The sequence below is a fragment of the Carcharhinus amblyrhynchos genome, chromosome 9, assembly GCF_965287045.1.
Source record: "Carcharhinus amblyrhynchos chromosome 9, sCarAmb.v2.hapA, whole genome shotgun sequence".
Taxonomy (NCBI): Eukaryota; Metazoa; Chordata; class Chondrichthyes; order Carcharhiniformes; family Carcharhinidae; genus Carcharhinus; species Carcharhinus amblyrhynchos.
In genome coordinates, this window is record NC_137332.1 from 67,439,487 (window position 1) to 67,561,382 (window position 121,896).

Sequence of the window (121,896 nt, forward strand, 5' to 3'; positions counted from 1 at the left end):
CGATGAGTAACTCATTTCCTGACTTCTTAAATCCTATCCATCACCTGTAAGGCACACATCAGGACTGTGATGGGATATCCCCCACTTGCTTGGTAGATGCAGCTCCAACGACATTCAAGAAGCTTGACACAATCCAGGACAAAGCAGCCCGCTTGATCAGAAACCCATTCACCACCTTAAACTTTCACTTCCAATACCACCAATGCGTAGTCGCTGTAGTGTGTACCATCTACAAGATGCACGGCAGCAACTCAGCAAGGCTCTTTCAACATCACTTCCCAAACCCAGAAGTCTTGCCTAGAAGGACAAGGAGAGCAGATGTATTGAAACACTACCACCTGCACATCACAAACCATCCTGATTTAGAACCGTATCACTGTTCCTTCACTATAACTGGGACAAAATTCTGAAACTCGCTAACTGTACTATGGGTGTGTCAACATCACATAAACTGTCGCGATTTAAGAAGGCAGACTCACCAAGTCCTTCTCAAGGGCAATTAGGGATGGGCAATAAATCCTGGCCACCTCCCAAGAGCAAAAAAAGATTTTTATTAGACTGCTCAGACAGATTTATAATTTGAAGGTTACAGTGCAGATGGCTGTCATCTGGAACATTTTGTGCATTGTCACCGCAACTTTCTATATCTGACAGTAAGTTGGTACTGTCAGTTCCTATTAAACTAAATAGCCAGTCTTTCACAAAATGATTCATATGTTAGTTTTCTCCAATATTAATAAGGCTCAGAAAATTTATGTAACCAAACTAAAAACTGTAACTTTAATAATGAAGAGTAGTCATGTTTTATTCAAAACTTTAGTAAGGTTTCAATAGGCATTTGAAAATAAATTTGAAGGTCTGGTGCTGAAATTTCATTTCTTTTAAACTTTGTGCCCCTTTATTATAAATTCTTCCCAACATGTTCATATGGATTTCTGCACCTAAGAATTCAGGCTCTGAAGATCAGTCAATCCATGCCCAAGAGTTGTGTTTGTTTGAATTTTGAGAGTCATTGACCTGGGCCATGTGCTAATCTGGTTTGATTAGTTTGGACTAGACAAAACAACTGGACCAAAATCACACTTTGCAAGTCATTGAGACGTGCACTCAGTATGAACATTCCAGGAAAAATCTTATAAAGGTGATGGGGCCAGCTGTAGAGCTGGTTAGAGACCTCCTATATTGCCTAGTTTTGGTTAGCCTCCCCACAGCGTTTGGTGTCAATCAGACAATTAACAGGCTAGTGGTGGGCCTTCCCCAGAATCAAGGACCCTAGGGTGGAAGTCACGCCCTCCTGTCAGTCAATCAAAGGCTGGCAGGGCTTTTGGAGGGCAGTGCCTCTGGGCAGGCAGTGGCTGCTGCCTGCATAACACTCAACAGAGGAGTAGGTCTGTTATTGGATCTTGGTCACAGATGAATGACAGCAGGAATGGGGTGAAAGGGCAGTCTGCATCAAAGACCCTCATTCTCAGTGATCCACCTTTCCTGATGATGCCAGGGTTTGCTTGTTGTGCCCCTCATAGCGTGAGCCACTGTCCGCCGCTGGGGTATGAAAAAGACGGACAAATAATTGTGCTGTGCTGCCCAGTCTTTTAGAATTGTGTGCCAGGTGACTGCACAGCCTCATATTAACTGAACACAGCTGAATCAGGCCATTCCTGGCATCGCTGGTAGCTGTGTGTATGGTTACTGGTGCCTTACCACACCAGGCTTCTCCTCATCACTCTGCTCTTCCTCCTCCTCACAAGAGGCAGCGTGCTTTGCACGTTTTTCTTCCTAGGGCTCCAGTCTGTGCTGCTGCACAATGTTCTTCAAGGTTCAGCAGAGAACTTTGCACAGCATTAATATCCTGGGTACAGGTTAGATGCTGCAGGGTCTGGACAGGCACCTGCGTCACTTCTTCAGCATCTCAGCTCGTATGATCCTGTGAAGGTAGGGCCAGGGAAATTGCCAGAATATTTTCAATGCAGGACCCTTGCCTGAAAAGTGAGTTAATGACTGGACTTCCATCTGGCACCATGTGGTAGATCACTTGCTCTATAATAGATCTACTGGTGGCCTCTGTTGCACCTTTCCCAGCCATCATTGTTTGGGGTCCGCACAGGTTATCAGTCACTTACAGAGGATGGCCCTCGACAGCAAGGAGTCTTCTCTAATTCTGCTTTGAGATGTGGCATAGGATGGAAGTGCAGGTCTTGCGGCACAATGGGTAATGTCCTTGCCCCGGAACCAGAAGCTCCGGGTTCAAGTCTCACCCCAGGACTTGATAGCCGAGGAAGTGCATTCATAATGCGGCCAAATAGGTTAAATATCAACCTGCAAGTTCCTGCCAACAGGTCAATGGTAAGAGTGGGAGAGACTGCTAGTCAGCCATACTTGATGTGGAGTGATGGCCCTCAACTGTAAGCCTCTGGCAACAGACTAGTGATCAATTTCAAAAATAACTTGTTACAGAAACAGATAAGAGTCTTTCTTAGAACACCTTGAGACTGAGGAAGAGAAAGATGAAGACAGGATGAAAGCATCATGGCAGCTCCCTGGGAGCCTTGTTGACATGCCTGATGATTTTTCAATGAATATTCTGAAACTGTTTTGATTGAAAGAAGGCTCCCATGTGATTTGGGAGTGACGTTGATTGCCACGTGCATGCTGTCAACAAGCGTCTGGACCTGTAGGAAATCATGGGCCAGAGCGAGCCAAAGTCAATCAGGTAAGTGGCACATTACATAATGAGCAGCCTCCTTCATGGCGGTTTTCCATGCTATAGATTGTGCCCAAGATAAAGATGGAAATTGGCATGTTCTTGCCAGCTTCTGGGCATGCTGGTAGTCAAACTGTTGTCCATTTGCAAATCCACCTACACTCATTGTCTGGTTAAATCTCCCCCCAACTGCAGCTTAGCAACTTTTAGGCCAGGCCATACTGGTTTTTAAGTTTAATTAAGGAATTATTAAAACCCAGTCCCACAACATTATTGACAGAACCCACTTCTGCTTTTAACCATCAATAAATTCTTCAGCATTGTGAAACAAATCTTTTTCACTCAGAAAAGCAGTAATTCTACGAACATACAATTCCATTGCCTGCTCCGTAACATAAATATGCCTTTTACCAGAGGCTGATACTCTTTCAATAGAGTCCTGCTTCCTAAACGGAGGTCCTGATTCTGCTAAAGAAGATAAGACCTGTGATTTGTTTTATTTGGGGCGGAGTATGAAGGCGGGGGTGGGGGATTGGTGAGGGTTGCAAAAGTGAACATGGATTGCAGGGTTAAATGATTTAAAGTTTTAATGAATGTATAATCAGGCCGTGCAGGTTGGAAAGGTATCAAGGCTCCACAATGAGTTAAGGGATTTAGTGGATTTCATAAAATGTGTTATCTTAATTAACACACAGAAAATTTGACCATTCTATCAAGATCAGTAGCAGAGCTCTCTGTTCTCAGTCCTGTAACAGTGCTATGTAACTCAAGTGGCCAGTGACAATATACCATGTGGGACATACTCTGAAATACAGCCTACCGACTTCACTGAGTGTTCTGGTTTGATAACATTTTGTATGCATATTAAAGGTCAACGTCAAATAGTCTAGATTCTATCAAAATGAATGGGATTACATAGAATAGAATTGAAAAGAAAGCACATAAACATGATATTCATCCCATGTTTTCAAGAAGGAGTTCGATGTAGCTCCTGGGGTGAAGAGGATCAAAGGATATGGGGAAAGGCGGGATCAGGCTATTGAGTTGGATGATCAGCAATAATGAATGGTGGAGCAGGCTTGAAGGGCCAAATGACCTACTCCTGCTCCTATTTTCTATGTTTCTATGTAGCTAGCCTATTTCTCACATCAGCCTCCTCCCTCCCTCCCTGCACGTGTCTGTGCATGTGTATGTATGCGTACATGCTTCTCTCTCAGATTTGCTACTAATAAACTTGCTCTTTCTTTGAGTCAAGAAAACGCGGTTTGATTGACTACTTATTAAAAGTAAATACAATTTGGATTGGAAATCGCATTTATGAGGAATAGCAACTTCCAAAAAGCCTTGTTATGGCAAAACCAGGTCGGTTTTGGGGAGTCAGTTCATCCCCCCTCATTCAGCCATAACAGAGTACAGGATTCCCCTGAATTTTTCATGGGTATATTAATGTCTCCTTTAAATTTATGATCTCTATTTCTGGTCTCCCTTACAAGTGGAAACATCTCCACATGTACCCAACCAAACACCGTCTTAATTCAAAGACCTCTATTAGATCACCTCACAGATCTTTAGAGAAATGAACCCCAGCCTGTTCAGTCTTTCTTGATGGTCTCTCAATACTCAAAGCATTCTTGTAAATCTTTTTTCTTAATCTTATCAGGAGTGCCTATAATTTGTTTTAATACAGAGATATAGGCGGCACAGTGTTAGCATTGCTGCCTCACAGTACCTGAGATCTGGGTTCAATTCCAGCCTCGATTCGCTGTTTGGAGTTTGCACGTTCTCCCCGTGCCTGCATGGGTTTCCTCCGGCTGCTTTGGTTTTCTCCCACAGTCTAAAGATATACAGATTAGGTGGATCGGCCATGTAAATTGCCCCTTAGTGTGGGGGAACAAGCAGGATAAGTACATCGGGTTACAGTGAAAGGGCCTGGGTGGGATTGTGGTCAGTGCAGACTCAATGAACCAAGTGGCCTCCTTCTGCACTGTAGGGAATCTATGATCGAGAAACCATACTCTCAGTGCAGTCTATGAGGTTCAGTATAAGTTTGGTACAGCCTCTCTGCTTTTCAATTTTTTTCCTATCCTAATAGGGCAGAGAACAAAAGCACTTCAAAATTGTCCAGAAATTTGGCTGCGTTGGCATGTCTTTGATTTATTCATGAGTGTTCTTCCTAAGAGTGGAGAGTTTTATGGTAGTTACATCAGTTTACCAATATTTGCCAACAGCAGTACCTCATGTCATCTAGTTTCCTTCCCTGTAAATATAGGGGTATGCAGTTGTTAAGTGACTGTAAATGATGTTGCAATCATTTTCACCCTGCTGATAATATTTGTGGCGAAAGAGAGATTGGTGTTCGCACACAAGGACAGACGCTTAAATAATAAGTGTCTCGTGTCCCCTATTTCCATTATATAAGAAGAGAACTCTGACTGTGGGCGTGATTGTTATCAATTCACTTTCATCTGTTTTTTTCCAGATGTTCGAAATCTGATATATTTTAACATGGTTAAAAAAAAGTTTCTCAATTTTTAATCATATTCTAATTCAACGCCATAATGGAACAGTAAGTTAGCAACATAGAACACTTAAAGCACTATAGCCACTGAATAATAAGATCAATTTAATAGTAATCAACCATTTTCCCGACATTTGGCAGATAACAGGTTTCAATTTGTTGGAAGTGCACATTCTGACTCACTTGATGTGGTGTCCTTGTGAGTGTTTACATAATCCTTTCAGTGAAGGCAATGGCCCAAAAGATGATGTTAGTATAAATCAATATGGCATCTTATCTGGGATCAACAGCTCTTCTTCTCATGCTGTGTGCAGATTATCAATTTTCCAGAATAATTTTTAACCTTCTTTCATTTAGGCAAACACAATTGTGTAATTCTTGTTCGCCAGCTGGTGTGTAAAAGATATAGCAAAGGTTAAAACAGATCAAAGGCACTAAAAAAAATTGCATAATACTACAATCAGCCTTTCTATATCACCTTGTAGATTACAAAACATCTTGAGACGTTTCATAGGGAATCAGCAGAGGGAATAAGAAGTTGTCAAACAATTTCACCATTTTCCCAACCTTGCTTTGATAACACTGTACTCCCAGGTCAGAACATTTCCGAATGCATCCAGACCAAGCTTAACAAGTTTCATCATCTGTCCATAATTCTTTGGATGGCTAACCATTCTACTGTGGGCAAAGTTAGTAACGCTAAAGGACAAGCTACAAAATGTGGTTCTCTCCTTTTCCATTATTTAGAATCCTGCAAAATCAGAAAACGGCTGTATTTAAATAAGCTTTAGAGTTAATGATCCAAGCATATGAAGAATGAATAATGTGACGTTTAATAAATGATCACATTATCAAGGCTGGGAAATTCCACGCACAGGAACGTCACCATCCAACTCCCAAGCTGTTGGTTGTTTAACCTTGTCGATTTCCTGCAGTCCTTTTATTGGTTAAATAACTGGCTCCACTCCAACCAGCTGCTGTATATAAGACACAGAGTTCAGCTGCGGCATTCAGTCTGTACATGTAAGACTACAGCACCCAGAATAAATTTTGTGAAGGGGACTTAACAATTTCCAGTAATCAATAAAAATGTGCCGAGGACTATCATCACTATCAAGCTGCTGCTTAGAAAGGTATGTTATAGTACGAACGTGTTTGAATAGTGGAAGGTTACTGAAGTAACTACTTGCTTTGGCCTTCAGTAGTTTAAACTTGGATACCTCAGGATTTATAATTTGCTGTATTAGTTAGGGTGGTATGGTGGCACAGTGGTTAACACTGCTTCTTCACAGCACCAGAGACCTGAGTTCAATTCTGGCCTCGGGTGACTCTGCAAGGCTTTCCTCTGGGTGCTCCGGTTCCCTCCCGCACTCCAAAGATGTGTGGGTTAGGTTGATTGACCATATAAAATTGTCCCTTGGTGTCAGGGGAACTAGTGGGGTTACGGGGATAATGCTGGATGGGATTGTTGTCAGTGTAGGCTCAATGGGCTGAAGGCCTCCTTCTGCACTATAGGGATTTTATGATTCTACTTAACATGGACCTGAGTTGTAGATCAGGATTCCTACTCACAAAGCATTGATAGCAGCACCTATTATACAGAGAACCTGATTAAGATTTCACTAGAGATTAAAAATAGATTGAAAAAAATTGAACAGGAATATTTGTAAAATGTGTTTTGTGCATTGGGATAACTCTAGAAAATGTTCCTGTAATTATCTTGGTGACAATTGAAGGTAATTTTAATTTTCAATCAATTTTCATGAATCAAGGACATGAGATCCTTAAAATGTTGAAAGATCACACCCGACAAATGTATGGCGGGGCTCAACCAAGACCATTCAAAACTGAAGAGCTGCTGTGATTTTTATAGTTATTCATGTCCGGATATTAATTTTAACTTTAACAAAAGGAGACACAAAATGTGGGGAATGTATAGCACCTCTCAACATTTGGAAGGAAAACAAGAAAGGATAATGTGGGCTATAGTTCTAACATAGGTTGGCGGAGCTGGCTGAAGAGTTTTTTTACATCATTGTAAGAAGGGGTTGTGCTTTCTCTGAGGCACTTTTCTTTTCCAAACTCAGAAATAGTCAGAAATGTCTTCAAACTTGAACAATGCCTTGAAATGGAATCAAATCAAGCTGAAAATAGCCCTCATGATCTAAAAGGAAAGGTTGGTTAATATTTCTAGATGCTGTACATTTCTTATATTTTGTGTCTCCTGTCTTAAAAATTAAAATTAATATCTGGACTTGAATAACTTTAAAAATCACAGTTACTCTTAAGTTTTTAAATTGTCTTAGTTCCTCTTGGATGATTATGCTGTATAGCTCATTGTGGTACAGCAAAGCAAATGAGCGGGCACTTACTTCAAGGAAGAAATAGATTTGGCGAGGCACGAACACCATCCATCAGTATCACTGAATCCCTGCAATGCAGAAGGAGGCCATTCGGCCCACTGAATCTGCATCAGCTCTCCAACAGACATCTTATCCAAGCCCATTTCCCAGCCCTATTCCCACAAACCCGCACACGCAGCTTGCTAATCCACTTAACCTACACATCTTTGGACATTAAGGGGCAATTTACTATGGCCAATCTACTCACCTGCACATCTTTCGACTGTGGGAGGAAACCAGAGCATGTGGAGGAAATCCATGCTGACACGAGCAGTGTGGAACTGTGTGCCAGTTCCACACAGTTCAGTCAGTCACCCAAGGCTGGAAGCGAACAGGGGCCCATGGCCCTGTAAGGCAGCACTACATTGTAAATCTAACTTTAAAGTATATAATTAGGTTAACAAAAAAAGGAAGCAAATTTCTCCAATTAACAAACTATATGGAGAATAGGAAGGAAATTCCACTCTTTAGGAGAGAAAAATTAGCAATGATGCATTAGTATACTTCCTTTAAAAATGACACCAATTCAAGATTGCCAGAAGTTATGCATTTCCTTTACGTGACTAATAATATTTTCTATTTTCAGGGCAAAGGGGATCAAATCCCGGATAGGAATGTTTCTACAAACATCAGAGAAGTCTTATAAATCTGTTCAAGCCAAGAAGACCAAGAGAACTAAGTCTAAGTGAGTACACTGCCAGCCACTGAACTAGAAGCAGAATAACTGGCTATTAACACCATCTAGCCTCTATTTTGTCAAATACAAAATCATACTAAAGAAAATCATTGTACATTTTCTGTTTCAACCAGGCCCTCCTCAGAGGAAGCAGAGAAATGGAGACAATCTCTGGAGAAGATGCTTGCTCATAAATGTAAGTTGGTGTCTGTTTTGATGTTGCCATACTAGGGGTTCTGTAAGGGTTCACGTTACTTTATTGCATAAAATTGACATCTGTTGACAAGATAGTTTCAGAAATTCTGCTTGTCTATTATAACGATTCCATAAAGCAGGATCCAAGCGCATTTTAAAAATAAATTATAGAGCTTATGCAGATTTATTTAATGGCTGTAGGCAAAATGTTTTCAAGTGTTTGAGCGCAATATGTCAAACTGGCAAAATGATTCACTCATTAACAAAATGACACATCAAGGCGTGGGCCAATGTTGATTACGTCACGTCTTTTGGGGAATAAATAATGATGGGAAGTTCTCCTCTGACATCAAAAGGTGATCGAAAGTGAATTTCAGGGGTTAATAATGATCCTGGTACATTATCAAGTAAGCTACCTGTATGCAGCAATGTTGAAGGACTTTGTCCAGTTCCCATTTGAAACTGCATCCGTTGAACAAATTGGCAACTTATCTCAAACAATAGCAATCCTCTGGGACTAGAAAAGCCTCCTGCGAATTCTATAGAACGTGACACTATGCTTATACATTTTTGATTGCATTAAATTATTGTCCAATAAAACATGGGAAGTGAATAGGTAGCATCCAAGCCAATCTAACAAACTGAACCTAATTATAAAATTCTGAGCAGTGAAAAGTGTGCCACACTGGTGATAGGAAGGGGAATGGGATTAAATCCCCACAGGTATGCTGGTTGCAGCTTTTTGCAGCTGGGGAATTCCAAGAGCTACGGTTGACTCACTAGCTTAGGAATCATTGAGAAACTTCCAGCAGAGCAAAGTCCCTTCAGCCAATTGACAATTCCCAGACAAATCCTTGCCATGATTCTTCCTAGTCAAGCCAGCACAATGGGACTTTGGAAGCATATCGTTCTCATTCATACTTTTTGGCAAAGTACAGGATGGAGATTTGGGACTTCGAACATGCCCAGCCTGAAAAGAGCCATGTACAAGGGGAAAACTAGCAGCATCTTTTAAACACCTTACTCACCATTAAGCCATCACTGGAGACCTCCCTCGGATTATTAGCGCATGTCAAAAGCTCTTCTTTTCTGATTTTAAGATTAAAAAATAAAACCGACACATACTATGCGGTGAAATTTTGCAAGATTGAAGAAGTGGAACATACTTGTTTCATCTTTAAGTTGGACAGAGTTACTAAAGCTTTCGAATAATTACAATTTCTTCCCCCTTCTTTTGGCAGATGGTTTGACTGCCTTCAGAACGTTCCTCCAATCAGAGTACAGCGAGGAGAACATTGAGTTCTGGCTGGCTTGTGAAGACTATAAGAAAACAAAGTCACTTGCAAAGCGGGCCTCCAAAGCAAAGCAGATTTATTTGGAATTCATAGAAACAGATGCCCCTAAAGAGGTCAGTCCTTTCATTTGTAATTGAGGACCATATGCAGGGCATTACTTTAAAAGTAAAACTAAACTCGTGCTTCAGTGAGAGCGATTTTAACATTAAAAAAATGCTCATTAATTGACTTTCTGTCACTAACTTCTGAATAGGTTAATATCGATTATGAAACTAAAGACTTCACCAAGAATCACCTGCTGAACCCCAGCCGCTCCAGCTTTGATGTGGCCCAGAAGAAGATTTACAACCTGATGGAGAAGGATTCCTACGCCAGGTTCTTGAGATCGGAGCTGTATCTAAACCTGATTAAACAGACAGAGAGAATCACCAGCCAGTCTGACACCAACAGGCAGTCCCAGACGTGAAGCTGGAAAGACCATCTCTTGAGGAGATTTTAAAAGAGCAACTAATAGAAGCTAAGTCCATGAATGGAAGGCATGAGCTGAAGCAGAGTTGGAAATAGTGACAAACGATATTGTCCAATGGTATTGGTTGGAGGCAAAAGTCTTTCATAGAGTTGGACAGAGAGAGGTGCATCTGTGATATTCCAGAAGGTGCTGAATAAGAAAATGAATGTATACATTACAGTGAGAAGCAATGGGACTTTGCACAAATTCCTTACACAAATATTTTATGCTTTGCTGTATAAATTATTTATTGTACATGGCCAAAAATTATTCTACAACATCAGTTACAGAATATATGAAATACAGTGCGGAAAGTCTCTGCATGAGGGTGAATTCATACTGATGTTGCTTTAGAAAAGGTTGTTTTAGAAAAGATTGACCTCTGCAACAGTGTCAAGTTTGCTTCAAGTTTCTAAGTTTATTTATTAGTGTCACAGGTAGGCTTATATTATAACTGCAATGAAGTTACTGTGAAAATATCCTAGTCGCCGCATTCCAGCACCTGTTCGGGTACACTGTGGGAGAATTTTGGCGTAGCCAATTCTCCTCACCCACAGAGTTGTTTGGACTGTAGGAGGAAACCAACGCAGACATGGGGAAAATGTGACCCAAACCAGGAATTGAACTCAGGTCCCTGGCACCGTGAGGCAGCAGTGCTAACCACTGTGCTGCCCAAGTCAACACATTCTGAAATGAGAGCATACAATTCCACTCAGGATTGTAATAGGTTCTATGCATTATTAATACACCATCAAGCTTATGTCATCATACAAAGGAAGTTTTCATTAATCAAATAAAAATATTAGAGGAAAATATTTGAAAGTCATTTGACAAAAGCCCAAATTCTAAATGAACAATAAATCCACATGGTTAAATCAGAAACATGTTAATAGTCATCCTGTGATGGTCCATAAGATGGTTAATAAAGCTTTAGACAGTGATTTCTAATGTGCTGAACATTACTGAGCTCTCAACATCAATACATGTTGTCTTATAGCATGGACATTGCTGGAAATTTGCAATGACAATTTGCCGTTGGTCACTGGTCAGTTCTGGTGTAGCTCCACCTCCAAGCTAGGACAGATCACTTACAACCATGCTGTGTTAAAGTTTCATTGTTAATTTATTGTCAACCATTGATTTTGTACATGAATTATTTATTTCTGGATGTTTAATTTCTTCCAATTGGAAATGCTAAGAGAAAGTGTAATAAAGAATGTTGCACCGCAAAAGGCCTGGTGTTTTTATTTGATGAGGGTGGCTGGTGGGTGGGCGGACGTTGGTAGAAGAATAAGAGGGCAGTGTCCATGAAACATATCAAGTACAGGTAGTAGAACAGCCAGTCTTGACACAGTTCGTATCTCTTTCACCTCCAAGTGAGAAGGTTGTTGGTTCAGGCATAATTCGTGACATTTTTTAAAAATTCATTCATAAAATATGGGCATTGTTGACAAGACTACCACCTGTTGCCCATCCCTAACTCCTTCCTTGAGAAGGTAATGGTGAGTTGCCTTCTTGAACTGTTGCAGTCCCTGTGGTGTAGGTACACCCACAATGCTACTTGGATGAGGGTTCCTGGATTTTCGGAGAGGTTTTGGTTTAATGGCACTATCACTCGCTGGTCTAGTAATTCAGAGACCCAGGCTAATGTTCTTGGGACTTGGGTTCGAAATCCACCACGTGGTGCTGAAATTTGAATTAAGGTTTTTAAAAATCCTGGATTAAAAAGTCTGAGAAACTGTCAACCATCATAAAAACTCATCTGGTTCACTAGCATCTTTTAGGGAAGGAAATCTGCCATTGTTACTCAGTCTGGCCTACATGTGACTCCAAATCCACAGCAATATGGTTGACTCTTCAATGCCCTCTGAAACGGAGGACAATTAGGGATGGGTAATAAATGCTGGCCCAGCCAGTGATGTTGATATCCCATGAAGGAATAATAACAAAAATCACTTGGAGTTAATCAAATTGGCTGAAGACTTGCTTCTGTGATGCTAAGGATCTCTTGAAGAGACTGAGATGGAGCATTCGTTCAATATGAGCACATAATATAGGTTGACACTCCAGTGCAGCATTGAGAGAATACCACACAGATGTAAGTACTGTTTAGGAGATCAGGCTTTAAACCAATGCTCTGCTTGTCATCACAGGAGAATGTTCAATATCCCAGTTGCCACATTTTGAAGAAGAACAGGGGAATTCTCCCAGTGTCCTGGCCAACTGCTGCCTCACAGCACCAAGAACCTGGATTTGATTCCCAGCTTGAGTCACTGTCTGTGCAGAGTCTCCACATTCTCCCCGTGTCTGCGTGGGTTTCCTCCAGGTGCTCCAGTTTCCTCCCACAGTCCAAAAGACATGCTGGTTAGGTGCATCGACCATGCTAAATTCTCCCTCAATGTACCCAAACAAGTGTCAGAGTGCAGCGACTAGGGGTTTTTCACAGTAACTTCATTGCAGTGTTAATGTAAGCCTACTTGTAACACTAATAAATAAACAAAATTAAAACATTCATCCCTTAATCAACACCACCAAAACTGAATTAGCTGGTTATCTATCTCGGTGTTATTTGTGGATCTTGTTGTGTACCAATTGACTGCCATATTTGCCTTAGAAAATAACAACGGCGGCAATTTCAAAGGTAAGTTAAAACAGCTTTGGCACATTCAATGCCAAGTTAATTATTACTGTTTTGTCACCTTTGTTTGTATTCATGTGTAATTTTACACTAAAAAAGGTTTTCCACAAATTAGTCAGACGAAGACTTAGATCAGTTTCTAACTTTGCGGATGTATGGAAATCACATTATCTTGTAAATAAGCCACCAACAATCAATGCAAGGTTAACAAGAGAGCATTTATATTAGAGATGTCTTCAGTTCAGGCCAACACAACATTTCAAATAAGAAACTCCCCCTCCTAACTTGGACTCTTGGCACATCCCTTTCACACACTTGCCCAACAAGGATCTCCCACTCTCCAATCTTCATTAGTTATCCTCACCGTGTACACTCAGAGCTCTCATCTCTGGTCTGCCCATATGCTAACATACCTTGGAGTCTCCTCAGTCTTTGCAGTCCGTTGTCTGATGGGCAGATTTGCAGCATTGTTGTCCCTCTGGTGGAGCCTGGTAACATGCGGCTTTTGTCCTTCCATCTACAACAATGTACACTCACAGCTCACCTCTATGCGCTGGCTTTTGCCTTTCCTATCCAACGCTGAGAAATATTGAGATCCTCCAAAACCGTTTACATCCTCCAAAAGATGGCATCCTGACCCTCACTTCTTAACCCCACTGACCCAACTCTCCACGAACGGACAACATTCTGTATCGATCCTCCACCTCCATAATGAGATGGAGGATCTTCATCCCCAGAGCAGTCTTCATGCAGTTGACTTCCATCCACAGGTGAGCAGTTTCATGGACCCTGTTCTTATACCAACACTGTACCTGCGCCCAGGAACTCTCTACCAGAACAGGAGAACAGCACCAAAGGAAAACAATATGCACCTTCCAAACCTCTCCTTTTCCCTGCTCTACTTCTCATTCTTTGCCCTCTTTCCTGGCCTAGTGTTATCATCACTCAACTACTGATCCAGAAACTCAGCTAGCATTCTGGGGACTCAGGTTCGAATCCTGCCATGACAGTGGGTAGAATTTGAATTCAATAAAAAAAAATTGGAATTAAGAACCTACTGATGACCATGAAACTACTGTTGATTGTCGGAAAAACCCATCAGGTTCGCTGAGGTCTTGTAGGGAAGAAAATCTGCCATCCTTACTTGGTCTGGCCTACAGTGACTCCAAAGCCGCAGCACTGTGGTTGACTCTCAACTGCCCACAGGCAACTTGGGCTGGGAAATAAATGCTGGCCAGCTAGCGACGCACATGTCCTGCAAATTAATAAAAAAATTAATAATTTATCTTTAGTGACAAGTGATACATTTTATAGCTAACTGGCAAAAAGTGGATAAAGGTATCACGCATGGCTTAGGGTAGCATTCTCACTTCTTGAGTAGGTAAACTGTGGGTCTAAAGCTCACATCAGAGATGTAAGCAAGGAAGCTAGGCGGATACTTGCAATGCAGTACTAAGGGAGTGCTGTACTGTTGCTGATGCCATCTTTCATTTGAAGTGTTAACTGGAGTGCTCAGGGGGAGGTAAAAGATCAAATGGCATTTCTGATGAGAAAAGGAGTTCTCCCCAATATCCTGGTCAATGTTTATCCCTCAACCAACATCACCAAAAACAGATGATCTGGCCATTAGCACATTGCTGTCTGTGGGGTTTTGCTGGACAGATATTAACTGATGTACGTCAACTATACAAACAGTGCCTTTGTTGGATGTGATGCACTTTACCTTGATACAAATGCAAGTTTGTCTTTCCCCATAATACAACTATATGGAACTGCTGTAAAATGTTTACTTTGAAACACAGTAATCATTGCAAAATTAGAATTTTCCCTGTCAGAGGAACATCAAGTCATACAGACTGGGAAACTCCCAGTTTAGAAACTGTACTGATCAACTTCTCAGCTGTGGGACTGCAATTGGGTTGTGGACAAAGGAGTGATAAAATAAAACTCTACCATGTTTGCTTTCATGATGGTTATCTAGTGACCTCTGCTGGAAAAAAGTATGCATGGCTGCAGGGTAAAAAGCATAAGTGGATTTGATGCAACTCGTTTGTTGGCAAGTTTTAAGTTTTGTTTACTTATTGGTGTCACAAGAAGGCTTACATTAACACTGCAAAGAAGTTACTGTGAAAATCTCCCAGTCACCACATTCTGGCATCTGCTCGTGTATACTGAGGGAGATTTTAGCATGGTCAATGCACCTAACCAGCACATCTTTCAGACTGTGGGAGGAAACTGGAGCACCTGGAGGAAACCCACACAGACACAGGGAAAACATGCAGACTCTGCACAGACAATGACCTAAGCCAGGAATCGAACCTGGGTCCCTGGCACTGTGAAGTAGCAGTGCTGTGCCACTGTGCCAACTAAGTTCACAACTTGTCTAATTGAACGGGATATTGCGGGAAATGTGATCCACAATACCTCAGGCTCTGGAGGAAATACCAAAATGTTGTGAGTAATATGACAATCCCTAAAAAAAGCCTGCATAAACTGAGTGACTTCCAGTTATAGCTTTACCTTGTGCTCATGTGACATCCAGGAAACTCAAATTTTGTTGTTTTACTTAACAATTCAGCCACAGCCTTGAACTCATTGATTCATGGATAAACTCTAACTGTATCTAATAGTCCCACATTGCTTTGATTCATTAGTTTGAAAAGACATCCAACCCATGGTGTCTAAAAAAAAGTCAGAATTTTTAGAAATGATTTCTTCACAGGACCTAACACAAATAGGTGAGTCAGAAACTTCCAATGTCACCAGTCCCTAGTTTGTTAAATCCCCATTTAATCCCTAACACCAGGTCAAATGTCAAGATCAATCTTCCTGCCTTGCCTCTTAGACCAGTAGTGCTGCCACAGCTTGCTGCCAGAACGTTTTGGTGAAAAAGTTAAGTTAAAGTTTATCTATTAGTCACAAGTAAGGCTTACATTAACACTGCAATGAAGTTACTGTGAAATTCCCCTAGTCCCCACAGACCGAAGCTTGTTCGGGTCAATGAACTAATCCAGTACATCTTTTGGAGTGTGGGAGGAAACCGGAGCATCTGGAGAACGTGCAAATTCCACACAGACAGTGACCCAAGCCGGGAATTGAACCCTGGTCCCTGGCGTTGTGAGGCATCAGTGTTAATCACTGTGCCGCTCCTGCATGTAATATTGGCGGAAGACAGCGGGCAAGTGTTAAATTCCTTAGTAGTGGGGGGTTCCCTCAATACCTCCTCCACAGCCAGGCATCAGTCTGCTCACTCCATACTCTAGACAACAACTATCCTATTAGGGCAGTTCCCGGCCAGCTCACACCATACTGTGGGTCACATGACCCATTCCCTTAAAAGGGCTATGCCCCAACATACATAACAAGTAGGAAGGCAGCCACCAGGTCTGGTGTAGGACCCCGGCATTAGACACGCTGCAGGATTAACTGGCAGGTGCATCGAATAAAAGCAACAGAATAACCCAGATTCCCCCCAGCCTTTAAATGGTTAAACTGATTCACCTAAGTGTGCGGAAGCGATGCAACTTAGAGAATCAAATGTACAAAGAACAAAGGAAGTTACAGCACAGGAACAAGCCCTTCGGCCCTCCACGCCTGCACCATCCATGCTGCCTGACTGAACTAAAACCCCAGACCTTTCCAGGGACCATAACCCACTATTCCCATCTATTCATGTATTTGTCAAGATACCCTTAAAATTCACTATCGTATCTGCTTCCACTATCGTCCTGGCAGAGAATTCCAGGACCCACCACCCTCTGTGTAAAAAATCATTCATCTCCTTTAAACCTTGTCCCTTGCACCTTAAACCTATGCCCCCTAGTAATTGATTCTTCCACCCTGGGAAAAATCTTCTGACTACCCACTCTGTCCATGCCTCTCATAATCTTGTAGACTTCTATCAAGTCATCCCTCAACCTCCATCATTCCAGTGAGAACAAGCCAAGTTTCTCCAACCTCTCCTCAAAGCGAATGCCCTCCATACCAGGCAACATCCTGGTAAATCTTTTCTGTACCCTCTCCAAAACCTCCACATCCTTCTGGTGGTGTGGCGACCAGAATTGAACACTATATTCCAAATGCGGCCTAACTAAGGTTCTATAAAGTTGCAACATGACTTGCCAATTTTTAAACTCAATACCCAGCCGATGAAGGCAAGTATACCGTTTGCTTTCTTGACTACCTTCTCCATCTGCATTGCCACTTTCAGTGACCTATGTACATGTACACCCAGATCCCTTTGCCTATCAATACTCTTAAGCCTTCTGCCATTTACTGTATATTTCCTACCTTTATTGGACCTTCCAAAATGCATTACCTTACATTTGTCCGGATTAAACTCCATCTGCCATCACTCTGCACAAGTCTCCAAATGATCTATATCCTGCTGTATCCTCCGATGGTCCTCATCACTATTTGCAAATCCACCAACTTTTGTGTTGTCCGCAAACTTGCTAATCAAACCAGTTACATTTTCCTCCAAATCATTTATATATATTACAAACAGCAAAGGTCCTGGCACTGATCCCTGAGGAACACCACTTGTCACAGCCCTCCATTCAGAAATGCACCCTTCCACTGCTACCCTCTGTCTTCTATGACCAAGCCAGTTCTGTATCCACCTTGCCAGCTCACCTCTGATCTCATGTGACTTCACCTTCTGCACCAGTCTGCCATGAGGGATGTTGTCAAAGACCTTACTGAAGTCCATGTAGACAACATTCACTGCCCTACCCTTGTCAATCATTTTTGTCACTTCCTCGAAAAACTCGATCAAGTTAGTGACACACGACCTCCCCTTCACAAAACCATGTTGCCTCTCACTAATACGTCCACTTATTTCCAGGTGGGAATAAATCCTGTTTCGAAGAGCCCTCTCCAATAATTTTCCTACCACTGATGTGAGGCTCACCAGCCTGTAATTACCTGGATTATATTTGCTACCCTTCTTAAACAAAGGAACAACATCGGCTATTCTCCAATCTTCTGGGATCTCCCCCATAGCCAATGAGGATACAAAGATTTCTCTCAAAGCCCCAGCCATTTCCTCTCTTGCCTCTCTCGGTATTTTGGAGTATATCTTATTAGGCCCTGGGGACTTGTCTACCTTAATGTTGCTCAAGAACCCCAATACCTCCTCCTTTTTGATCGCAACATGACACTAACTTTCTACACGCCCTTTCCCAGACTCATTATCCACCAAGTCCTTCTCTTTGGAGAATATTGACACAAAGTACTCATTTAATGTCTCGCCCATTTCCTCTGGTTCCGCGTATAGATTCCCTCCCCTGTCCTTGGGTGGGCCAACCCTCTCCCTGGCTACCCTCTTGCTCTTTATATATGTATAAAAAGTCTTGAGATTTTCCTTAATCCTGCTGGCCAATGCTTTCTTTTCTCGAGACTCCTTTTAGCCCACATTACTCCTTGCTTAGAGTCCTTTCTACTTTCCTTGTATTCTACACTTATTTCATGTGTTCCCAGCCTCCTAGCCTTGACACATGCTTCCTTTTTCTCTGATTAGGCTTGCAATATCTCTCGTAATCCAAGGTTCCAAAAATTGCCATACTTATCCTTCAATCTTACAGAAATGTGCTGATCCTGAATCCCTATCAATTCACACTTGAAAGCCTTCCACATGCTGGATTTTGATTTGCCCTCAAACATCTGCCCCTATTCTACATTCTTCAGTTTTTGCCTAATATTCTTGTAATTAGCCTTCCCCTAATTTAGCACCTTCACTTGAGGACTACACTTATCTTTATCCATTAGTACCTTAAAGCTTACTTAATTGTGGTCACTGTTCCCAAATTGCTCCCCTACTGAAACACTGACCGCCTGGCCGGGCTCATTCCCCAATACCAGGTCCAGTGTGACTCCTTCCTTGTTGAATTATCTACATACTTCTTCAAGACACCCTCCTGGATGCTCCTTACAAACTCTGCCCCATCCACATTCCTAGCACTAAGTGAGTTCTAGTCAATATAGGGGAAGTTAAAATCTCCCACCACAACAACCCTATTACGTTTACACCTTGTCAAAATCTGCCTACATATCTCCCATTGGCAGTTGAGTGGCCTATAGTAAACTCCCAACATTGTGACTACACCCTTCCTATTCCTGAGCTCTACCCATATTGAGGAGCCCTCCGAGGTGTCCTCCCAGAGTACAGCTGTGATATTCTCCTTAGTAAGAAGTCTCACAACACCAGGTTAGAGCCCAACCAGTTTATTTGATAGTAAGCTGGGGGTTCTTTGTACAACGAGTTTCAGGATGCCCTCGATGTAGCCGGAGAGGTTCTCGCACAGGGTGTCATTGCCCGATATGATGGGACGGCCGGGTGTGTTTGCCTTGTGTATCTTTGGGAGGCAGTAGAGATCTCCAACGCGGGGAGTACATGGGATGAGAGCGTGGATGGTGATCTGAAGGTCCGGATCAAAGGTCTTGATCACAGTGTTGAGTTGATGGGTGTGTTCTTTGGTCAGATCTGTGGGTAACTGTCTGTAGTATTCCTCATTGTTTAGTTGTTGGTACACTTCTTTGCAGTAGTCCGTTCTGTTGAGGATGATGATGGCCCCTCCTTTGTCTGCTGGTTTGATGACAATGTTGCAGTTGGTCTTGAGAGCATGGATGGCATTGCGTTGTGTTTGGGTGATGTTCGGGGCTGTCTTGTGAGTGCGGTTGATGAATCTGGCGTTGATGCACCTCCTGATGGCTTGGGCATACATGTCCAGTCGAAGGCAGCGGCCTTCCGGAGGAGTCCAAGTGGACTCTTTCCTCTTCGGTCGCTGCACTGCGGATCTCTCTGTTGGCTGTTCCGGTTCATTCGCTGTCTCATTGTATTCGTTGTTGGCCTCTTGGTGTTTGTGGAACAACTCCTGCAGCCTCATTCGCCTGATGAATTTCTCTGTGTCCGTTGCGAGACTGATGGTACTTCCCCAGAGCAGAGAAGCTACGACATCTTCTCCGGAGTCTTCAACGCATCATTGATGAAGATGAACATCTCACCAGGGCCATCCCCACACTCCCACTTCTTACCTTCAAACAACTGCACAACCTCAAACAGACCATTGTCCACAGCAAACTACCCAGCCTTCAGGAGAACAGTGACCACAACTCCGCCAATAGCAACCTCTGCAAGACATGCCGGATCATTGACATGGATGGCATCATCGCACGTGAGAACACCATCCACCAGGTACACGGTACATACTCTTGCAACTTGACCAACATTGTCTACCTGATAAACCTCAGGAAAGGATGTCCCGAAGCATGGTACATTGGGGAGACCATGCAGACGCTACAACAACAGATGAATGAACATCGCTCGACAATCAGCAGACAAGACTGTTCCCTTCCTGTTGGTGAACACTTCAGCGGTCACGGGCATTCGGTCTCTGATCTTTGGGTAAGCATTCTCCAAGGCAGCCTTCACAACACACGATAGCGCAGAGTCGCTGAGCAGAGACTGATAGCCAAGTTCCGCACACATGGGCATGGCCTCAATTGGGATCTTGGGTTCATGTCACACTATCTGTAACCCCCATGACTTGCCTGGACTTGTAAAATCTCACTGTCCTGTCTGGAGACAATACACATCTCTTTAACCTATGCTAATGCTACCTCCACTCACATTGTCTGCATCTTTAAGACTTGAATAGCCGGTTAGCTGTAAAGACTTGCATTCTAATCAGTATTCTGTAAACTGTGTGTGCTGTTATATGCCCTTCTCTGATCAGAACCTTCCATACACCTGACAAAGGAACACCGTTTCCAAAAGCTTGTGAGGTTACTATCAAATAAACTGGTTGGGCTGTAACCTGGTGTTGTGAGACTTCTTACTGTGTTTACCCCAGTCTAATGCCGGCATCTCTACATCATATTCTCCTTAACCAGTCGTGCAATTCCCCCACCCCTTTTACATCCCCCTCTGTCCTGCCTGAAATATCTGTATCCTGGAATGTTAAGCTGCAATCCTGTCCTTCCCTTAATCAAGTCTCTGTAATGGCAAAACCAGCATAGTCCCAAGTACTAATCCAAGCTCTTAAGTTCACCTGCTTTATCTGTTACACTTCTACCATTGAAACAAATGCACTTCAGTCCATTTGATTAGCAACCGCACCCTGCCTGCTCTTTCTCTGAGTCTTATTCTTTGGTCCCCCTTCAGCTAGTTCACCTTTGCTTTGGTTCCCATTCCCCCTCTGCCAAACTAGTTTAAATCCTCCTGTGTAACACGGGCAAACCTTCTGGCCAGAACATTTATGCCCTTCCAGTTTAGATGCAACCTGTCCTTCTTGAACAGGTCCCACCTGCCTGAGAAGACCCCATGGTCCAGATATCTGAATCCCTCCCTCCTACACCAGCTGTTTAGCCACATGTTGAACTGCATTATCTTTCTATTCCTAGCCTCACTAACACGTGGCACAGGGAGTAATCCTGAGATTATAACCCTAGGGGTTCTGCTTTTTAACTTGCTGCCTAACTCCCTAAACTGCTGCTGCAGGACCTCATCACTCTTCCTATCTATGTTGTTAGTACCAATATGTACTATGACCGTACACAAAGTAAAGTTTGTCTTTATTGGGAGCTTCTTCACTGGTGAGCGCTGCCTGGTGTCCGCTCTGGTGCTGCCAAAAGATACGCGTGTGACTCTAAAGAAAAAATATAAAATAAATAACTATTCCTGTCCTCCCTACCAAAGAAACCTTAGCCTGTGTTTCCGGCTAGCTCATTTATTCCCACCTTCTGCGTATGCAGGTCTCATGATCATTGCTCAGCCCCGCGATGGCCTTTAGCAAGTCTTAGTCATTTACCTGGTCGTATTCCCAGTTGGGGTTTTCTCAGGTTAGTAGGATCTCCAAGAAGCATCCACATTCCCTTCCCAACCCTTTTCCTATTTCCAACCAAACTCCCAGAAAGAGTTCTTTCCATTCCTCATTGTGATCCTTTTTTAAACTTAAAAAAAACCATTGCAAAACTGTAAGGATGAAATACAGAAAGTAAATGGGAAATGCAAGCAGAAGATTTTGGAATTGCATGGAGCAGGTTAACATAAAACTATAAGAAGCAGCGCCTAGATTGAAACAGGAGTCCTGCCACATATTCACCATTCCCTCCCACCTTAAAATGACACAAGGCAATGGGACCCTCTCATTTAATCCAATCAGTATTCACTCTAAGAATCATAAAGTGGGGATTTCAACTTCTCTTGACAAATTCAGAGAAAAAAAGACTTGTTTTCATGAAACACAGAGGGACAGCAGGAGGTGAAGATACCTCTCACTGTTAAACTTACTCTCCCAGAGGAATAAGGTGCAGAACTTTTATCCAGTTCTTAAAGGTCATCCTTTCTTGGAACTAACTCTTAAGTTTTACCACAGTTCTTTTGTAAGGTACGGCACTTTTTAGCTCAAGATGGAACTTCACTCCCAATTCCCATATTGTGATTTTAACAAAAAATTGGAAACATCTTGTTTCTAATAACTGTGTTCCTCTGGTCCACAGTAATTCCACAGCTCTTGTTAACATCATTGCCTTCTGAACTTAGGACTCACACAAGAACTTGAGGGCTCTTAGCTCCAAGTCTAAAACCTTGCGGCTTCTTCAAACTGAACTGCTTGCTTCCATCAGCAAACATACATGGATAAAGTAAACAAAGGAACGTCCCTAATCCCCAAAGCCCAATTCCAAGGCAATGTTACATGTTTTAAATGCTTCAAACAGAAATGTAAACTAATTCATTTTTTTAACCTTCAAAACTTTTGATTCAGGGTCACACATGACTAATTTACATCTGTAATGGATAGAATTGCTCTCTCTCCTTCCACCCTCATATAAACTTTGACTAGCTTTTTTCATATGGGAATTACATATACAATTTCACTCTTTTATTGAGGGAAGCGTAGATCCTATGCTTTGCTATTGTTTACATTTTATCTCTTCTGATACTGACCTCAATAACTGAACACAGGTCGCCCTCTGAACTGGCACTATTTGTGATGTTCTGGCAATTCCTGAATTCAGCATTTTAATTACTATACCCATGCAACTTTAATCTTCCCAAAACTGAAATTTACCTCTAAAAGATTAATATAAGCCATGAGTGAGATGACAATGACAATAGAGGTACAATAGAGCAAAGGTTTACCAGGCTGGAATGGCAGGTCTGTTATACGAGGAGAGAGTAAGTTTGTTAGGATTATATTCACTGGAGTTTAGAATAGCAAAAGGGGATCTCATAGAAACTTATAAAATTGTAACAGGGTAAATTTAGAAAGAATGTTCCCAATGGTGGTAGAATCCAGAACTAGGAATCATAGTTTGAGGATAAGGGGTAAACTTTTAGAACTGAGCTGAGGAGAAGTTTTTTCATTCAGACTATGGAATTCATTACCACAGAAAATAGTTTGGGCCAAAATATTGTCTGATTTCCAGTAGAAATTAAATGCAACTCTTTAGGCTAAAGGGATATAAGGGGGAAAGGAGGAATCAGGGTATTGAATTCAATGATGAGCCATGATCAAAATGAATGGCAGAACTGTCTCAAAAGGCCAAATGGCCTACTCCCATTTCCAGTTTCGGAGAACGTAGATTGTGCATCAGGAAATGAATTACAGTTTGAACCTCGTGGAAGAGAAGGCTGAGGTTTTTTCAAATTATGAAAGGTTTTGAGGGTGGACATAAGGAGAATGTTTCCTCTTATGGGGGAGAGCATAACTCAAGGTCCTCAGTACGAGACAGTTACCAAGAAATCCAACAGGAATTCAGAAGATGAGGACACCCACAGATGAGGACCTTGCTACTATAGGGAGTGGTTGAAGCAAATTCAAGAATTGAGACAAGTATTTGAGGAAGAAGAGAATAGATGATCATAATTGTAGATTAAGATGAGAAAAAATGGAAAGAAGCTCAAGTGGTGCATAACAAGAGCATGGGCTGATTGGGCCAAATGTCTGTTTCTATGCCATATGTAATCTTACATAAGCTCTTTCATATAGACTATTCATCGTGCCACAAAAAGTACAAACTTTGCAGACCTTTAATTTTTTTTGGACCCTGAGAAATCATTTCCACTTTCAAATCTCCTAAAAGGATGTGCCAACTTTATAACACAAGTAATTATCCCAGAACTTGCTGATGTACACTGAACTCAAGACTTTTTCTTTGTATCTACCTATAAATTTAAATGTCAGGTGAAAAATTGGTACAATGGCAGATTTTACAATGTTAAGACATTAATTAGTCTTTTATGTCTGACATTGGTACTGATGCAGTAATGTCAGTATCACTCCTGGGATCTCATGAACAACTTGCCCAATGGCTTATCTCCTTACAGAAGAACAAGGCAGAGAAGGAAAGAGAGACAAATAGAAGATTGGAACATGAAAAGAATAAAGATAGAAAAAGTAGATTGCAAAAGACAAAAAAAGGAAAAAATTAAAAATAATCAAAATTGTGACCCAGTTTTATTTCAGAATTACAGTCCAAGAGAAGCTAATGAATGAATGGCAAGGGAGGCATGCAAAATGTATACATCATGTAGAATACCCATTAGTTACACCATTGCACTTCTCAAGAACCACAAGATTTTAAAAAGACCAAAATCAATGCAATTCAGCAACCACCCATCTTGGGAACATGATACAATAACAAAGGAATTGTTGACTAGTCATAGCAATCAATCTCCTATCAATTAATTTAGAGACAAATCTGAGGAAAAAGAGGTTTGGAACCATGGTAAAAGGCTACCGTTTTTTCTCTCTACACTTACTACAGAACATGCCTGAAGTTACTCATGCACTACATTCCAAAGTGTACCTATGAAAAAAATTGCATTTGAACGAATTGTAAAAAATTGGGGTCTTGAGTAAACAGATTTTTTCTATGTAACACTACTAAAGAGCTTTCTAAAAAGACAATTTCTAAAGTCTATAGAAACATGTCAACTACCATGTTGACATTCCTAATTTATTAAGATGACAGCCTGTGTACCCTCTTATCAATGCAATCCTTTACAAAGGACCATATAACCCTCAGATGGGTGTAAGCTAAAAAGCTGACCTTGAGCAGGGTGACAAAGCAGGGAAGTGGTAATCACCCTAACATTTGGAGCCCCTGTCCAGTCTTCATTCGTCAGAATAGCTTAGATACATGATTGACACTGGTGTTGTGAGACTTCTTACTGGGCATGCTACCAGCCCCTCAAAAAGTGTGTATATATGCATATTGGTGTTATACTGGTGGTAAGGGCTATGTTGTTGGTGAGGTGGCAGTGCTCATTGGGAACCTGTTTTCAGATAGAAGATAGGCCAAGTGAGAGGAGAAATTCAAGGGAAGAGTTCCCTAACTCTTTGACAGAGAGCAGAATGCCACTATCACAAGCAACAGAGATCAACCCATTGTCCAATTGTCCTCTCTAGGATCAGTAAACTGCTCTCAGCTGTTATAGGTCATATACTTTTTCTAATTAATGCAGGGTGGCAAAGCAGGGGAGGTGGTAATCACTCTAACATTTGGGGTACTTGTCCTGAATCCATTGGTTGGAATAGTTTGGATAGACGATTGACATGGGTACACTACCAGCACCCTCATATATATATATATATATATATACATAAACTGTTATTTCTTAATAAACTATCTTAAAATTACTTATGACTAGTTAACTGCCCATTTAGATAACTGTAGTCCAGTTGACTACAAGTGTAGTTCTGGTCTCCGTGCTACAAAACAAGATTGAAGCACAGGAGAAAGCACAGAAAAGATTCGCAGGGATGTGAAATTGAAGAGTGCAATTATAAGGAAAGATTGCAAAGGCTGGGGCTATTTTCTATGGGAAAAGAAAAGATACAAAAGACTTTCAAAGTGTCTAAAAAAGCCATGAAGAAGTTGATGTGAAGTTTCCACTTATAGTTGAATTCAGAACATGAGGGCATAAATGCAAGATAGCTATTAACAAAGAATTCAGGAGTGATTTCCACCTGCAGAGTGGATGAATGTGGCACTCGCTGCTCCAAGGAATGGCTGAAGTGGATAACAGTGATACATTTAAAGGGGAAGCTTGATACATGCTTAAAGGAAAAAGGAATGCAAAATTGTGGTGGCATAGATCAGTTAGGCCAAATAATTCCTCTGCTATAGGTTCCATGTCAAATTTCATAGTTTAAATGCTGGTTTATGTTGCTCCATTTTGCTCACAAATAATGCAATCTCTTACTGAGTCACATTTTACTGCTTTTGAATTCAAAAGATGTAATCCTCCAACTATTTATCATTATTAGAAGTGAATGAGAATGAAAGTTCTTAGAACACAATTACGGAGACGAACAAAAAAGAATCTTCACGATTAAAAATCCTTTCTTTCTCTTGGAATCTGCATTTTAATAAAATATATTCTGAAACACTGGTTACAGCAGTTGCATATTAATTGCAACAGTTCTTGTTAACTTTAGTAGTTTATTTTTACATTTATTCCACAGTTATAAATCAAAGGTCACACACAAAATAACACATACATGAAAACAGAAATTTAATTTTGCACTGTAGAAAATTATGGCTTCCATACTTCGTGCACTTTTAAAAAAGCTATATATAAAATAGTTCAAATAGGGACAAATACACTGACAAACTCAAAAGAATTTGAAACACATGCTCAAAATAATTGTCACTTCTTAAGGTTAAACTAGAGACAGGAAGCTGAAATAGATTAAATTTTAAAATGAATGCAGACAATGCTTCAAATTCTTTCATTTATGGCTCTCTCTATTTCTGCCATTTGCTTGTGTCCTTCACATGTAGCCTTCTGTGTCACTATGGCCAAACGTTCATGGTATTGTTCCAGGTGAGCCAGCAATTTGGAATACAGATTCTGTTAGTAGGTAAATCAAAAAAGTTACTGTGTATCCTCATCTTCTCCTTCAGAATATTCTTCTTTTCCCCATTTTATTGCTTTGAAAGGAAACAGATACCACGAATTCTACCAGTACCTTCCAAGTGGACATTCAAATTCAGAAAGATCTTTTTGATGAATGCCCTATATTTAATATAGTAAAACACACCAAGGCACTTCACGAAAACTGGAAGCTGGTTAGCCTAACTCTTCTCAGGAAAAATCTAAAATCCATTTTTAAAGAGGTTGTAGCAGGGCATTTATAATCAGGCAGAGTCAACATGGTTTTCAGAAAGGGAAATCATGCTTAACAGATTTGCTAGAGTTCTTTGAGAATGTAACAAGCAAGGTGGATAAAGGGGAACCACTAGCAAAGGTGTATTTCAATTTCAAATATGTATTTGATAAGATGCCACATCAAAGGGAAATGATCACTGTGTTAAGGGTGATAAAATAACACAGATAAAGGTTAACAAGCAGGAAGTGGGGAGAGATGGCTCATTTTCAGCCTGTAAACTGTAGCTAGTGGAATGCCACAGGGATCAGTGCCAATGCCTCAACTATTTACAACCTCTATTAACGCCTTGGATGAAGGGACCGACTGTATTGGGACATTGGAACCTATCCTGAACTGATGGGACCAGTACGAACTGGATGGGTTACGCCTGGGCAGGACCAGGACTGATGTCCTACAGAGACTATTTACTAGAATAGTTGGGGAGGGTTTAAATGAAAATGGCAGGGGGTGGGAACATATGCAAAGTGTCAGAGGAGGGGGAATCAAGGACAAAAATAAAGATAGAAAGGGGAGTAAGAAAAGTGATATGTAGAGAAAGCAAGGGCTAGATTCAAACAGGGCCACAGTGAAAAAATAGTAGTAACAGGACCAGTAATGTTAAAAAGATGACAATAAGGGGTAAACCTTTTAGAAAAGAGGCGAGGAGAAATTTCTTCACCCAGGGAGTGGTGAATGTATGGAATTCACTACCACAGAATGTAGTTGAGGCTAAAATGTTGTTTGATTGCAAAAGTAAATTAGATATAGCTCTTGGCACTGAAGGGATCAAGGGATATGGAGAGGAAGTGGGGGGGAAACCAAGATATTGAATTCGATGATCAGCCATGATCAAAACAAATGGCAGAACAGGCTCAAAGGGCCAAATGGCCTGCTCCCCCTTCTATTTTCTATGTTTCTAAAGGCTTTGTGTCTTAATACGCAGAGCATTCGCAATGAAGTGAATGAATTAATTATGCAAATATATGTAAACAGTTATGATATTGTTTGTAGGGATTATATGGCTGCAGGATGACCTGGGATTGGAATTGAACTCTAGGGGTATTCAGTTTTTAGAAAGGGCAGACAAAAAGGTAAAGGTGATGGAGTTGCATTGCTGGTTAAAAAGGAAATTAACACCAAATTGATGAAGGATATTAGGTCTGACAATGTGGAATCTATATGGGTAAAGCTAAGAAACACTAAGGGGCAAAAACGTGACTAGGGATTGGATATAGAAACCCAAACTGTAGTAGTGATGTTTGCAATGACATGAAACATGAAATTAAAAATGCATGCAATAAAGGAACATCAGTAATTATGGGTAATTTTAATCTGCACATAGATTGGGAAATTACTTCACCCAGAGAGTGGTCAGCCTATGGAATTCGCTACCGTAGAAAGCGGCTGAGGTCAAAACATTGTTTGCTTTCAAGGAGTAATTAGTTATAACACTTGGGGTCAGGAGGATCAAAGGATATGGGGGGAAGGCGGGATCAGGCTGTTGAGCTGGATGATTAACTATGATCATAATGAATGGCAGAGCAGACTCGAAGGGCTTGAATGGTATCTTCCTGCTCCTATTTTTTAATTTTCTATGTATTGTAGCCAAATTTTCTGACAATACAAAAATAGATAGGGAAGCAAGTTGTGAGGGGGATACAAAGTGTCAGGAAAAGGAGGTAGATAGGTTGAGTTGGCAAACCTTTGGCAGATGAGGAGAATGATGTGAGAAAACGTTAGGGTTGTCCCACTTTGGCAGAAAGAACAGAAAAACAGGGCATTTTTTAAATGATTGGAAATTGTCAGCACATTGCAGTGTCCTTGTCATGAATTACAAAATGAGCATGCAATTAATGAAGAAGGCAAACAGATTGTTGGCCTTTACTGCAAGGGGGACAGATAAAAGGGAAATCTTGCTATAAATGTATAGGGTACAAATGAGATACAGTTCTGGTCACCTTAGTTAAGGAGAGGCATATTTGCACCGGAAGGAATTCAGAGAAGACTCATTAGGCTAATTCCTGTGGTGAAAGGATTGGCTTATGAGGAAAGGTTAAACAAGTTGGACCTACGCTCATCAGAATTTAGGATGAGAAATGGAGTTGACAGGGTAGATGCTGAGAAGATTTTTTCTCCTTGTGGGGGAAAGTTGAACAGCAATCAGACTTTCAAAATGAAGGGGTCTCTTGTTTAAGATGGAGATGAGGAGGAAATTCTTCTCTTTTGAGCACTGTTAATGTTTGGAATTCTCTTGCAAGCAGCGGAGACACAGTGATGTAATATATACAAGGCTGAGTTAGGCAGATTTTTGATATAAAAAAAGGAATCAAATGGTATAGGGGACAGGCAGAAAAGTGGAGTTATGGCCAATTAGACCATGATGTTGTGAGACTTCTTACCACATTAGATCAGCCATGATCTTCTTGGCTGACAACAGGCTCGGCAGGCCAAACTGCCAAGTCTTAATCCTATCTTTTATATCCTTACCAAATAAAAATTGACATCAAGCCACACGACAGCTTTAGTAGTAGAATTACGGAGCTGAAAACACAACTGCTAGTGATGGGAATAACAAAAAATAATAATGTTTAAAGGACCAGAATTGACATAACACTTATATTGGAGGACTGAGGACAGTAAAGAATCTGCATGTCTTCTGCAATAACTGCACACTCTCATCTACATGAATAAAATTGAAATGAAGCCTCAATTTTAGAGCTGTTTTCAAAATAAAAAACATGGTCCATAACTTCAAGTGGAGTGGCAAATGAGTCAGATTGCCACTCCACTCAGTTAAAACCTTGAAAATTAGCCCCTTCTATCTTGCCTGACTTTTCGACTATGTGCTGTGCATCACATTCCCAGGGTATATTGTCAAGGGCAACTCAGTTGCAGTTAAGTAAACCATGCCCCTTTTTACAGCACGAGCTTCTATAAATCAGATAACTTTAAAGGTCCAGCCAAGTTTAAAGATCTTTGGAAAGCCAGTGATAAGGTAGGTGGATAGGATTGTGGAGATTTGGGTTTGGAAGAGTTGGGTTGTGCTTGGGGTGGGGAGGACGCCGGTGCTATAGTTCAAAATTGTTTACATTCTTTTAAGTGTTTCTGGGTAACTATTGTTGTAACACAGTCGGAACCATCCAAAGTTTGCAATTTAAAAGCGTATTTTCGGGTGGCTCCCAGTGCAGGGCAATTACTGAGAGGAAGTCTGAACTTCCCAAAAGAATTGCCATGCTATCCTTACCTGAGAACCTCCAGCGGGGAGAGGGCGAGCAGAATGCATCCCTGGGGTACTTCCCAGATACAGTGCCCTGCAGCTCAGTTGTTATCGCCCATTAAGTATGAATATGTCACTTCTGCTGAAAATAATGATCAGCATGGCAAGTTTATTTGTTTAGGAAAAGCTTTGACTTTAACAGTAGCTCAGCAACTGGTTTCAGAGATACTGACAATTCACCTATAATTAGAAAGCTAAATCTGGGGGGAAAAAAAAGGCTTGAGATAATTTATATTTTGCACAATGCTGAAAGGCTTGCTAACAAGATTAATTGACCAAAATCCTCTCAAACCTCAATCTAGGACATGATACACTTTGTAAAGATCACTCTTCACTTAAAACCATATTCTATTACTTCTGACACTAACAAGTAGAAAAGAAAAATACAACTCTAATCCCTATAGCTGAAACAGGCATTTTGGAAGTGGATTACATCCCCCCTACATTGTATAATTTCTCTCTCAAGTGGCCAGTTGCAATTTTTGATGAGAAAAAAATTCAGTAAGCCAGCCAGTGGCTTAGGTTAATGCAAGTCACTGCAGATTTACATGGTCAAATCCCAAGTCACGTAAACCTGATAAAAAACCTGGTTGGGTTGTTCCAATAAAGCTACATTGTAGATTACAGCCTCTTTTTCATATTGCTATGACATACCTGACATTCCGATTCATCTTTAGTACAGCTCTCTTGCAATGTCTGGCTTTTTGTCAGGTATTGTTGGCGTTCACTGTTTATTTGTGCAATCTGCTCAGATACCTCCTGGCTTCGTTGCTTAAACTGATCAAACTCACTATTCAAAAAGAATACAAAAGAAAAATAAATTCCATATACTTTTAAATTTTGTGCTGCAACATATGTTAAAACAAATAAGCATTTATTCCTAAATGATTGAGTTTAATTTACAAGATTAAAACCAGCAGCTCAAATTCAAGAGTGCGTTTCTCAAGAATAATGAAATTGTGTTACTGTCGAATCTATTTCCACAAAGCCAAATAAAGATGGTGCTGCTTCTGAAATAAAAGCTGTCTCTAATCATTAGAATGGATGCTCCAAGTTATTATGGTTGCACTGCAGTTCTGATACAATGATGATAACCATCTGAAACAATTAACAGGGCTCAAATCACATCACATTCAACTATGTGAAGTTCTTTGCTTTATTGTAAAGGATGTCTTAAATAGACATCCCAAGATCTAACTAACATATAACTCATTTCCTTCCACAGGATCATAGAACCCATATAGTGCAGAAGGAGGCCATTTGGCCCATTGAGTCTGCATCGATTCTACAAAAGAGAGTATCTTACCCAGACCTTCCCCCTCTCCCAGTCCCGTAATTACCATAGGCAATCCACCTAACCTGCACATCTTTGGAATGTGCAAGGAAACTAGAGCACCCGGAGGAAACCCACGCAGACATGGGGAAAACTTGCAAACTCCACACAGACAGTCACCCAAGGCCAGAATTGAACTCTCCCTGGCATTGTGAGACTGCAGTGCTAACCAGTAAATAATTAAGTTTTGCAAACTGTAGATTAACATATAATAATACATATAATTATGAAAAATGTTTTTACTTTGTAAAAAATATTACTTATGCACTCATGTAGGTTTCAGCGAGGCTCTCCAATTTCCTTGGTGATAGAAGATTCAGTGAAGTCTCTCTCGCCCTCCAGACATTCATTGCAAATAGCTCCTTTCCCCATGTCTTTTCCCCAAACCTCCTCCCCAGATTTACTCACTCAGCAGTTCTTATTCCAAAACCCCCCCGACACATACACACCCCTCTTTCCAAACCCTCCCCCCCCCCCACCACTCACTCAAATTAGCAGCCTGGCGTTTCAACAGCCTTACAGCAATACTGAGCTGACCTGGAACCCCATCGGTCCCTTGATAATCAAGCCATTGAAAACAGAAGCTGATTCAGTACAAGCAGGTAAAGCTTGGACTTGGCTGCTCCCTCTTCGCTCTTCCCCCCAGCCCTTAACGCCTGCCAACTCTACTGTTCCACCAAGCAGCTAGCAGCAGAGTGTGCCCTTCCAGTGAGATGAGTGGCAACAGTTGATGCAAATCTGAGTGCTAGTAGTTGGGATTTGGGGCCAGACATGAACTGCAATGGGGCACCTGGACAACTCAGGCTTAGCAATCAGCTGTAAGCACAAGATCATGGTTGAGTGTACCAATATCTATGGTGGAGGACAGAAAATCATTCTCAAATGTGAAATTCCATACTTGAAAAGTCAGAATTCACCAAAAGACAGAAATTTCACATCTCTATTGGACCCAAGTATCCTGCTGTTGATATATTGACAAGGAATTATAATATGCAGAAGTGTATTTGCCCAAAACAGATAAACAATAGTGTTTAACAACAAGTAGTGGCACCCAACAAAAAAATGAACACAAATAAATGAAAAAGTAAAAAATGGAATCCATAACAGTTTTCAGAACTTCAAAAACAGATTAACAGAGCATACTCATCATGCTGAGCACACTGCTTAGACCATTTTGTCAACAAATTGCAATTATGGATTTTGAAAGATGTGTATTATCACCAGTCCCAAAAGGAAGTCTGAGACAGTTAAGTTTACATACATGGCTACTGAATCAAGGTCATGTGCCCTAGCTTCCTGCTTCTTATGCCTCTGCATCTGTAGCTTATCCTGTTTTTCAAATTTTGAGCCCAGAATTCTTTTCAACCGAGTTTCTTCTGTCTGCAGATTTTTCAGTTCCATTTGTTTTCTCTCTTGCTCATTTTCTTCATTCCAAATCTATAGAAGAGTCAAGACAAAAACATATTCCTGTAAACGTTTTCACTTTTAAGAGATAAAGGCACAACACTGACCACCTCTCTAACTGAAGTGGACAAGGTAGCCGATTGCAACAAGGTCTTAAGATTATCTTTCATATACAGTACTAGTATGTGAAGAATTTTCTTGAGGATGTCCATGAACATATTTTATCCTAGAAACAGAGGAATAAAGATAAACTTGAAAAATTGCAGCTTTTTCATTAGAACAATGCATAAAACAGTAATACAATGGAAATGTTAATAATGAAAGAGTGCGGCAGGTTAGATAAAACAAACTGTTTCTTGTATTTATGGGCCCTAGAACTACAAGGCACCAGTACAAGGAAGAAATTTAGAACAGAAGCGAGGAGAAATATCTTCAGAGTTGTGAGAATGTGGAATTCATTTCCAGAGTGGAAACAGAAGATGCCAACATTCAAGACACATGCATGAACTAAAAGGGGTTGGTTGAAGGGCTTAAGGTACACGGTGAGTAAATGTGATCACAACTATTTGAACATGAGGAGAGTAAAACCCAACACAGTTGGCCTAAATGGTCAGTTTCTGTGTTGCAACTTCCACGTATATCTATAATTAAAAAAGAAGTGCAAGTGTGTAGGATTTTGAAGTGTAAAATAAAGCCCCCTCAAGCAATTGTACCAAAACATTGATATCAGAGGGTGCAGTGAATTTCCTGTGAGAGGAAACTTTGGAATGCATCATCCATCAGTTAGTCGACTTCACTAGTAAAATTGTAAGATTTGAGTCATCCTGAAATTTGATTGGAGAAAACAATTACTAAGAACTATGTATCTATCGTTATAACAAAAGTTTAAACTTGAGTACAGATCTCACCAGAGGTACGTGTAGAAAAAATGTGGAAAAAAAACTTTTCCAATTGGCTCATAACCATTACTTTTTATCGACCACACAGATTTAGTCAAATATCTGACAGGTAAGAAAAACTACTACCCATCACAGTTGGCTATCAAACACAAAACATCCAACACCACCACACAGTCTACCAACACATACTATATCACCCCTAGTCCATCCCAGTTATTTTGGCAACCATGCTTTGAAATCCACCATGTGGAGATGCCGGTGTTGGACAGGGGTAAACACAGTAATCCACCGCCATATTAATTAAATTTATTACCTAGAATTTACATCATAGAAACAGGCACAAACCAACTAATCCATGCCAGTGTTTTCTGTTCAAGTCTCCTCCTACTCACCAGAATAATCTGCTACCTTTTTGCTCCGGTGTGCTAATCAACAATTCCCTTAAATGCATTTGTGCTATTTGCCTCAATTTGAAAGTCTTCTCATGAATTCTGTTTTGGATTTATTAGTAACGATCTGATATTAATAGCTTTTAAGTTTTCAACACCCATTCAAGTAGAAACACCTTTTCTACATCCAACTCATCAAACCCTTTCATAAGTGTTAATATCACATCTCAGTCTTCTCTTTGGGAGAATAAATTCTCTGTCTTTTCAGTCTTTCCTGACAGTTATAACAACTATTCTAATTTCATCCTTGTACCTTTCCCAGTGCTTCTACTTCCCTTTTATAATAGATTAGAACTGTGCCTCTAATTATATATAATTAAGGCTTATATATCTGCCTCTCAAAAATCCTTTACAATCACCCAATTTAAGTCCTCTATCAACCTTAAGTTGAAGAGAATGGGCCAATCTAGAAGTTCAACAGCAAATTATTCACACACAATTTGAAAACAATAGTATAATAATTTTAAGGGGTTAACAAAAGGTTTGCAAAACATTACACAGAATAAATATTGTTAAACACAGTAGAACCTACTTACCTCAGTGTTCATGTTACTTATAAGCTCAGATCCAGCCTGACATTGTTGCAATAAGCTGCAGTAAGTTTCTAGTTCTTTGTTTTGGAAGTTGGTAAAACTTGTCAACTTGTCCTGAAGTTCCATAGTTCTATCATTTTTCTTTTGCTATTAAAACGCACACAAAATTGAATTACAATGGGCTGAGTATCTCTGTCAGCTACTTCAATGCGAGACATATCAGCTAGCATAGCTCTTGCCAAGTATTTGCTAGCATTGGGCTAGGGACTGATGATAACAAGCTGCAGCACTTTCTCTACTCCAACAATTCCCAAGTCGTACAATAGGGGCACGCAAAGTTGGACAGTGCACAATTCAGACTCAGTCTCTTTCACTTTGGTTTTCCTAAATAAAGTGGCATATGCACACATTCATCAAGAATATTGAACATAAGAACATAAGAAATAGGAGCAGGAGTAGGCCATCTAGCCCTTCGAGCCTGCCCCGCCATTCAATAAGATCATGGCTGATCTGTCGTGGCTCAGTTCCACTTTCCCGCCCTCTCCCCATAACCCTTAATCCCCTCTCTTATCAAGAACCCATCAACCCGCTTCTTAAAAATATTTAGCGAGATCAGCTATGTTACCATAACTGATCTAGGGAGGCATTGTCTGTAAATAGACTAGCTGTAATTCAATTTAATGTCTGTAAATAGACATTAAATTGAATTACAGTGGTACTAATAATAATAGTTATTACAGTAGTAATTTACAATAGTCTGTATAAATAGACGCTGTAATGCAATTTAATTTTCATGATCAAGTGGGGGGTATCGAACCATTGCCATTTAGCCTCTGCAAGACTAAGGCCTGTGAACATAAGAAATAGAAGCAGGAGTTAGACCACCAAACCCTATAAGCCTGCCTTACAATTAAGTACAATCATGGCTGATCTATGCCAGCCTCAACTTCTTTTCTGTGCTAATTCCCTATTACCCTCTATTCCTTGATCTATCAAATATTTATCCACCTCGAATTAAAATGATTCGGCCTTCAAATTCCAGAGATTCACCACACTCTATGAGAAGAAATTTCTATGCACCTCAGTTTTAAATGACCTGCCCTTTATCTTGCAGCTATGTCCCCTTGATCTAGACTCTCCCACTAATGAAAACATTTTATCATTTAGCCTACAAAGTCCCTTCAAGATCTTTATGTTTGAATAAGGTCACCCCTCACTCTTATAAACGCCAAGGAATACAGACCCAGGCTATTTAGTGTCTCTTAATAAGATAACTCTCTCATCCCAAGAATTAGCATGGTGAATATCTTTTGGATTGACTCCAATGTTATTATATCCTATTTTAGGAAAGATGACCAAAACCGTATGCAGTATTCCAGATGAGGCCTCACCAACACCCTGTACGATTGCAACAAAACCTCCCTATTTTTAAACTCCAACCCCTTTGTGTGCCAAATAACAGTGCAGGTTACATTAACAGGATTTAAAAAATGAACAGAGTGCTGCAAATTCAAAGAGAGATAAGAAAATTGAGACTGCCTAAATCACACCAGCAATTAAAAGAGGATCAGAGGTCAGAGGGATGGAGGTTTGTGAAATGAGACTTTGAAAGATAGGAGCTGTGCAAGAGAAAGAAAGCTGGCTAAATAAGTTGGAAGCAATTCAATGATTTTCAAGAATTTTACTGAGATTGGACCAAAATACTACACAAAGGTCTGATAATCACATTTAAAAACCATTCAGCATAAGGGTAGCAAGTAAATGTTACAAAGGACAAAGAAAATAATTCAGTACTGAATTAACTGCATTGCATAGTTCATAGGCTATCCTTAACAGTTAAAACAATTTGAAATTTCAAGTAATTTACTTTGTAATGCATTTAAAAATAAAATGGAAAGACATCCTAAAAACTAAGCAGTCTAGAATGTATCTTTAGGATGAATAGCGATTCATCAGTCGGGGAACCCTATCTAACTCTTAACCAGTAACCCCCACACTGAAAAAAGTTCCATGTATGAATGTCAGACCCTGGCAAAATTGGCTCAAATAACTTACTAAAATCCACTGATTAAAAATACACTTGACATCAAAGCAGCTGCCAGCACAGGTGGTTGTATGAAAGTACAATTTACTGTTAACAATTTTAAGAGATAGGAGGTGGTGAGAAACATCTTACCATGGCTTCCTTCTTCTTTTCAACCGTCTCCCTCATTGTCTGTATCTCTGAGTTCAGTTGTTCTGGGCATTCCACAATCAGAGGCTTGAGATGTGCTTGGATTTCTTTTGCATTGGCCATCTCCAATTTTATCTGGCCCTTTTATTAACAAATAAAACTAGATTAGGAACAAAAAACATTTAGATTTGCTAACTAACACACTAATATTACAATAATTTTGATTTTGGAAAGGGCATCATACAGGATAATCTCACTACTATCGCACTAAAATAAGCCTTGACAGAACGAGCTCACTCCAATGTAGTGTGACTTCTCTAAAAATTCTCCTGGCTCTTCCACACAGACTCATACTGCATCCTCCTGGCTTATCCTAACAAAAGAGTTCATCTGAACATCACAGTTGACTCGCAGATTATGTTGCCTTGTTCATTAACAGGGATGTTCAACTTCACCTGCAGATAAAGATTTCCATTTCACTTGAAAAATATGAAGTCACCCTTACAAGAGGGGGCAGGAATTGAATGATAAGATAAAGTTTATAGATATGAAACTTTGAAGCAAATAAAGGTCACATGCAAATGAATGTGATGGCAATTATTGGTGTTACACAAAATCTTCCAAGTTGTTAATGGCTTACAATACATAAAATTATAGCTATAATTTAGATACTGATACATCAGTTGAAAACTGATTAGGGTGTACTTACCAGCATTTTGTTTCGTTCTGCAATTTCAGCCTTCAATTGTGCAGTTGCATCTTGAATGGAATTCTGAACAAAACATAAAAACAGAGTGATACTGTTCTGCGTATATGGTTAAAGACAGCAGCGTTTCCAAGACACAGCCTGCTAGTCAAAATGAACTTGATCTTTTGGAAAATTGTCGGTGTAGACTCAATGGGCCAGATGGCCTCTTTCTGCACTGTAGGGATTCTATGGTTTGGTTAGAAATCCGACTCTTATCAAGTTGTTGAACCTAATGACGTGCACCCCAGTGTCATATAAAATGGGGAATATGTTCTGCCAGCTTCTGGCTCATATATTTAAACAATTTACTTTGGTCTATAGTCATTGCAAGGAATTGGCAAGACGTCCATGAAGTCCAATATTAAAGAAGGTAAATCAAACCCTAAGAATTATAAGTCATTTACTTTGATATACATACATATAATTAATAATCAGACATTTTTCTGTGATCACTTTGTATACCACAAAGTTGTTTGTGCATAAAGCAAGGATCAAATGGGAATTTTCAATAAATAACCTTTGCTACCAACTGGAGTGATGACTCAAAATGTTGTAGAACCTCAGTACTGATAGGAAACAGCAGTAGCTTTAAAAAGTAATTAATCATTTTAAAATCATTGGTCAACTCCTTTTGAGGATCCGATGCTTGAATTGATCTTTTGTTTATTACTTCTGTTGTAATTGCAGGTCATTTGGTATATCCATTCTCTCCCATTTAATCAGGTTTATTTACTTTCTTCTTTAACAAAACATTGTGCAAAAAACTTGGCAGTAAAATTTAGATCCATTATGGGACTAATAGCACAGAAACAGGTCAATTGACACAACTAGCCAACGTTGGCATTTATGTTCCACATGAGCCTTAGACAGCAGGTTCTAGCAGTACTACTAAATATACAGCAACATGAGAGGGGAGGAATTAAGTGAGAGTTAAGTACAAATTAATTAAGATGCCAATCAGATGAGGATGTAGTATCCATAGGTTTGTGCTGAGTCTGCTAATCAGAGGATGCTACAAGGTGTATTCCTCATTGTGATACTTGTGACATTTAGTTTAGGTTACATTTTCTCTACTATTATTTCTGTAGTATTACATCTTAAAACAAACTCTAGCAAATCAGGTTATTTAATCATATTGAAGATCTAAAACAGAACTTTGTTAGATGTCCTAAAAGTAACAGTACATTATTGTCTGATCACCAAACTAACCTGAAACCCCACTGTTAAATTTTACACATTTTTACACTTCCTTCCTTTCAAATTCAGCTATTTTCTGCCTGTGGGAAATTGGTGTGTGCGAACTGACTGCAGTGTTCTACAGCACAATAATTATTCTCTTAAAATCAATTGGTTATACAGCACTTTAGGAATTGTTGTGGGCTTTAATGTCAGCCTTTTAATTGATTACAACTTTACCCTTCAAGTACTCAGACCAAGTCACAGAGTTCACTTAAACAGCTATTTTAATCAAGTTCTATAGTGGGGTCCCTGGAAAGTCACAGGTCAGTCTGTAACAAACCGGAGCCCCAAATTCAGGGAAATACAAGTTATAGATTCAAATTCAATTACATGTAATTAGCACATACCAATCATGGTGTAGGAGTTATCACTACCCTCTCAATTATTGATTAAGGTTACATCATTCAGATATTAAAACCAATCACAGTCACTTTACGCCTGCTTAATTAAAATATCAAATCAGCTTGAGGTTTTTAATTGCATGAACTGGTTATTGTCTCAACTATCATGAAACATCCCAGCTGTGTCTGAATGTTAGAACACAAATTAACCGCAACGTTGGCATTAATAGCCCAGGCTAAGTCTTCTTTATCTTCCCTTCTTATCTGGAAGGACAATCCAGTCATAAACACAAATCATTCTAATGTCAGCCTTAATGGCCTTTCCCTAGGCTCCTCCCCCCTTATCTGAATGGCCTGTCTTTGTAAAAAAAAGCTTGTTAGCTAACTAGGTGCAGGATATAAATATATACTTTTTTAACCCTTTCATTGGCTAATATAGCCAATATTCTTTTGCATAATTATTAGTATGGTATGATTCCCCCTCAGGATTCAAGCATTAGTAATTCAAGTTATTTCTTTGTATTAATAGTACAGAGGGAAGACCTTGCCATTTCTTATTTCAGAAAAGGCACAAACCTTATTGAACCTTATTGAAATGGCAGAGGTGATAGCGGATGCCTTAGTAATTATTTATCAAAACTCGCTGGACTCTGGGGAAGTGCCAGAAGATTGGAAAACAGCTGATGTTACGCCACTGTTTAAAAAGGGTAGCAGACAAAAGGCAGGGAATTATAGGCCGGTTAGCTTAACGTCCAAAGTTGGTAAAATGCTAGAATCCGTCAAAGAAGAAATAGCACAACAAATAGAAAAGAGTGGTTTGATCAAGCAGACGCAGCACGGATTCGGGAAGGGGAAGTTGTGTTTAACGAGTTTATTGGATTTCTATGAGAATGTGACTAATGTGGTAGACAGAGGGGAACCGGTGGATGTGGTGTTTTTAGATTTCCAGAAGGCGTTTGTTAAGGTCCCTCACAAAAGGCTGCTGCAAAAGGTTAGGGTGCACGGAGTTGGGGGTAAGGTGTTAGCATGGATTGAGGATTGGTTGTCTAACAGGAAGCAGAGAGTTGGAATCAATGGGTACTTTTCTGGTTGGCAGCTGGTGACTAGTGGAGTGCCACAGGGATCAGTGCTGGGGCCTCAACTGTTTACCATTTACATAGATGATCTGGAGGAGGGGGCAGAGCGTAGGGGAACGAAATTTGCTGATGACACAAAGATGAGTGGAAAAGCAAATTGCGTGGAAAGTGCAGAAAGTCTGCAGAGATCTGAATAGACTGAGTGAGTGGGCGAGGACCTGGCAGATGGAGTATAACGTTAGCAAATGTGAGGTTATCCACTTTGGTATAAATAATAGTAGGAGGGATTATTATTTAAAGGGCGAAAAGCTGCAGCATGCCACAGTGTAGAGGGACCTGAGGGTCCTTGTGCACCTAGTCTGCAGGTGCAGCAGGAGGTCAAGAAGGCGAATGGAATGTTGGCCTTTATAGCAAGGGGGATAGAATATAAAAGTAGGGAGGTCTTGCTGCAACTGTACAGGACACTGGTGAGGCCGCAACTGGAGTACTGTGTGCAGTTTTGGTCCCCACATTTGAGGAAGGATATATTGGCCTTGGAGGGAGTACAGAGAAGGTTCACCAGGCTGATACCAGAGATGAGGGGGTTAGCTTATGAAGAGAGATTGAATAGACTGGGTCTGTACTCATTAGAGTTTAGAAAGCTGAGGGGGGATCTTATAGAGACTTTCAAGATAATGAAGGGGCTAGATAGGGTAGAGGTAGAGAGATTCTTCCTGCTTAGAAAGGATAGCAGAACTACAGGGCACAGCCTCAAAATAAGTGGGGGGGGCAGTTTAGAATGGAGTTGAGGGGGAACTTCTTCACTCAAAGGGTGGTGAATCTCTGGAATTCTCTGCTCATTGAAGTGGTGGAGGCTACCTCGCTAAATATATTTAAGTCACGGGTTGATAGATTTCTGATAGACAAGGGGATTAAGGGTTATGGGGAGAAAGCGGGAAAGTGGAACTGATCCACTTCAGATCAGCTATGATCTTATTAAATGGCAGGGCAGGCTCGAAGGGCTAGATGGCCGACTCCTGCTCCTATTTCTTATGTAACATGAGCATACTTACTTGTTTGAGACGATATTCACGGTTTATGACTTGTTGCAATTCTGTAATTTCTGCAGACAGCAAGTCAATCTTTGCCTTTTGTTCAGGTGGTATGGTACTGTCAAAATTAATGGTTTCTGATATGAATTGGTTTTATATAGTTATGAAATTTACATACTTTTATCAAATCATAAAAACCAAATCCAGAGTACACATTTTAGAAGAAATACAGTAGGTACCAGTCTACTTCACTATACTTTTAAAAATTAATGGTTCAGGTGGCAGTTCTTCAGTTGAAAACTTGTCTCATAAGGTGCAGAGTTAAGATATAAATTTATCAGCACAATGTGCCACAAAAAATGTGCCCAGTTTTGTAAGGCCATTATGGAAAGAGCTAATTAATGTTGCACATTAAAAACAACATGACAAAAAAAACTTTACAAGGTGACTATAGAATATCAACAGTAGTATAATTACAGAGATAATATTTGTAAATTAATATTCTCTCAGGAAAGTAAAACAAAAGTAGCAGTGCGCTGAAAAGATATTGGGGGTGGGTGGGGGTGGGGTGGAACGATTCTCACAACCTACTACACTGCTCTAACCAGGAGGCCAGTGATCGGGGCATGGGGGGAAGGTCACATGGCCTGTGATTGGGAGGCTGGCAGTGTGGAGCCACTGTGCACTCGCCAATCTCCGCTCCAACAGATCATCGCATGCGCAGTGGTCCACTCAGTGCTATGCTGCCAGACTCTTCAGCAGGAATAGGCCCTACCTACAACTTTTTAAATGAGATTCACGCTAATGTAGAGTGTGGGAGATTACATTTGAAAATCCCGCTGAAAAGACGAACAGGATTTACTCTAGTTTTTACACAAATTTGGAGAATTCTACCAGTGGTATTTCAGACAATGGACATGAAAGGACAGCAATATTTTCATTGAATCAATTCAACTCTGTCCAGATGCCTCATGATTTCGAATACTTCTAACAAATCTCCTCTCAACCTTTTCTTCTCCAAAGAATATTTTCTGCACCCTTTCTTAATGCTTTCACATCCTTCGAAAGTGGTATTCAGAATTGGATACAATTCTTCCAACAGAGGCCAAACCAGTGTTTCATACAAGTTTAACATAACTGCCTTGCTTTTGTACTATATGACTCATTAATAAAATCTAGGATGCTGTATGGCTTACACACCACTTGGTCAATTTCAATGATTTATACACAGCATCACCGAGATCCCTTTGCTCCTGTACCCCTTTTACGATTTTATTTTACATCATCTCTGCAATCTCTCTACCTAAATGAGGCCCAATGATACTTTACAATATTTCTTCCTAATAATACAGTATATGCAGTTGTCTTGCTTGCTTAACTCACGGTCTATGAAATGTACTAAGTGCATTTAATTTAAATGTGGGTCATTTTTCTAGAAACTTTAATTTTTTGTCTCAGATATAAAGTAGAACAATTTTCACTAGTTACTGTTTGTTTTGATTGAATACTCCAGTCGTGATAACTAGGAAGTTGTTCAGCATGAAATGGCAATATGAGGTTTCTGCAGACGTGCAATGCAGCTGTTATGCAAGTATTACCAAGACTGCTTTTGTTAATGCATATGCACAGTGGTTAGCACTGCTGCCTCACAGCGCCAGGGACCCAGATTAAATTCCCAGCCTGGGGGACTGTGCTGAGCCTGCACATTCTCCCCACATTTGCATGGGTTTCTTCCCACAGTCCAAAAGATGTGCTGGTTAGATAAATTGGCTATGCTAAATTCTCCCTCACTGTATCCTAACAGGCACTGGAGTGTGGTGACTAGGGGATTTTCATAGTAACTTCATTGCAATGTTGATGTAAGCCTACTTGTGACACCAATAAATAAACTTAAAAAAAAACATTTTGAGACATGCCTATCAATCAGAATCTGATTATATACACAATACAATTTAATCTGTTACAGACAAAGTTAAGATCCACTTACTTAAGACTTTCAATTTTGTATTTCATTTCTTCATTTGATGAAAGCATCTGCTGCATCATTTCCAGATTCAATTTCTTTGGGGAACAAACACATTGGTCAGTAATTCTACCAACCTTTTACTCTTGCAACATGAAGAAGAGATCATTGAGTTCAAGAAACACTTATTGTACTGGTCTCTAGTCCAAATAATCAAAACACATCACAATTGCGTAGTAAAATAAAAGCAAAACACTACAAATACTCAGCAGATCAGGCAGCACCTCGGAGGAAAGAAAGAAGTTATAGTCATGACCTTACATCAGAACTAGAAATTTAGAGATGTACCAGATTTTAAGCACAGAAAAAAGAAAATTCTATCCATTCCATACAGCAAACATTGGTAGGAGTTGTTTATAGTCCTAAAACAGTAGTGGTAGTGTGAACATGGTTATTAATAAGGAGATTAGAGAAGCATGTAGAATGGATAACGATCATGAAGATTTCAATCTGTATATGGATTTGGTAAACCTAATGAACACTAAAAACTGTGGAGGACGAATTGCTGGAGTGTGCTAGGGATGATTTTCTAAAGCAGTATGTTGAGTAGCTGTCTGGAGAACAGGCTATTTTAGATCTAGTCTTGCATAACAAAAAAAATCTTGTTGCAAAATAACCTTTAGGAATGAGTGACCATAACATGATAGAATTTTACATTGTGTTTGAAAGTGGGGTAACTCAATCTGAAGCCAGGGTACTAAATTTGAACGAAGGAAATTATGAAGGTATGAGGGACAAATTGGTAGAGCTGAATTGGGAAAATACATCAAGGTATGATGGTATATAGGCAATAAATAGTATTTAAACAACAATCACATCGTTTGCAACAACCACTTTCATTTAACGAACGAAAATCCAAAAAAAAACTCGGTCAACTGTGGCTCACAAACTAAGTTACAAATTGTATAGGATTAAAGAAAAAGCTTATAAATTTGCCAGAAATAGTATTAAGTCTGAGGATTGGGAGAATTTAAGGGTACAAAGGCGAACCAAAGAACTTACAGGGAAAATAGAATATGAAGGCAAATTAGTAAAAAAAAGCACTATAAACATTTCTATAGATATGTATAAAGGAAATGTTTGGCTAAAACAAACGAAGGACCATTACAGGCAGAGTCAGGAGAATTCATAATGGGGAACTGAGAAATGGCAGAGAAGCTAAGTGATTACTTTGCAGTCTTCACCTAGGAAGATATAAGAAATCTCCCAGAATTAGAGATCTAAGCGACATGGGGGAATGAGGAATTGGAAGGTAATTAATATTAGTAATGAGGTTGTATTGAAGAAATTAATAATCCTGAAAGTTGGGAAGTCTCAGGAGGTAATGTTCTACATCCCAGAGTGCTGAAAGAGATAGTTATAGAGATGGTCAATGCATTGATGATCATCTTCTGAAATTCTATATTCTTGAAGAATTCCTGCAAATTAGAAGGCTGCAAATGTCACCTCACAATTTAAGACGTGAAGAGAGAAATCTCGGAATTATGTACCTGTTAGCCTTACATCAATAGTATGAAAATGCTAGAATTTATTGTAAAAGATGTGATAAATGAGCAGCTTAACTTCTTAGTAAAGGAAACAGGGTAGTATGCGGTATATTAAGATACGAGGACCATATTATTAATACCTTATACAAACACAAATATTTTATGTTTGCCTCTTGAATGCCTTATTAGTGATTAGGGGGCAGTTTAGGCAGAATCTTGGCTTTATAACAGATGTAATAACAGAGCATTATAACCAAGCAGAGTCAGCATGGCTTCATGAAGGGGAAATCATGCCTGACAAGTTTATTAGAATTCTTTGATAGCAATGAGCAGGATATATAATGGGGAACCAGTACATGTATACAGCTGGATTTCCAAAAAATGTTCAATACAGTACCACACAAAAGATTACCTAATAAAATGGTAGTGGGTAGTACATTAACATGGACAGAGGATTTGCTAGCTGATAGAAGACAGAGGATTCTCAGGAGCCTTGATAGGGAAGTGCTGAGAGGTTGTTTCCCTTGTGGGAGAGTCTAGAACCAAAGGACAAAATCTCAGAGCAATGGGTCACCCATTTAAGACAGAGATAAAGAAGAACAACTTCTTTCAGAGGATAGTGAACTTATAGAATTCTTTACCAGAGAGCTATAGAAGCTAGATCATTAACTATGTTCAAGGCTGAGATGCACAGATTTTTAATCATTAAGGGAATCAAGGATTATGGAGATAAAATAGGAAAGTGGAGATGAGGATTAGATCAGATTAATCATGATCTCATTGAATGGTGGAGCAGATTCAATGGGCTGAATGGCCTGCTTCAGCACCTATCTTATAATAATAATCCTGTATTGGATAATAATGATCTGATTGGGCATTTCAACATGAATGGGAAATCACGTTTGATGAAGTTGCTGGGAGTTTTTTTTGGGGATATTAACAAAATTGATAAAGGGAGATGGTAAACATAGTGTGCTTGGATTTTCAGAAGGCTTTTAATAGGAAGTGAGATAGGAAGTAATATACTGGCATGGATTAAGGATTGGTTAACAGGCAGAAAACAGAGTAGGAATAAAAATATCATTCTCATGTTGGCAGGCCGTAACTAGTGGGTATCGCAAGAATCAGTACTTGGGCCCGAGCTGTTTACAGTATATATCACTGATTGGGATGTGGATACCATACTTCCAAGCTGTGGATGAAACAAAGCTAGATGGGAATGAGTGTTATGAGGAAGCTGTAAAGCAGCTTCAAGGGAATTTGGATAGACTTAGTGAGTGAGCAAGAACATGTCAGATGGAGTATAAAGTGGATAAATGAGAGCTTATCCACTTTGGTAAAAGGAACAGATATGCAGAGTGTTTCTTAAATGGTAAGATATTAAAAAAGTGTAGATGTACAAATGAATCTGGTTGTTCTCATCAATAAGTAACTAAAAGCTAACATGCAGGTACAGCAGGCAATTAGGAAGGCTCATGGCATATTAGCCTCTATTGCAAGAGGATTGGAGTACAGGAATAGAAGTATTTGCTTCAGTTGCATAGTACCTCAGTTAGACTACACCTTTAGTATTATGTGCAGTTCTGGTCCTTTATCATAGGAAGGATTTTATTGTCTTAGAGGGAATGCACAAAGCTTATAATCTAGATAGTGAGAGGTTGCAGAGCTTTAGATTTAGAGGGATCTGGGTGTCCTGTATGAATCACAGAAGGCTAGTATTCAGTACAGCAAATAATTAGGAAAACTAATAGAAAGTTATTGTTTATTGTGAGGGGAATTGATTACAAAAATAGGGATCTTATGTTTCAGTTGTACAGTGAATTGATGAGAAGCAATTCAGAGATGGTTTACAGGACTAACACTGAACTGTTTCTAATGCATTTACATCTGGCCTTATATGAAACCAATACTGTACACGCACATGCTAAATGTTGTCTCACTGAAATTCATTTTGAGAAGTTTATAATGTAAAAATTTAACAATTGAAATGAAAAATGAACAGGAAAGGAACCAGAAAGCAAATGTAGGCCATAAGGAGAGTGAACAGCCACACTGTTAAGTAATCTGCTTCACAATACAAATATACATCAAGGTGAAAAACAAGTACAAAATGGAAACAAATAAAGCCTGCACACAATAATTAATTCAATCCTCCCTTATATTTTGGTGCAAGGCCAACCATTCTACTTGTTACAGGTATCTTGTTACTTGCACTTTGCTGTACAAGACAATAGGATTACTTCAGATTTACAATTGATACTTACAAAACTTTTTTGTTGATTCAGGTAGGTCTCTAGGGTCCCTTTCCTGAACTGAAGGAAGTTGATGATGCCACTCAAAATGACAATGGTACATTTTGTTTCTTTGTTGAAAACATTGGTATATCAGATGAGCAAGTGAGAAAGAAGAGGGGAAAAAATAGTATTCTGCTCATTGCTTCTGTAAAATTACACGCAAGGTGCTTCAAAGTTGTTTCGAAGATTAAGTAAATAAATAAATTAAACAATAATTCAGCAAAATGCATCCTACTGGCGTGCCTGAAAAAATAGCAATTTCTTCATCACATTTCAAAAGCATTGTTTCTTTGCTTCAATACCTAATCAACTTTATAATTGTAAAGCACATTTTACTTCATTCAATGTCAATTGCAATTATCCACAGGTTATATACAATACTTAGTGCAATTATAAAGTACAGAAAATGGGAAATCATATTTTTCCACGCACCAGTGTGAATGTAATAAATATCATCTATGTTTGTATGGGTCAGGACAAATCTCTGAATTAATAATTCACTCCTAAATGTAGTAAGAAGTCTCATTTTTTTTTTCAGAAAAACATTTCATCAATACAGGACAATCAATTGGAGGCTTGCTTTAAGCTTCAATTTTTTACACTGTTAAAAGTGCTAACGATCTGATTTAATGGCAACTTGTAGCTATTTTGCAGCACATATATCAACTTCACAGCATGCAGAGCTCAAAGGCTGTGGTGTTCAGAGAGTGGCTGTGATTTGAGGTAAGGACTCGATATTCTTTTGCCATTGCATCCCCCACATTACGAGACTATCACAATCAAACAGAATTTAGACAGGGAGGATCATTGTAGAGGAGCTAAAAAAGAAATCCATGCAGCAGCCAGATCTAGAGAAATGTTCTCAGTATATTTATGCTGCATGTGCACAGCTGTTTAACAAGTACTATTCACCAGAACTGAGAATTACCCAAGAAGTCATATTCCAAGCAGACCTTGATTGTTGGCTAAATTTGTCCTGCTTGATAATTTTATCCCCCTTTGATCTCCCTCAGAAACAGCTGATCTGCCAATAAGTGTGCACACAGATTTAGAAGTACAGCAGGTTGGCAATGTTGTCCGGTGCCACTTCCTTTGTTCAGTTTGAACATGTCTCAAGAATCCACAATACTGAAGGCTTTAAGTGAAAAGAAGCATTGCTGGGAGCTGGAGCATTCCTGCTGGCAAAGTTGGTCATACTTCTATAGGCTATAGGAAGCAAATAACTGCCCACGCCACCACGGAGCTTCAAAGAATTTGAGATCGTATTATAGTGGTGAAGAAGGCATTCAGCATGCCTCACTTCAGTGGTCAGAACATTGAATACAGGAATTGGTACGTCTTGCTGGCAAGGCCACACTTGGAATACTGTGTACAGTTTTGGTCACCCTATTATAGAAAGGATATTATTAAACTAGAAAGTGTGCAGAAAAGATTTACTAGGATGCTACCAGGACTTAATGGTTTGAGTTAAAAGGAGAAGCTAGATAGACTGGGACTTTTTCCTCTGGAGTGTAGGAGGCTATGGGGTGATCATATAGAGGTCCATAAAATATTGAGGGGCATAGATCAGCTAAATAGTCAGTATCTTTTCCCAAAGATAGGGGAGTCTAAAACTAGAGAGCATAGATTTAAAATGTGAGGGGAAGAGATACAAGAGGGTCCAGAGGGGCAATTTTTTCAGAGTGGAGTGTGTCTGGAACAAGCTGCCAGAGGTAGTAATAGAGGCGGATATAATTTTGTCTTTTAAAAAGTGTTTAGTTACATGGGTAAGATGGGTAAGGTGGGTATAGAGGGATATGGGCCAAATACAGGTAATTGGGACTAGCTTAGGGGTTAAAAGGGATAAGTTGGGCTGAAGGGCCTGTTTCCATGCTGAAAACCTCGATGACTCTCGTGTTCTGGGGAAATCACAAAAAAAAACCTGTGGATCAGAAAGCGTCCTGAATCAAATAATTCAAGAACAGTTGATTTCTGCAGTTGTCTCAAAATTGACCCTTTCACTTATTACAGGCCCACACAACAAGAAGATAGGCAGAAATGAAGAATTTCTTGAGCAAACCAGAATGGTGGCAAACTAGTGTGATCTGTGGAGGCGTGGGCAGACTATTGGAGACTAAGTGTACAGGATAGGCATAAATATTTTTGATGCTATTAACTATTGTTTAGGAAATGTTGGGACTGTACTGTACTGGATTAAATCCTTAACAGTGATGTTGGGACAGCATTCAAAATACAAGGGAGCAGTGGGTGAATTTGTCCCCAAAAGCCATTGAAAACTCAATGATATAAACACAGATGAAAGAAAGATCACCTTCAGATGTAGGAGAGACATGATGGCACCTTGTGCAAGGTTCAGCTTCCTGCACATATATTGACATCACACCACTGGTGGCTGCTGTGAACCAGTGTTGGAGCACTGCCACAATGGCCAGGAATAAATTATTGTGGTGCTTTATTGATAATAGTCCTTTTTCTATAAAACAGCTATTCTTCAACAGCTATTTTTTTCTCCCCGGGCAAGATGCTGGAATGCTCCTCTTGTAGGATGTGGGAGATCAGGGAGACCTGATCTCATCTGGTATCCCTGATGACAACACCTGCAAGAGATGCATCCAGCTGCAGCTGCTAGCAAAGCATGTTAGGGAACTGGAGAAGGAGCTTGATGACCTCCGTTTAATTCGGGAGAATGAGAAGTACATAAACAGTAGCTTTAGGGAGGTAGTTACACCTAAGCAGCAGAGCACAGAAAATTGGGTTACTGTAAGGAGAGGGAATGGAAATGTGAAAGGACAGGCAGAGCAGGGTTCCATTGTGGCCATTCCCCTCCAAAACAGGCATACTGAATTGGATATTGTTGTGGAGGATGCTTTACCTGGGACAAGCTGCGACAGCCAGAACTCTGATACTGAGTCTGGTTCTGCAGCACAAAAGGGTAGGAGGAAGAAGAGGAGAGCGCTAGTGATAGGGGACTTGATGGTCAGAGGTACGGACAGGAGGTTCTGTGGTTGGGACAGAGACTCCTGCATAGTTTGTTGCCTCCCGGGTGCCAAGGTCAGGGATGTCTCTGATCACATGCACTGCGCTCTAAAGTGGGAAGGTGATCAGCCAGATGTCGTGGTACACATTGGTATCAATGACATGGGTAGGAAGAGTATAGAGAGCTTGGAAGGAAATTAAAGAGCAGGACCCCGAGGGTAGTAATCTCAGGATTGCTACCTGTACCACATGCCAGCGAGGGTAAGAGTAGGATGCTTGGGCGGATGAACACGTGGCTGAGGAACTGGTGTAGGGGCAGCATTTCCGATTCTTGGATCATTGGGACCTCTTCTGGGACCTGTACAAGAGAGACGGGTTACACTTAAATACAAGGGGACCACTATACTTGCAGGGAGGTTTGCTAGTGTTATTGGGGACCGTTTAAACTAGATTTGCAGGGGGATGGGAACCGGAGTGCCAGAGCAGATAGTGGAGTGGGGGTAAAAAGACATGCAAAATCACAAATGGAAGGGTTGAGTGTGGTGGAAATAATCTTTTGAGGTTTGTCTATTTCAACGCCAGGAGTATTGTGGGGAAGGCAGATGAGCTGAAGGTGTGGATTGACACGTGGAAATATGACATTATAGCCATCAGTGAAACGTGGCTACAGGGGGGGCAGGACTGGCAGCTCAATGTTTCAGGTGTGATAGAGGCAGAGGGATAAAAGATGGGGGCTGTGTGGCATTGTTGGTCAGGGAAAATGTTACAGCAGTATTCAGGCAGGATAGATTCGGGAGGTTGTCTACAGAGGCCCTATGGATGGAGCTGAGAAACAGGGACTGTAGACAGGGCTTTAAACTAATTGGGGGGGGGGGAGGGTGCGAGGGTAGGTGACGTTATGATGTCTAAAGTTAAGGATAGGGTACAGGTAAGGGAAGAGGCCGAGGATGACCCAATAATAGAGGGAGTAGGGGGCGTGAGTATGGTTGGTGGCGTTACGGCAAATAGGGTCCAGGTGAAGGCTGGGATGAAAGCGCTTTATCTGAATGCACGAAGCATTCGGAATAAAGTGGATGAGCTGGTGGCGCAGATCGACACAAATGGATACGATCTGGTGGCCATTACAGAGACGTGGCTGCAAGGTGACAGGGACTGGGAGCTGAATGTACAGGGCTATCAAGTGTTTAGGAAGGATAGGCAGGAGGGAAAAGGGGGTGACGTAGCTCTGCTGATTAAGGATAGCATCAAGGTGGTAGCAAGGGAGGATATTGGAGCCAAGGAGCAGAGGGTGGAATCGTTGTGGGTGGAGATTAGGAACAGCAAAGGAAGGAAGATGCTGGTGGGTGTCGTCTATAGGCCCCCGAATAATGATCTGGAGGTGGGGCGGGCTGTTAACGCGCAAATAAGTGCGGCGTGCAGGAATGGGACGGCCGTAGTTATGGGGGATTTCAATCTGCATATTGATTGGTCGACCCATGTTGGACGCGGTGGGCTCGAGGAGTTGTTCTTGGAATGCTGCCAGGATAGTTTCCTGGAACAGTGTGTGTTGGAGCCGACGAGGGAGCGAGCTATCTTGGGTCTGGTGCTATGTAATGAGGCAGGTAGAATTAGGGACCTTGCGGTGAAGGATCCTCTTGGGGAGAGTGATCATTGTATGGTGGAGTTTCTGGTGCAGATGGAGGAGAAAGTGGGTTCCCGGACACACGTCCTTTGTTTGAATAGAGGGGAGTACGGTAGGATGAGAGAAGAATTGGCGAATGTGGACTGGGGGAGCGCGTTGGAGGGAAGGTCTGCTGAGGAGCAGTGGAGGATCTTTAAGGAGATCTTTCTTGGTGCTCAGCGGAAATTTATTCCGATGGTCAAAAAGGACCGTAGGAGGAGAGGTAATAAGCCGTGGATAACGAAGGAGGTGAAGGAAAGTGTTAAATTAAAAGCGGAGGAATTTAGAGTAGCTAAGAGTAGTGGGCGAGAAGAGGATTGGGAGAGGTTTAAATGTCAACAAGGATTGACAAAGAAGTTGATAAAGAAGGGTAGGAGAAACTATGAAGCTGGGCTAGCACTTAATATAAAAAAGGATAGCAAGAGTTTTTATAAATATATAAAAAGGAAGAGGCTGGCTAGGGTGAACGTTGGTCCTTTAGAGGATGAGAAAGGGGACCTAGTGGTAGGGGATGGGGACATGGCTAAGGTATTGAATAACTTTTTTGTGTCTGTCTTCACAGAGGAGGACGTGAATAATTTGCCGGGTGTTAGCAATGGAAAGGTGGTAGGACTGGAGGGTCTTAATGACATTACTGTTACTAGAGAGGCGGTGCTCGACAGACTGGAGGGGCTGATTGTGGACAAGTCCCCAGGACCGGATGGATTGCATCCGAGGGTGCTGAAAGAAATGGCGGAGGTGATAGTGGATGCCTTGGTCGTTATTTTCCAGACGTCACTGGATTCCGGGGAAGTGCCGGAAGATTGGAAAACGGCTAATGTTACGCCGTTGTTTAAGAAGGGTGCCAGGCAAAAGGCGGGGAATTATAGGCCGGTTAGTTTAACGTCTGTGGTAGGTAAAATGTTAGAATCCGTCATTAAGGAGGAAATTGCGAGGCATCTTGAAGGGAATTGCTTGATAGAGCAGACGCAGCACGGTTTCATTAAAGGGAAGTCACGTCTGACAAATTTACTGGAGTTCTATGAGGATGCGTCTAGGGCAGTGGATACAGGAGAGCCGGTGGATGTGGTCTTTCTGGATTTTCAGAAGGCGTTTGACAAAGTACCTCACAAGAGGTTATTGCAGAAGGTCGAGGGACATGGAGTTGGGGGTAGGGTGTTAGCGTGGATAGAGGATTGGTTGTCAAATAGGAGGCAGAGAGTGGGGGTCAATGGGTGCTATTTGGATTGGCGGATGGTGACTAGTGGAGTGCCCCAGGGGTCGGTGCTGGGGCCTCAGCTTTTTACCATTTATATAGATGATCTGGAGGAGGGAACCGAGTGAGTGTAGGGTGTCGAAATGTGCTGATGACACCAAGATTGGTGGAACGGCAAATTGTGCGGAGGGTGTGGAGAGTCTGCAGAAGGATCTAGATAGGCTGGGCGAATGGGCCAGGAAATGGCAAATGGAATTTAATGTTGGCAAGTGTGAGGTGGTCCACTTTGGTAGGAAGAATGGTAGGAAGGACTATTACTTACGTGGCGAAAAACTGCAGCAGGCAACGGTGCAGAGGGACCTCGGGGTCCTTGTGCATGAGTCGCAAAAACCCAGCCTGCAGGTGCAGCAGATGGTCAGGAAGGCTAATGGGATGCTAGCCTTCATAGCAAGGGGGATTGAATATAAAAGTAGGGAGGTCTTGCTGCAACTGTACAGGGCACTGGTGAGGCCGCAGCTGGAGTACTGTGTGCAGTTTTGGGCGCCGCACCTGCGCAAAGATATTTTGGCCTTGGAGGGAGTGCAGAGGAGGTTTACTAGGCTGATACCGGAGTTGAGGGGGTTGAGCTATGAGGAGAGGCTGAATAAACTAGGCTTGTACTCGTTAGAGTTTAGAAGAATGAGGGGAGATCTCATTGAGACGTATAAGATGATGAATGGGATGGATAGGATAGAGGTGGAGAGACGCTTCCCGCTCCAAAAAGACAGTAGGACTAGGGGGCACAGCCTCAAGATAAAGGGGGGGCGGTTTAGAACGGAGTTGAGGAGGAACTTCTTCACTCAAAGGGTGGTGAATCTCTGGAATTCTCTGCCCGTTGACGTGGTGGAGGCTGCCTCGCTAAATATTTTTAAGACGCGGGTTGATGGGTTTTTTTTATAAGAGAGGGGATTAAGGGTTATGGGGAGGGGGCGGGAAAGTGGAACTGAGCCATGACAGATCAGCCATGATCTTATTGAATGGCGGGGCAGGCTCGAAGGGCTAGATGGCCTACTCCTGCTCCTATTTCTTATGTTCTTATATTAATGGGGTTGTATTATAGACCACCTAATAGAGAGAATTGGAGGAGCAAATCAGCAGAGAGATAGCTGACAACTGCAAGAAACACAAAGTTGTGATAGTAGGGGATTTTAATTTTCCACATATAGATTGGGACTCGCAAACTGTTAAAGGTTTGGACAGGGTAGAGTTTGTAAAATGTGTTCAGGAGAATTTTCTACATCAGTACATAGATGTGCCAACTAGAGAGGATGCAATATTGGATCTCCTATTGGGAAATGAGTTAGGCAGGTGATGGATGTGAGTGTGAGGGAACACTTTGGATCCAATGATCATAATGCTATTAGTTTCAACCTGATAATGGATAAGGATAGATCTGGTCCTCGGGTTGAAGTTCTGAACTAGAAAAAGACCAAATTTGATGAGATGAGAAGGGATCTGGGAAGTGTGGATTGGCACAGACTGTTCTCTGGTAAGGATATAAATGGAAAGAGTGAGGCCTTCAAAGGATAAATTTTGAGAGTGCAGAATTTGTATGTTCCTGTCAGGATTAAAGGTAAAGTAAATAGGAATAAGGAACCTTGGTTCTCGAGGGAGATTGTAACGCTGATTAAGAGGAAGAGAGAGTTGTATGAAATGTACAGGCAGCAAGGAACAGATCAGATGCTCGAGGAGTAGAAAAAGTGCAAGAAGCTACTTAAGAGGGAAATCAGGAGGGCTAAAAGAAGACACGAGGTTGCTTTGGCAGACAGAGTGAAGGAAAGTCCAAAGAGCTTCTATAGGTATGTTAGGAGCAAAAGGATAAGTGAGGGATAAAATTGGTCCTCTTGAAGACCAGAGTGGTAGACTGTGTATGGAACCAAAAGAGATGGGGGAGATACTAAATGGTTTTTTTGCATCCATATTTACTGAGGAAACAGGCATGGAGTCTACGGGTCTACGGAAATAGGGCAAACACGTAGGGAGGTCATGGAACCTTTACAGATTAAAGTGGTGGTGGTGCTGGCTGTCTTGAGGCAAATCAGAGTGGATAAATCCCCAGGGCCGGACAGGGTATTCCCACGGACCTCGAGGAAGGCTAGTAGTGAACTTGCAGGGGCCCTGGCAGGCATATTTAAAATGTCAGTATGCACGGGGGAGGTGCCGGATGATTGGAGGGTGGCTCATGTTCCATTGTTTAAAAAAGGTTCCAAAAGAAATCCAGGAAATTATAGACCAGTATGATTGACGTCAGTGGTGGGCAAGTTATTGGAAGGTGTGATAAGGAATAGGATCTACAAATATTTGGTTAGACAGGGACTTATTTGGGAGCGTCAACATGGCTTTGTGCATGGTAGGTCATGTTTGACCAATCTATTAGAGTTTTTCGAGGAGGTTACCAGGAAAGTGGATGAAGGGAAGGCGGTGGATGTTGTCTACCTGGATTTTAGCAAGGCCTTCGATAAGGTCCCTCATGGGAGGTTAGTTAGGAGGGTTCAGTCGCTAGGTATACATGGGGAGATAGTAAATTGGATTAGACACTGGCTCAGTGGAAGAAGCCAGAGTGGTTGTGGAGGATTGCTTCTCTGGGTGGAGGTCTGTGACTAGTGGTGTGCCGCAGGGATCGGTGTTGTGTCCATTGTTGTTTGTCATCTATATCAATGATCTGGATGATAATGTGGTAAATTGGATCAGCAAATTTGCTGATTATACAAAGATTGGAGGTGTAGTGGACAGTGAGGAAGGTTTTCAAAGCTTGCAGAGGGATTGGACCAACTAGCAAAATGGGCTGAAAAATGGCAAATGGAATTTAATGCAGACAAATGTGAGGTATTGCACTTTGGAAGGACAAACCAAAGTAGAACATACAGGGTAAAATGGTAGGACTCTGAAGAGCGCAGTTGAACAGAGGGATCTAGGAATACAGGTACAGAATTCCCTAAAAGTGACGTCACGGGTGGATAGGGTCGTAAAGAGTGCTTTTGGTACATTGGCCTTTATAAATAAGAGTATCGAGTATGAAAGTTGGAATGTTATGGTAAGGTTACATAAGGCATTGGTGAGGCCGAATTTAGAGTATTGTGTGCAATTTTGGTCACCTAGTTACAGGAAGGATGTAAATAAGGTTGAAAGAGTGCAGAGAAGGTTCACAAGGATGTTGCTGGGATTTGAGAAGCTGAGTTAGAGAGACATTGAATAGGTTAGGACTTTATTCCCTGGGACTTAGAAGAATGAGGGGAGATTTGAAGAGGTGTATAAGATTTTGATGGGTATAGATAGAGTGAATGCAAGCAGGCTTTTTCCACTAAGGCTAGGGGAGAGAAAAACCAGGGGGCATGGGTTAAGAGTGAAAGGAGAAAAGTTTAAAGGGAATATTGGGGGGTGGGGGGTGCTTCTTCACGCAGAGAGTGATGGGAGTGTGGAATGAGCTGCCGGATAAAATGGTAAATGCGGGGTCACTTTTAACGTTTAAGAAAAACTTGGACGGGTACATGGATGAGAGGGGTGTGGAGGGATATGGTCCAAGTGCAGGTCAGTGGGACTAGGCAAAAAATGGTTTGGCACAGACAAGAAGGGCCAAAAGGCCTGTTTCTGAGCTGTAAATTTTCTATGGTTCAACTCAGTATGAACATTAAGAACATAAGAAATAGGAGCAAGAGTAGGCCATCTAGCCCTTCGCGGCTGCCCCGCCATTCAATAAGATCATGGCTGATCTGAAGTGGCTCAGTTCCACTTTCCCGCTTTCTCCCCATAACCCTTAATCCCCTTGCCTACCAAAAACCCATCTACCCGCGTCTTAAATATATTTAGCGAGGTAGCCTCCACCACTTCAACAGACAGAGAATTCCAGAGATTCACCACCCTTTCAGTGAAGAAGTTCCTCCTCAACTCTGTTCTAAACTGCACCCCCCCCTTATCTTGAGGCTGTGCCCTCTAGTCCTGCTGTCCTTTCTGAGCGGGAAGAACCTCTCCACCTCTACCCTATCCATCCCTTTCATCATCTTATATGTCTCAAAACTAACGGAGAACTGAAATTTTGATTTTTCTACAAAACAGAGAAGTGAGAAAGCATACTAACAGATTCAGAAAGGAAGGGAGAAAAAGAAACATGCAGGGAAGTAATTAATAAAATTGACAAAATCAGCAGGATTATCAGTGGAATTTTTTAAAAGATAATCTCAGTCAAATAATGAAGAGAAATATTAAGACATTTTTTAAGTTTAAAAACTTGGGGACCAGATGCAAGTCAAAATAAGTGTGAGAACAAGGATATTGCTCAACTATGCAAAGTTATTTATACCATAGGATAGTAGAATGCCAAGCAGAGGATGCGACATATAGTTCTTGAAGTTAATTTAAATTTTCATTTAACTTTGCCCATTTTCAAAACATACCATAGATCTTTTCTACATGATGTTTCCCTATTTTGATGATGTTAACATATTTCATAAGCTTACATTTGCTTTCAATGCAATGTGAATTCGAAAACAGGAGAAAACATTCAACTCTTCTGGTTTGCTTCTGACCAAAAAGGATGTCTGTTCAAATCTCAATCCAGAGATTTAGGTACATAATCTAGGATGGCACATCCTTGCAATACTGAGGGAAGATTCAGAATTGCAGGAACTGTTTTTTAGATGAGATGTTGAACCAAAATCTCATCTACTTGCTCTAGTGCACAAAAATGGCCCCATAACAGTTTTCAAGAAATAACAACAGCTGGGGTTCTCCCCAAATAAATTCTAAGTGTTGAATTTGCGTGAAAATTGGAGTAAATCACACTGGTTCGTTCAGTGGGAGTACAGAGAAGAATCTCCCATTCTCTATACACTGAAAAGTGCACTAATGTAAACAGCACTAAAAATCAGTGGGTGGGACTTACCCCCATTGGAGAGGCCAGCAGCATCGTACTGAGCGGGCCACTACGCATGTGCCAATCTGTCAATGCCGAGATCGGCACATGTGGAGTGGCCCCTGTCTGCTGACCAGCTCGATCGCTGGCCAGCCCCACAAACCTGCAATGCCGGCCCTCTCGCCCCTCCCCGCAAGCTTGCCCGGGATCACCTCCCACAACGCCTCAGCGTCAAGCCTTGACTGTTGGCCTCTGTTCCTCTGCTCGCAATCCCAAAGTGCAGACTGGCAGTGGAACCGTCCACCTCCGCCAATCCCATTAGGCCCCACCTCAATCAAGCCCTGCCCTAAAGGGCAGTGCCAAAGTGCCCCTTGGGCACAGGCTAGCACTGCCAAGGTGCCACTGCCCAAGGGACATCCCTTCCATCCATGGCGCCCAACCCTCTGGGCCCTTGATTGTCCCCCCTTCACTCCAGCAGGGTCAGATCGCCAGTTCCCCAAAAGTGGGAGCTACTGTAAACCCTGGCTGTCAGGGGAGAATGCTAGTGGGCTTGTGCATCAGTCCTGAGCTTGCTAATAGCATTTAAATTACATTGAAATTCAAATTAATAAGAATTATGCAACATCACACCTACTTCTGGCACAGAGCTGATGGCGTCAGAAATCTAGTGCTGGAATACACTGGGCATAGGGCCCCACTGAAATCTCCCATCCTGCTGAGCTAAAAAAGCAGCGCAGCTGGATGGGAGCATCGTCTCCAACATCTTTGTGTCCTGACTGGTACTTATCCATCAATCAATATAATTGATTTGCTAGTTATTTATCTCACAGTCTTTGGCAATTGTGCCACCACATCTATCTAAAGGAAGAAGCCATAAAAGAAATCCATACAAATACAGACGGTAATGTCACTATGTGACTGCATGACATAATAAAGAAGTTAGTGAAAATCAAAAAGTAGCCTTTGAGAAAATTTCAATAAGAGCCCTTGAAAAATAAATTTTATTTAAGTTGATTAATGTTCCTGTTTTGGTATATACATTTATGACAGTTGCATTTACCATATTTGACATAAATTAATTTAGAAATGTGGAAAACTTACTAGGGTTCAAGAGATCACTCATCTCAAAGTATGGGACTGAGCATAGTGATATTAAATTCTGCCTGAGAGAGACATAAAGATTAGTTTACAAAATGTTATAGGATCTCACAAATTAAAAACCAGCACATTATTTAATAGTAAACATTTGCTGCAATGCAAATGTGAACAAAATTCTACAAAACTTAAAATCTGCTTAGTATAAAACATTATATAAATAAACACAGCTTAACCGTTTAACATACAATTAATGTTCGTCACAATTTATCTACCAGTAAATAACTATGTAGAATTTATTGCTTTTAAAAAGTCAGCCAAGCTTTTGGATTAGATCAGTAACAGGGATTTGTGTAGTAACAGCAAAGAGCTCCATCAACATGATAAATGACTACCAGAATCCAAGGGATGAAAAGCCAAGACGAATATTATCACTAGGAACTTCATTGGGGTTTTTACCACTTTGGCATCATAACATCACCAAAAACAAAAATTATGAGCATAATAAGTGGGTGTTTCTGTCAATCTTCAACAAAAGTTATGGTGAGGGAGTGGGAGAAGCTGTGACCACAATTCCAGTGTATGTACAACATAAGTGTCAGTCACCACTGCAAAACCTCCTTTCCAAAATAAATGGGATGAGCTCAGAGGAGAATTTAAATTAACCTCAATTCTGCAGGCCAGAAAAATGGTTAATTGGTGACCTCACCAAAGCATCCAAAATATTAAACCGTATTGATAACATAAAACTAAAACATTTTGAAGACAGAATCATCAGGTCAGAGGGCATAAAGTTAAATTGATGCAAAGACTCAAGTCTGATAAATCTGTAATTGAGTCATAACCATTAGAACTAGAACTTACACACCAGATAGCATATATCATTAAAGTGCCAAAGAAAAATGGAGGGGAAACTTGTAAGGCACAAGTTTCTTTGTAAAGAAAGCACTTGAGATCAGATGAAGTTTCTTGGAATTAGAACAATTAAAACAACTCTATTTTAAAAACATATAGAAATAATGGGAACCGTTTTTAAAGAGTGGACTGGAGTTATAAGCAATAACTGCCTTTTCATCTCAGGTGTTTATGGGCATGACATGATAAACCTTTACTTCTCAGAGTTTTATAAATTAAGTAATCTTTGACTTGATATAGTTGGCATATTTCAGGAAGCAGTCATTAAAAAAAAAGAAAATCAGAAGAGTGTACTCTTCAAGTGTAAAGTCTGGCTTTGCTGGACATAAAATTCATAGAAACATAGAAACTAAGAAACTAGGAACAGGAGTAGGCCATTCAGCCTATGAAGCCTGCTCCCCCATTCAATATGATTATGGCTAATCCTACCTCAATGCCAGATTCCTGCTTTGTCCCCATACCCTTTGATTTCATTAAAATCTAACAATGAATCTATCTCTTCCTTGAATACATTCAGTGACTAGACCTCCACAGCCTGCTGTGGTAGAGAATTCCACAGATTCAGTATCCTTTGAGTGAAGAAATCTTTCCTCACCCCAGTCCCAATTGGTCTACTCTGTAACCCAAAACTGTGTCCCCTGTTTCTAGACTCCCCAACCAGGGAAAACATCCTCCCTGCATCCATTATCTCCAGTTAGAATTTTATATGTTTCAGTCAGATCTCCTCTCATCTTTAAAAATTTTAGTGAACACAGGCCCAATCGAAGGAATTTCTCCTCATACGAGATCCCCACCAACCCTAGCAAATTTCCGACGCACACCCTCTCTGACAAGTATGTCCTTTCCTGGGGGGAGAGACCAAAACTGCATGCAATACTCAAGGTGTAGTCTCACCAAGACCTGTAAAACTGCAGCAAGACACCCCTATTTCTGAACTCAAATCCTTTTGCAACGAAGACCAATATACCAATTGCCTTCCTAATTGCTTGCTGCACCTGTCTCTCCACTTTCATTGACTGGTGTACTAGGACACCGAGATCTCTTTGTACATCCCCACTCCCAACATAACAGCATTTAAATAATACTCTTCCTTTCTGTTTTTCATGCCAAAGTATAAAATTTCTCATTTAGCCACATTGTACCGCATCTGCCATCTGTTTGCCCAGTCATTCAACACATCTAGATCACCTTGAAGCCTCCTTGCATCCTCAACTCACAATTCTGCCCTGATGTGTGTTGCCAGCAAATTTGGAAATGTTACATTTGGTTCTCTCATCCAGATCTAATACATAATGAACAGTTGGGGCTCAAGCACAGATCCCTCTGGTACCCCATTAGTCAATGCCTGCCTCTTGGAAAAAGGCCCATTTATCCCACTCTCTGTTCCTGTTTGTCAACCAACTCTTGATCCATGCCAATATATTACCCCCCAATTCCATGTCCTTTAACTTTGCTCACTAACCTCTTACAAGGGACCTTATCAAAAACCTTCTGTCGGTCCGAATACTCTATATCTGCTGGTTCTCCTTTACCTATTCTACTAGTTACATACTCAAAACACTCCAGTAGATTTGCTAAGCATGATTTGTCTTTGATAGACCTATGCTGACTTTGTCCAATCCTGTTAATGCTTTTCAAATGTTCTGTTATCACAGGCAATAAAGGTACTTTTCAGGTCACAGGAGTTACCAGACCAATGTCACTGAATCAGAGGAATACATAGGATCAATGTAAAATTTGTGATGCACACCCATCCAATACCTTTCCTATAATCTATACAAAACAATTGTCAATATTCAGGTTTTGGAGTTCATTAAGACTAATTAAATATATAAGAGCCAAGTACACAAACTCATCTTATTTGTACAAATCACTCATGCTGTTTGAATTGGAGATCGTACCAAACCGTGATAGATGTACATAAGAACATAAGTAGTAGGAGCAGGAGTAGGCCATCTAGCCCTTCGAGCCTGCCCTGCCATTCAATAAGATCATGGCTGATCTGAAGTGGCTCAGTTCCACTTTCCCGCTTTTTCCCCATAAGCCTTAATTCCCTTGCCTACCAAAAACCTATCTACCCGTGTCTTAAATATATTTAGCGAGGTAGCCTCCACCACTTCAACAGGCAGAGAATTCCAGAGATTCACCACCCTTTCAGTGAAGAAGTTCCTCCTCAACTCTGTTCTAAACTGCACCCCGCCCCCCCTTATCTTGAGGCTGTGCCCTCTAGTCCTGCCGTCCTTTCTGAGCAGGAAGAATCTCTCTACCTCTACCCTATCCATCCCCTTCATTATCTTATACGTCTCTATAAGATCCCCTCTCATCCTTCTAAACTCCGAGTACAGACCCAGTCTATTTAGTCTCTCTTCATAGTCCAACTCCCTCATCTCCGGTATCAGCCAAGTGAACCTCCTCTGCACTCCCAAGGCCAAAATATCCTTGCGCAAGTGCGGCAACCAAAACTGCACACAGTACTCCAGCTGCGGCCTCACCAGTGCCCTGTACAGTTGCAGCAAGACCTCCCTGCTTTTATATTCTATCCCCCTCGCTATAAAGGCCAGCATATCATTGGCCTTCTTGATCACCTGCTGCACCTGCAGACTGGGGTTTTGCGACTCATGCACAAGGACCCCCAGGTCCCTCTGCATTGTAGCACCCTTTAAATAGTAATCCCTCCTACTATTATTCCTGCCAAAGTGGATAACCTCACACTTGCTAACATTGTACTCCATCTGCCAGGTCCTCGCCCACTCGCTCAGCCTATCTAGATCCCTCTGCAGACTTTCCACACAATTTGCTTCTCCACTCATCTTTGTGTCATTAGCAAATTTCGTCACCCTACACTCAGCCCCCTCCTCCAGATCTTCTATATACATGGTAAATAGCTGAGGCCCCAGCACCGATCCCTGCGGCACTCCACTAGTTACCAACCGCCAATCAGAATAGCACCCATTGATACCAACTCTCTGCCTCCTATTAGACAACCAATCCTCTATCCACGCTAACACCTTACCCCCAACTCCATGCCCCCTAACCTCCTGAAGTAACCTTTTGTGCGGCACCTTATCAAACGCCTTTTGAAAATTGAGAAACACCACATCCACCGGTTCCCCTCTGTCTACCGCACTAGTCACATCCTCATAGAATTCCAATAAATTTGTCAAACACGACTTCCCCTTAACGAAAACGTGCTGCGTCTGCTCTATCAAACAATTCTTCTGTAGGTGCCTCGCTATTTCTTCTTTGATGATGGATTCAAGCATTCTTCCAACAACAGACGCTAAACTAACCGGCCTATAATTCCCTGCCTTTTGCCTGCTACCTTTTTTAAATAGCGGCGTAACATTAGCCATTTTCCAATCTTCCAGCACTTCCCCAGAATCCAGCGAAGTTTGGTAAATAATCACCAACGCATCTACTACCACCTCTGCCATTTCCTTCAGAACCCTGGGACGCATTCCATCTGCTCCTGGGGATGTCCACCATCAGTCCCGCTAGTCGATCAAGCGCTACCTCTCTAGTGACAGTAATCGCATTCAGGCCCTCAACTCTTACCATCTTTCTATCTTTAATATCCGGCAAACTATTCGCGTCCTCCTCCGTGAAGGCCGAGGCAAAAAACTTATTTAAGGCCTCAGCCATTTCCTCATCTCCCACCATTAAATCCCCCCCTCTCATCCTCTAAGGGTCCAACATCATTTTTAGTTGCAACAGAAATAAAGAAAATAGGAGCAAGCAATTAGGCCCCTCAAGCCTGCAATGCCATGCAACGTGATCATGGCTGATGCTTTACCTCAATTGAATACAACCGCTCTCTCCCCATATCCCTTGGCGCTTTTAGTGTCAAGAAATCTATTTCCTTCTTAAATACATTCAGTAACTTCAATTTGATCATTAATCTGACACAGATCAAATGCTAAGACCTTCATTAAGGTTGATAGGTTTCTCCAGTATTCTCCAAATAAGACTGAAAATTGATTGGTGAGGAATATTTAAACCACTAGGGTGAATAAATGAATAAATACAAAAAGTTGTAACAAAGAGATTGATAGTTCACTTATATACATCAAAGCTCCAAAAAAAACTCATGTTTTATTTTCATATACCCAACATGCCTTGTTCCCCAAAATTACTCTGATACTTACATGCAGACATACAGATTCATAATTGGGATAAAACCTTCAGAAAGCTGAGGATATGGTGTATTTTCATCTCCAGGCATCTATATATAAAACAAACAAGTTTATTTACAATGTATAAAAGTGTGCTTCAATAAATATATTCCATTTTCAAGACACACCTTTCAGAAGATGACAGGAGGTTTTTTGCAATAAGGAATGTCCTGCAACGTTAAAGTCAAATGCTTTCAGGTACTTTATCCAACATATCATGTTGCAAAGAAAGACACACTATTTCACGCAACTAGTGTATTCAAATTCTGATAACTTGGTAACATTAAAACAGATCTAACTTGCACTTATTTCAGTCTATATCTTTTTAGACATTATTCTAGCTCTGAATACCAACAAATCAGATGTATGCATCAGATGCACCCTTAGATGACCATGCAAAGAACTGTTCAAAAGTGAGTGATCTGGTAGCCTTCGTGAGTGAGTCACTGGTATGCCAAGATTAACTGTTTATAAGTCAGGAGGAACAATGATACTGAAAATAAGGCCAAGAAATGCGCCTTGCAAAGAATTGTTAGTGTAGATTAGAATAAACAAAGCCATACTCATATATAATTGTCGATTTTCATATGTTACAACATGAAGCCAAGGTCTTTTTCCTAGGGTGTGGGAATTGAAAACTAGAGAACACAGATTTATGGTGAGAAAGGAAAGATATAAAAGGGGCCTGAGGGGCAGTTTTTTCCTCATAGAGGGTGGTGCGTACATGGAATGAGCTGTCAGGGAGGTGGGAGAGGTGGGTGCAATTACAACATTTAAAAGACAATTGGACAGGTACATGGATAGGAAAGGTTTAGACAAATATGGGCCAAATGTGACTAGTTCCGTTTAGGAAACCTGGTCAGCAAGAATGCGTTGGACTGAAGGGCCTGTTGCCGTGCTGCATATCCCTGTGGCTCTCTTACAGTTAACCCGACCATCCTACTACAGTTGACATGTGTGCAGCATTAGAAAGCAAAAACACTATATTCATAATTTTTCCCAAAATTCTTCCCAAGGTCCTACTAACCATGTAAAAGCAATCTGGTCGTGCATCAAAGACAATCTGTAGACATTTCATATACAATCGCTGTACAGAATCCGGCTGTTGAAAAAAATAAAAATTATCAATGTGCCAGAGTAGTTAAGATCAAATGCTTCACGTTCAATGCAGGAAAAGAATCAACATTGTTGTGATGTTTAGCTAATAAACTGGGTAGCTGTGGGTATCAGATATCATAACTTAGGTTAGTAAACTGTTTGGAAACATTATGTTTCAAATAATTGCTTGATTTCCTTCTTTGGTTTGGCTCTATTACAAAGTGTAGCAGCTGGAATGTTTTAGTTATATGCTAAGCTTTTTTAAGTCTATTTATTGCTGTCACTAATTGGCTTACATTAACACTGCAATGAAGTTACTATGAAAATCTCCCAGTTGCCACACTTCGGCATCTATTTGGATATGGAGGGAGAATTTAGCATGGCCAATGCACATCTTTCGTACTGTGGAAGGAAACCGGAGCACCCAGAGGAAACCCATGCAGACACGGGGAGAAGGTGCAGACTCCATACAGACAGGGACCCAAGCAAGGAATCTAACCTGGGTCCCTAGCGCTGTGAGACAACAGTGCTAACAACCATGCCACCACCATACTAGTCACATCTATCGAATTTTTTCCAGAGTAAAATTACACTTTACAAAAATTTGTAAGCCCAATCCCTATCTATGTGAAAATGCAAAGGTTTGTTGGCACTGTTTTTAAAAACATGAAGTCACCTTGCATTGATTCAGTTCTTGAAATAACTTTTCCCATTCAATATTCAATCTATTAGTTTCCATCAGAACAACTATTTTATTTTGCCTATTATCTAGCTGCATGGGCTCAATTTTCCATTCAAAAATTCTAATCAAAATACATCTACATCACTCTCAGAAATCTTTTAATTTTCTTTCTAAAAATGTGCCCTCATCCAAAATGCCATAGACTAGGACCTCTCCTTCCAATTGCTAAATATTTAACTCATTTAATCAAATATATATAAAATGTTACAGATGACAGTTCAAACATATTAATGGACAAATATCTTTGAGAAAAGAAATAATTTAACCATGATTTCCAACTTGTTCAAACTCATTGTGAAGAGTATGGTGCTCTAAAACCGGCATGAAGAGGAATTAGCTTGTAGTTGGCTTTAAGAATGTGTTTATAGAAATTAGACCTCTTAGACCAAAAAGAACATAGCTCCACCACAATATAAAAAGCATTCCATTATTTAATACTCCTGTCCTTACAAAACAATGCCTATTTGGGTGCAAACAACAGTATGAAAGGGCAGCTTTACAACATCAAAATACTTACCTTTGATAAGTCAGCTTTTGTGAAATTGTTAGCTTCTGATCCACTTAAAATGTGCTTGCGACAAAAATTCACAATAAAATCCAATTTGCAAATGGGATACGGAAGTCTGTTGTCCCCATCCATTTGGGCTATCAAGGAAACAACAATATTTTAGAAACCAGATTAGCCTTGTTTAATGTTTGTACACATAACACAGACTGTAGCTGAGCAAGAAATCATTACTTTTGTCTCAATTTATGAGTTACCAACATCTATGTATCATGTTTCTCCTTTTTTTGAATGTAGGTCATCACCTCTACACAAATACTGCATTATCAAAAAGGTAAACTCACAGATTACCAAATAGTTTCACCATCAGAGAACAGAGCTCCATATGCCCAAGATCTTTGACGCAACATATGAGGGCTTGAGAATTATTTGGCAGTGAGTTATGAGCTTTTTAATCTCCTAAGAAATAAGGTCCAAGCAGCTCAGCGAAGGATAAAACCTCATATAGAGGAAAATCATACCAAAAGTTAAGTTAACCTTCTCCCTATTTATTCACCAACCATAGACTGGTATCTTGAAGTTTCAGCATCCAGTGAGTGCAACGGATCCAGCAGTGCTTTTGTCTACAGTTGCCCTGCATTGGAGATAACTTTTAAAGGTGACTGCCTTCTGAACTGAACAGTGTGCAGTACAGGAAGTTATACACAGCAAGCACAAAAGCACTCTTTGCAATGTCAACCATTTCTAATTTACTATGAAGGTCTCAAGATTTAGCTAAAGAATTTGAAAAGTCAATTACTATGTGTTAATCTTCCAGCTACAAAGACAGTGTAACCGAAAATGAAAAAGCACAAATAAGGACATTGGTGCTGACAGTAGCAAGGGAAAGAATATACAAGAAAGAATCGAGAACAAGGCATCATCAAAAGTTTTTGAGATCACGCAGGGGAAAGGGAAAGTCTGGTGACCTATTATTTTCCAGGTTGTTGGATCACTCAATGATATGGGGAAGATTAACAAATAAATGATAGCTTTTTAATCATTTTCACGGTTAAACATTCAAAAAAAAGTTTTCCATGCTGATGAACATATCCAATTTGATCCATGGACATCACATATTAGATAGCAGGTGTGCACTAACATGAAAAACAGTATCCAGTCAGTGGATACACCAATTATCAAACAGGGCTTCAAGAGCTAAGTGGAAATTTAACTCATAATACCATGCCTTCAAGTTGCTGGTGAGAATTTACAAGAAATTTCTAAAATATTTGGCATTGTTTAAATTCATATGAACTAATATAAACTCATTACATGAAGCTGCAGTATTTGCAAAACTTCTGCACTGACTTCATATTTGAAGAACAAATAAGGTCACAACAGGGCAGCTGCAAATAAGCATTGGCTGCTGTCCAATTTCAATTCAAAGAGCCAGATGGACTCAGATGTCTTGGAGAAAATATTGCCTGCCAGGGCTAGGTATGCAAAAGCAGTACGTATCATCCTTACTAACTTAGCACAAGCACCCCCACCCACAATTAATTACCCAAAAAAAACTGATGTTTGAAGGAAGTGCATTTGATCCATATCTCTATAATTAATAGAAAGCAAAAGACCCTAATTCATGAACATATTAATATTTCATTGGCAATTCTGTACCAAAACATAAACTAAATAATCCAAAATGCTGCCTATTGGAATCCTGATCATGTTTTTAATTTTATTAGCTTTACTTGTATTGAGTGACTTCGACTGTACTGGTACGGGCCTGACAGAACAATTAAACAAACAACATGGAGAAGTTAAAATACTATGCATAATTCAAAAGTCAATTCTCATCTGAGACGTTGCGTTAGAACTAAAAGTTTCACCTTTCAAATCATCACAAGCCAGTAACATGTCCCACAGAGAACCTAAACTATCATCTCTGAACCCCTATTTATCTATATTGTTAGATACCTTTCACTTTTGTTAGACCTTGTTTACGATCATCTTCAACCGTTATTACTGTTGGTTTGTGGGAGCCAAACTATGTTGCAAGATGGCTCAACTAAAGAGCGGCATTTTCAAGCAGTTTTTAGATCAATAAAGCTGAAAAGGGGATCTGAATCTGCAATAATGCATTTCATCTTTTTAAAATTTATTTTACGTGTAAGCAACTAAATGTTGTTATACATCAATTCTTTCTTGATTCCTGTTGTTTCATGTTAAACTTACATTTTACTTGCATTCTGCGAGGATTTCTCCAATGGTTATCATAAGCAACTTCATCTATATTGATTTGCCATCTCCAGTCTCAATAACAGAAAGATTCCCAAACTCCATAAACATCAACTTGTCTAACCCTAGCTAAATCCCACTGGTTCACCATCCTCCAATGCCCCAATTTTAAGATTTCAGTCCCTATATTTTAATCTGGACAATGTCTTGCCCATTCCTATACATGTAACCTCCTCCAGCCTCCATTTTTCCAAAAAACTCCACTCATCTATTCTTATCCAAAACATTCCATCTCCCCTGTCTCCTTAAAAAAAGTCAACTCTTTCAGCCAACATCCTGAATTTATATTGCATATAATTTGGCATCACATCTTAGGGCACTTTACTGGAGTTTTACGATCAAAATTCATGAAAGGAAACATTCGGGCACTGGTTAAAGAGTTAGGGTTAGGGAGCATCTTAAGAGAAGTAGAATGGCTTAGGAAAGAATTCCAGAGCTTACTACCTAAGATATCTGAAGGCATAATTAACAGAGGTTTGAAGGAATAATGGAAATTTATAGCACGGAAGGAGATCATTCAGCCCATCATGTCTGCCCAGGAGGACAAGTAGTCATCCAGCCTAATCTCACTTCATAGTTCTTGGTCCATGGCCTTGTAGGGCATATTCATGTACCTATTAGACGTTGTGAAGGTTTCTGCCTCTTCCACTCTTTCAGAGAATGGGTTTCAGATTCCAGACAACCGCTGGGGGAAAAAAATTCTTCTCAAATCTCCTCTTAATTTCATACATCTTCTCCTAAATCTATGCCCACTGGTTCTTGATCCTCAACCAAAGAAAACAGGATCTTCTTATGCACTTTATCTTGACTTGTCATTATTCTATTCACTTCAATAAGGTCTCCCCTCAGCTTCCTCCCAAAGAAAACAATCCTAGTTTAGCCAAACGCTTTCCTCATAACTAAGTTACACAGACCAGACAATATCCTCATAAATTTCCTCCGGACCTGCTCTGATTCAATCACGTCTTTCCTACAGTGCTACATGTAAATAGAACCCCAGCTGTGTCCTAATAAGTGTTTCAGAATTCCAGAATAACATCCACGTTCTTATTCTATGTGGTGGGTAATAAAGGCAAGTATCTGACTGTATATACCCTCTTGCCCACTTTACCAAGCTGTCCTGTACTCCAAGTCTCTCCACTCCTCAACACTTCTCAGTATTGGACTGTTTATTGTGTATTTCTTTGCTTTGTTAGTCTTCCCCAAATGCATTTCCGTGAAAAAACTCTACTTGCTCATGTTCTGTGCATTCATGCATTGACATCTTCCTGCAGTCTAAAGTTTCCTTCATTGTCAACCTCTCAGTCAATTTTTTTTGGGGGTAAAACTTAGGATGAAAGCCAGCCCCAAACCAAGGACCTCCTGTATAGTGATGTAGCTGAAGTGACAGATTCAGTGCACCACCCAAGGTTTGACTATGGCACCTGGAAGTCATAAGTTGGCAAAAGAGAGAAATGGCAACATTTCCCATGGACTCGTACTGTCTGTATGGAGTTTGCACATTCTCTTGTGTTTGGATGGGTTTCCTCCCACACGCCAAAGATGTGCAGGTTAGAGTTATTGGCCATGTTAAATTGCTCCTTAGTATTATGGGGACTAGCAGGTTAACATGTGGGGTTATGGGGATAAGGCCTGGGTTGAATTCTTGTCTGTGCAGACTCAATGGGCCAAATGGCCTCCTGCACTGTAGGGATTCTATGATACAGCTTGCCTGTTGGTGCCAACACCAAAGACCCATCAGCATCATTACGCTCATTAACCCTCTGCTACCACATTAAAAACTCAATCAAGTTACTTAAACTTAATTTGTGCTTATTTTCCTTAATTAATGCACGCTTGTCCAAGTGATTTTTTTTTTCCAGATGACTGTTTCTAAAGATTTACCCAATACTGAGATTTAATACACTGGGCTGTAGTTGCTGGATTTATCTTTGAACTCTTATTTGAGCACCAGTATATTTTCAATTATCTAGTCTTCTGGCACCAGTCCCATATTCAAGAAGAATTGAAAGATCAGGCTCAGTATCTCTTCATATCCTCCCCTACTTTCTCAATGTTCTGGGATGCATCCCATCTAATCCCAGTGGTTTACCACCTTTTAAGTACAGCCAGCCTTTCTAATAGGAACTACAAAAGTCAACAGGGATCTTGGGTTCATGTCACACTATCTGTAACCCCCATGACTTGCCTGGGTTTGCAAAACCTCATTTACTGTAGTGTCTGGAGACAATCTCTTTAACCTGTGCTCAATGCTCCTTCCACTCACATTGTCAGCCTCTTTAAGACTTGAATAGCAGGTCAGTTGTAAAGACTCGCATTCTAATCAGTAATCTGTAAACTGTCTGTGCTATTGTATGCTCTGTTTGAGGCCAGAACTCTCCATTCACCTGACGAAGAGGCAAACCTCGAAAGCTTGTGAGTTTACTATCAAATAAATCGGTTGGACTTAAAACCTGGTGTTGTAAGAACATAAGAAATAGGAGCAGGAGTAGGCCAACTAGCCCTTCGAGCCTGCCCCGCCATTCAATAAGATCATGGCTGATCTGTCGTGGCTCAGTTCCACATTCCCGCCCTCTCCCCATAACCCTTAATCCCCTCTCTTATCAAAAACCCATCAACCCGCGTCTTAAAAATATTTAGCGAGGCAGCCTCCACCACTTCAACGGGCAGAGAATTCCAGAGATTCACCACTCTTTCAGTGAAGAAGTTCCTCCTCAACTCCGTTCTAAACCGCACCCCCTTTATCTTGAGGCTATGCCCCCTAGTCCTACTGTCCTTCCTGAGCGGGAAGAGTCTCTCCACCTCTATCCTATCCATCCCATTCATCATCTTATACGTCTCAATGAGATCTCCCCTCATTCTTCTAAACTCTAACGAGTACAAGCCTAATCTATTCAGCCTCTCCTCATAGCTCAACCCCCTCAACTCCGGCATCAGCCTAGTAAACCTCCTCTGCACTCCCTCCAAGGCTAAAATATCCTTGCGTAAGTACAGCGCCCAAAACTGCACACAGTACTCCAGCTGCGGCCTCACCAATGCCCTATACAGCCACAGCAAGACCTCCCTACTTTTATATTCAATCCCCCTCGCGATGAAAGCCAGCATCCCATTCGCCTTCCTGACCACCTGCTGCACCTGCAAGCTGGGTTTTTGCGACTCATGCACAAGGACCCCGAGGTCCCTCTGCACCGTCGCCTGCTGCAGTTTTTCTCCACGTAAGTAATAGTCCTTCCTACCATTATTCCTACCAAAGTGGACCACCTCGCACTTGCCAACATTAAATTCCATTTGCCATTTCCTGGCCCCTTCGCCCAGCCTATCTAGATCCTTCTGTGGACTCTCCCCACCCTCCGCACAATTTGCCGTTCCACCAACTTATTACTGTGTTTACCCCAGTCCAACGCCGGCATCTCCACAACGTTAGATTTATCCCGCAGAGAGAAGCAATGGGGCCTCTCGGGCAGGGAGCTTTCAGACAGACAGACAGACCCTGAACAGGAGGCTGGCGTCAACTCACTGACTGAGCGGCGGCCTACCCGGGCAGTCACTCCCCACCTGCCCCATCATCACCAATGCCACCCACCACCCACCACCCCGCTCCACTCCGAAAAAGGCTGTATGTTAAATGTAAAAATTGCTAACGTCCCTGTTGAGGCGAACGCTCATTACAAAAGGCGAAATAATAAATAACCCGGCGCCAAGAGAGAAAAAAAACCGTCAGCGTCGCGGGGCCGCAGCTGACGGAATTAATTCACATTCAAACGCCCCTTATTGCAAGAATAAAAGACTGACTGACTGAGACTTGCAGAGGGGCGGTGGCGGGTACCGAATGGACGGGGACATTACCGTTACCGGGAGTTTCCGCCGCTCTTCAAAAATTCAAGCTTGGCGCTTCCACCACCAACCGCCAGCGTGATGAGCTCACTGCGCAGGCTCGGCCAAATGGCCATTCACCCGCCAGGCCAGCAGGGGGCGCTGTGTTTCTTCATTCCCCCCCACCCCCCATATCAACAACACCACAACAACCTTACAATAAGGTGTTTAAGGCTCACAACTAATATACATCCCATACTAAACACGCAAAGCCAAATGCTGGGGATTAAAGTTTGTGTATTAGTGTCATGAGGAGGCTTGCATTTTTAATCCTGCACTGAAGTTACTGTGAAAAATCCCTCAGTTGCCACACTCCGGTCGGCTTTTCTCTTTAGAGCGGAGGAGGATGAGAGGCGACTTAATAGAGGTTTATAAGATGATGAGGGGGATAGATAGAGTGGACGTGCAGAGACTATTTCCTCAGGTGGATGTAGCTGTTACTAGGGAGCAGAACTATAAGGTTGATGGTGGGAGATATAGGAGGGATGTCCGAGGTAGATTCTTCACTCAGAGAGTGGTTGGGGTGTGGAATGCACTGCCTGCTGTGATAGTGGAGTCGGACACTTTAGGAACTTTCAAGCGGTTATTGGATAGGCACATGGAGCACTCCAGAATGATAGGGAGTAGGATAGACTGATCTTGGGATTGGACATAGCTCGGCACAACATTGAGGGCCGAAGGGCCTGTACTGTGCTGTAATGTTCAATGTTTCTATGTTTCAATGTTCGGGAGGGAGAATTTAGCATGGTCCATGAACCTAACTAGCACATCTTTCAGGCTGTGGGAGGAAACCGGAGCACCCCAGAAGTACAGACAGAGAATTTGCAGACTCTGCACAGACAGTGACTCAAGCCAGGAATCGAACTCAGGTCCCTGGCGCTGTGAGACAGCAGTGCTAACCACTGTGCCATCGTGTCTGAAATAAAAATGGCTTCCCGAGTATTTCCAGCATTTGCTGATTAACTGTAACAACACTAGCTTTTACTACCAAATAAACCTGATGGACTTTAACCTGGTGTTGTGAGACTTCTTCCTGCGTTTACCCCAGTCCAATGCTGGCATTCCTGAAGTTGATGCTTTTTTTTCATTTTGCTGACATTGAGAGAGAGATTATTTTTGTCACACCAGTTCACCAGATTCTCTATCTCTCTCCTGTCCTCCATTTCATTATTATTTGAGGTCCAACCCACTACGGTGGTAGTGGTGGCCTGACAGTGTGGTGCAGGCAGAAAATTCATAAAAAAGGACTGTTATCTGAAAATAAAGAATGTGCAGAATTGCGTGAAGGCGAGAAAATGGTATGAAGTGAGAGATCAAATACAGACATGTTTGGCTGAATGGTCTCCCTTGTGCTGTCAAAATCTGATGTTGGGCTGGATGGTCTCCCTTGTGTTGTCACAATCTAGTGTTAGCACAAAGGAGACCAAACACCAGATTGTGACAGCACAAGAGAGACCATCCAGCCCATCATCAGATTGTGACAGCACAAGGGAGACCATTCAGCCAGTCACAATCTGATGATGGGCTGAATGGTCTTCCTTGTGCTGTCACAATCTGATGTTGGGCTGAATGGTCTCTCTTGTGCTGTCACAATCTGATGTTTGGCTGAATGTTCTCCCCTGTGCTATCACATTCTGATGTTGGGCTGAATGGTCTCCCTTGTGCTGTCACAATCTGATGTTGGGCTGAATGGTTTCCCTTGTGCTGTCACAATCTGGTGATGGGCTGAATGGTCTCCCTTATGCAGTCACAATCTGGTCTTGGGCTGAATGGTCTTCCTTATGTAGTCACAATCTGATGATGGGCTGAATGGTCTCCCATGCTGTCACTCTGATGATGGGTGAATGGTCTCCCTTGTGCTGTCACAATCTGGTCTTGGGCTGAATGGTCTCCCTTGTGCTGTCATAATCTGATGATGGATTGAATGGTCTTCTTTGCGCTGTCACAGTTTGATGTTGGGCCTTGTGTGGGCGGTGACGTTTTATTTGACAGACAGCGGGCTTTGTCGAATCAGCTCCCGCGGAACGTGTATGCGTCAGTGTTTGTTTATCAGACGTCAGTGTGGAGGCGGGGCCACGTGTGCGCATGCGCGGGGCTGCTGTTCGGCCGGGCCTGCCCGTCAAGCGGCGGCGGGGGAGACCCGGAGCCTGCGGCCTTGTTTACAGGCAGGGCCGAGCCCGGAACTCAGCCAGCCGGCCTCCTGTCATGGCGTCCTACGCCGGGCCGCGCTCCCGACCACCACGGCCTAGGCCTCGCTACCACGCAGGCGGCTGGTACCCTGATCCCGAGCGGCTCGGCCCCAACCTTCCGCCGCTGGGCGTCTTCCAGGCTCACGGGCGGCTGTGGCGGGCGCAGCGGTGCCTCGGGAAAGGGTCATCGGCCGCCGTCTACCGGGTGACATCGGGGGCAGCCCGAGCCGCTGTCAAACAGTTCATCCACGACACCAAGTCGGATTATGGCTTCCTGACCGAGAGCGGAGTTTTGGAGGACCTGCAAGGCCATCGGAATATTGGTAAATAGAGAGGCCGGTGCGGCAGGGCCCGAGACCGGGTAGGGTGGTGACAGGGCCCCGCGGCCAGACCTTGAGGCTAAGACCAAGTGGTCTGATCAAGATCAGGTGCAATGCCATTTCTTGTATGCCTCTCTTGTGGGGACCACAAATTGGATTCAATTTGAATTTATTTTTGGAGTAAGTAAGGATGGGACTTTGTCCTGTCTACTCTGAGCATTGGCCTCGTAACATTACGAATGGGAACAAGTCTTTCCGGGCGGGGCGGGTTGTACCAGATGCCTGTGACTGAGCCAGGCATGGGTCGTGCCCAACTACAGAGCCAGGTGGAGGTAATGATGTAATGGTAAAACTGGCTTAATTGTGCTCTAATAAGTTCATGATATTGTTTAGATTGAACATGTCTGTTGGGATTGCTTTGTGTTCTGAAGAAAAGTCACGTATGACTCAAGAGTAACTTTCTCTTCCCAAATGCAGATCTGCTGATTTTTCTACCACTAATTTTTATTTGGGATCATTTTGTCTGAATTACGTCTCAGTGCTAATGTCTGAGAATGGCAGAACAGGCTGCAGGGCCTTGAATAGTTTATTTCTGATTGTACAAAGCAGTGGGGTCAGTTTAGCTCAGTTGGCTGGACAGTTAGTTGGTGATGCAGTGTGGTGCCAACAGCAGTGGGTTTGATCCCCATTACTGGCTGAAGTTATTCATTAAGATTCTGCCTTCTGAATATTGCCTCTCACCTGAGGTGTGGTGGTCCTCAGGTTAAATCACCAACACTCACTACCTAAGGTCATCTTGACTATGGTGGCTTTCTCTTTTACTAATATTGTATTGAAAGGATTCTCTTAGGCAGTAAGCTGAAGGATTCAGATGGCATTTGGGTTTTAGAGTAGTAGAGCATAACTTTATTTCATTTTGGCCTGTTACATTGTGTGTATTGGTTCAGATGTATGGTAAATTCAGTTGCAATTCCATTATTCTTTCTCTGGATGCTTCTTTGTAAAGATTTTCAGAAGATTTATGTTCAAAAATTGGTAGCCAAGCTGGTGACTAGTCAAGCCTAACCATGACTGGCAGATTCTCCCACAATGGGTACAAGTGAAGATGCAGTCACTGCTGAGGGCAATTTGTTATTCCCTTCTTCTGTTCTCTTCCATGCTGGTTTTTCACTTAGTTACTGAGATGTCTGTAGCATCTCCAGGCATCACAATCTAGAATCTGAACTTCTCACTGACAATGGCTGATGTGACATACAGGGACTTCTTCAGTGAACCCTTGAAACATCTGCGTGGGGCTAGTTTGCCAGTCGTCAGCTGTGTACAACACAGTTCTGGCCAGCTGGTTGTCATCCCTCAGACAACATGGCCTGCAGACACATTAGACTTCACATAAGGATGGTCTCTGCTGAAGATGGCTGTTTCCAAGACTTTGGTCTTTGTGACGTGGTCCTAAGCTGATCCTAAGAATGCAAAAATTTGGGCACCGCACCTGCGCAAAGATATTTTGGCCTTGGAGGGAGTGCAGAGGAGGTTTACTAGGCTGATACCGGAGTTGAGGGGGTTGAGTTATGAGGAGAGGCTGAATAAACTGGGCTTGTACTCGTTAGAGTTTAGAAGAATGAGGGGAGATCTCATTGAGACGTATAAGATGATGAATGGGATGGATAGGATAGAGGTGGAGAGACTCTTCCCGCTCAAAAAAGACAGTAGGACTAGGGGGCACAGCCTCAAGATAAAAGGGGGGGCGGTTTAGAACGGAGTTGAGGAGGAACTTCTTCACTCAAAGGGTGGTGAATCTCTGGAATTCTCTGCCCGTTGAAGTGGTGGAGGCTGCCTCGCTAAATATTTTTAAGACGCGGGTTGATGGGTTTTTGATAAGAGAGGGGATTAAGGGTTATGGGGAGAGGGCGGGAAAGTGGAACTGAGCAGCGACAGATCAGCCATGATCTTATTGAATGGCGGGGCAGGCTCGAAGGGCTAGATGGCCTACTCCTGCTCCTATTTCTTATGTTCTTATGTTATGTTCAATGGAGGCAGCACTGATGGAAGTGGTCTGGAAGGCATACATGACAATGGCACAGGACATGTGGCTCAGTGCCATGCTGAATGAATGGTGGTGAGGTCCTTTGACAAGGTCCCTCATGGCAGACTGGTGCAGAAGGTGAAGTCGCATGGGATCAGAGGTGAGCTGGCTACGTGGATACAAAGCTGGCTCAGTCAAAGAAATGATGTGGGTATGCCGGCGTTGGACTGGCGTAAACAAACCTGGTGTTGTCAGACTTTTTACTCAGTCAAAGAAGACAGAGGGTAGCAGTGCAAGTGTGCGTATCTAAATGGAGGGCTGTGACAAGTGGTGTCCCTCAGGATCAGTGCTGGAACCTTTGCTGTTTGTAATGTATATAAATGATTTGGAGGAAAGTGTAACAGATTTGATTAGTAAGTTTGTGGATGACACAAAGGTTGGTGGATTTGCAGATTGCAATGAGGACCATTAGAGGTTACAGCAGGATATAGGTCAGTTGGAGACTTGGGCAGAGAGGTGACAGATTGAATTTAATACGGACAAATGTGAGGTAATGCATTTTGGAAGATCTAATCCAAATAGGAAATATTTAGTAAATGGCAGAACTGTTAAGGGTTTTGGTAGGCAAAGGGACCTGGGTGTACAGGTACATGGGTCATTGAAAGTGAGAACATAGGTGGAGAAGATATCAAAAAGGCATATGGCATGCTTGCCTTCATTGGCCGGGGCATTGAGTTTAAAAGTTGGCAAGTCATGTTGCAGCTTTATAGAAACTTAGCTAGGCCGTACTTGGAATATAATGTTCTATTCTGGTCGTCTCACTACCAGGAGCATGTGGGGGCTTTGGAGAGGGTACAGAAAAGATTTACCAGGATGTTGCCTGGTATGGAGGGCATCAGCTATGAGGAGAGGTTGGAGAAACTTGGTTTGTTCTCACTGGAACGATGAAGGTTGAGGGGTGACCTGATAGACGTCTACAAGATTATGAGAAGCGTGCAGAGTGGATAGTCAGAACTTTTCCCAGGGTGGAAGAATCAATTACTAGGGGGCATAGGTTTAAGGTGCAAGGGGCAAGGTTTAAAGGAGATGTATGAGGCTGATTTTATACACACAGGATGGTGGATGCCTGGAACTTGTTGCCGGGGGAGGTAGTGGAAGCAGATGTGATAGTGACTTTTAAAGGGTGCCTTGACAAATATGTGAATAGGATGCGAATAGAGGGATATGATTCCCAGAAGGGTAGGGGGTTTTAGTTAAGTGGGGTAGCATGGTTGGTGCAGGTTAGGAGGGCCGAAGGCCCTGTTCCTACGCTGTAATTTTATTTGTTCTTTGTGGCTTTGTACACTTGAGTTTGGTCTATGCTTTGGGGAGTTGGTTGCTCCACACTCATTTGTAGAGTCTGCCAAATGAATTGTTTTCTTTGGAAAGCCTATTGTTCACTTCCTAGTCAATGCTGGCATCAAAAGGGATGATGTTCCCCAATAGACCAATTGCTTAACAGCATTCAGCTCGTTTCCCTTGATGGCAGTGCTTGTTGGTCAATAATTCTGCTATTTTATCTTCTAAAATAAGTTGAAAGGCTGTAATTTTCTTAATATCTAAATTCATCGTTGACTCCTAATAGCATTTCAGTGAAATTTCTCTCCCTATTGTACAAATTCCATTCTCATTTCACTTTTTTAAGTTTTTCCAGTAACTTTTTCCAGCACTTCCATATGACCTATGACTCTGTATTCTGAATGCAAGGTATGTATTCTTATTGGTAAACCATATTCAGGTGGAATGTTTCCAGTTAACACGTTCCCCCTCCAACTTGTCCCTGACCTAAGTAACAAAAGCTCAAGCTGCCTTTATTACTGGTTGCAAAACAACTTGAAACTAAGTTTCCCAACGTAGAATAGTAAATTGCATCAAGGGCCACATGATGCATCTTGTACATATTCACTTACTACTTATTTGATATGGGTTTTTGAAGCAGAAACTGTCGTAACAGTTTTAATGCCAAGTTTCTAACCAGTCCAGTGCCCTGCTGGAGAGTGACTGTAATTCCAGGTCACCCTTCAATTTGATTTGGGAGTGAGATATTATTACTCCATCATTTGGTCAAGGTTGTGCAGTCACAGCCAGGTGAGCTTTGTACTGCCACTTATACATTCAGAGAACATGTCAATCGTATTCAGTCCGAATTCTATTGAGTTGTCCACGTACTCCAAGGGGATTGAAGCCTGCTGGTTGAGATTTTAAGTTGGAGACAATGTGTTTATTTGGGAAGTTGTTTTTTGTCCATGCTTTTCTCCAGATTTTATTACTGTTATGGAGTTGGAGATGTTCCATTTGTGTCTAGAGACGGTTTGATCGAGCCACGTGGCGTGTTGTTGTGTCCTTTCGAATGGATTGAGAGATGACCTTTGAGAGCACCATTGAACTGAAGTCGCTCTCAGTTCCAGAATTATTCTCATTATGGAGTGAAGTTGTGTGTGATGACTTGAGGCCTATAAGGATGCACAGTACTCAGCTATCAAGAGGATCAGAACCGCAGCAGAAATACAAACAGCATTAGTTTTTGCACCCCAACTTGTGCTGGGAGCCATTTGATTTGATTTATTGTTGTCGCATGTATTAACATACACTGAAAAGTATTGTTTTTTGTGTGCGATACAGACAAAACATGCCATTCATAAAGAAATGAGAGAGTGCAGAATGTAATGTTACAGATATAGCTGGAGTGTAGAGAAAGATCAACTTAATGTAAGGTAAGTCCATTCAAATGTTTGACATCAGCAGGGAAGGATCTGTTCTTGAGTCGGTTGGTGTGTGATCTCAGACTTCTGTATCTTTTTCCCGAAGGATGAAGATGGAAGAGAGAATGTCCAGGGTGCGCTACTTTGCTGAGGCAGCGGGAAGTGTAGGCAGAATCAATGGATGGGAGGCTGGTTTGTCTGATGGATTGGGCTACATTCACAACCTTTTGTAGTTCCTTGCGGTCTTGGGCAGAGCAGGAGCCATACCAGAAAATGCTTTCTGTGGTGCATCTGTAAAAGTTGGTGACAGTTGTAGCTAATGTGCCAAATTTCCTTAGTTTTCTGAGAAAGTAGAGATAGAACATAGAACATAGAACAAGTTGGGAATCAAGTAGATAAGGTTGTTAAGAAGGCGTACGGTGTCTTGGCGTTTATTGGTAGGGGGATTGAATTTAGGAGTCGCAGCGTCATGTTGCAACTGTACACAACTCTGGTGCGGCCGCACTTGGAGTACTGTGTTTAGTTCTGGTCCCCACATTACAGGAAGGATGTGGAGGCTTTGGAGAGGGTGCAGAGGAGGTTTACCAGGATGTTGCCTGGTATGCAGGGGAGGTCCTATGAGGAGAGACTGAGGGATTTGGGGTTGTTTTCACTGGAAAGAAGGCGGCTAAGAGGGGATCTTATAGAAACATATAAGATGATTAGAGGTTTAGATAGGGTGGATGGTGATAGCCTGTTTCCTCGGATGGAGAAATCTAGCACGAGGGGGCATGGCTTTAAATTAAGGGGGGGTAGTTATAGGACGGATGTCAGGGGCAGGTTCTTTACCCAGAGGGTGGTGAGGGACTGGAATGCCCTGCCTGCTGCAGTTGTAAATGCGCCTAGTTTGGGGGCGTTTAAGAGATTGGTGGATAGGTTTATGGACGAAAAGGGATTGGTTTAGATTAGTGGGTCAATGTTTTTTTTTAAAAATAAGACTGGTCGGCGCAACATTGTGGGCCGAAGGGCCTGTTCAGCGCTGTAATGTTCTATGTTCTATGTTCTATAATGGTGTTGAAGGTTGAGCTGCAGTCAATAAATAGAAGCCTGACATAGGTGTCCTTATTATCTAGGTGTTTCAGGGTTGAGTGCAGGGAAATGGCTGCTGTAGACTTGTGACGGTAGGCAAACTGTAGTGGATCCAGATAGTCTGGGTGGCTGGAATTGATTCGTGCCGTGACTCATCTTCCGGAGCATTTCATAATGATGTATCCTGCTCTTTTCAGCAGTCTTTTGGAAGTGGGGAGGGAAAGTTAGGGAGTGGTGAAGGGTCTGTCCAGGATAGGTCGGAGCCTGGTCGTGGCACATATTTTCTCCCCACAAGGTGACGTTTAGGATGTTGTGTGCCATGTGATTTAAGATGGAATGCCAGATACAATGCATTAGGCTGCAGTTTCCACCTGTAGAAATGTTCAGCCATTTTGGCAGATTTAACATGGTTTCTATACCCTAGGAAAATGTTGCCTGAGTTGTCAAGGCAATATTGTCAGAGTAAATATATTTTGTAATAATGTGGTGGGCATGTTGCTTACGTAGATGTTAAAAAGTGTCCGTGCCAGATCATGATTTCACACCGTCTTTACAAATGAAAATACCTGAAAAATGTGCAATTAAATCAGTAAATGTACTCTATAGGGTCACCTACTTGTCCTCTGGCTTTTTTTGCAAGACTGTGCTGCATGCATATTACACATGCCATGTTTTTAACAGACTGAGCTAAATACAGCAGTAAGACAATCTGAGAAATGCTGGCAATAATCAGGGTAAAAAGTCTGACAGGGTTACAGCACAGGAGGCAGCCATTTAGTCTATTGTGTCTGTGCCGTGTCCCCTCATGCAACTCAGCTTGTCCCACACCACTGTTGAGCTTAGTAATACAGTAAGAAGACTCACAACACCAGGTTAAAGTCCAACAGGTTTATTTGGTAACAAACATCACCAACTTTCGGTGCTCTGCCCTTTCGTCAGGTGAGTGGGGAGTTCTGATCACAAGCAGGGCATATAAAGGCACACACTCAGTTTACAGAATACTGAATAGAATGTAAGTCTTTACAACTAATCAAGTCTGAAAGGTGCAGACAATGTAAGTGGAGATAGCATTCAGCATAGGTTAAAGAGATGTGTATTGCCTCCAGACAGGACAGTAAGTGAGATGTTGCAAGCCCAGGCAAGTCATGGAGGTTACAAATAGTGTGACATGAACCCAAGATCCTGGTTGAGGCTGTCCTTGTGTGTGGAACTTGGCAATCAGTTTCTGCTCAACGACTCTGCGCTATCGTTTGTTGTGAAGGCCGCCTTGGAGAATGTTTACCTGAAGATCAGAGACCAAATGCCCGTGACCGCTGAAGTGTTCACCAACAGGAAGAGAATAGTCTTGCTTGGTGATTGCTGAGTGGTGTTCATTCATCTGTTGTTGTAGCATCTACATGGTCTCCCAATGTACTATGTCTCAGGACATCCTTTCCTGCAGCGTATCAGGTAGACAACGTTGGCCGAGTTGCAAGAGTATGTACCATGCACCTGGTGGATGGTGTTCTCACGTGAGGCGATGTCATCTGTGTCACTTCAGCAGTCACGGGCATTTGGCCTCTGACCTTCAGGTAAACGTTCTCCAAGGTGGCCTTCACGACACACAACCGTGCAGAGTCGCTAAGCAGAGACTGATAGCCAAGTTCCGCACACATGAGGATGGCCTCAACCGGCATCTTGGGTTCATGTCACGCTATTTGTAACCCTCATGACTTGCCTGGGCTTGCAACATCTCACTGTCCTGTCTGGAGACAATACACATCTCTTTAATCTATGTTTAATGTTGCCTCCATTCACATTGTCTGCACCTTTAAGACTTGATTAGCTGTAAAGGCTTACATTCTAATCAGTATTCAGTAAACTGAGTGTGTGCCTTTATATGCCCTTTTTGTGATCAGAACTCCTCACTTACCAGAGCCCTGAAAGCTGGTGGCATTTGCTACCAAATAAACTTGTCGGACTTTAACCTGGTGTTGTGAGACTTAACTGTGTTCACCCCAGTCCAACGCCGGTATCTCCACATCATGACTACCATCAAGCTTAGTAATAGACAGTGGAATGTAAATGACACATAGGGCTAACTTGGCATTGTTCATAAAACACAAAGGATACTAAGCAATTATGTATCCAAATGCAGTAGGGACAAAAGTGGATTAATGAAAATGAAAGGTATTGAGGAAAAAAAAACAAGATTTACAAAGCTTGAAGAGAAGTTAGTGACTGGATCAAATTTAATATTAAATATGAGATTAAAGACAGGAAAGACCAACTGGTTTTAAAAGAAGCAGCAAAAACAAATTAGTGCAATTGCTGGAGATTGAAGATTAAAGCAAGGTGCTGGGAGAGTCAGTAATTTTGGCAGATTCTGTGGAGAGAAACTGATGTATTGGGCTCAACATTAACTTTGTTCTCTTTCCACAGATGCTGCCAGACATGCTGAGTTTTTCCAGCATTTTTTTTAAATTAAAAAAAATCCCTGCGTTGGAAGACACACAGGGTTGAGGTCAAAATCTTAAGGGTGCCCATGGAGTTTGCTGAGAATGGCAGGCAGTATAAAATGTGCTATGTGAATATTACTTTTGAATTTTTAGAACAAGAGCACACTAATCAAGTATTTTATGTACTCTGGGCCTTTGGCAGAGAGTTTTCAAGTTAAACAGTAGACCCCTGACAGGGATGAACTACACTAGTGGGAGAAAATTTCTGAATCAGAAGAAAACTAAGACTGCCAATTGGCGAATATGGTTTCCATATTGAAAAAGGTTGTCTGATCAATGCCTACTGCTGCAGAGCTATTAGCCTGATCTAAAGAATTGAAATTTGGATGGCAACTATCAAAAGTAAAGCCGAAGAACCCCATTATTCTGAAAATAACTTAGTAAGTTGCTTCAGGAATGGATTTTAACCGACAAATCGCGTGGAATTTAGTTCAAAAAACATAGAACATTACAGCGCAGAACAGGCCCTTTGGCCCACGATGTTGCGCCGACCAGTTCTGAGTATTGCAAAAAAAAAGATATAAACAAGTGCAACTAGACTTCTTGCAATCCTTTGATGAAAGTTCTAATTAAACAAATCTTTTGCAAACTCAAATCAGCAGATTTAAGCCAAGATTGAAAACTCTTTAATGCTGGAATTTGAAATACAAATACTTCAGTTGAAATGGTGGAGTGTTGGGGCTGTGCAATGGAGAGATAAAAGGAGGATATGGGTAAAGAGTTTGTGCTGAGATTTTACCTGTTTCCTGTAATACACAAGTGGTCTAGATTTGCCGTTTTTGCAAGGCAGTTAGCATTTGGAGGTAGCATCTGGATAAAGAAGGTGTGCAAAAGCTGAAGAGAATTTAAACTCCAGTGGTAAATTAAAATGGGTACATTTACAATGTTGATAAACTGAAGTGATCATGGAGGAAGGTAAAAGAGTTGTTACTACAGAACTTGGCATCAATTTCTAAACGGTATGTAATGGCAATGAAATGGCAATGTAATGTTACTAGGATGCCAGGTTATATTAATTTGAAGGGATGCATAAATGGTAGATTCTACGACTATGGCAGCTCTTTGGCCATTTTTGTTAACTAAAATATGCTTCAAAATGAGTAATTCTTTTACCATAACCTTTTAAGGATACAGTATTAAAAAATTGTTTACCTTTTATAAAAAATACTTTCTAATATTACTTGAAGCATTACCCAGCAATTTAACCCACCAGCATAATTTTCACTAACCATTTAATTTAAAAGAAACACATTGGACTCTTTTACCATTTTGATTCTAAGTACTAGATGGACTTAAAATTGGGACTGTTTCAGATCCAACTTTTAGACCCATTCTCAGGTGCCCCCATACATATTCTGCCTGAAAAAATATCAGCAATTCCAAATCATGCTACACAATGCTACGGGTGGGGCTTAACGTGCCCAAAACCCTGTGCTCCAATCGGCACCTCCAACTGTGCATTCACAGAAGAAAAAATGATAGAATGCACCCTCCCCCGCCACATCCCTACTGGGTCAGATAATGCCTCCCCCTGGCCCCCACAGACATTGCACCCCCCCCCCCCAAACATTAGAGGCCCCCTTATCTCCTCACCTCCTCTGCCATCCAAACCAGTGCCCCCCACCCCCCTAAAGCAGAGAGCCAGAAATGTTCAGCACCATTCACAATTCTAAGATATTAAAGCAGTCCATGTGCAGCAGGATCTGGATAACATTCAGGCTTGGGCTGGTATGGCATGTCTCCAACGAGAGAACCTAATCACCTACCCATGACATTCAATGCCGTTAACGTCACTGAATCATCACTATCTACAGCTTGGTGGTTACTATTGATCAGAAGCTGAACTGGACCAGCCATAGAAATGTGTGGCTGTAAGAGCAGGTCAAAGGCTGCAAATTCTGTGGCTAGTAACACGACCATAAAGCCATCAACAAGGAACAAGTTGGGAGTGTGATGGAATATTCTCTACTTGTCTGAGCACTGTTCCAGCCACACTCAAACTTGACACCACTCAGGACAAATCAGCCCAGTTTATTTGCATGTACATAAGAACATAAGAAATAAGAGCAGGAGTAGGCCATCTAGCCCTTCGAGCCTGCCCCGCCATTCAATAAGATCATGGCTGATCTGTCGTGGCTCAGTTCCACATTCCCGCCCTCTCCCCATAACCCTTAATCCCCTCGCTTATCAAAAACCCATCAACCTGCGTCTTAAAAATATTTAGCGAGGCAGCCTCCACCACCTCAACGGGCAGAGAATTCCAGAGATTCATCACCCTTTGAGTGAAGAAGTTCCTCCTCAACTCCGTTCTAAACCGCCCCCCCTTTATCTTGAGGCTCTGCCCCCTAGTCCTACTGTCCTTTCTGAGCGGGAAGAGTCTCTCCACCTCTATCCTATCCATCCCATTCATCATCTTATATGTCTCATTGAGATCTCCCTACAAGCCTAGTTTATTCAGCCTCTCCTCATAGCTCAACCCCCTCAACTCCGGTATCAGCCTAGTAAACCTCCTCTGCACTCCCTCCAAAGCCAAAATATCCTTGCGTAAGTGTGGCAACCAAAACTGCATACAGTACTCCAGCTGCGGCCTCACCAGTGCCCTATACAGCTGCAGCAAGACCTCCCTACTTTTATATTCAATCCCCCTCGCTATGAAGGCCAGCATCCCATTCGCCTTCCTGATCACCTGCTGCACCTGCAAGCTGGGTTTTTGCGACTCATGCACAAGGACCCCGAGGTCCCTCTGCACCGTCGCCTGCTGCAGTTTTTCGCCACGTAAGTGATAATCCTTCCTACCATTCTTCCTACCAAAGTGGACCACCTCGCACTTGCCAACATTAAATTCCATTTGCCAGTTCTTGGCCCATTGGCCCAGCCTATCTAGATCCTTCTGCAGACTCTCCACACCCTCCGCGCAATTTGCCGTTCCACCAATCTTGGTGTCATCAGCAAATTTCAACACCATACACTCGGTTCCCTCCTCCAGATCATCTATATAAATAGTAAATAGCTGAGGCCCCAGCACCGACCCCTGGAGCACTCCACTAGTCAACAACTGCCAATCCGAATAGCACTCATTAACCCCCACTCTCTGCCTCCTATTTGATGACTAATCCTCTATCCACGCTAACACCCTACCCCCAACTCCATGTCCCCTGACCTTCTGCAATAACCTCTTGTGAGGTACCTTGTCAAACGCCTTCTGAAAATCAAGAAAGACCACATCCACCGCCCTAGACACATCCTCGTAGAACTCCAGTGTACACCATCTTACACATTCACTCTCTCGGCTATCGGCACACAGTTACCACGGTTCATCTACAAGATACACTGCAGCAATTCACCAAAATTCATTCTCCACTCTGTCCTTCTCCGTGTACAGTATGATTTTTGTGTAGTGCACAAGAAACAATACTTTTCACTGTATAATACATGTGACAATAAAGCAGATCAAAAGCATCTTCTGAACCTATGATCTCCCAACTCCTAGCCGGACAAGGGCAGCGAATGCATGGGAACACAAAATTCCCCTCAAAGTTGCACATCATCCTGAACTTAGAACTATATCACTGTCATTCCTTTTCTGTTGCTGGGTCATAATCCTGGAACTCCCATCCTTACAACACTTAGGTGTTCCTCCAGCAGTTTAAGAAGGTGGTGATAGCTTCCCAAGGGCTATTACGAATGGACATTAAATGCTAATCTAGTCGGCAGCATCCACATGTCATGAAAGAATGTAGAAAAAAATGTGTTGGTTGGGACACAGATATCAGGAGGGCAACTTAAACCTATAAGATAGAGGAGAAGAATTAGACCACTCAGTCCATCGAGTCTGCTGTGCCATTCAATCATGGCTGATTTTTTTTTTCTCTCATCCCCATTCTCCTGCCTTTTCCCCATAACACCTGATCACCTTATTAATCAAGAACCTACCTATCTCTGTCTTAAAGACCACTCAAAGACCTGGCCTCCACAGCCTTCTGTGGCAAAGCGTTCCACAGACTCTCCACTCTCTGGCTGAAGAAATTCCTCCTCATCTCTGTTTTAAAGAAGTGTCCCTTTAGCCTGAGGTTGTGCCCTCTAGTTTGAGTTTTTCTTACTAGTGGAAACATCCTCTCCATGTCCACTCTATCCAGGCCTCGCAGTGTCCTGTAAGTTTCAATAAGATCTCTCCCTCGTCCTTCTAAACTCCGAGTACAGACCCAGATTTTCAACTGCTTCGCATACGACAAGCTCTTCATGCCAGGGATTATTCTTATGAATCTGCTCTAGACCATTTCCAAGGTCAGCACACCCTTAGATATGGGGCCCAAAACTGCTCACAGTACTCCAAGTGGGGTCTGACCAGAGCTTTGTACAGCCTCAGAAGTAAATCCCTGCTCTTGTATTCTAGCCCTCTTGATATGAATGCTAACAATCTATTTGCCTCCCTAACTGCTGACTGAACCTGCGCGTTAACCTTAAGAGAATCTTGAACAATGATTCCCAAGTCCCTTTATGTTTCTGATTTCCTAAGCATTTTAGGAAATAGTCTAGGCCTCCATTCTTCCTTCCAAAGTGCATGACCTCACACTTATCCACATTGTATTACACCTGCCACTTCTTTGCCCACTCTTCTAAAATGTCCAAGTCCTTCTGCAGCCCCCCTGCTTCCTCAATACTATCTGTCCTTCTATGTATCTTTGTATCATCTGCAAACTTAGCAACAGTGCCTTCAATTCCTTCCTCCAAATTGTAAACGTACATTATGAAAAGTTGTGGTCCCAGCACTGACCCCTGAGGCACACTGTCCGCGAGCCGGTGATCTTAATTGCCTTCAGATCATATCTACTTGAATAGATTTAGTTAATCATTTGAAAGATGGCCATATAGCATTTCTTGGATTCTGTAAATGTTAGTAGTTAACCCCAACTTATATTAAAATATGGAGAATAGAAGCTCTAAAATGAATGGTTCAGAAGGTATGAGAATCTTTTAGTTGCAAAATGACTTCTACTTAGATATTTCATTATATAGATGAACTTATAGAAAGGAATTGATATACTTATTTTTAAATCAGAAGGTTCCTAGTTAATGTCTCATTGCAGATTTGAAACCTGAGCAGTACAGATGCAATGCTACACCATCAGAGACATTAAATAGACATTCAGGAGGGTATAAAAGATCCCAAGGTGATATTGAAGAGGGCATGGCAGTTGTCCTGGCATCCTGGCCAACAATCTGTCCTCATTTAACATCACTGGACAGTTTAATTGGATATTCAACTCATAGCCTGGTGCAAATTGGCTAGAGGATTTGAAATGATGTGGAATGATTAAGGGACCTAAGTTTTTTTTCCTTTCTGAATTAATGTACTTCTATAGATAAATATGAGCGTTGTTTAGTTTTTTTTAGTACAATCTCCAAGTGCCAACTTCACCAGTGATTTTAACCAATTACAACAATGACTCTTTCTCTTGCGGATTTGTTGAGCTTTGTTAAAGAAAATCTTTCTACCAGATTTGACCGCGAGGACCGCATAGTCAGTTGCCTTTTTCCACTGGTTGCCTCACTTCAAATAGGGTCAAAGCTTTTGAGAGAGACAATGCACGTAATCAAGATTATTGAGGTAGCCTGAATCAATTATGATCTTTTCTGATTAGCATGCCTCTTCTGCACAATTACTTCAGCATTTTCTCCAAGCAGTTCTTCATTCTGCACTCACCTGCTAAATTTTCAAAAGCAAGTACATAAGGGCAGCAAAACCCACTAAGCCGATAGCACTCTGCAAATGTTTGCAGCTTCATAAGAACATAAGAACATAAGAAATAGGAGCAGGAGTAGGCCATCTGGCCCTTCGAGCCTGCCCCGCCATTCAATAAGATCATGGCTGATCTGTCGTGGCTCAGTTCCACTTTCCGGCCCTCTCCCCATAACTCTTAATCCCCTCTCCTATCAAAAACCCATCAACCCGCTTCTTGAAAATATTTAGCGAGGCAGCCTCCACCACTTCAACGGGTAGAGAATTCCAGAGATTCACCACCCTTTGAGTGAAGAAGTTCCTCCTCAACTCCATTCTAAAACGCCCCCCCCCCCCTTATCTTGAGGCTGTGCCCCCTAGTCCTATTGTCCTTTCTGAGCGGGAAGAGTCTCTCCACCTCTATCCTATCCATCCCATTCATCATCTTATACGTCTCAATGAGATCTCCCCTCATTCTTCTAAACTCCAACGAGTACAAGCCTAGTTTATTCAGCCTATCCTCATAGCTCAACCCAATAGTTGTACACCTATTTAGAAACTCAGTTTAGATAATTATTGTGAAATATTTGTACTTCAAGATTAACCATGACTTTCAAAAAGAAAATATTCACCATGTTGCCAGTTTATGCAAATGGAGATGTTAGCTAGCATGCTACCAAACATTGGCAAAGTAACAGGTTCGGTATACCTAAAAACTTTGTGCTCCAAATGATCTCCAGACAATGTGCAGAGAAAGTGGTGGTTTGGAGTTTGCTTCACATTTCCCAAGTTGTGTTGTTTCTAATGAGTTGGAAGCTTGTGACGATAGTTGCAAACAACAGCAAGCCATAATTGTATTTTCTACTCATCCATGTGATTTAATTTATATTCTCTTTATACCTCCAGTGACTTTATACGGGAGATTTTCTAACTTGTCCTACACAAACCAACGTTGTAACTGCATTTTGCTGGAATTGTTGGATGTCAGTGTCTCTGAGCTGCTGCTACACTCCATTAATCGAGGCCATTCAATGTGGATGATTCAGCACTGTGCACGGGATGTCTTGAATGCACTTGCTTTTATTCACCGCGAGGGTTACGTACATGCAGATCTCAAACCATGTAATATCCTCTGGAGCGCAGAAGATGAATGCTTTAAACTCATTGACTTTGGGCTTAGTTTCCAAGAAGGAAATCAGGTAAATTGAAAGGCCAGATTCATTAATTTAGGAGTGGAGCATAAATACTTGAACTGGTGATAAAAACATAAATTGGGGAAAAAATGTGTTTGCCAATGCTGTTGGCACCAAACATGTAACCAGACTGATTAAATACAAAGTATGTTAATTTCCATGTAGCTTTTAACAATCTGCAAAAAGTTCACCTGATCTGTTGTTTCCATTTCTATGGTCCTGGGAAAAGGTACAAGAACTGATTCACCGGATGTCAGGGAATATGTTACACTAACGTGCAGAAATTTAGGCTATTTCAAAGTGACTATACACAATGAGGCAAAATGCAGAATTTCCAGAATCGCACTTTACGTTTCTCGTAACATCTTAAGCCATATAGAATTTAGAAATCAGGTTGCAGCTCAAAATGTTTTGAGCAATAACTTTCATACCTTGTAGTGGGGTAGCTAAAAAAATTACTATACGCATGAAACAAGAATCAAATTTCTAGAAGTTGGCAGCTCATGGGAACTCTGCACACTGAATAAGTTGCGGCAACAAGAGTCAATATTCACATTATTACATGAGATTCAAAAATTTCCATTGCTGGATTAATCATGTGAGAAATTATTTCCCCTTAAAACTAGGTCACTTGACATCGCTGAATGAAATAAGTATGGACAACTTGGCTTCTGCCAAGTAATTACAAATCAATTATGTAGCAAATGAGATCTATGCATCCTCCAAGTAAAATGTTCATAATGCAAGCATAGCTTAAACTTTTAAGTTGTGGATGTTGTTACAAAGCTAGTACACATTGCATAATTTGTTTCCTGATGATTTAACTGTCCGTGTGCAATAGAAGCTGGTTAAGCAGTGTGTTTTGTCCATGAAAAACCTTCAATACCAATCTGCATTTATTTAGCGCCTTAACATAGTATGAAGTCCCAAGGTGCTTCAAAGGAGCATTATCAAAATGCACAAGTGCAATAACTTATTTAAAAGGCTGAACGTTTCCTATGAGGGTAAAAGATGAAATTGACTTGATCATAATTCTTAGCTATTCACTCTTTTGTCTACTCTATACAGGATGTTAAATATATTCAGACAGATGGTTATAGAGCTCCAGAAGCAGAGTTGCATAATATCTTAGCACAGATGGGATTGGAAAGTAATACAGAATGCACAACAGCAGTTGATGTTTGGAGCCTTGGAATAATTTTGCTGGAAATGTTCTCAGGAATAAAGCTGAAAGAGACCATCAAATCTCCACAATGGAAGGTAAGAAACAAATCATTTACCAGGAAAGTAATTAGGCAGTGACATTTAAAATAAGCTGTAAAACACTAATTTTTAAAATGGAAGTGCTTTACATGTATTCAGAAATTGAAATTTAAAAGAAATCAGCAAAAGCCAGGTGGATCAAACAGCCAGTTTCAGCATTAAAAATAAGGGAATTTCATTCCACTACCATGTGCCCAATTGATAAGCAAGGGATAAATTAATTGAGAATTTAGGAATTGAGTGAAAGAAAATACTTCATTTTCCTTCAACGACTCCATGCCCTTTTTATGTACATGTCCACGAGTTAACAGATGAAGTGTAATTATGTGAGCAGTTGTGGGCAATTTGAATATCGATCAGAAAACGCTGGAACATTTTGACAGATGTGACAGCAACTGTGGAGCGAGAACAGAGCTAACGTTTCAGGTCTGGATGACCCTTCGTCAACTCTGCTCTTTAAAGTTTTTCGTTTAAACACTTGAGTGCATTTTACCTCATAGTTTGTTGTCTGTGAGAAAATTGTTCAGTTTGATTGGCTGCTTATCCTCCTACTGGAAATCTAAAAGTTCCCTTGATTTGGTATCAAATTGGCATGTGGAAAAGAGATTCCATGCTGCAATGGTTGCTAAGTCTTTGTTCTGACTGTGAAATCCAGGCCATAGCATTCATTCCTCATTAGCAGCACATTTGCTTTGTTAATCTTAAATAAATATTTCAAACTATCATCCCCTCATATGTGGGTGGGCAGCACAGTGGTTAGCACTGCTGCCTGTCAGCTCCAGGGACTCAGGTTCAATTCCCAGCTTGGGTCACTGCCTGTGCGGAGTCTGCACGTTCTCGCCATGTCTGTGTGGGTTTCCTCTGGGTGCTCCAGTTTCCTCCCACAGTCCAAAAGAAGTGCTGGTTAGGTGCATTGGCCGTGCTAAATTCTCCCTCAGTACCTGAGCAGGCACTGGAGTGCGGTGCCTAGGGGAGTTTCGCAGTAACTTCGTTACGGTGTTAATGTAAGCATGCTTGTGACTAATAAATAAACTTGACTTTTATCTATGTGACAAAGTTTTAACGCAAAGAGTTTCTGTCCCCAAATTTACTCCAGTTCTTGAACTCATCATTACCACCATGAGAACTGAAATGCTTCTACCAGAAGGACAGAAATCACTTGCTATGCTCCAAGCTAGCAGGTTGCTAGAATTACATTTATGCACAGGTCAGAACAAATAAATTAATCCGTCCCTCCATGTTAGAAAATGGCAGTGTAATTTATTTCTTTTCAAGTAATGTGTATTTTGCTGAGCAGAATGCAATCTGTGAAGTCTTCCCTGCAGAATATCGTTAATCTTTGTGCTGATGGTTAAGGATCTGATGATTGCTTGTCATAATACTATGTTACTCCAATGGAAGGTTCAAGTAAGAGAGGGTTGGAATAGTGGAGAAGGAACGAATGTGATGCAATAAAGTTGAAGAACATGTATTCAAGCGTTCATGTTGCAATTTCATTCTTGCAGTTTTGAGCTGTAAGGTTAAAGTTTGGATTGACATTTCATGTCGTAAGGAGATTGTCCAAATTTTATTTCTTCCAGAATGTTCTGCATTTCCTACAAATCTGCCCAATATTGTCTTTTTTTACACAGATATATACTTAAGTTCTCTCCATAGCTCAAAATGTGGGATTGGAAAAAATCTTCCAGAATTTGTAAAAGATTAATAATCTAAATCATTACCATTTTGACTACACCTGGGATTTTTGCTCTGATCTAAATATTTCCATTTTATTCTATCTAGGCAAGCAGTTCTGCCATCATCGATTCCATTTTTGCAAGTAAAGATATGGTTTACTCGGCTATCCCAGTTTATCACCTCAGAGATGTTATCAAAAGGTTAATTATACTTATTAAGCACCTTGAACATTGCAACTAACTTTTTGCCTGAAATCTGGTATTTCTTATGAAACTTACTGTTCACAGACACCAGTAAACATTTATTTTAGATTAACTGTATATAGTTTACATTGTCATAAAGAGGGGTATAATTGCACTGGAAGCAGTTCAGTGAAAATTCACTAGACTGAGGGAAGGTTGAGCTGATACTTACTAGGATTTAGAAGAATGGGAGATGATCTTATTGAAATACAAGTTTGTGAGGGGGTTGAAAGGATAGATCCTGAATGCTGATGGATGTTGTGTCTCATGGGAGAATCTAGAAGTAAGGGGCACAGTTTAAAAATACAGTGTCTTCCAGTTAAGACAGAAATGAGCAATTTCTTCTCTGGATCATTTGTCTTTTGAATTCTCTTCCTGGGGAGCAGTAGCAGCTGGGTCAATGAATATATTAAAGGTTGAGTTAGACAGATTTTTGGTTGACAGGAAAATCCAGGAGCAGGCAGGGAGTAGAGTTAAGGTCACGGTCAGATCAGCTACAATCTTTTGAGTGGTGGATTAGGCTCAAGGGGCCAAATAGCCTACTGCTTCTAATTCAAATGTTAGGAATTATTATACGTGGCTGTGGCAGGGGGTACAAAAACTTAATGGGATGACTACTGATGTTTGTTCAACCAGTGTTAATCTTCACAAGCATTTGTAGTTGGACAAAAAAGTGTCACAAAATAAAAAAATTAAAAGTACTTTTTAAGTATCCTCTTTATGTCCACAAAATATCCCAATGCTTCATAACCAGTAAAATATTTTGAAGTGTAGTCATTGTTGATATGTAGACAAATGTGTCAACCAATTTGCATGAAGCAGGGTCCCACAAACAGCAGTGAAATAATTAATCGATATTAATGAGGGAAAAAACAATTCCATGCGAAGTGCTGGCTTCATACCAGGAGAACTTCCCTGCTCTTCACATAAACTTGTGTGAAAAGACAGTGTCATGCTCACTTGTGGGCTTAGACTGTGCCCATTTATATGGGAGTGGGCCTTTAATCCACAACTTCTTAACTCTGAGGCAAGGATGCTGTCAAGGTGAGCTTAACAACTTTATTGCAACTTAATTTGGCTCATGTTATTTCACATTTAGTTACTTAACTGCACTTTAAAGTCGTTATGTGAATTTTACTGTTATGATTAAATTATTTAATGAAACAAACGAAAACTTCAAATTGCTAGGCTTTTCAAAAGTAACTGAATAACCACTTGTTTTGAATGTGTAATATCCCATTAAAATCAGACATCCAGCAGACATTTTGGGTATACTTGCTGATCATATTATCAAAATAATGCCTTACAAAAAGATATGTTTCTGGTTGCAAGCCTACCATTTATTGAATGCGACACTACCGGTCACTCTACAATGTGTCTCATATCTAATTATGCTGTAGCATATCCCTGTGTAGTAATAGTCCACTCATCTCATTTAGTTTTTTGAAAATGGTAAAATAATGGATCACATGCCTAGTCTTTTCTGTGGGCTGACTTGATAGTTTGTGGCTTTATTCTTCTTTCTGGGCCACTTGTGATTGTAAAGTCTACATTTTAACTTTGTCTTAATGTTTCTGACTCATAGCCCTTAGTTAATTTACATAGTCATCTCAGAAAGGTGGATTTTCCATTAGTTATTTCAGGAATCAGAGGCACACGATGTATCTTCACATCTTTTACATGCATTGATTTAAATGCAAGTCAGTTGCAAAATTGAAAAAGGTAACTGATCGAAACTCCCAAAATGTGACAGGTTGCGTGAATGTTTATTGTAAATTGCCAGCATAGGCCTTTCTGATTATAAACCTTTTTCCTTGTTGAAGTAGATTTCACTTTCCCATAAGCCTACTTTAATTGTAATGTATTTTACTAGTAATGCAGTCTGTTTCAATATGGCAACACTGATCTAGTAATTGTGCTGTATTGCAGAAGTTATTTTCAGTCCTGACGTTTATACAAACAAATTAGAAAATTGTAAGAGCACATCACTGTGGGTGCAAGATGATTTTGCCAGTTGAAAAAGGTGTAGATAGTTGTATATTAAATTATTTCCTGTATAAGCTTGCCAATATTTTCTCCCAATATTTAAATTATAGTATGCTTCATGACGATCCAGCACAAAGAACTACAGCAGAACATGCTTTATACAACCCTTTCTTCAGCATTCCCTTTGGTAAGTACAATATTCTATATCAATTTCTTGTCAGTAGGAGTCCAAAGCTTCACAATTTTCTAGACAGCAATATAGTGCTAAGAGTTTATATTTAATATAAGTTGTGAATTATATTGGAGCCACAAGACTGAGGACCTGCTCTTTGTGATCCTTTGTTTTTTATGCAACTTAACTATCCATAGTTAGCACAGGTGGGAACATTGAACACTGGTAGCAAAGCGAATGAGAAAATATGTTAATACATATCTGAAAATGTTTTGTCTATGCTGCCAATTGTGCTAAACGCAAAATAAGATCTTTGGCTCAAGTGTACTGAACTGGTTTAACAAATGCAATATGCATTGGCATATTGCAAAGATGTAAATCTCTGTTTTTCATTCCTTCTGCTTTGATTTTGGGAAAGGACCTCATAGCCCAAAGTTGTTTAGCTGCAGCACAATTTCTTAATTTCATGTCACATGTCAGAAGAGCATTAACTTTGTCAATTTAATTAAAACTGTGACAGTTAAAATGAAATGCTCACTGTGTTGATTTCTCACTGATAGCACCCCATATTGAAGATTTGGTTATGCTACCAACCCCAGTGCTGAGACTGCTCAATGTCATTGATGATAGCCATCTTCAGTGTGAAGAATATGAAGGTCAGTTGGTGTTGTTACCTTTTTCACTTGTGGGCAGATATTTTCCAAGCAATTAAGTATTGGTAGAATATTGCAAAGGAAGGAGGTTTGCCTTTGTTAGCTTGAATAGGTATTGTTTTTAAACATGTTACTGAATTTATAATACATTTAAAATCTAGTTTGCTTTTCCAAACAGACGTTGTGGAAGATGTGAGAGAAGAATGCCAGAAGTTTGGGCCAGTTATGTCACTGCTTGTCCCAAAGGACAATCCTGGTAAAGGCCAGGTAAGCACTTCCTCTGATATTCCTTTCCTCGATTTCCAAAGTAAGATAGTGTTATTTCCTTGGGAAAATTTAATCTCCTCAAAGAATAGCAGAGCAGCTAGATCCAGAAACTAATGAAGAAAACACAGGTTTTGTGTTGAGGGCTTAAAATACTTGTATTAATATAGCACCTTTCACAAGCACTTTGAAAGCCAATTAAGTACACGTGTAATGTAGGAGACGTGGCAGCCAGTTTGTGAACAACAAGCTCCCAAAAGTGGCAATGCGATAATGACCAGAAAATCTGTTTCTTCGTGGTGTTGATTGAGGGATAAATATTGGCGAGGACGCTGCCATGAGACCTTTTACATCCAGGGCCTTGGTTTAACATCTCATCCAAAAGATGAGTGCAGAATTCCCTGAGTTCCTCACTGGATTGCCGATGTTTGTGTTCAAGCCCTGAAGTGGGACTCGAACCCGCGACCTTATGACTCAGAGCCAACTGCACCACAGGTGACTCTTGAATGACAAAAGGTGTATAATGAACAAAGTTTAGCTGTTTTCCTTTCCTGATAACTTGCCGTCTCTTCAGGCAGGTGGCTTGTTAAGTTTCAACGGTGAACTGGACCTGTGGGATTTGAATCTTTTGGATTTTTAGTTTATTCCTCAATTAAATTAGCTTCAGCTGTGATTTCTAACTCCTCGTATTCTTGGGCTTATCAAAAATGGCATTTCTATAGAATGGAGTCTCAAAGAAAATGTGGACCCTTCACTCAAAAGATGAGCCTTACTGCATCAGTGTGCATTTTCCTATCTTCATTCTGGCTTTAGGCCTCTTCAGGAGTCCACAGTATCCCATGTTCACTCCACATGGTATCAAGAAATGACTGAAGGCACCAGATTTGGCAACAGCTATGAGCCCTGATGTCATCTCACAGTAGTACTGGAGCACAAGTCTTCTGAACTTGCCACGCCCCTAACCAAGCTGTTCCAGTACAGTTATGGCATTGGCACCTACCCATCAATATGGAAAATTGTCCAGGTATGTCTGTCCACAAAATGTAGGATAAACCTAATCCGGCTAGTTACTGCCCATTAGTCTACTTCCATCATCAGCAAAAAGTGTGCTTCCACAGTGCTGTCAGCAGTTTGGATCAGCAGAGCAACTTGACTCCTGACCACATTAGATTCTTAGTCCAAAAATGAACAAAAGAGCTGAACCTGTGAGACGGGAGTGACTGCCCTTGATATCAAAACAACATTTCACTGAGTGAAGCATCAAGGGACCCTAGCAAAACACAAGTCATTGGGAATTAGGGGGAAGCTCTCCACTGATTGGAGTCGTACCTAGCACAAAGAAAGGTGATTGTGGTTGTTGGAGGTCAATCATCTCCGTTCCAGGACATCACTGGAGCTCCTCTGGGTAGTGTCCAAGGCCCAATGAAATTCAGCTGCTTCATCAGTGATTACAAGTTCCTTATAAGGGGACAAGTCCAGTACAGTTTCCAACTCTCATATTGAAGTAGTCCCTATACATATGCAGCAAGACCAGGACTAAATTCAGGCTTGGGGTGGTAAATGGCGAGTAACACTTGTGTCACAGAGCGCTAGACAATGACCATCTCCAATAAGAGAGAATTTAACTATCTCTCAATAACATTCCGCAGCATTACTATTGTTGAATCCCAAACCATCAACATCAACTGGGTTACCATTCACCAGAAACTGAACTAGACCAGCCATATAAATACAAGAACAAGTCAGCAGCTAGGAATTCTGCAGAGAATAACTCATCCAAACCATGTCTATCTTCTACAAGTCAGGCATGTGATGAAATGCTATCCACTTGTTTGAATGAATATGGCTCCAACAACACTCAAAGCTCAGCACCAGACATGACAAAGCAGCCCGCTTTGGCACCCAGTACACAAACTTTCACTACCTCTACCACCAACAAACAGCAACTGTAGTGTTCACTACATACAAGATGCTCACCAACGCTGCTTCAACAGTACCTTCTAACCCATGATCTGTAGCACCCAAAAAGGCAAGGGCAACAGACGCCACCACTTGGGTGCACCCTCTAAGCCACACACCATCCTGACTTAAATCTTTATTGCCAGTTCCTTGCTGTCTATCAGTCAAACACCTGGAACTCCCTTCCAAACAGCTGTAACTACACCAGATGGACTGCAATGTTGCAAGGTGGCTCACCACCACCTTCTCAAGGGGAATTAGGGATGGGCAGCAAATGCTGGCCTTTCCAGTGACACGCATATTATGAAAGCCTTAAAAAAAACCCTCTGGTATGCTTCACGTACCACAAAAATAAATACAGACTGAAAGTAGGAAATAATTATATTTGATACAGATTGGCAATAGGGTTATATTGATGTATTCTGCATTACCACCTAGCAAGTACAGTACTTCAAGATTGGCAGGTTTTCCATTAATTCTATACTTACATCGAGCTAATCACTTCAGAAATTAGTATACAGAATTAGGTAGCACAAGAGATTATTATTTAGCCCATTGTATTGTTAAGACCCAGGCCAGAAACTCCAATGTGTTTTATGAAGTTAGTCTAGACCCTAAGTATACATTTGAATTTGGCATGGACGGGCATAAGGTGTTTCAAGTGACACACTAGGAAGCTTTTCTCAGTTTATTTAAGAACATAGTTAAAATATGACAAAGTGAACTGGCATAATGTTTACCAATTACAAGATTAAACATGACGCAGTATAATCCTTAACAGCTAGCTATCTATGCTATCCCAATGTAATCATGATGTGGGTATGCCGGCGTTGGACTGGCATAAACACAGTAAAAAGTCTGACAACACCAGGTTTTAGTCCAACCTATTTATTTGATAATATACTCGCAAGCTTTCGGGTTAGCCCCTTCGTCAGGTGAATCAAATAAATAGGTTGGACTAAAACCTGGTGTTGTCAGACTTTTTACTATCCCAATGTAAAGCAACCCATAGACCTAACCCCTTCTTTAGACTAAGTTAGCACTAAAGCAAGTATGCTCATGCAATGCTGGATTTGCTCCTTTTAAGACCAATGTGAATTGGTCCTTTGAATGTTGGATCAAATTTCTTGAGGCTGCCTAGTCTAGGAACTTCCAGAAAGCTATGGAGAGAGAGAGAGACACTGCCTTCTTTCACCAGCTTCTGGCAGCAGCTGAGAAACAAAATTAAAACTTGGAATGCTCTGAAAAATAGCTGTCCCTAGCCACATAACCCCAATCAAGCTCTACTCAGCAATTCCAGAGGACACATTAAATCGCAGAACACTGCAATAGTTCAGATTAAAATCAACATTGCTTCACTTATCCTGCTTCAGTAACAAGGACACCGGTCACAGATAGCACTATGCTGATAAAATTCCAGGGCCTGCAAGAAGCATCCTGCAGAGAAACATGATCAAAATACACCTGTTAAAAGAACAGTATCATCACAGTACCAAAGCTATTCAGTCACCTTTTGAAAATTATTGAATCTGCTTCCACCATATATTCAAGCTGTGCATTCCATGTCATAACTTAGTGCATTAAAAAATTCTCATCTTTCCTGTTTCTTTTGCCAATTATCTTACACTTTTGTCCACTGGTTACAGCCTTACTGAATATAGTTTCTAAATGTTCCATGATTTTGAACTTGATAAAATCTCCCCTAAAACTTTAATGCTCCATGGAGTAAATCAACTCAAGCTCCTCTAGTCTTTCTGTATAGCTGAAGTTCCACATCCTTCGTACCATTCTAGTAAAGAATGTTTTGTGCCCTCTTTAAGGCGTTGCCATCCTTCCTAAAGTGTGGTGGCTAAAACTAAACAGTACTCTATCTGGGGTCCAACAAGTAATCTAGAAAGGTTTAACATCATTGCTTTTGTAGTTTATGCCTCTGATTCTCTAGTCAAGATTTGATCCCATATTGTTTTATTTCAAAACATTCTCAGTTTGTCCTGCCACCTTCAAAGATTTGTGTACATAAGGCCTCTTAGATCTCTCGCTTCCTGCATCCATTTTTAATGCGTTCTTTGAAAAAGAATTGTTCCTGTGATTTATTCAGCAGCTCTGTTGTTGATGCAAGGATTTTATATAGAGCAAGGACTCAATCATACATTTACAGTGGTTATCTTACAAGGTACTCAATATGTTGAAATTCTAAATGCCATGATTTTACCCAGTCAGTTCAGCAAACCTCTTTCGTTTGTTGTAAATTCTGAGCAGAGATGTAAAACTGGAATAGCCTGGGCAGGATGAGGAATTTGTTTAGGAAGATCCTCTTGCCCTCTGCTCCATCAGTAACATGGAGTGGGATTTTCCAGTCCTGCCTGTGGTATGCATTGATACATGCAGGACAGGAAAATTTGGAAAGCTGTTAAAAGTCAATGGCTATCCAAGTTTTTCCATCCCGTCCATGATGATGCCCACAGCTGGCGGGACTGGAAAATCCTAGCCGACTTGGTTATTCAGCAGAACAGGTAGTATGTGTAGAGAGAAACTGTTAATGTTTCAGGTTTTTCAGGCAGGGGTCAGCTGCTTTGCATCGTGGTTCTGCAGTACGTAGTGATAATTCCATTCAAAAAAAAGAGATATAGAATCCCTACAGTGCAGAAGAAGGCTGTTCAGCCCATTGAGCCTGCACTGATGACAGTCCCACGCAGGTCCTATCCCCATTGCCCCACTAGTCCCCCTGACACTAAGGGGCAATTTTATGTAGCTAATCAGCCTAACCCTTTGGACTGTGGCAGGAAACTGGAGCATCTGGAGGAAACCCACACAGACACAGGGAGAACGTGCAAACTCCACACAGTCAGGAATTGAACCAGGGTCCCTAGCACTGTGAGACAGCAGTGCTAACCACTATGCTGCCCTGCCACTGAGCCGTCCTACCACTGTGGTATAATGCGGCCCTTCAGACTTTAGTTCCATTAATATGTTCTGAGTTCCACTCCGAGGCAGTAAACTCATTGCCTTCCTCTCATAGTACTTAGAAGTATTATTTCACTGAGCAAAACCCTGCTTGTAAGAAACCCAAATGCCAGACTTGTAGTGTTCTGGATTTCATTGGTGAAAAAATACAAGTAAACAGTTAATCAGGAACTACCTGAGGACAACAATGGAATTCACATTGGTGCAATCCCCTTTTATTTACGATGTCCCTATCCATTGAAATAGTTTGTGTGCATAGTCTTCCTCACCAAAGTCAACAAATGTTCAACATCCAATAGAGGAGCTGTTATTATCTCCAATCTTGACGCACAAACTTATTTTGGGGAGATGATAGTGCACGGGCGGCAGTTAAAAAATCCATGTGGACTTTCTGAGAGACATTGACATTAACTTTGAGTCAAGGAGAGGATATGGAAACTAACAGAGACAAGGATATGGAAAGCACAAAGACCGTTATCCCATCACAGGACAAGTTCCGAAAGATAATCTAATCTCTGCAAATCTTTAGCATTATTACCTGGAATGTACTTGAACAACATCGCATCATGTGTTGAGAACAGCACCAATAGAAAAAATAATTTCCTACTCTGTATTTTTTTTAAAGTATAACATTGTTTAAATTGGTTAGTAGTTAATTTTCCAATGCAACAAATTGTCAAACTCTAATATAGTAAACGCCCTGGCAGTCTTTTCTACCAATTCCAAATGGGAGTTTGTTCATAGTGAATCTCAACTGCTCGTTTAAAAATCACTATACGCATTTCAGATATTATAGGTATTAAGCCAGGCTAAACTTAACTTTCAGAATTATGGTTCAACCAGTAAAAATTGGATCAAACACAGGAAATATATGGTTTTACATTACATGATTATGCAACATAGAAAGACTATTCAGTCCAAGCAGTCCTTGTTCCATCTGAGCTTTCTGCTAGCCTTCCTTATTTATCCACATGATCCTGCATTCCCTTTGCTCATTATTTAACTTCCCCATAGATATATTTATATTGTTCACCTCACTAATACACGAGTTCCACATTTTCATCATTCTCTGGCAGGGGGGGAGGGGATTTTTTCTGAATTCTGTAATTGAGATCAGGATTGGTGCTACTTTAGATAGATGATACTTATAGGTTACATTTTGCTGCTTAACTTACACTGTGGCTGCAAAAACTTGTAATGGTGATTTGATATTTTTCCGTTGTCCTAATTAATATAAGTGGACTTGAACATAAGGAAATGGTGAATAACAAAGTTTCAGTTAAAAGCCCTTTCTTAAGAGGATTTGGTTGTGTAGTTCCTGTCACTACTGAGAAATAAAAAGTAAGCTTTTTCAAATTAAACGTTGGACTATGATTCTCTGTCTTCTTTAAAACTAGGTTTTTGTTGAATTCAGAAGTGCTGCTGACTGCAAAATAGCCCAGCAGATGCTGACTGGAAGAATGTTCGATGGCAAATTCGTTGTGGCTACATTCTATCCACTGTGTGCCTACAAGAGGGGATACCTATATCATACTGTAGTTGCTGACACCTAAGCTGCAACTAGGCTCACCACCTTTTACAATCAGCCAGGTCCCTTTTGAAATATTCCTCAATATAATAGTGTAAAAGGTTAAATGTTTTGCTCCGTTTCCTTTTGTGTGTAAGCGAGCATCGATTTAAGCAGCTAGTTTAGAGAAAAGGTTTACAAAGTTAGGGATTAATGCACTTAAGACTGCAAGTTATTAACAAAATCTATTTTATTACTAGAAATTATAGCAATCTGCGTTTGGTTTGTAAAATGCTAAAATAACACCTTTGCTGGCAGAGCTATCAAATACATTATTGTTAACGGGGAGCATGCTGGTGAAAATTATTCTATCTATACTTGAAGAAATCACCAATCATTTTTATAAATGGTGCAAAAGGATTAAATTGGATTGGATCTGTGTCAGTGAAGTCAAAAGGATCATATCGCAAGTGTGTATGTGCATCAGATGCAGAAAAGGATTTTAATGGAGGTGTGTAGTATATATACACATACCAGAGAAACCACATTTTACTGTGGGCAAGAGGGACATGTATTTGAGCACAACTCTTAGAATTCCTCAGTAGTGCTTTATTTGGCCTTGGTATAACAGCAGCTTCAGTGGTACGTGTGTGGTGTGGTGCAAATTTATTTATATTCAGGAAGATCTAAGAAAAAGTTCCCTTGATCATTTCAGAGATTTAGAGATTGCATTACGTTGAATTTCTTGGCCTCGCATTGGGACAGCTTTGCTACTGTTGGGTGGCCTAGAGATTCACAATCTGACCATAGCAGGTCACAAACACTAAAGAATCAGCAACTTCCATTTATGAACACATTTATTCAGATACATAAGCAGACACCGATTGCCAAAAACAACATGATTGACAGAGTTAGGGATGAAAACATCAGTTAATTCTTCACTGCAAAGTATACCTGGCTTCCTCAGGCATCTTTTTTTACCCAGTAATTCAGTATACATAAAAACTAGTACTTCTGAAATAGCAAAGGCAGTAATCACGTTATTCCCCTCATAAATTACTCATACATCCCAATATCAAATAAAATAAGCCACATTTGGCTTGAGAGGGAAGAGAGAGCAAGCACATGCTCACACATTATACAGTAATGAGTACAATTCATAAACTAGATTTTGCTGTAAGGCCAACATATACCCAAAGTCAAAAATAACCTTCAACAGAAACATAATTGTCACTGCAATCATATAAGATGCCTACCATAAATAGTTGAGTGCACCCCATTCTACCATATCAATATTAATGAAAAGACATGGCATTTTGTATCGATGTGTTAAATTGGTCCATGCATTCTGATTAAATTTTCCTACAGAGAGAATTGAGATCACCTACATCCTTCATTACTATTGGAACTAGCAATAATCATGGTACGAACAATATTTCCAGATATAACAATTAAAAAATATCTTGCTGCATTCAAGCTTTCCAATTCAATGCACATGGATCTAAAATTACTAGGACAAAAAGAAATAAAATGTTTAATAAAGATGACATCTATTTGTTTGATAAGTTAGCTAATTACCAAAGACAAATTGATGTAATGGAAAGCCTTGGAACCCAAGTCCAGAACCAGTTTTTGAAATATGATCTAAAGATGCATAGCAGTGATGACTTGTTAAAGCACTGTCTGAAAGGATGGGGAAGACAGGTTCAAATCATTTCAAAAGGGAATTGGATGAACACCTGATGGAAAAATAGCAGGATAATGCAGAAAGCGCTGGGGCTAAGTAGCTCTTGCAAAAAGGTTGTATGGACTCAACAAGCCAAATGGATTCTGCCTATGCTATAACCATTCTGTGACTTTACATGCAAAAAATAATTTTGATGACGTAGTTATAAAATGCTTGGGCACTCTTTAAGAGATGGATTCTGAGTTTACTTCTCAAGTATGTTGAAGGCAAAATTAATGACATTCTAAATTTTAATGCCTTTGGTTATTTATCTCTGGCACCTTTTTGTTGTACTTGATCGAATTTCAAGCTGGTAAATAACTGAACTAATTTACGTAGGAAGTGTGGATTTTAAACTCAAGAAATTTGGACTCAAACTGTCTGAATTTAAATTTAACCAAACTACATTTGCTAAAAGTAAATATCAGTTTATTCCAAATTAGTTTTATACCTAGGTTAATTTTTAATTTTAGAACCAGTGCAGCAGTTTTAAATACAAAAAAGTACCAAAGAAAATAAAAATTACAGGGAACATTTAAAAACCCAACATTTAGGAACATGTTCATGGTTACATGTTTCCTGCACCGAATTCTTACTACGCAACACGTTTTACCACCACGTTGAACATGCTTTCTATACACTTCCCCACGCTAAATCATTACTCAGTACTTTTTGTATACCCATAGGCGCTGCCTTTCAACTCCAGTCATTTTGAGAAAACTTCTTGGGTTAACATCGATGTTTCGTGAGAAGTCAAGTTTTGAAACTGAACATTCATTGTTTACCTTACAGATATGAGCCATTAGTTTCTAAATTGTTTTGCCACATCTTTGACTGCAAAAAGATTTTTTTTAAAAAAGGATCACTCAGCAAAAAAATGGAGTGTTACTGTTCTCCTTGGGTAGAATTCAAACAAATGGATGAAATATTCTGCAATTGTTGAAATTTTTAATGCTTCTGTTGAGTCAATGATTTTCCTCCCACCCTCCCACAGAGTTTATTGGCATAGGGATATATAGATGAGATATTGCACTTTGGGATGTTTGTCATTTGTCCCACCTTGAATAAGATACAATCTTGTTGCTTGCTTACCTAGTTTCTTGCACAAGTTTAGTTATTTTCCTGGGGTGGGGGTTTTTATCGTATAGCAATATTGTATTGTGTAGCAATAGCTACATGGCTCGGCACGCCCCAATCTCTGGCAGCCTTCAAGCACTTTACTTGGTCCAGTATATTCAACACCAAATCAGACAATCCAAAGGCCACAAGGAAGTTGAGATAAGATCCAAGCTAGTCGATGACAAGAATAATGGTGTAATATTTAATTTCCAAATACTTCAACTTGTGCGATGGTCAATAAACACCCTTCCCCTGCCAACTCTCCATGAATTTCACCAATTTTCCAATTAATAGTGCATGCAATATGGCCCCTCAGAACAGCACTCACCATGTGTTCTGGTCATGTTTCCTGATTTAGTCATTCTGATTCATGATCTAGAGGTTAGAAGGATTATGAACAGTCTTTTAAATACCTTTTAAATCTGGCTGGTACCCAATTTAATTTGACTTATTCACTCCATCTTTGCTGCAAATAATATGTACCTAGTGAATGAGAAAACCCACTGGAAAATGGATCCATGCCCTCAGTTCTGTTATGTTGGATGTGTTAGTCATGTTACAATTACTGGGTATTTTACTTGCTGTGATAAAACATCAACTGTTCAAGACAAGTAATACTGGGCTAATTCAGTTAAGCCAATGGTTCACACTGCCATTTAATTTCCAGATTTTTAGGTCGCTTTTCAAATTTGAATCTGATTTGCAGATGTGACCTAATTTCTGTATAGTCGTTTAAATCAATTCTGCCATACAGATTTTTTAAAAAATCTGCGCCAGTGAAATGATAGGTATAATCCAAGTGCACCTTATATCCTCAGAAACCTCCAGCTCTGTAGCCAGACTATTGTGTGGCTAATGTAGACCATCTCATACTCGTGTGTAAGCCCTATGTTCTAGATCAAATCTTAATGAGATTAACCATGAGTTTGGGGATAACCACTAAATTATGAACATAGTTAATGTACACAACTGACGGCATTCAAATTACATGTCACCTTTTCCTGAATCCATATACCAGGTTTTAAATATTTTAGTCACTTTCTGAAACAGTTTAAAAGTAAATCAATATAGAAAATATTGATATTTTAACTATTAGTAGTTTTACTATCCTGATTTAGCTTTGGTGCAAAGGCAAAAATGAAATTACAGCATTATTCCAGTGTACTTCTCATGACTCCAGATCTAATGTCAAGGACACCAGTTATAAAAACAAAAATTCTTCTCCCCTAAATGCAGATGATTCTTATTGTATAAGTTCAAGGGTGACAAGTTTAAAGTACAAATCACATTTGTGATTCAAAAAAGTGATGTCTCCTTTTGAACTGCAGATATTGCAGCCAAATCTTAGCCCTGTTATTGCTGCTGATTATGGTTGAAGGAGCTGGATTTGGTACAGGCCTAGCTCAGTATGGCATTGCCCTTTTGCTACTTGCACTTTAGAGATTTGGCCATTTATACAATGGCCTCTTAGTGTCAGCCATTCTCCAGAAAATTGTTTGTTTCCACGGATCAAAATAGTATCAACTGTATTTGATTTTTTAAAAAAGGTATGCCCAAAGCTTTTCCCTTAGTGTATTTACATCCAATGAGGGCGGTGCTCAGCACAAACATCTGACCATGCTAACATGCCAATTTGACTTTCTTCTCTTCATACTGAGTTAAAGATCATTAAGAGTTTGACTAACTCGGGTTACCTTGATGCTTGGGGCACAATTTGTTCACTTTTTTCCCTGTGGAAAGAAATGGTTTCTCAGTAAGCATACTTCCCAACTATGCATCTTTTTGAGGTGAATAAAATGTTTATCCAGCCACTTAACTCTGCACAGTGGGGCAAACTTCTTAGTCCGGCGATAGATCCACCATACAGTAAAGACTGCCATATAAGCAGGCCGTATTCATGATTATTTCTGCACCAAAATCTTTGGAGATAATCATTTTGCAGCCATAACTTGCTGTTTTTTTAGGAAACCCACCGGCTAGGCAAGACTGAGATTGAAACATGTTGGCAAAGCGTGGGCTGTAGAAATAAAAATAATTGATTATCTGCTTATATTTTGGTCACCAAAATTGCATCACAATTTGTTATGCAAACTTAATTTAGAGCACAGTGAGATTAGTATATGCAATTTTTAGAAAAGGCAAGCTAAAATTGTGTGGATTATTTTTTAAAACGCAAAGCTTGGATCTCCAGGCTAAGGGAATTTGCCCAGTAATCAGTGTATTTTTTTACTGAAGCTAGTGAATAATGTGGTACTGTGCATAGAGATTGCATGTTCCCCCCATCATGGTGTCCTATGCAAAAAGACTTGAGCCAAAAGAGATAAATATGCTACCTTATACCATTTGCCACATTCCTCAAACAGATGCACTGGGAGTGGGAATATTAGTGTTTTCGCAGATGACTGGTGGTATTGAGAAGAAACTTTCCAGTTCTTTAATAAAATGCAAGAGGAAGAAATTTGATATTTGCACTGTGTGAATGTGTGTACAGTGTGAAAGGACCATTTTTTTTAAAAAAAAGGGCAGTGTCGAGTGCTATTTTGTTTGACTGTTGACTTCGTTCACATGTCCTTTATTACATACCTGAAGACAAAGTTACCACAACAGTACACATCTGATTTCAATTTGAGCTAATTGTCATCTCCAACAAAATTTAATTAAACAGGATTAAAGCCAGCCATGCATTGAAATTCTGCAGACAATCATTGCCCTACAAGAATAATTCCAGTAGCTTTTTTAAAAAAAAGGTATTTCCGGATCATCCCCAAAATGCTTTTCAACATCTCATTTGTAATCCATGTATGAAATGTACAATCATAGTGAAATTATTGTGACTAACAAGAATTATTCTTGTCTGGTGTTTCATGATATTTGGGTCAGTGTGAGTATGGATAATGTGAACATTTTGATCTGAAGTGCAACAATCAGACAAGACACCATGGTATTCAGAAACTCAGTGCAGCTTGTAAGGTTGTAACCTCTAGCATTTGATATGTGCAACTTCTAAGTTTCCCTGGGTTACTGCTTCACTTTGGACTTTTGATCCTTCCTCAAATCAATTCATTTAATACAACAGTCATGGAACGGATTTACCTGTAAAACAGAAAAATAGCTGATAGCTGATGAAGCTTGTTGACCCGTTTTGTATTACTGCATTCTATTTTTAAGATTATTGTAAACTTCCTTATACTTAGTTAATGAAAGGTAAATCCTCGATATAACTTCTTTAATTGGGAGACTTCTTGAGAGAATTATATCCAAGCTTCTGTTAAAAAAAAATGCTCTGCTGTATTTCTGGGTTTATGTTGTCCTGTAACACCAAAGAGTACAAATGGAATTCAAGTATCCACAATTTTTTGATTAGAAGCCACATGGTCAAACTAATGCCAAGCCACCTTCTGTAGAAACAGCAGATTTAATTTGTTCAAAGTTTCTGATTGTATCTGAGATTCAGAAGGTTTGGTAATTGCACAAATAATTGAGTAATTGATTGCCATTCCAACACAAAATGATACAACACCCATAACTTGTTCTCATTCCTTGAAATTTGGATGTCCTTGAGTGCACTTAAGTCCTCTGCATTATTCATTCACCCATCAGACCTGCTGCTTGTTAGACTAATGCTAAATTTTTAGATTACACATCAATAATTTTTGTTCTCAGGAAACTATTGCAAACATAAGCAAATTCTTTGCATTATTGTTCCCTGATTCAACATTGGATTTCTGTTCTGAAACAGGCTTAAGTTTCTAAAAGCAAATTATTGAATGCATTGCCAGGCTCCCTCACTGCACATTTTTTGCCATTATGAAATCTGTGTTATCAAAGCTGAATGCTCAACTGTATTTAAATCCATTGTCACCAGATGTTCAATAAATTGAGACTTTCTTAAAATAACACAGCTATATATTAGAATAATTGTATGGAAGTTCCTTTTATAAAAAGAATTTATAAAAATGTAATTGTGCCCTGTGGCTAGATCAGACTATGCCAATGAAAATGGAGCCATTTGTATATGCTGTGTTCATTATAAAATACTGCTGAGTGCCGATTGTGACAGTTCTTTATCTAATATTTTGAATAACTACTGTGAATATTTGTAAGTTATCTGTGCAAGTGGTTAAACTGCAGTTTGTTTGCGTACATTGGTGCACATCAGTTATTATCTTAAGCATTTCCTTGGGAATTGAGTGTTAAAAGTTACTGCACTGTAAGCTATATACTACATGGATGCATGTTCCTTGCACTTGTGCCAAGTAATCAAGTAATGAGGCCAAAATGTATTGCAGGTCTTTCCTACTTTTGAGAGGTGTAGAATATATTTGTAAAAGCAAAATGCAAAATACCACACAAAGGCAAAAGAAGTGTGATGCTGTGATGGGAATTGCTGATGAGTTGTAAGCCGTAAAGTTGCAGTTTGTTTTCCAAGCAGTTTTGTTGGGAACTCTAGTTTGATTGCTTATTTCTGCAACTAATCGTCTTCCAGAGGAACAGTAATAGTTCCAGAAGGGATTTGCACAACCACTTTCCAAACTAATTCCTACTTTGCATAAAATCAAGATTTGACTGTAGATTCAGTGCGCTTCCAGGACTGAAGTCACTAGACAAAGGTTCAGTCCTAATTTGTCGTTTTGTGTTTGCAATTAGGGCTGTTTTCTTAATACTACAACAGTTCTCCCTCTTCCAATTATTTTTGCATCACAATTTCAAATCTTTGCCTTTTACAACACCGTCACTTTTATGTCACTGCAAAGTTATTTCCACTTCTCTGTAAGGCTGACGCTACAAGCGGACTTGAGAGAATGGCGCAAGGCCCTTACAACTGATAATTTGTCATCAACTCATGCATTATCTTTTCTTTTCAGAATCTTGAGTAGGAGGTTTAGAACAATTTGGGCACTTCATAAAAGTAGAGGAGCACTTGCTGAGTTGTTTTGTGTTCAGACATAGCCATCCATCATCTCAAATACTTATTTTTATAGCTATGTACAATTCGCTTGTTGCTGAGAGTGACTTGAAGCCAGGAAATGTAGACACGGCACTGTTTTTGGATTGATAATGTAGCTACCAAACTGTGTAACACCTTAAAACTTACTGCAGAGACATTCAAAGGGAAGAAAAAGTTACCTTAATGACTAGTAATTCTGACCATCTCCAAAACCATTGATACTCAACATGGATTTAGTTTTGTCTCCATGCTACTTTTAACAGGTTTTATTGTATGTAAATTTCTGCTGTTATTTTAGCTCAGTCATTCCTCTTTAAATCAACTGCTCAGAAATTTTCAGAAATGTTACAGATGTTGCAGAAAGAGGTAATTAAACCCACATCTGTTTTCAATAGACGTTTCATTGTATGATAAATGTGTTAAAATACAAGCACTGGAAGATGCAATACTGCTAGCCTATTTCTGCAATTCAGCGTGCAGATTGTAATTGAGTTCCCGTCCAATTCCAGTATGCTGTAAAGCAAATTTTAATGTACAGTGGGGCTTACCAACACCGTATCCTCCTACATTATGCAAGGATTTAGATATGTGAACTACTTTTGTCACCTTGGTCATTCTGCTGCTTTGTGTACCAGACTATCTTAAAAGGCATGCTACTGTATCTTGTAGCATTTATCTTCTTTTGGTAAAATACTGCCTTATGCTTTAGTGACAATAAAAAAAAACTACCTAAACAAAAGAGTTTGTGTTTTTGTAAAGCTTTATGTATTATAATGCATATTAAAACTTAATTTACAGTTTGCAATGAAAACTTGAATGTTTTAGCATGAAGGTAAACATCCAAATTGTTAGCAATATACGTTTCCTCTATCGTTTTTGGCTCTTTTCTGAAGCTTGGTCGTCCAGGCACCAACCTTCATAGCAATACTTTGCCAAGCACACTCATCTTCAAATATCTTATCTAGGAGTAGCATTATTCAACAGTGGGGGTCAAAGCTGAGACCAGTAAAAGCAGTCAGGTCCAGGAAACAGTTAATTTTTCTCTAACTGATGTAAAAGTACTATGGCCAGTTTTAGTACTCATATAGTTGTCCTGTTAGAATCAACCTATGCAACAGTTAGCTGGTTCTCCATTTTTGAAAAATCCTTTTAATATTTTTAAGCATTTTTTTTCCAATGGGAATTGATGTATATGCAATTTGTTTCCAGCCTCACAAAAGGTTTTCTTATCAGGCAGACTTTATGTAGATTTGGGCTTCAGCTAGAGTATCATGTTTGTTTTGATGAATATGAATTTAGGAAGAATGTCAAGAATGCAGAGGAGTTTTAATAGTGTAACAGTGATAATCAGTTTATGTGGAGAGATGACAGAAGTTGGCATTCTTAGAAACAGACGGTTTAAGGGGCAGATTTAATTCCAAAGGATTTTGATGGAGTAAACCAAGAGAAACTAATTACAATTCTAGGAGGATTGGTAACCTAAGAACACAAATGAAAAGTAATTGGTAAAAGAAAGCCAAGGGAGATAAGATTTTTTTGACAGTAGATTATGATCTGGAATGCATTGCCCGAGAAGCAAATTTAGTGGTTACTTTCTAAAGTAAATTGAACAAATCTTTTAACCCTGTAGATTATGCCATTTCAACGAAAAGAGTAGGGAAAATGAAACTAAATAGTTAGCAGAAGGAGGTCATTTGGTCCATCAAGTCTGCACCGACTCTGACAGAGCATCTTAGCCTCTTCCCTGCTGTACCACTGTAATCCCACACATTTACCATGACTAATCCATCTAAATTGCAGATCATGGGACATTAAGGGGCAATTTAGCATGGTCAGTCAACCTAATCGGCGCATATTTGCATTGTGGGAGGAAACCCACACAGGCAAGGGGAAATTGCACACAGTCACCCAAGGCCAGAATTGAGCCCGAGTACCTGGTGCTGTGAGGCAGCAGTGCTAGCCACCATGCTGTCCACGTGCTGTGATGTGAGAAAAGGCACCTTTTTCAGTAAAATAATTTCAAAACAAAAATGTGGAATACATTGCCAGCAAAACCCAATACCATGGCAAGTTCTTTTTCTGAAAGTAGTTGAGTTTATGTAAATGAATAGGATCCAAAATTATTAGTTCAGGAATTAAATGAAAACCCACTGAGAAGTTTGGAAGAGTAGATTAAAAAGTACCAATGTTTTTCTACTTAGTCTCTAAGTAACTTGATCATGTTGCTAGGGGTTACACAACAAATGGTGTTTGCCTTAAAGTATAATTTGTAGGCATGCCAACAAATTTTACTTTTTAAAAAAAAGTAACACACAGGGTAGAGTTTTCACTTTAGGTGCAGTTGGCCAACTGGATGTAAATTGTGCTGTGCTTTAAAAGTGTTTAATTCACTTTTCACTCAAGTTGCAAAACTAAAATGTTCCGTGAACAACTGCAGAATGGAGCACAATTTTTGATATTAAAAATTTTCAATGTACTTCAGTGGTAACCTTGTGTTATTATATTCATGCAGCTGCCTGTAAGTTTACCAAAAGGTGTTTTTTTTTAATCATGCTCCTTACCTGCAAAATAACTTCATTTAAAAATCTCTGCAATAAGCAAAGTATTGCAGATGCTGAATAAACTCAGCAGGTCCACCAACATCCATCAGGAGAAAAACCGAATTACTGGGTGTAATTTTACAGCTTCGCTTGTCCTGAAACCACAAAATCCTGTCCAAGGTCCGAGGACCTGCCCAAGGTCCAAGGACCTCCCCGTGCTCCACCCCTCACCTGCACTGATTTCCTGTGGTGGGTGGGATGATAAAATTCTGGCCAATGTTCCAAGTCATAGAGTCAGAACTAAAAAAGAGGATGAGGAAACTGCAAGACAAGTAGCATCTCTAAAGAGAAATGAGAATCGATCAAAACTACAAAACATACCATTTGCAACACATCTATTCATAAATGTTGACATTGTTTAGTTGCTACCACACTGCAGTTTTAAGAACACTGAACTCTTATTTAGTATTATTGATTAATCAGAGAGAACACAAGATTAATAACAAAGGAATGCTAGTATATTGTAATGCACTTGATACTGCAGGTCAGATATTTAACAATTGAACAATCATATGATCTTCAGAGAATGATGACAACTTGGTTATTTTTAATTCAGCTGTCAAAAAGCACCTTACAATTGCCTGATTGCAGCTTCCTTTTTTTCCGTAATTATTTCAGGTTTCTACCCTGATGTCCATTCCAAATACTAATCGGGATCAGTGAAGAACTTGCTGACTTTGGTCTTAATGATATTCTTTATTGTGAATCCATTCCCCCTCACATTGTCATTTAAAGTATATCCGAGCATATTTCAATTTAGCTTGTTGGTGGTGGTGGAGGGTACAAGATAGGAAGAGGCAATGGCCAAGTAGTATTATCACCAGACTGTTAATCCAGAAGCTCAGCTAATGTTCTGGAGATCTTGGCTGCCATTGACCAGAAACTCAACTGAACTTGCCATATAAACACAATGGCTACAAGAGCAGGTCAGAAGCTAGGAATACTGCAGCAAGTAACTCCCCTTCTGATTTCCCCAAAGCCTATCCATCATCTACAGGAAACAAGTCAGGAGTGTGATGGAATACTCCCCAGTTGCCTGGATGATCGCAGCTCCAATAACACTCAAGAAGCTTGACACCATCCAGGACAAAGCAGCCGGCTTCATTGGCACCACATTTACAAAAGCCATTCCCTCCATCACTGATGCTGAGTAGCAGCAGTGTGTACTATCTACAAGATGCAGATTTTCCACTCCAGGAAGGCAAGAAGCCTTGCTTCAGCTAGCCAGCAGAATTTCCAATAACAGGGAGAGAGAGAAAAAAAAACTGCTTTGCAGTCTGATGTCCACCCTCTTCTAAGCTAAAACTGCAGCCAGCAGCAATTCACCAAAGATCTTTAGACAGCTCCTTTCAAACCCACAACCACTTCCATCTAGAAGATACATGGGAACACCACCATCTGCAACTTTCCCACAAAGCTGCTCCTGGGTTGGAAATATATCGCTGTTTCTTCGCAGTTGCTGGGTCAAAATCCTAGAATGAATTAAAAATATCTACAATTAAGAATATCCTGATGAAACCATTGTCAGTTGTTAGAAAAACCCATCTGGTTCCCTAATGTCCTTTCAGAAAGGAAATCTGCTGGCCTACATGTGACCCCTGACCCAAAGCAATGTGATTGACTTTCAACTATCCTCTGAAATTGCCTAGCAAGCTAATCAGTTCAAGGACAACTAGGGATGGGCAATAACTGCTAACCAGCCAGTGACACCAATGTCCCATGAATTAATAAAAAGAAGAAAAAGAGTTGAAGGCCAACCACCTCAACTCCAGGACATCATTGCAGAGTTCCTCTGGGTAGTAGTCTATGCCGAACCAGCTTCTGCTTCATCAATGGCATTCCCTCTATCACACGATCAAAAAGTGGGATGTTTGCTGATGATTGCCTGTTCAATACCATTCATTGTTCAGATGCAGAAGCAATCCATACTCAAATGCAGTAAGATTTGGACAACATTCGGTCTTGGGCTAGTAAGTGGGAAGTAACATTCATGCCAGAAAGAACTAGGGAATGACCATCCCAACAAGAGAAAATCCAGCTACATCTTCCTTACATTCAACAGCATCTGAATCTCCCACCATCAACATTGTGATGTTATAATTCAGGTGAGACATTCCAAAATGTTTTATGAAGTCCACCTGGATCATAAGCTTTGCAATTTGCATTTGGCTAGGGTGAGCATGAGATGCTTCACTTCAGGCACGATTCAACTGACTCACTAGGAAGCTTTTATCAAACAAAGTTTATTTAAGAATACAGTTAACGTGTACAAAAAGAAAATTAGCAATCACTTTTACCAAATACAAACCAGAAAGAAAAACAGCAATGATATTGTGTAACCCTTAACAAGTATATGAAATGATCCAATCAAATAAACTTCCCTATATAAAACCCTTGCCCCTGGTTCAGCACAGAAAATACAAATGCTCACTGATGTTGGAACTTAGTCCCTTAGATAGATGCTGCAGTTCTCTTAAGACACACAGACAAGCCTGGAGTCAGAACAACTTCCCAAAACATCAGGGGAGAGGGAGGGAGAGAGAGAGAGAGAGACAGGCAGTTGGCAAGCCAAGCACCAACAGCAGATTTTCCACTCTAGGAAGGCAAGAAGCCTTGCTTCAGCTAGCCAGCAGAATTTCCAATAACAGGGAGAGAGAGGAAAAATAACTGCTTTTCAGTCTGATGTCCACCCTCTTCTAAGCTAAAACTGCAGCCAGCAGCCAAACTGAAAATGAAATTTTGAATTCATTACGAAGAAACAAAACTGTCCAAAACACATGACCTACCAACCAATCTTCCTCCTAACAATGTAGGGTCATAAAATAAACCCCAGAAAGCATCTGAGACCCAGTGCAAACAAAAAAACCAAAACCCCATTTAAACCATTAAAGCAGCAGTAAAATGACTTCCAGCAGACAGCCTGGCAACAATTGTTGAATGTGTTGAGCTGTGACATGTCCAATTGGAAGATAAGGGTCTGTTCCTCATGCTTGGGTTAGACGTCATGGAACATTTGCAACAATATGAGTGAGAAAGCAAGGAGGCAAATTAAAAATGGCAAGAAGCTGGATGATTAGGGTCATGCTTGCAGACTGAGCAGAGGACCTTCCCAAAACTGGTCACCCAATTTGCTTTTGGTCTCCCCGATGTTGAGGAGACTCTGTGAGCAGAGAACACACTGGACCAAATTGAAAGAATAGTAAAATTTTTATGGCATAGAAAGAAGCCAATTGGCCCAAAACATGAGCTAGCCAAAACATGAGTCACCCAGCCTAATCCCAATTTCCAGCATTTGACCTGTAGCCCTGCAGACTGCAGCCCTGCTGGTGCATTTCTAGACACCTTTTAAATGAGTTGAGGATTTCTGCCCCTATCACCCTTTCAGGCAGAGTTCTCGACTCTTACAACTCTCTGGGTTAAAAAGTATTTCCTCATCTCCCCTCTGATCCTCCCACTAATTCTTATGCACCCGAATCATTGACCTCGCTGCTAAATAGATCCTTCCCATCCACTCTATCCAGACCCCTCACAATTTTGTATATCTCAATCAAATCTCCGCATAGCCTCCTCGGTTCCAAGGAGAACAACCCTAGCCTACCCAATCATTCCTCAAGGCTGCAAGCTGAGTTAATAGTGAATATTAGTAGGTAGTTTATCTTCATAAGTGAAAACAGAGATGTGAAGGAAGGGAAGTGTTGGAGATGAACCAGGTGAAACAACAACCTGGCCTTCTACCCAACCCAGACCCCTTTTCCCCTCTTCAACAGCATAAAACCTGTTAAATCTCTTAGTACTGAGGTGGCTTCTCAAGAATTACTCCATAGCCATGCATTAGGGAACACAAGTCTTTACTGAGTCTACTTGCTTCATATTCCAAATGTTGACTGCCTACTCAGGGGGTGGTTCCCAACCAGCTCACCCCACACCCCAGGTCAAAGGGCGTGGTGACACAGTAGTTAGCACTGCTGCCTCAGCGCCAGGGACCCAGGTTCAATTCCTGGCTTGGGTCACTGTGCAGAGTCTGCACGTTCTCCCTGTGCCTGCGTGGATTTCCCCCGGGTGCTCCAGTTTCCTCCCACGGTCCATTGGCTATGCTAAATTCTCCCCCAGTATACCTGAACAGGCGTCTGAGTGTGGCAACTAGGGGATTTTCACAGTAACTTCATTGCAGTGTTAACACAAGCCTACCTGTGATACTAATAAATAAGCTAAACTAAAAACTAAAAATGACTGGTTCCTTTAAAGGAGCTATGCCCCAACATACATTAAAAAATCCATCACATTTCGAACTTTCTTCAGTTCTCGAGAAGTTACATTTGATGCGAAACATTTACCATGTCTTATCCTCCACAGTTTCTGTCAGACCCGTTGAGCATTTCCAGCATTTTGGTTTTATATAAAAGTAGTATTATCTCAAGTTAATGCATTCTCACATACATCACTTGATAAACTATTATGGTCTCAGTGTGTAGAAATGAATATCATATTGCAATGTGGAATGCTGTAAGGAAAAGCTCATTTCTTTCATCACAAAGTTATAAGCTGTGTTGAATTTCAATAAGATAAATATTTCTCCCCCATCAACAGCCAAGAACACAGAGCAGCAATTCATAGGATTTATTACCAGCAGTATTAACGACCTTTAGGCTGGCTTGCAGAGGCATGACATGATTTAATTTTATCCTGGGGCACAATCCTGGGAAAAAGAAACCATACTTATTTATAGCCAAATTTCACAAGATAATACCAGTTTACATAGGGTAACAGCAGCCCGCCTAACACAGCCTCAATAAAAATATGGTAACAGACCTCCTCAATATGCATGAACTAATATATTGGACTGAAGATTGATGAACTAAACAAGTACACTGAATGCAATCGCTCATTCTGATATTTCAGAACACCGACCATTGAGTTGACACATCAAGTCAGCATTTGATACGATGTGAATTTTCTGTTCAAGAAGGATTGGAATAAATAAACCTGCCTCCAGAATCAAACTGCCTCCCTCTTTACACTCTTCACATTCTTACCCTAAATCTCATGCTGACAACTTTAATTCAGGGTCCTATTTTGTCCAGGTGAAGAGCATCGAGTTGACAAGTACAAACACAAACCTGGGTCTCCAAGCAAGGCAGGAAGTGTGGATTGCTGACATGATTACTAAATGCTTCAGGCCAAAATCTAACAAGCAGCTGTGGATTCCAAATCAGAGAAGGCCACACACTTGATTTTTATATTAGCAAACATAATTATGTAACTTCAAGTACAAGTTTAATCTGTTAACATGGACAGTATAACAGATTGTAAGTATTAATTCTAAAGGGGTGAATGGCCAGCAACTCGTATTATTGTAATTCTTTCTGGACACCTTCTGATTATTACCTATATCATATTCCAACACATAGCATGCTTTTCAGCACATCTCTAAACATGCAATCTCTACTCATTAATAGTCCTGAGTTGCAGCTAGATAGTTTAATAAAAATTAGGCCTGAGTTTTAACAACTAAAGCATTGAAGAAGCACCCATGGGGAGTATGGTAATGTGGATATCAAAGCAAATTTGATGACCATTCATGTCATTTTATTATGTAGCTAGCCTGGTAGATGCAGTTCTGCCAATAATCTAAGTAAGTGGTACTTTAGGGAAAAATAAAAGGACAAAACTAGGCTTATATTCCAATATACATCTTCTGTAACTGTGTGTCACTAAACAATTGAACTGCTTTCTGTTTCAGTCAAAAAGACAAGCTGTTACCCCAGCCCTCTGCGTGGTGCAGGATGCCAAACATTCATGAAAAAGGACTCATGAGAGAAAAGGGACAAAGGATGAATATAAACTACATGTATATTAGGGCGATGTGTACAAGGGAAAACAAGCCAACTGTGAATCAAACAACCTTCATCGCCTGACTTGTTACTCATGGTCACACTTTGACATATTTCATTCATATTGGTAAATGCAGTTTCTAAAAAGTATAATTGAGGTGGAAAAAGTATGCAATTACCATTTTATTGGTTATGAAAGATGTTTTGGCAGGAGCCATATATGCTGATAATAATTGAGAATAGTCAATAAGGCCCAGCGAAATGGTGAATCTTTATCCATAGGGAGGAACATTTGGCATCTGTTGCTGCTGTACCCAGAACTGAATTACCTCAATGAGATGCAATCCTCCTCCTAGTTTCTGACCAAGTTTGAGAAGCCGACTTTGAGTTGTATTTAAATCACTAATTCCACCATTTTAGCTTATTAAACATGGAAACAAAGGGCTGTGAAGGAACACTGGGGGAAAAAAATCGTGAAGGGCCTGTTCTGCGCTGTAATGTTCTATGTTCTATGTTCTATGTTCTAAGTATGAAATTTAAGGTGAAACTATTAAGTGCAGTTAATTGTCAACAGTATGGTCCCTTTGAGTCAAGAAAACTCAGAAACCGTATACATAATTGCTTTTTATGGAGCCAAAATTTAAGTGTTTAGATTTTAATTTGTACTGAAGAACGAATCTATTGGACACAGAAAAAGCTTATGAGGGTCCTCAAGCCTTTTGGAAAATTAAGCGTTGTGGCACTTATTCATTTATCTTTATCGCCATACGGTGCAAAGCACATAGGCACAGTATTAAAAACAAGAACAGCAGCAACAACAGAAGACATACATAAAAATCACACATCTGACAAGTTTTCTAAAAAACAATTACATTTTCAGAATTGACAACACAATCAGGCAAAGCATTCCAAGTATCAACAATGATACGTGAAAAAAAGGGACTATCAAGACATGAACCAAATTTCTGTAGTTTATACTTATGACCAGGCGCAAAACAATAGCAAATGAAAACATTTTCAACTTAGAGGGAGTAAGGTCATGTGTCATTTTATAAACTTCAACTAAACTAGTCTTTTTTTTCAGTCCTTAGTCAAAATAAGTCTTTAAAGAAAAAGTTGTAACCCAAGCATTCTTTATTATGTTAAGAATAAACTCCAATTCTTAACTGCAATTAAGAATTCATTACCTCCTCATAAGATATTTTCTATTATGTCTTCCATTTTCCTGGCAACATATCTTTGCACTCTCTACATGCCGTACATTTCTCTGAAAGTATGAATTCTAAATTGTGGATGCATACTCCTGATGTGGGCATACCTGCTGCTTATAGAGTTTGAGTTAAATGTTGACATCCTGACTGAAAAAGGATGCTTTCAGCACTTGTAAAACATTTTGTGCCTCTTCTACTGCCTGAGCCACATGATTTATCACCTTCAGGTCAATTGTTAACAGTCAAACCCACATCCTTTTCAAAGGTTGAATGTGCTGAAGGCTGCCGATCAATGAGGTACAATGAATTAGGATTATTGTGGCTGATATGGAGAACTGAACACTTTGCCGCAACGTAAGTTGCCCCTCCTTGGACTACTGCCCCATAGTAGAAAGTTCAATCTGGTGAAGTGTGTTTGAGAACCCTTAGATTATATTTCTTAACTTCCAAATAAATTTTAATGTCATCTGCAAATTTCAAAACTGTACTATGCTGAATCTGGCAATCAGTGTCATTAATATATCATCAAGATCTTCCCTCCATCATAAGGTCAGAAATGAGGATGTTCACCGATGATTATACAAAATTCAGCACCATTTGTGACTCCTCAGAGACTGATGCAGTTCATGTTCAAATGCAAAAAGATCTGGACAATATCCAGCCTTGGGCTGACAGTGGCAAATAACATTCACACCACACAAATGCCAGGCAATGGCCATCACCAATAAGAGACACTCCAACACTGCCACTTGACATTCAATGGCATTACCATCACTGAATCCCCCACTGTCAACATCCTTAAGGTTCCATAGACCAGAAACTCAATTGGACTCACCACATAAACACAGTGGCTACAAGAGGCTAGGAATACTGTGGCGAGTAACTCACCTCCTGAGTCCCCAAAGCTTATCCACCATCTACAAAGCATATGTGAAGAGTGTGATGGAATGCTTCCAACTGGCCTGGATGGGTGCAGCTCCACCAACACTCAAAAAGCTTGACACCATCCAGGACAAAACTACCCGCTTGATTGGCACCACATCTACAAACATCCACTCTCTCCACCACCAACACTCAGTAGCAGCAGTGTGTGCTATCTACAAGATGCACTGCGGCAATTCACCAAAGATCCTTAGACAGCACCTTCCAAACCCACGACCACTTCAGTCTAGAAGGACAAGAGCAGCAGATAAATGCAAATACCACCACCTGCAAGTTCCCC

At 40.7% G+C, this 121,896-nt stretch overlaps 3 protein-coding genes across 3 annotated transcripts; 2 read left to right on the forward strand and 1 right to left on the reverse strand.

Annotated features, from left to right (window-relative positions):
* The first annotated feature begins 6,241 nt into the window (after nt 1-6,241).
* On the forward strand, nt 6,242-11,514 carry LOC145347904 (regulator of G-protein signaling 5-like). The gene is made up of 5 exons (XM_080195864.1): nt 6,242-6,352; nt 8,208-8,306; nt 8,432-8,493; nt 9,734-9,900; nt 10,041-11,514. The coding sequence occupies exons 1-5, from the start codon at nt 6,309-6,311 to the stop codon at nt 10,251-10,253; spliced, it is 585 nt and encodes a 194-aa protein (XP_080051990.1). The 5' UTR covers nt 6,242-6,308; the 3' UTR covers nt 10,254-11,514.
* A 14,794-nt stretch (nt 11,515-26,308) lies between these two features.
* On the reverse strand, nt 26,309-72,824 carry nuf2 (UF2 component of NDC80 kinetochore complex). The gene is made up of 14 exons (XM_080196617.1): nt 72,775-72,824; nt 66,661-66,788; nt 65,331-65,405; nt 64,277-64,353; nt 59,223-59,284; nt 47,373-47,470; nt 43,586-43,659; nt 41,620-41,716; nt 37,873-37,935; nt 37,167-37,304; nt 34,994-35,137; nt 32,967-33,142; nt 31,027-31,162; nt 26,309-26,797 (listed from the first exon to the last, which is right to left on the reverse strand). Exons 2-14 carry the CDS (start codon nt 66,781-66,783, stop codon nt 26,666-26,668), a joined length of 1,395 nt encoding a protein of 464 aa, XP_080052743.1. The 5' UTR covers nt 66,784-66,788; nt 72,775-72,824; the 3' UTR covers nt 26,309-26,665.
* Nucleotides 72,825-74,930: 2,106 nt separating this feature from the next.
* On the forward strand, nt 74,931-110,133 carry uhmk1 (U2AF homology motif (UHM) kinase 1). The gene is made up of 8 exons (XM_080195865.1): nt 74,931-75,313; nt 90,266-90,558; nt 91,621-91,812; nt 93,598-93,692; nt 95,831-95,907; nt 96,453-96,548; nt 96,724-96,812; nt 103,130-110,133. Exons 1-8 carry the CDS (start codon nt 75,007-75,009, stop codon nt 103,283-103,285), a joined length of 1,305 nt encoding a protein of 434 aa, XP_080051991.1. The 5' UTR covers nt 74,931-75,006; the 3' UTR covers nt 103,286-110,133.
* Nucleotides 110,134-121,896: the final 11,763 nt, after the last annotated feature.

Bases quoted from the DNA above. Each gene is read 5' to 3' on its own strand.
- uhmk1 (XM_080195865.1), top strand. From the start codon at position 75,007: ATGGCGTCCTACGCCGGGCCGCGCTCCCGACCACCACGGCCTAGGCCT. The intron at 75,314-90,265 runs GTAAATAGAGAG...TTATACCTCCAG, and splicing joins GCAAGGCCATCGGAATATTG to TGACTTTATACGGGAGATTT. The intron at 95,908-96,452 runs GTAAGTACAATA...TCTCACTGATAG, and splicing joins TTTCTTCAGCATTCCCTTTG to CACCCCATATTGAAGATTTG.
- nuf2 (XM_080196617.1), bottom strand. From the start codon at position 66,783: ATGGATGGGGACAACAGACTTCCGTATCCCATTTGCAAATTGGATTTT. The intron at 35,138-37,166 runs GTAAGATGTTTC...GCGTTTTAATAG, and splicing joins AAAAGAAGAAGGAAGCCATG to CAAAAGAAAAATGATAGAAC. The intron at 26,798-31,026 runs GTATGTCATAGC...ACCTACTAACAG, and splicing joins AAGATGAATCGGAATGTCAG to AATCTGTATTCCAAATTGCT.
- LOC145347904 (XM_080195864.1), top strand. From the start codon at position 6,309: ATGTGCCGAGGACTATCATCACTATCAAGCTGCTGCTTAGAAAG. The intron at 6,353-8,207 runs GTATGTTATAGT...TTCTATTTTCAG, and splicing joins TCAAGCTGCTGCTTAGAAAG to GGCAAAGGGGATCAAATCCC. The intron at 8,307-8,431 runs GTGAGTACACTG...TGTTTCAACCAG, and splicing joins ACCAAGAGAACTAAGTCTAA to GCCCTCCTCAGAGGAAGCAG.